The 144,179-nt window shown below is 38.4% G+C and overlaps 1 protein-coding gene across 1 annotated transcript; it reads right to left on the bottom strand.

Moving 5' to 3' along the window:
* Positions 1–39,831: 39,831 nt before the first annotated feature.
* EIF3H (eukaryotic translation initiation factor 3 subunit H) lies at positions 39,832–135,609 on the bottom strand. Its single transcript, XM_004431125.3, has 8 exons — positions 135,441–135,609; positions 112,409–112,565; positions 54,284–54,451; positions 52,656–52,755; positions 51,246–51,395; positions 43,920–44,040; positions 41,453–41,585; positions 39,832–40,055 (listed from the first exon to the last, which is right to left on the bottom strand). Exons 1-8 carry the CDS (start codon positions 135,570–135,572, stop codon positions 39,958–39,960), a joined length of 1,059 nt encoding a protein of 352 aa, XP_004431182.1. The 5' UTR covers positions 135,573–135,609; the 3' UTR covers positions 39,832–39,957.
* Positions 135,610–144,179: the final 8,570 nt, after the last annotated feature.

Here is a 144,179-nt window from a genome sequence, read left to right as displayed (position 1 = left end):
GGATACAGCTATTTGCAAGATAGCTATTTCTCCAAATCCATCCCTCAAGGCTTCCTCTTGCTCCCCACCCTTTAATTGTATTAGTTTTCCCTTCAGCTCTTTTCTTCACCACGACTCCAGACTCACCACTCCAGTTGCTTAGAACACTTTATCCAACCTTCATGTGGTTGGCTTCTCTTTGTTTTTAGTCTCAAATTAGAAGTCACCTCCTCAGAGAGGCTTTCCTGGCCACCCTATTAAATGGGTCCCCTGTTGTTCCCTCTCACATCACATGTGATAGTCTTGTAAGTAGGAATGTATTTCTGTGTTTCCCTTTTCGTACCTCCTCTAGATTGGAAACTCCACTTCATCCCCCATGCCAGCTTAGTGCCTGGCACACAGTAGGAACTCTATAAATATTTGTAGAATAAATTTTATTGAATGGACCCCATTTTATAGAGGGGCACTCAAAAGTAAATGATTGAACTCAGGATTTAAATGCAGACATGCTCATGAGACACTATGAGCAGATTCCACCTTATCGAACCACCTCAAGGACCTGGCAGTTCAGTCATGGAAGAGACGCATAAACAATAAGTAGAATCATATGACTCAAGTCTGCCCAAAGTGCTGTGGACACACAGAGGACAGCCTAATTAATTTGGCGAGGGAATAATGGAAAACTTCCAAAGAGATGACATTTGAACTGAGCCTTGAAGGATGAGGCGGAGTGGGGTTGTAGAGACGCACTGAGAGCAAGTTCTTTGTCGTGGAGGTGTAAATGTCACCTGGAGTTCTCAATCTTATCCGCATCGTAACAGTTGCTTATTTTTTATTCTGGGCAGCTGCACAAAGATTCCTCATTCATTCATTCAGGAAGAGTTGAATGACACTTAGCAAAACAGACGTGGTCCCTGCCCTCTGAGGGGAAATGGACGAATAACGATTGTTGGCCCACAGGGCTCATGGACAAGGTATTGAAAAGGTCATCAGAGGCTGGACCGTGGAGAACCACACTGAAGAAAATCAGGGTGCCCCTGTTTACAGACTGCCAACAGCCAGACATGTCAGTGATGCTATCTGAGATCCTCCAGCCACCAGTCTGCCTGCCTGCTGCCCACAGACACTTGAAAGAGCCAGCAAAGATCATCTGCCTTTGCCCAAACCGGAGGAGCCTCCCAGACAACCCGCAGAACCATGAACTAAATAAAACATTTCTTGTTTTAAGCCACTAAGTTTCGGGGATGGTTTGCTGCTAAGCAAAAGCTAAATGATCAGTGTATGGCGGCACAGTGCTAGACGCTATTGGGGAGGCACAGAAACACAAGACCTTGCCTTCACTCACTTGGGTCCATCCTATCTCATATTCTCATAGTACATATGTTCAACTCTGTTTGCTAGGAGAATTCTCCAGAGAGGCACCAACATTTGCTGTGGGAGCATGGAGGACAATGAGACTAACCCTGCCTGGGGTGGGGAGCGCTGGTGGAAGAGAGCGTCTGATCGGGGTGGAGAGGCACAGGTACAAGATCATCAGGCAGAGGCTGGGGAAACAGAAGCCTCCAGCTGGTGAGAACATCTTCCTTAAAGACTCAGCAACTAGGAAAATAGTAAGTAATCTGGGATGCTCAGCTGGATCATTTCTCACTTCCTGTCCTAATCTCTCCCCATGCCAATCTACCCTCCCCAATAAATTCCCTCAGGAGGTCTGAGCTTGGATCTCACTTGTTCCAGGAAGCCTCTGCTATGGACTGAATTATGTCCCCTCAAATTCGTAAGTTGAAGTCCAAACCCCCCGTGTCATGGTATTTGGAGATGAGGTCTCTGGGAGGTAATTAGGGTTAGGTGAGGTCATGAGGGTGGGGCCCTCAAGGTGGGATTAGTGCCCTTATAAGTACTCTTATTCACCAGAGCTCTCTCTCTCCACCATACGAGGAGAGCAAGAAGGCGGCTGCCTACAAGCCCGGAAGCAAGCTCTCGCCAGGAACTGAGTTGGCTGGCATTTTGATCTGAGACTTCCAGCCTCCAGAACTGTGAGAAAATAAATGTCTGTTGTGTAAGCCACTCAGTCTCTGGTATTTTGTTATGGTAGCCTGAGCAACGAAGACATCTTCCTTGACGTGCTCACCTCCACGTCTGAATTATGCTCTCTCCTCTGTATTTCCCCTCCAGGAGCACTTCCTGCACTGCCCTGTGACTCTCTTTCCTTGTCTGTATCTCCCACCAGACTGTGATCTCCATGATGACAGGGACATGGTCTAATTTGTCTGATTTCTTATCTCCAGTGCCTAGTCCAATGATACACAGTAAGTGCTCAATAGATGTTTGTTGAATAAGTGCTCCCAATTTGTCATTCCCTGTAGCATCCCAAAGAATTCATGAAAATAAAACATTAGCTAACTCCAGATTTAGTTGCAGAAATAACTTACAACCCTGCCCTTTTGCAAAGTTGGCTGTGTCTCTATTTCAATTAAAATAATTGGTTTTGAAGCATCTAATTCGCTTTTCATAAAGACAATATATAGCTTGCAACCTAAGCCGACTCACTGATGGAATATTTTGTCTGATGATCCAGAACAATCTGATCTATAAACCCTCCAGGTGATGTTCCATATTTTTTTTAAGTACTCTCTATCTATTCATTTGTGTATACAAATTTTACAGAACCCTCACAGGGTTTCTGCTTCTGGAATATTCACTAACCTTTACATCAAGCTTCATCACTTTCCCACTATTTTTTTTTTTTTTACTGATTAAGAAATTGTGGCTCGGGCTGGACCCGTGGCTTAGCAGTTAAGCGCGCGCGTTCCACTACTGGCGGCCAGGGTTCTGATCCCGGGCGTGCACCGATGCACCGATTCTCCGGCCATGCTGAGGCCGTGTCCCACATACAGCAACTAGAAGGATTTGCAGCTATGACATACAACTATCTACTGGGGCTTTGGGGGAAAAAAAGGGAGGAGGATTGGCAATAGATGTTAGCTCAGAGTCAATCTTCCTCAGCAAAAAGAGGAGGATTAGCATGGGATGTTAGCTCAGGGCTGATCTTCCTCACAAAAAAAAAAAAAAAAAAAAAGAAATTGTGGCTCAACAAGACTAAATGACTTGTCCAAGATCATCAGATAGCAAGAGAGAAAAGGCTGGAACCCTAGTCGTCTACTTATGAGTCTGGAATTTGTTGGGAGGGAAAAAATGAAAAAAATACAGTATTCAGAGACCCTCTGATCCAAAATACAGAAGATATGATATTCCTGTTAAAATGGTTAAATGTAGACAAATATAAATATTTTAAAGGTTAGTGACTGGATTAGTCAAAGATTCAGAAGAGGGCAGCGTGCCCCTAATACTTCCAGCAGCACCGATGCTCCTGGCTTTCCTTTCTCCATGGAGCTGGGTTCATGGCTGAGCTCTTGTCTCAGGTGAGGAAGGAGGCTGCCTCTCAGTCACATGCCTCCCTCCCGCCCCCGGCCGCCTATCTTGCTTCTTTCTTCTCATAGTCAGTTCCAGGAAGCAGCTCTCTTGTGTGAAAACTCACAGTCAGGAAAGATTCATCTTTTGTTCCATTCAGCCAACAGGTAGAAATGCTTGAGTAGTGTGGACCTAGTTTATCCAATTACGGTCAGAGTTGACAATAAAGCATAGAGATGGCCAACAATACTATGGAACACACTGAGACTGAGTGGTTGAATAAATGACGCATGCCAAGCACCAGCACACCGCCCCGCGCGTTTTCAACATGCCTGTTTGAACTCTGAAGGTCAGCGCACCCAGCTCTGGTACAGCCTCGCCTCTTTGTCAATGCTCTCTCTACATGGGTGAGCTCATCCAGGCCTGGGCTCTGGATGCCCCCAGTGTCTTCATGACTCCCGAATTTCCTGCCTAGCCCTGATCTCCCCGCTGGGCTAGAGTCGTGTGTGTAACTGCCCACCTGACGTCTCGGCTCACATCTCCTGCAGGCAATCCTGAACTCAGCATTTGCAAAAGAAAGCTCAAGATTTCCAGCTCTGCTTCCAAAATCCGCCCCTCCTCCATCGCAGTAAAAGGAACTATCACACATCCAAAAACCTAGGCGTCGTCCTCCATCACTCCCTTTCCCTCACCCCCCCTCCCTTTCCATACACACATCCAATTTGTCACCTAGACCCATAGGCACGTTCTCCAGAATATGTCATGAGTCGGATAATTTATTTACCTCTGGTTACTCTCCTAATCCAGACCACCATTATCTTCTCCCTGGACTACTATAAACTAGCAGAATGGGTCTCCTTGCTCCCATTCTTCCCTTCCCGTGATTCATTCCCCGCTGAGCAGCTAGAGTAATATTTTAAAACAAAACTCAGATCATCTCACTCCCCTGTGTGAAAAATCCCCATGGCTTCCCACAGCACTGAAAATAAAATCCAAGATCCTTGTTCCGCCTCTGTGTCATCTAAGGCCCTACACCGACTGGCCCCTGCTTCCCGCTCTCCGTCACTCTCCTGCTTTCTCTCTAGCTCTAGCCACCTTAGAAACGTTGGTCTCCTTTCTGTCCCTCCAACACTTCAGGCTCTGTCCAGCTTGTGGCTTTCTGTATTTGCTGTTCCCTCTGCCTGGAACACTGATACCAAATCTCTCCAGCTCCTCAAGAAACTGGCTCTTTTTCAGCAATCATGTCTTGATGTTACCTGCTCAGAGAGGCCTTCCTTGGCCACCTTAATCAAAATGACATCCCAATTCACCCTCCATCACCTCATTACACTCATTTCTTTCACAGGACATAATCACAGTCTGAGATATGGTTTACGTATCAGTTCACTGGCTTATTGACTCTCTTCCCCAGCACATGTAACCCCATGAGGGCAGGGGCCATATCTTCTTCACCACTCTATCTTCAGTGTCTAGAACAGCACCTGGGGTGTAGTAGATGCTCAATAAATATTCTTAAGTAAATGCAAAAATTAATCCAAAAATGTTCTCAGCGATGATCACTTTATTATTAAAATGAATTAAGTGCAAAATATAAATGTAAATAATTCTGGGGGCAATGGAGTAAAATTTGAGGGTATGTGGGGCTCCAAACTGCCTGTCTCTGGTTGCGACACCAAATACACACATGCAACATACAAAGCTCTCCCTCACTGGATTTCATAAAGAGGAAACCATTGATAAGCAGAGACAGGCTAGTAGGCAGCCTCAGGAGGAACTGTGCTCGGATCTAAGCAGACACTAGAGGATTATTTGAGGGATTTGGTGTTCGTAGAGTAAGGCAATGGGTTTTAGTTTCCTGTTGTTGCTGTAACAATTTACCGTAAACTTAGTGGCTTAAAACAACACCAATTTATTATCTTGCAGTTCTGGAGGTCCAAAGTTTGAAAATGAGTCTTATGGGCCAAGATGTCAACAGAGCTGCCTTCTTTCTGGAGGCTCCAGGGGAGAATCCATTTCTTTGCCTTTTCCAGCTTCAAGAGGCCACTTGCATTTTTTGCCTCCTGTCTATTCCTCCACTTCCAAGCACATCACTCTGATCTCTGTTTCCATCGTCCCATTTCTTCTCTCTGACTTTGACCCTCATGCCTCCCTCTAATCAGAACCCTTGTGATTACCATAGGCCCACCCAGATAATCCAGCATAATCTCCCCATCTCAAAATTCTTACTCACACATACAAAGTCGCTTTTGCAATGTAATGTAACCTCTTCATGCTCTTAAAAAATTGTTGAGGATTCTAAAAAGCTATTGTCTATATGAATTATATCAATTTATTACTATATTAGAAATTTAAACTGAGAAATATTAAAAACATTTTATTAATTGATTTCAAACAATAATAAGCCCATTACATGTTAAATAAATATATATTTTATGAAAAATAACTGTGCTTCCTCCAAAAAATTAGTGAAAAGAGTGGCATTGTTTTATATGTATACAAATCTCTTAAACGTCTGGCTAAATAGCAGACAGCTAGATTCTCATATATGCTTCTGCATTTAATCTGTTGTAATATCACACTTCCTATACATTTGGAAAACTCCTTTGTAAACCCATGAGAGAATGAGAGCTCGTGAACCCCTTGAAAAGATCTCAGGGACCCCCAGTGGTCCCGGGACCACACTTTGAGAATTGCTGTTCTAGCAACACAAACCGCCTGTAATTTACTGCATACACAATGATGTGGTTTGTAAGGAGTCCCCTTCCCACACCATCCTTAACTGGTGAACTTCTGTTTTTCCTTTAAGACTCAGATATCACTTTTTCTGGAAAGTCTCTCCTAGCCTGAGCTAGATGCTCTTCCTCTGGCTTCTGGTAGCACATTCTCTCTCTCTCTCACTCTGCTATCATTGCTCTATCACACTGGATTTAATTCTCTGTTTAGGAGTCCATCAACCCACCCCATCATGAGCAACCTGAGGATGAAAACCATGTTCTATTCATCTGGTGGCCCTACATAAGCGGTGTGCCATAAATGTTTATTGAACGTAAAGTAAATGAATCCCTCCTCCGGCAATATGAGCACCAGCGTGAGGGAGCAGAAAACAGGGAGTTAGATGGGCAGCACCTGCTGATATAGGCTTTGCTTCTTTGCTTCTGGCCCGGGCCACACTGAAGACCCTTACCACTTCCGTAGGGTGCACGTGCTCAACCTACAAGATTTCTGGTTCTGGAGAATGGTGGGTAGTCACTGAGCAGAAGAAATGCTTACAGACCTCTGAGAAGCTAGAGCCTCCGAGTCTCACCAGGTGCTCCATAGTGCCCTATGGACTACATGTGAGGGTCAGAGTCCACAGTACACAGCACATGTTTCTGTCCTCCATCTGCCTTGCAGCCCTGACTTAAAGGAACAAGCAGAGAAACATATGGAAATCCAATGATGAAGAATTAGCCACATGCCCGTAGTGGGAATTTGCATAAAGTCTTACTTAATACAGTTTTCTAGAAAATGTCAGTGAGCTTAATCAGCAATCCTATTGACTTGCCCCCAAACAAAAGTGGAAAAGACAGGTAATGTGATTGCTTGATTCTACAGTTTACATTTAGGGCCACGTCTATCAGTTTCAATGACTGGATCTCTCTCCACCAAGGGCACCTCAATTGCTTCAACTGCATGGTTCAAAATTCACTCTTAAGTCGTAAGAAATGGAAGACTCAACTACGTTAGTCCCCACACAAAGAATGTAGCTATCTGCCTACTTGTCTATAAAAAAATTTGAATTGGACGCACACAAGTATAAATTATATTACAGGTATAAAAGAGTTGGCAAAGGATCAACGCCAGGTGTGGCAGCCATGAGAATGTACCTTGTAGACCTCTAACCACAGGGAGCATACTCGACCAAAGGACCCAGCTCTGAAATCTATTGCTGCATTTATGATGAGGCCACGCTTCCTATGGGCTACACCTATGCGTCGAGGACACCCAGGCCAACCTATTTCTGGGAGTCACAGGACTCCTGAGACAGCCAACTGGGGTTCAAAGACTTGTTGGGCCTTCCTTATGCTACACAGCAGTCCAGAAAGTTCCACCCAACCTTCCCTCCCTCTCGCCTCCACTTGAAATCAGACTTGCATCATGGTCTGCCAACTCTCCCAAGCTTTTCCAGCCCCCTCTCCATTTTCTCGAACACAGGCAGGCATTGCTCCAAGAAAATTCTTGCACATTTAAGCCTGTCTGGAATCTGCTTCTTGGGGAATCTGGACTAACACACCAGGCAACATCAAGCACCATGTCCAAGACAGAACAGCAAGCTGGAAAGTAGGAAACCCAGATCATTGTCTCAGCTCTGTCACTTTCTAGTGTGTCAATTCACTTCTAAAAACCTAATTTCCTCATCTGCCAAATGAATTAGCTGGATTAGGTATCTCTAAGTTCTCTTCTGGCTTCAACATCCTGGATTCTATAGCTCCCATCGTGCTGTTTGTGACCACAGGGTTACCGGCACCCTAGTAGACGGTGTCTCTCGGTATGGTGATGTCTCAAGTGAGGAGTCACATTCCCACACACTGCCCTTGCCAAGAGAAAGCTAAGAGGAGGCTTAGCTCAGCAGGTAGTGTAAGGATGTCCTCGGGCTGAGCCCCCCTAGAGAACTGAGTGAGTGGAACATATATTTTTCAGTTCAAGTTGCTGTGCGAGAGTCTCAAGGCCAGGAGCTCGCCTTGAAACCAGAGTGTTGGTATGCTACTCAGCTTGAAGAGATTATACCCACCTCAGGAAGAGATGAGAGGTGTCCCCTTCTGAAACTCTACAACCTTGTATCAGACCTATCTCCAGGCACTTAGTACATGTTCCTCACAAAGACCTTGGGATCTGACATCTATAAGTTCAAATCATTGGTGAGCCAGTGAGAAGTTACATCACTTAGGGCAAGTATGGACACCTGTGAGAGAAAACCCAAATTAAAAGTGGCTTAAACACTCTGTATTTTGCTCTCTCACAAGAAAAGGAAGTCCAGAGGTAGACAATCCAGGACTGATAGAGTGATTCCACAAAGTCCTAAAGGACCAAGGTTCCATTCACTTTTCTACTCCACTATCTTTTTGATCCAAAATGGCTGCTAGAGCTCCAGCCACCACATCTGAGTTTCATACTAAACAGTGGAAAACAGAAGGGACATTTTCTCTCTTTAAACACACTTCCTATAATTTTCACCAATATTTCCAGTTGTATCTATTTTGTTGGCCAAAATATAGTCAAATAGCTTTACTTAGCTGCAAGGAATTCTGGAGAATATAGTCTTTTAGTTGGTTGCAATGTGTTCAGCTGAAAATCGGGATCCTTATTACCAAGAGTGAAGAGGAACTGAATATTAGGAAGTAACTAGCAGTTTATACCACAGAGACTGAAGGGAAAACATGCCTGGAGGAGTGGGAAGAAAGAGAGCTCACAGAGAAGGGCAATGAATCTGACATGGAGAAGACAGACCACACGCCATCTGTAGGGATCACAGTTTGCATTTGTCTCAAATTTTTAGCATAACTAGAAAAAAATTGGCAATATTCGCTCTAAGAACAAATCCAAACGTGACTTACATTGTACAATATATGTCGCTAATTCAAGTCCCATATTATTTTATTTATAAAATATTATTATTTCATATTACTTATGATTCACACACATTTTTAAAATGCTTTCTCTGGAAGTCAAGATGTAAAGTTGCAACACAGTAGGGGCAGATTTGGGATGTTAGAGGTGGAGACAATCTTCTCTACACACACCCTACCGCCTCCACCTCCGCCACTAGTGAGTGAGATGCTGTTGTTACGCACTTTCTCCGGTCCTCATGTTGTTCCCCTGCAAAATGGAGATGCTAATGCCTTCCAGGATGGGCTATTAGGAGGATTAAAAATAATGTCTGAAAAGCATCTACTGCAGGTCTGCCTCATGGTAAGTGCTCACTAAAGGCTATTGTTATTTCTGGTCTCCACTGCTAGATGCTAGAAGAAGATAGAATCTGTCTTCTTCTTTGTACCTCCTCCTTTTTTGTTTATTCAGTTGTAACATTTCAAAAAACTATTTTTCTATTAAAAAACCTAGTCGCGTCCCATTTAACATTTTTAAAGATACATGCAGAAAAAAACTATTTTTAACAAAATACAAACAGGTTTGAAAGGGAACTGTTAGAATAGCTATTTATTTGTTCATTTATTCAACATGTATTTGAGGACCAAGCATTGTGGAGACAAAATGAAAATGACACAGCTCTGTATTCGAGATGATTAAGAGGAGGCGCAAACAGAGCAAATCATAAGATGCAATAATAGCTACAAAAAAGAAATGTAAATAGTGCTGTAGGAGCTCAGACGAGGGGTCAATGATGCCCAGGAGAGTCAGAGTTTCACAAAAAAGATTCAATGTGAGTTGATGTTTTGAGGGGTGAATAGGAGTTTAGTAGATGGAAGAGGAGGGATTAGTAACTAACCTTAAGTATTAGATCTAGAAATCACAAATAATCAGGCAAGAAAGTTTGGTTAATGCATCAAATCAGCAGATAAAAGGATTTAAATCTTTTCTAGTTAGAACAGCATGGGAATGGGGATTGTGGCCGTGATGTCTCTCTCTCCTACTTTGTGGTTCAGAAGCCAGGTTGGTGGTGCCAAAGGCAGTTTGCCCCTCACTAAGTAACACTACAGAGGCTGAGTGATTACCTGTGTGGTTTGAGTACTTGCTAGCAGACTGAAAAGGCCCATCTCATGCAAGACTCACAGTTAAAACGCCTTCCCATTGCAGGTATCAGAGATCCATATAAAAACCCAGTCCCACCAACTACCTGGGAGCAAGAAGGGTCCTTGGCACAGAAGTGATAGCTAGCCTCCTCCACAGTGTGACCAATGGGTTCAGAAACGCGCTCCCACTGCCATAAACCCCACTCTTCAGAACACTGAATTGGAGTAAGGAATTAATGGCAACAGACCTGTGTGAAAATTCCTACACGCTCCTTGAGAAGAACAGCAGTCCAACCAATTAACACATATCCAGTAATTTGTCATATTTTAATTGCAGCGATTTGTGAAAGTGGAGGAGGTTCTCTGGGAAGTAGGATCCGAAGCAGTGCCATCTTACAGAATCTAGAACTCTGCAATGTAGAAAAACCTTTCCAGGATAGCCTGTATGCAGTGGATATGGTGCCCGGAGGCCCAGCAACCACCTTTTCTCTAGTACAGGCTTTAACAACTAGAGATTACAATCACTTAAGAAATCTGAAAGTCAATTATCACAACCAGCTTTTTTAAAACATGAGATAGAATGGAATGGGGCAGAATGGAACACGATGAAAGGCATGGAATAGGATAGAATAGAATAGAATAGAATAGGGTGGAAAATATTAGAGTGCATTACATATGGTAAAGTTAATATTGTTTTGTAACACGTCGTGAACCCATGTGTGCGCACACATACACACGCAAACACACAATCTGAGTTTTGATTAAAATATATTTTTAACTTTGGTTCCAGGAAAAATGTTCTATATCCACTATCCTAGCATGCCCTCCCAATCTGCAAAGACTGAGAGACTAAACATGGTATTTCCCCTAATCTTGAGTAGCTAAAATTTGGCTAGGATTCAGGTTGGCAAACCATACACCATTGCAGGAGACTTGTTAAGTGTAATGAAGGTAAAGGTCTCATTCCGGGTCCTGCTGGTGGTGCTGTTGACTGGCTTGTTCACGGGGGCACTGGCTGTTCCTTCAGTAACAAATCCCGAAGTCCCAGTGTCCAGTCACTGACTTCACGGAGGTAAGTAACAGAGCACGGGGATCCATGTTTTGCGGATGTGGATCTGGAAGCTGTGACACAGTTCTGGAAGCAACAGCTGCCACTGTAGCCAGACAGTGTATTCCTGGACCCGTCAATTGCACATCAGCTTCCTGATCCTCCAGCTTCGTGATGGTGGCCCAGGTGGCAGCTCCCTAAGTGAAATGACTCTGTAGTGTTCCAGAAGTTACTCCTGAAATCTCAGCCCACCCTTCCAACCATTCAAGGATTTTATGAGCACCTAATTCCCTTTCTGATTAAAAATAGCTAAAGTGGCTTATGTTAGCTGCGACTAAATCCTGTCTGATAATGGAAAACATTGAGGCATTAAATGATTCACCCAAAGTCTCATCTCAGAGTTGAATTCCTGGCAAGGCTGGTACTGGAACCCAGTTCTTTCAACACTAAGTCCTCTGTGCTGTTCAGTATCCACTCAACTACATTTCTGCAGGAACGGAAAGAGAGAATGGTATGAAGCCTAGGGAAAGAGCTTAGGTGTGGGATGTTTGGTGCCCAATCTTCCTCCCAAGCTCTTCCTCTCCTCTAGAGTTCTTGGCAAAGGAAGCATTCACACAAGGAACAAATATCAAACAGACACAAAAGATTATTTTAAAAGCAGAACAAGCTCCTGACACTCCCATGAAGTGGGCTTCTACGGTAAATTGGGGAGGATCGTGAAGCGTAGGCTTCTTCCCGTTTCAACAGAGATGGGAGACCTGTGAGCAGACCCCAAGCTTCTGACCTGAGCAGCCAAATGGATGAGGATGACCAACCTGTAACAGGGGCCCTTGGGTGGGGTTACCACACGGGTGTAGGACCCACAGGAAAACTTATCACACACAGGGGAATCAGGCGGAAAGAGAATGGAGAATGCGTTCCATTGATGTCTCAGGTCCTGACCACCCAGATTGGTAGCTCTTTCTCTTGTATCTGGATGAGGAACAGGAAGCTAGAAAATGAGTGGAGAGAGCAATGGAAGATCAGGCAGAATTCTTCACCCTCTTTGGGCAGAGATGACAATATGGGGAGAAGATCCTGACATTCTCCTCCCTCTAGAGAAAGCAGTTCTGATGGGGAACTCCAGGTCCTGGAGTCTAGGGTATCTGAATAACCAGGGAAACATGAAGATACCATGTCCTGGAAGGAGTGGAAAGAATTTGAGGAGAGAAAGTTTAACAGAGAGATGCAGAGCATGGCAGAGACTCCTTACCCTGCTTCACTATCTTGCTCAAGAATCTTTCAGAATTTAGAGCTTTGCCATCAACATGGCTGTAACAACACGTAAATGCATAGACGAGCATCTCCTCCAGGTGAATAGTGAGGGATGAAAAACTCTTGCTGGACCAGATTAGCTCCATTCCCTTCTAAGTGACACTTGTTAGTAAGTTGACATCCATCTTACTCTGGTGAGTTTATTTTATCACAGACTTCACTGAGAAAAAAAAAAAAATCACAACTTACCACAATAAAGTAAATATCACAAGATAAATGACAATGTTGGAACGGAAACCACTTAGGGACTCAGAACGGTCAGATGCAAACAGTTGCTAGACTATTAGCTGTTAAAGGTTATGCCTTATGTCACCCAAAAGAGTTTTCTCCTAGATTTATAGCATGATCTCAAGGAAGATTTATTGCCATCTTAATTTTTCCCCTCATTTTAACTTTACGAACAGTCAGCCTAGAATTCCTCCTCAGTTATTTAGGAATGAGGAGTTGCTGGTTTTTAAGAAATGATTTGTGGTACATTTTCTGCAATGTTAATATCCTTATTATGAATCAGATTATGATGCCTTGAGTAGGAACCAAATCATCTTCCATTTGCCTCTCCAGATTCACTCTCTAACATTTTCCACCCTGCCTCTGTCCCAGGAAACCGACCTGTAAACACGCAGAATAAACTCTCTTGCCTCTGGCTTTCAGCTGGGTAATGGCACAGGGAGAACTGACCAGAAACTGGAGGGAGAGAGGACTTGGGTTTGGGGCATTTATTCCCCCGGATCCATCCTCTGTACTCCATGGCTGGCTGCACCCTTGATGCAAACTCGCAGCTCCTGTCAGGCAGCCCTCTCCTCACAGTTCTGTCTCCAGGTTCCAGCAACCACTCTCTCTCTGTGATAGATTGTATCACTTGTTCACAAATTTTTATTTTCTCTCTCAAGGCAGAGTATAACCCCCACCCCACTGACTTGGGGCTTGGTCGTTTGACTTGCTTTGGTCAATGGAACACGAGCACGTGTGACATTCATCTCGTCAGAGCAAAAGTTTTATATGTGCCCTCGCATGGTTTGGCTCTGCACCTCTTAGTCTGCCTTCCATTGTGGGAACACCACATCCCAGTGAGAGACTACCGTCAGCCCTCAAATGAGAGTTTTTGAGAACTCCTGTCAGGTTCTCAAATGAGAAGACATGTGGAGCTCAGCCAAGCCAGTTAAGTCCAGTTGCGCCCAGCTGAGCCCAGGAGAGTGAAGCAGAAACACAGCCAACCTACAGCCCTCAGGAACATTGAGATATTGAGGTTGTCTGTTATCACAGCAAAAGTCAACCAATACACTCTCATTTGACCATTCAGACCTAGGGGTATTCCTGGCACCTACTGCCACTAGATTCAGAGATTTGCTGTACCCCTGGTGGTTTCCCTCCAGGCTTCCCAAGCCTTTATAAGTAGTTCCTTTGTTAAAGACTCCTCAATTTACCTAATTTGCTTATGCCACCTGTTTCTTACTGAGACCCTGACTGATACATGTCATGTTTAAAGCTGAGAATATTAGAAGCACAAAGAGGCTTCGTGTAGAGCAATGCTCACCAAACTCAAACAATAAACGATAATAAAGAGAAAATGAAGGACAGGAGGAAGGAAAAAGAGAAGGAGGAGGAACACAAGGAGAAGGAGGAGAAGAAAGAGATGAAGGAGGATGAGGAGGAGAGGAGGCAGAAGAGGAGAGGAAGAGGAGAAGGGATAGGAGCAGGAGGAGGAGGAGGGGGAGGGGGAGAGGAAGAGGAAAGAGAGGTGGAGGGAAGGAGAGAGGGAGAAGAAAGCAATTCTTGGCAAGTCACTACTTGCCAGACGCTGGGCTGAGCTCTTAAAGATCATCTCGATTCACCCTTACAACAACGCTAGGTACTATTAATTATGATCATTCTGTAAATAAAGAAATGATACAGAGAGTAAGCAATGTTTTCAAGGCCACCCTCAGGAAAGGCCAGATAAATTGCTCCACAGCCTCAAGAAAGACAGAACACATCTAGCAATGGGTGATGAGGAGGCGCATGATGACAGCAATTGAGAGGCCCTTGAGGGATGGTGGAGCGATGCTAGTTACTCAAAACTCGTGGACGATGGATGCCAGAAGATCTTGCTGGCCAAAGGAAATACACCAGCAACTACAGTTTGGAAAAAAAAAACACTAACAGAGAAGCAGGCCAAGCTTTTGCCTTTTAGAATCCGTGAATCTGTGGGCAGCTGCAGAGTTCCTTTGAGTTCTCTGGATTTTGTGAAAGAAGCTCCGTTAAACCACCAACTCTGTGCACAGGACGAGCCTCTTGCGATGCTGGGATTATCCACTGCGGTGCAAGATAAAGCGAATCTCGGGGCTCTCCTCCTAGTAAGGGATTAACACACAAACTCCCATTGTCTCTTGAGGCTTTATTTCTGTGTCCAGATTGTCCTCACAGAAGTGACAGTTTAAAAGAGACCTCCAGGGGCCGGCCCAGTGGCATGGTGGTTAAATTCGTGCGCTCCACTTCAGTGGCCCAGGGTTCACACTTTCGGATTCCAGGCGCAGACCGATGCACTGTTCATCCAGCCACACTGTGGCAGCATCCCACATACAAAATAGAGGAAGACGGGCACTGATGTTAGCTCAGGGCCAATTTTTCTCACCAAAAAAAAAAGAGGCCTCCACCTTGCACTGATCCTCCGGTCACATGCTGCCCATTCAGCAGTCTTGCATGGCAGTCTATCTGTAAAAGTGCAGGCAGATGTGCCATTATTGATTTCTAATGAGGCTTATGGAGAAAGCCATGCACAACCAGCTCTGCAGCGTCACCAGTGGCCGTGCACAAACGATCAACATGCTATCCGTAAGGCTGCTGATTCCACTGCTGGATGCTCTTATTCTTAGTTCCTCTCTGTCTCCGCTTTGCCTCTAAGGGCTTTCAGCCACCAGTGTATCTGCCGAACGCCTTCACCTTCCAAGAGTAACTGCAACTTCCTGGCTTGGGAAGTCCTCGCTGAGCGGGAGTGGACAGCTGGTTGAGCGCATGTACTCTGCTGCTCAAGCTCTTGGGTTGGACCCAGCGCTGCCACTGCTCAGCTGCGTGTGAGCACAGGCAAGTTACCTGACTTCTCTTCGCCTCAATTTCCTCATCGGTCTAACTCCTCATTTGAAATATTGATGGCTAAGTCTAAGAACGTAAACGCCCTCTGGACCCAATAAGGTAAGAGTGCCTACCTCATGAGGCTGTTGTGAGAACTAAATGTGTCACCCTCTGTAGACAGCTCAGAACAGTGCCTGGCACATAGTGAGTGTCGTTGAAATGTGTCCTATGATTTCCATATAACTCAGCTCCTAACTAAATGTACTAATCAAGTCTGTCTTTCCAGCTAGATTTGATTAAAGATCTTGAAGGAGAGATTCTGTGTGACTTATTCATCTTTATATCCCCAGCTCCTAGCCTGGTGTGTCGTAGGCTTTCAGGAAACATGTCACATCTGCTGGTTATTTTGAACCCAGCTCAGCCTCTTTCTCTCCCCCCGACTTGGGCTGGTTGCACCAGCCTTCTGGGGACACACAGAACAGGTCAGGCTCCTTTGAGGCATGACAGACCTTGCTGATCTGAGACAGCTAACCCACCCAAGTGTAGTCTTCCCTTTTTCAGACAAATCATCGCCTGTGACTTCAGCTGCTCCTGGGCGGACCGTGTTCACTATTTCTCAAACTCAAAGGCCTGCAGGGGCCACAAACGAAACACGTTGGAGTAAAGCAGGACGGAGGAGGACAGTGACACACAGGCAAGTGTGGGCCTTGACTGGAGACAGAGGTTCCTGCTCAGCTCCAGCTTGTCACCGCCATCAAGTTTCCCAGTCTGATGCTGCCGTATCTCTTGCCGTTTCAAGAGAAGCCAAACATTTATGGGCCATCTCCTAATGTTGAAGTATTTGCGACAAGGTCAAAAAGTTTAAAAGTAATTTGCAGATCAAATAACACATATCTGAAAAAAAGATAAATATGTGAAGTGATGGATGTGTTAATTAACTAGATGGGGGAATCCTTTCACAATGTATATGTGTCTATCAAATCACCACGATGTATACTTTAAATATCTTATGATTTTTTTATAATTTTATTTATTTTTTCCCCCAAGGCCCCAGTAGATAGTTGTACGTCATGGCTGCACATCCTTCCAGTTGCTGTATGTGGGACGCGTCCTCAGCATGGCCGGACAAGCGGTGCGTTGGTGCGCTCCCGGGATCCGAACCCAGGCCACCAGCAGCAGACCATGTGCGCTTAACCGCTAAGCCATGGCGCCAGCCCTAAATATCTTATGATTTTATTTGTCAATTATACCTCAATAAAGCCAAAAGAAAGAAAACCCCACCAATCTGCACCAGTTAGCAACTTGAGATTTAGTGGCAGTAGTTGCCAACCAGCCCCAGGCACAGTCTGAGTACAGAGCACCTAACTCCCAGCACAGGACCCGACTTCAGGTCTGATGGTAATAGATGGATAAGCTAGTTCAGAAAATAGCGTGGTTCTGCACTTTTGGTGCTCATTTTGCCCTGTGGCATAAGTCCCCTCCCAGACAGCAAATCCCACTCATTTTATTCACCCTTGTTCGCAGCCCTATTTTTCTCTCACTCTTTAGTGTGAGAAGTATTATTGAGCAACTCTCATGTGGTGGATTTTAGAAACTAGGGATGTAGCAATGCACGTGACAGAGATGGTCTCTGCCCTCAGAGAGCTTGCAGTTTCAAATATTAGGCTTCTGTGTCTAATTCCTGATTTTTAAATATTGATGACTAAATCAAGAAAGATTAAAAGCCCTCTGTCAACGTTTTTTTTTTTTTTTTTGACAGTGAAGGATTTGCCCTGAGCTAACATCTGTTGCCAATCTTCCGAAGTGACACTTTTGAATAAAAAACATTTGTTTGGCTCATGATTCTGCAATCAGTAATTTGGGCCGGGCTCACATGGTTGGTTCTTCTGGTTGCACTGAGCTAGCTCATGGGTCTGTGGTTTCCTGCCAGGTGGGCAGGGGCCTGGCTGATCTAGGACGACCTCAGGAGGAACAGCGTATCTTTCCTCCACATGGTCTCTCATCTTCCAGTAAGCTAGTGCAGGCAGTTGGGCAGGGTTCTGGGCGAGCAAGTGGAAGTGTGCAAGAGCTCTCAAGACATAAGCTCACTTCTCCTGCATTCTGGTGACCAAAGCAAGCCAGACGTCCAGTCCAAATTCAAAGGGAGGGGAAATACATCCCATCTCTTGATGGGAGAAGCTGCAAAGTCAAATGCAAAGGATATGATATAGGGAGGAGTAAAGAATTATGGCCATGTCTACACTCTATCATATCTCGTAACACCTGTAAACAGGCCTCAGTACCTATATTTTGTGAAACCCATATCAGGAAACCCTAGTCTAATTCATTTACAAATGAATTTTTGATAGGTATGTACACTGCTTGGGACCAGTAGTTTTCAACCACACAGCAATAACAGCTTAAATCTTCTTCCATGTCTGCTCCAAAACACACAGGAAATAAACCTGTGCACAAAAGAAACATGTAATCCTCAATTCTTTTCTACTGTAAAAAACCTTGGCCCAGCTCATAGCATTCCAAATAAGCAGACAAATAACTAAGGAAAGATACAGTGAAGAAACATAAGAGTTTATTTTCACCTTGTGGTTATTGTTTTTAAACAATGTGTTTTTTTTGCAGGGAAAGATTCACCCTGAGCTAACATCTGTTGCCAATCTTCCTCTTTTTTTTTGCTCCTCAAAGCCCCAGGGCATAGTTGTATATCCTAGTTGTATGTTGTTCTAGTTCTTCTATGTGAGCCACCGCCACAGCATGGTGACTGACAGACAGGTGGTGTGGTTCCACGACCAGGAAGCGAACCTGGGCCATCGAAGCAGTGAGTGCCGAACTTTAACCGCTGGGCCATCAGGGCTGGTTCTAAACAATTTTTTAATGTAACACAGCACAGGTTCATTACTATATCATTTCTCCTAATGGTTTTATCCAAACTAAATCATGTTCTGAAAATTCAGAAAAGTCTAACTCCGATTCAGGAGGAAGGGAAGCAATGTAACATTTATGGACTGCTTAATATGTGCAGACCTATATCTACAATCTCCCTTGATCCTCAACAGTCTTGAGAGGAAGATATTATTACCTCCATTTTACCAATGAGGAAACAGGATCACAGAGGTTAGATAACCCTATGGTAACAGAGTTCCTGGTCTTAACAGTCTTTCTGGCTCTCTTACTTCCACATGCTCCTGCCCCAGAATAGGCCACCTGGCACCTGCCATGCCCAAGGCCAGAACTGTCTCAGGGAATGGTAAAACCCCACGGATTTCGGCTAGCTGCCTATGTTTGACCATATTGATATCCAAAAGCATCTAATGCCCTCCTTGAGGGGAGATTCATTTCCCTGCCCCATTGGCAGCAGCATTGGCTATTGCACATGATTTTGCCAGAGAAACATGTGCAGAAGAGATATGTGAATATTTCCAGGCAGAGACTTTAAAAGCCAGCTGAGAGTTCGCCATATTCTGTCTTCCTTTCACTACAAACAAGACAACTTTCAAGGGAGAGGCTGTTGCATCAGCCTGGGTCATGGCGTGAAGCCACCCACAATGAACATGAAGCATGACTGCAAGATAAACCAGCGGCTCATAGATCACTGAGATGGGGCCATTTGTCACCAGGTCAGGCTAGGCAGCAGGGCCTAGCCTACTCAGGGCTCTGAAACTCCAAGGGGCAGATCCACTGCCCAACGTTTGTTATCTTCTTAAATTTATGATAGACACTAGAGTGGGCCAACGGTTTACAGTCAGCTTGAGATGGGTTGCCATTCACAACCTTGCCATGTGCCATCTGGGCAAGATGTTTAACCTTTATGAGCCTTCATTTCCTCATCTATAGAAGGGAATAATAATGTCTACCACACAAACATTTGAGGTGAAGTCTAAATGAGATAACAAAGGTAGAGGCCGTTGCTCTGTTTCTGGTGTGGTGCTCCATAAACATCCCCCCAACATTTCTCCATCTCTAAGTGCAACCCCAACACACAAACATGTGTGTACACATGCACACCTTCTCCCAGTTCTCATTGAATTTCCCCATTCCGTGTGAGCCCTTTCTTCCCATCCTAATGACCAGTGTTCAGACCATCCCCCGTTCTCCTCTACACTTCTGCACTTTCTCTCCCGTCGCCCCTCTCTCTTCAGCACCCCGTTGTCCTCTGCATGCACACCCAGACACTCATCTGCCTTCTGACGCCTTCCCTTCCTCCCTCCTCCAGCAACAACTGTCTTACTCGAGAGCCTTGACCTCCTTCCCTGCATCTGTAATCATCTCTGAAATGCTGAGCACAGCTGGATTTTGAAAGCCAATGGTTAATTGCAGGGAGCTGAGGGTGACCCAATGGCAGTTTCAAGTATTTGGAGTGTGAAATAATGAAGACGCTGGTGAGCAGACAGCCTGAAAATCAGCGTACAAGCCCCCTGAACAGCTTCCAAGGGTTCTGATGAAAGCACCTCTCCCCAGCTGGTGAGGCTTATGCTTGAGCTGGGAGGCAGACAAGAGCCAGAGACCACCCCAGGGAGATGCGCGGCAGGGAGAGTGCATCCTCAGACCTACAGAAGGATTTTGATAACTTCTCCAGTTACCATGGCAGCTGGGCTCAGAAAAGATTACACAGGAACCAAGCAGCAAACTCTTTAATGAGGTGGTGACCTAGGTCACCCTTCACCAGCAACAGTGTTCTCTTGCTCCCCATCACCATTAATGAGTGACCCCACTAACACCCCTCACACAGAAAACAGACCTTACTGCCCCAAGCATGAGGAGCAAACCTGATCAAATATGTCATAACCTCAGCTCAGTGCTCTGAAAACTGTAAGAAGAGTCAGTCCATGCCCCCCTTCTTTGCCCAATCCACAATCCAGACAACGGTCGGCAGGTAAATACCCAAGGATACCACTCTAGAGGCCATCATGAGGTCCCATGGGTTTATCTGCATTCAGGGAAGTTTCCTGAAGAGTCTTCAACTTTCAAAATGCGGCATTTTTTCAAGTGCTTACTCTGTGCTAGCACTAGGGATGAAGCAATGAAAAAATTGAGGCCCCTGGTCTCAAGGAGTTCATGGTCAAAGGGTGAGAAATACAAATAAACAAGCAATTTTAACAGTGAGGTAAGCCCAGGGTGTGGGGGTGGAGAGAGGTGAAAAGCGCTTGTCATGTGACAGGTGCTCAATAAAAACATTTAGTGTAAATGAATTTGTTAATTGTGGAAATAATCAACAAATGGAATCAAGACACCAGGCACCTTCCACCACAGGGCATTTGCACCTGCTGTTCCTGTCTGGAACACTCTTCACCCAGTTATCAATGTATTAGTTTCCAGTTGCTGCTGTAACTGATTACCATCAACTTAGCAGCTTAAAACAACATAAATGTATTCTCTTACCATTCTGGAGGGCAGAAGTCCAAAATCAAGAAATCAGCAAGGCTGTGTTTCTTCTGGAAGCTTCAGAGGAGAATCTGCCTCCTTACCTTTTACCAGCTCCCAGAGGCCACCTGCATTCCTGGCCCTTCCTGATGTCACTCCAACTTCTTACTTTGGTCATCATATCTCCTACTACTGATGCTGACCTTTCTACTTCCCTCGTATAAGGACCCTCATGATGACGTTGGGTCCACCAAGAAAATATAAGATAATCTTCCCATCTCAAATCTTTAATTTAATCACATCTACAAAGTTCCTTTTACCACGTAAGATAACATAGTCACAGGTTCTGGAGATTAGAATGTGGACATATTCGGGGGCCATTATTCAGTCTATGGAAATGCTCATGACTTCTGTCCTTAAATTCTCTGCTTATTATTTATAATAGCATGACATGAAAACAGCCTAAGTGTCCATTGACCAATGAATGGATAGAGAAGTTGTGGTATACATATACAATGGAATATTATTCAGCCGTGAAAAATGAGGAGATCCTATCATTTGTGACAACATGGATGGACCTTGAGGGCATTATGCTAAGTGAATAAGCCAGACAGAGAAAGACACTGTATGATCTCACTTACGTGTGGAATCTAAAAAAAAAAACCCAAAAGTACAAAAAAGTAGATCAGATGTGGTTACTAGAGGTGGGGGGTGGGGGGATGGGGAATTGGAGGAAGGTGGTCAAAAGGTACAAACTTTCAGGTATAAGACAAATAAGTACTAGGGATGTAACGTACGACATGCTGACTATAGCTGACACTGTTGTATGATATGTAGCAAAGTTGTTAAGGGAGTAGATCATAAGAGTTCTCATCACAAGGAAAAAAAAATTTTTTCTTTTTTTGCTTTTTCTTTTTATTGTGTCTGTATGAGATGATGGATACTAACTAAACTTATTGCAGTAATCATTTCACAATATATGTAAGTCAAACCATTATGCTGTACATCTTAAACTTATTCAGTGATGTATGTCAATTACATCTCAGTAAAACTGGGGAAAAAATTCCCTGCTTAAACACTACTTATTCCTGGGGACTTCTTGGCCAATCTATCATCTAATAAACACACCATCCGTACCACTGGTACTCCATCTTCCTTACATTGAGTTTTGTTTTGTTTTTGTTTTTGTTTTTTCAGTGAGGAAGATTGGCTCTGAGCTAACACCTGTTGCCAATCTTCCTCTTTTTGCTGAGGAAGGTTGTCCCCGAGCTAATGTCTGTGCTCATCTTCCTCTATTTTATGTGGGACGCCTGCCACAGTATGGCTTGATAAGCAATGTGTAGGTCTGCGCCTGGGATCCGAACCTGCAAACCCCGGGCCACCAAAGCAGAGTGCACGAACTTAACCACTACGCCACCAGGCCAGCCCCTACACTGATTATTTCTGTCTACTTTTTTTATCCCCATCTGAAATACTATTATTTGCTCATTTATTTATTTATTGCCTCCCCCCACTAGAAGGTAAGCTCCACGAAGGTGGGTACTTGGTTGACTCATGTCATCAGAGCCTAAAACAGTGCCTGGCACTTAGTAGGTACTCAATAAATATTTGTTACACAAATGAAAGAACCTAACCTACAGATGAGATGGCATTGATGATGAGAACTCAGCTAGGCAAAGCAGTGGTAAAGAGAAAAAGGAGGTGGAGAGGGCTCCAGGCAAAAAGAAAACATGAACAAGGCAAGAAATATGGTTAGTTCCAGAAGTAGAAAGAGATTTGGTATCACTCAGAGGTGGACACTGTTGGTTGCCCAACCAGCATCCATTCTCTCATTCCCCTTGTAATAGAACCCCAGTTTTCATCATATACTCACCACTCACGTACACACACACCCCGATAACTCAGCAGACACTGACCCCAGGCTTTGCTCTTTATCACACAGGCCCTGACCCTGTAGGCTGCATTCCCCAGGTTCCCATGTCAGCCATTGGTCTGACCCATGGGAGGGCCCAATAGGAGAAAGGAAGTGTTAGGGACTGATGCCCCCACGAAATCCATATGTTGAAGCCCTAACGCCCAATGTGACTGTATTTGGAGATAGGGCCTTTAAGGAAGTAATTAAGGTTACATGAGATCAAAAGTATGGGGCCCGAATCTGATAGGAGTAGTGTCCTTATAGGAAGAGGAAGAGACACCCAAGTGCTCTCTCTCTCTCTCTCTGCACACACAGAGGAAAGGCCATGTGAAGACTCGGCAAGAAGGAAGCTGTTTGCAAGCCAGGAAGAGAAGCCTCACCAAGAAACAACCCTGGCAGCACCTTGATCTTGCCCTTTCAGCCCCCAGGACTGTGACAAAATAAGTGTCTGTTGTTTAAGCCACCCACTCTGTGGTTCTGTTACGGCAGCCGAGCTAAGACAGGAAGGAAAGAGAAAGAAAAAGCCAGAATATTTCTCTCTTTCCTTCGCCAACTCAGGCAGCTCTGTCTCATCAGTGGCTCCTGCTGGACAGGCCCATGCGGTCCCTGCTTCTGCCAGGTGGCGAAGGCCCCATCTGTGGCCTTTGTCCCTACACCTATGCCTTTCTGCTTGTTAACCTCTGGGCAGCCCCATCATCCCCTGTTGGCTTCTCAGCAGTTCTTTACCTGTCTGACCAATTAATTCCCTGCATTCAATTCCCCCCGTTTTAAGAACTCACAAGGCTACCTGTTTTCCTGGTTGGACCCTGCTTGACACCTCACATGGCACCTAAGGTGTGTGTGAGGGAAGCAGCATCCAAAGACGCTAAAGGGTATTGCAGGGGCCAGTTCACCAAATTCCTTGTCATCAAATTTCAGGGGGCAATGTCAGAGCTCAAGGTGGGGCATATGCAGGGGGAATTGGGGAGCCAACATGGAAGCATTTTTAGCAGGGGAGGGGCATTCTCAGGGCTCCATTTTAGAAAGCTCATGTCACCAAAGGCATCTACCTGCAGCACCTGGAAAATTATTCTGTGGGGCTTACATTTTCCACATGGCTTCTCTAAAGCTGTGTAGATACTGCCTAAGACTTCTCTTCCAAAAGGAATAATAGTGGGAAGGAGAGGAGAGACAACAACATGAATAGAAGGCGAGAGCTGGCTCTCCCACCCTCTCTGGATCTAGGCATTCTGTCTAAACCACAGTTCACATGGTGGGGCATGCTTCAGAAACTAGCGTCCCATATCCATCCTTCTTCCTCTTGCACACCTGGGATTCTTGTGCTTAATAGCCAAGAACAGTAGGGGCTGAGAAAATGCAAGCCAGAAACACCCCAGTCAGCACTTTGAATACAGGATTTATCAGTTCCAAATAAGGGTGTCATATGGGTGATACAGCGAGTGCCAGCTGGTCACTGTAGCTCAAAGGGCTGGCATCTTGGTATGAACAATCAATTCTATAAAGCAAGCAGAGCCCTATGGGCTCTTTGTCATTCTTCGGCAAAACTTCCCTCTCTATTTCACTCTTTAGTTGCTTTGCTTTTCTCCCTCTTTCCTCTTCCTTTTCTTTTTCTCTTCCCTTTTTTTTTTAATATTCTTGGAAACACTTTTCTGCCAATCACTGTCAGCAGCTACTCAGGCCTGGATAAAGCAACAGCAGATGCACAAGGAGACGTACAGACTTGGAAATGAGCTATGGAGGGTGCGTGGGAGGGAGCATTCCTCTCACGAGAAAGAGCAGATAAAACACCTAAAGCTAATACAGCTCAAGACAAACTCTAATCTAATAAAAATCATTCTTCAGGTGCACAGATGGGCAGAAAACAGAATTGAATGCTTCATCACGCAGAACTGATTTCTTTTAAATAATATTAGAAACGCTATTCTCCTCCAAGAGAAGGCCGCTGAGATTTATACGTATTGCTAATATATTTAAGGCAGAAGAGGAAAAGACAACCGTCTCCAACAGGGGCATGGGAGCTAAATGGAAATAGACAATGTCAGAGCTCAGTGGGGCCTCCTGTCCTGAGATGCTTTTCTGATGGGCATCCTTGATTATCCAGGACAGAGGGTCCAAACGGGGTGGTTAGGTGGTTTTAAGGACACTGGCCTATTTTAGAAATGAGCTAAGGTTTCTAGTGTTTAAGAAAAGCCATGGATTTCAGAAAAAGGCTCACAGGAAATTCAGAAGCTCTCTCTCTCTCCTGGTCCCTCTCACTAACACCAACCCGCAGGAATCTGTTTGTCGGTGCACAAGAGCCACGCTCTGCCATCTCCACCGTGACCTGCACGGAGCCACCCACACGGAGGACTCAGTGGGGCCTATGGCCGGGAGGCAGCGGGTGTCGGGTGGACAGGACACCTTGGCCTCCTGCTTAGACTGCTGCTGTCAGTCTACAAACGTTCAAGTGACATACTGTGTCCTTAAGATACACTCACGGGACTAACTTTATAACCTGTTCCGGCATTTCATCATTTTTTAATACTGTGAAGATGGCTGGGACCTCTTCCCAACACTCAGAGGCCCCTGGTATCAACGACTTGATAAAGTCTTCATCAATAAGGCCAGCGTATCCCAATGTCCCCCAAGGAGCAGACAAATCCAGACTTCTTTGATATTTTGTGTACAAGGTCTCAGTTGGATCTCCTGAGAGTGTATGCGTGGGGGGTAAGGGGGTGGTTCTTTTTCCCAGAAAAAATGCAACCATCGAGTCCTAAATTGAATCCTAAATGATTCCCTTTCTCTTTCTCTCTCTCCCTGCAACGCCCCTAGCCCCAGCCTCTCACTCTCTCTGGAATCATCTTCCAGCCCCTCTTCACCTGGCCAACTCCTGCTTGTCTTTCCAACCTCAGCCCCAGGAAATCCCCTGCTCCAGGAAGGCTTTGCAACCTTTCGTAATAGCAGGCTCTCTGTGATACCATCTCGTAGCCTCCCGTGCTTCTCCTCCTCCAGGGCTCTAATCACAGTTGCAAATCACTGGTTGCCTATGTGATTATTTGTTTAATGCCTGTCTCCCCCTTCAGACTGTAAACTCCCTGAAGGCAGCGTGGCAGCCCTAAATACGTGCCGCTGCCGCTCGGGTCTCCTGCTGCAGGGAGGGTAAGTGACAACTGGCCCCAGCTGCGGTGCTCTGCATCCACCATTGCGTTTGCTGAGGCCTCGCTTCCCATGGGCTATTCGCAGCCATGACTGAGGACAGCATTGAACGCAGGCCGTTCCCGCCAGCTGTGGGATTCCTCGACAGACTACTTCACATCAAGGGCTCCCTATTCACTGGGCCAAAGCTTTCTTAGAACTGGGCTGCAGTCAGAGACTCATGCTACCCAATGTTCCTTCCTGCCCTCTCCTTCACAGGGCCATCTGAAGGCTCCCCCACTCCTCCAGCTCCTTCCCTTTTTCTCTCCAAGGGTATCTGATTCCCTGGGGACCTGGAGGACTGGCACTGATGCAGACGGTAATTCCTGCTTCTTCCCCACTGTTTCCCCAGGGCCTGGCACAAGGCCTGGTGTGTAACTAGTGTTCAATTAATAAGTGTGAAATGAATAAATGCTCACAGACATGGTGAAGACCAGCTGAGAGACTGTGGATGAATCAGAGCGAATCGAACTCATCCTCTGGGAAACCAGCTCCAAGGACATGCCCAACAGAATCAAAACCAATGCCTCATCCCTCAGAGCCTTTGTATTGTAAGAGTGACCATACCAACGGTGGGAGAAAAAGGCTGTTGTCAACACTATAACATCTGCATCAATATAGCTACCTTTCATAGAGTCCCTCGTCTGTGTTAGGCACTGACTACACAATTTATAAACAGTAATTTATTAAACTCTCACAATAGCAGTAGGAGGTTAATCTTACTCCCACTTTACAGATGAGCAAATTGAGGCTTAGTAAATCAGGATAGTTTAAGTTTTACCATAGTGACAAAAACCCTCAAATCTTGATGGCTTAAAACTATCATATGTAAATATGAGTTCTGATTCTGACATCCTGCCCCTCCTTCTAACCTTTCAAAGCAGAAGCTAATAAACCTTTTGCACAGCGCCGGATGCTAAGTTTGACCGCCACACCTGAGTTGGTGAGGTCCTGCTTTGGTTGGACTTCGCACACCCAGGAACATCTATGATGTATTTGCTGGAGTCGAGCTTCAGGGACCTGAGGTCACAGCCACAGATTTGCTGTTGCACTGACACTCCCGGCTCTCCCCAGTCCTGGCACACTCAAATCCGTTGGCTTTCCATACACACTGCAAAGCCCACTTGCTAACCATTCTCGTCTCTGATGAAGGCTGGCATTCAGCTCTTTCAAAGACTTGGCATTTTATTATTTTTAGTCTTAACATTATCACTGTGACTGTGTCCAGAATTCCCTGCCCTGGGCTTGTTCTTTCAGCCAGGCAACTAGAAATGAAGCTATTTTTATTTCATTCTTCACCTTTAAAAAAAGAAAAAAAACTCATGTCCCCTTTTGATAAACAGTAAAATCTCCCAGTCTCCCAAGAATTTTTAGAATGACTGGTTATCCCAAGTGGCCAAGAAAATTTGATTGAGTTTCACTCTTGGTAGTTCACTTTTGGCAAATGCCAAGATATGCAAATTACAGAACCAACCGATTCTCTTTTTGTTTAATTTCCAAAATACAAAATTAAACCATAATATTAAATAAGCTTATTCAAACTATACCTAACACTCCTACTCCCCCAACCCTACTGGAACCACTTCTGGAGGTTCTGATCTGCCCGCCCGGTTGGTAACCACCGCCACAGACTGGGGTGAAGAGATACGATGTTTTGCTCCAACTCTGGATGTGCTCGGTGAAACTGAAAGCAACAAATGATATCGCAACCATCTAGACAGGAATCCACTTTGGTTCCAGGATACTTCTCCACTGAGGGACAATATGAGCCACTCAAGGGACAAAAGAAACCAGCTCGTGAAAGGAAGTAGAAAGACCCTGTTTCCACACTGTCCCACGTGTCTCTGACAGACTGCAGCCTTCCGACTCACAGCTCTGACGCTCCCAAAGTTCTTTCGCCCTGAAGCAGCATCTGGTTTCCTGATTCAAGCCTCTCCTTTGTCAAAAGGGGTTCTCTCTCCCAGCAGGATCTCGAGTCCCTCTAATACTTCTTAAGCCTAATTGGAGTCGGGGGTCTGAGAAGTCGCAGCCGCTCTTGAGAGTCAGGTATTCCCAGGGAGGGAGACCTTGGTACCATTTGTAGGACCCGCCAGTTGTGTTGGCCAGAGTCCTACGTCCAGTAAGTTGTGATCTGAGCCAATCCCATAACCAATTTCAGTACCTCAGTTTCCCCACCCATAAAACTTACCTCTGGGAATTGGGAGTCTTAATGAGCATTGGCCTTTCCTGGGTAAATTAACCAGGTGCCGGAAACATCTGCGGCTGGAAGCAGAGTCTGCTGTATAAACAGAATATAGTATTCTCACACACAGACTGTAGCTAAAGCTCAAATACCAACTAAGCTGACTTCATCCCAACTCCTATTTGGTGAGTATCTTGGGAAAAGTCAACCTCTTCTCCTCTAGACAAGGTTATATTTGAACTACTCACGTTCTCATTTACCTTGCTCTATTCTACTCAGGACAAAGAGTTTTCTGTAAAAAGTGGAGGAATCAATAATTGTTACAGCACCACTTTCCATTTAAATCATATAACAATACTCCAAAAATGAATACTCCCAAGCGAATGTATGCTTCACATGGACAAGAGTAATACCTGTCTTATTCACCACCATATCCCTGAAGTACTGACTCACAGAGGCCACTGGGAAAGAATTTGTTGAATGAATGAATAAATGAACAGATAATAGCCCTAGAAAAATAATACTATATTTTTGCATAAGTTTTAGACTGCCTTCATAGCATCTCTTTCCATGCTGTCCTCAGTTTATGAGTTTATTAGGGCAGAAAATACTAAGCCACTTGATAAACCAGTTAAGGCTCAAAGAAGTCAACTTGACACAGTCAGTGGCAGATCTGGAAACAAAACCCAGGTCTCCAAACACCCAATTCGGTCTTCCTGCCATTACGACTCACTGTTTTCCTTTGCCTAAAGTAAGGGTCAGAAAACTATGGCCTGGGGCCAAATCCAGACCATCGCCTGATTTTTGTTAATAAAATTTTATTGGTTGGCCGGCCCTGTGGCTTGGTGGTTAAGTGCGCGCACTGCGATGCTGGTGGCCCGGGGTTCGGATCCCGGGTGCGCATCGGGGCACCGCTTCTCCGTTCATCCTGGGGCCGAGTCCCACATACAGCAACTAGAAGGATGTGCAGCTACGACATACAACTATCCACTGGGGCTTTGGGGGGAAAAAATAAAATAAATAAAATCTTTAAAAATAAAATAAAATTTTATTGGAACACAGCCACACCCATTCCTTTCCATATTGTCTATGGCTGCTTTCCCACTACAGTGGCAGAGTTGAGTAGTTGCATAGAGACCATATGGCCCACAAAGCCGAAAATATTTACTATCTAGCCCTTTACAGGAAAAAGCTTGCTGACCCCTGTTCTCTAGCAACCTTCGCATGGAATCCCTTATCAGTCTTAGAGCTACTGCTACAGACGAGGGCTCTGTGGTTACATTGTTTGGGTCATACAGCCTACACAATCAACTACCACATCATGAAAGCTTGCTACCAGGAGTGCAAAGAGCATTACCCACATCATCTTATTTAATTCTCCCAACAGTCCTAGGAAGTATGCATTATTATACACATACACAGCATTCAATAGCATTGAGCTGAGCCAGAAGAAATTGCTATTTTTTGAAAGTCAAATACTGGCAATTTCATGTAGGTCAAGCTAATAGTATTATCTCCATTTCAAAAATGAGAAAACAGGAGCAACTGACCCCTGGACCGTCAGTTAAGTGAAAGTGCTCAGAGAGGAACCAGCTCTGCGCTCAGGGCAGCCACTAGCTGTACTGCTTCTTCTTAAAACTTGACACTTCACTTTATGTATTAAAAGTTATGCTAGTCTTGAAGTAAAGAACCCAGTCTAATGGTATTTAAGCAAGCTTGTCTCAAATTTATTTGACCAGAAAAGTTCTGGGGTTTTTTTCCAAGTAGCACCTATGAACATCTCACAAAACTAGTCTTCCTTGGAGCACATTTTGGGAAACACTTCCACTCCCTCCATTGCCATCAAAGAGCCTGCGACATTTCATAGGCCCTCCCATCCCTGGTCCCCTGGCTGCAGCCATCTCCTGCCTCCCCAGAATGCCCACACAACTGCTCTGGGCATGCCCAATTTGAGACACACTGTACCTAACTCCATGGGCAAATGGAACTCCTTTTTCACTAAAATAACCTGAAGTGTTCCTGCTGTTGCCGCGGGCTAATTCCATTTACACAAATAATGAAGCTCCATCCTTGTGTGGGTTGGATGTTCATTTAATACACTTTAACCATCCCATACCTCCCATTTTAATGCAAATAAACTGCATCTTCCATCAAAACTGCTCACTCTACAAGTCCAAATTCTTCTTAGGATTTATGTGCCAAATCAGTTGCAGGCTTTTTCCAATGGTAGTATCCAAAATCTGAGGCTGCCTTTTGGTTTAGGTCAACTAAGCAATGTAGTATATGCTGAGCTGTTTCTTTCCCTCCTTTTAAGAGAGAATAATCACTAGTATATGTAAAGTTTACAGTCAGGCTCTCATTTATTACAAATTTTCTTCAGGAATAATTTAAGTCCCTATCTTGTCATAAGCGTCCTCCCCTGCCCACTCCTAAAATATTAACTTGGTAGGGAGATCAGAAATCTATCATATCCAATGACAGACATCCATGCACAAAAATAGCAAGCCTCAAGTTTAATGTTTTATTGCCATATTTTGAAACAACTGGTTAGGCAGCTGCTACTGTTATCTTCCAATTACTTCTCATTTTTCCAGAGTTTTAAATGCAAGCTGTAACAAATTAAATCTAAATTTCTATATGCTCTTTAAACAAAAAGACAATTTCAGGAAACTGCAAAAAAAAAAGTTGAAGTAGAGAGGAAGAGCGGGATATTGGCAGCAAGAAAGATGAGAATTCTATTCTCAGTGCCGCCAATGATTTGTTTCAGTTGCCTCGAGGTATGCAGATACGCTTTCCCCAAGCGGTCCGTGCAGTCTCCGTTCTGAACAGGCTCTGAGCGCCAAGACTTTGCAGTTTAATCAAGATGTACTTATCCCCGCCAATTTTATAAAGGTGCCCAAGAAGAAATCCCATCACCGAATGTTGCATATCTTTCATGCTCTGGTTTAACACTATCAGTGGTGCCCAAATACACAAGAAATCTCTCAAGAGACTTAATGGGTCATATTTTGGGAACATCAGTTCTAACAGAATGGGTCATATTTTGGGGACATCAGTTCTAACAGAATTGCACATGACTCTGATTGAATGTGAAGGCAGAGAACAGTGTGATTATTTTTTTCTAACATCAACGTGCTCTTCACCATAAATCACGGGGCTTGTGTTTAACAACTACATTTTTGCTAGAAAAATAATACATATTTGAATCTTCTCTGTTTTCTTTTCCTTTTTAAAAAAAATCTGACTCCTTGATCCTCATTAGGGGGAGCTGAGGGTGAAGGTAGGAGGCAGATTGTTACAATTCCTCTCCCTCCTGCTACCGTCATTCAATATAGATTTCAAAACAGAACCCATGTCACTAAGGATTTGCCCAATGCAAGGTTGTGAAGTGGCACACACTTGCTGTCCTTTTCACTGGGGTACATGACCCCAGTGCCTCTCGGTGGCTGCTGCCACCAGCGGTCCGGTAAAGAGAGCCCTGCTGCGGTCTTGGGCTCCCGGTGCACCTGGTTTGAGATGCTGGTGACTCTCCAAGAAAAGGCTCCCTGGCTCCTGCATACCAGGCTCTCTGGACCTGTGGATCCTTCCAGCCTTTTGTCTTCTCCCTCTGTCTTCACCCCACATCCTCTTTCCCCTTCTCCTCCTCCTCTTCTGCTCGTTCTGGCCAAGCAGGCCTCCAGGCCTGGGTTCTTTTTGCTCTGTCTGGAATCCCTTTTCCTCTCCATGACCTGACATAACTATTACTCTTAACTTCTAATAGAGGTGGCTACTCGATCACGATTTATTATTGCCTATGTCTTCCCCAAATCATCTCTGGAAACTTAAAAAGAAAGAAAGAAAAAGATTCCCAGGGCTTATTTCAGACTTGATTTTTAAAAAATTCCCCAGGCAGTAACGACACACAGCCAGATTCAGGAACCATTGATTCAGAGCAAACTTCAGCAAGTACCAGAATTACCTGGGGTACCTGTCAAAGCAGGGGGCGTTAGGCTGTATTCTCAAAGCTCCTGATTCGGTAAGTCTAGGTGAGGCTCAAGAATTTGCATTTCTGACAAGCTCACAGGGGCCACAGCGAACCACTGCCCTTGAGTAAGCCCTTTTAGGGTGAGGACTTCCTGCCCTTTCATTTCCAGTGTTGAGCACAGTGTTGGGCACATTTGTCTGCTGAACAGCCGCCGGAAGATGCTCCAACATTAATATAGTATAGTACAAAGGAAAACACAGTGATCACCATTTTGAAAGTGTAAGTTTGTGATTCTACTTGAATCCCAGTGATGCTCCATTTGCAAAGCTAAAACCCACTTGCCAAGTTAGACATAAAGAGAGACTCAGAAGTGCTGAACTGACAGGGTAAGCAACATTCAATTCTTTTAAGGAAAAATGCCACTCTTCTTGGTTGGCTAGTTGGCTGGTTGACTTTTCTTCCTAGAGGTAATGAGAGATAAGCATCTAGTACATAAGGGCATCCAGAGAAAAGCATCTTTCTGTCCTAGTGTGCTTTAAATCAAGAGCAATGTTTTACTGCTAACACTGAATATATTCAGAATCCATGGAGGATTTGCATGTCCAGCCTCTAATCACTTTCAGCAGAAGGCCCCACAATTGCTATAGTCTATCGATACAAGATGAGAGATTGTCATCGGAGATTTGCCACATCAGTGCTTCATCAAAATGCAAAATCAACACCTCTCTTTCTCCCTCTCCTCCCCAGATGATTTCTGAATTTCTGTACATTTGTGAATTCACAGAAGCATGCACAGAATGACATGAACATCACAAATGCAAATGTCTTTGTTTCTAACAAATTGCTCCAGCTCCCCTTCTTCTCTAAATTTGAGAGTGGGAGGGAATGGATTCCACATGCCATTTCATCATAAGTCTAGAAGGCAGAGGCAAAGGTGAGTTACAGTGTTCCAAAGTGTTTTATCAGGAGATAAAGCTCTTACACACAGACGCACACACACAAACACACACGTATTCTTTTTCCAACGCTGATTTGTACTTTAATAAAACTGACAACTGCATCTCTAAAGAACTACTTCACTGTCAAAAGAATCTAGCTTAATTTTGTTTGCTTGAAATGTTTTCATCTCAGACCAAATTTAGAATACCCCACCACCTGTTTCCACCGCCACTCTCCAGCACAGCAGCGAAAGCACACCTCTTCTGTCCATTTCCCAGTTGGAAGAGTCAGGGTGACAGGGAGATCCAAGGTTTTTAATTTGCCCCTAACTCCCTGTTCCTTTCCAAGAGTGTGCAACCTTTGTGCTCCAAATGCTGCAGAGAACACACCTCAGCTCCACGGGGCATCAGAGAGAAAGGCTCAGTATATAAGGGGCAATATTCCATCTCTTTAAGAAACGCTCAGACACAGAATAATACAAAAGAAAAATGAATGATCTAGGCTATTTTGGAAACAATATTTAAAATTCCTGGTGCCTGTTTTCACATCTGTGAATGAGAGTGTTGGTGGTGGCCAAGAGAGCGGGCTAGGTCCCCTCCTGCTCTAAAATTCTACTAATATATTTGCAAAATAACTTTCATTCGTCCTATTGCCTCTTAAGGCTGTACCTTCTCAAATCTATTGAGGCCTAGTAGCAAATAAACCTTGGCATCTACATGAGTTGGGTTAGGTATTTCTGAGGCTGAAAGCAACAGAAACCGACTCAAAGACGCTGAGAAAAAGGCAGTGTTATTAAGAAGATTCAAACGGTGTTTTTGTGAAACCCAAGGGCAGAAATATAAACAGGCCTCAGAAAGGGACTGGAAACAGAAAAGCCAAGTGTTAGGAACTCAGAAGCATTCTTTCATCTTTGTCCCTCTCTGCTTCTTCCCCTATGCTCTTCTCTGCTACTCAGCCCCGCACCACAAACTGGTTAACAAGAGGTTAGATCTTCTCTAGTCAAGGAATGAGGCTGAATGGACACTGGAATCCCTTAATCTCAATTCTTGTTTATCAGAAAAGGGTCACTGATTGGGCAAGTTGTCCACACTGGCCCAATTATAAACATGGACATTGGGACTCACCACTGAGACCCTATGGTTTAGGGGGTGGGGGTGAATTAGGGGATGAAACAGTTCCCCGAAATTGGCTGGGGTAGGGAAGAGACTGGTTCACCACAGAGGTGAAGACATCACACAACTAGGAAGCTATTTTGAAACAAGAACTATTTTCCTAGAAGTGTATTGAGAAAGGAGGTTGTGCCACATATTGGTAAGAGAACTCACGACCTGAGCTCCAGTCCTGGTTCTGCCACCCAGGAGTGTGTTACCTTTAATCACCACCTTTTTGATGTTTGGTTTCATCATCCCTGGGCAGGAATTGTATGTTTCTCATTCCCTTAGGATTCTCAGTACCAAGCACATTGGCTTCATAACACATTTGTACTCCTTTCCCATTCCAAATGAGAAAATATACGAGCAAGTACTTTGTGAACTGTAAAATAATATATTAACGTAGGAGATTGTTCTTAAAAGCTGTTTCAAAAGCAATGTAATTAGTCTATTCACTTTCTTCTCCAAGTATCTGGGTCTTTCGCCTCCATAATAGCGGTCCCCTTCAGCAGGTATGGAATATCAGAGACTGCAAGCCAAAACAATACTGTCCATCCATTAGGACCAGACTAGATATTCTATGCAGGCAGCACACGCATTTTGTATTTCTTTGGCCCATTGCCTCCTGAGAGTGCATTTCTGTTATAGTACAGTGGGCTAGAAGTGGAAATGATCAGCTGCAATTCCTCTCTGTATCTCATTAGAGGTCTAGTTTCCTCTTAATGCACATGAAGACCTTTCATTAGCAATAATGGGAGCTGCACGCATCAAAGAGAAAAATAGACCCTCGCCATTGTGATCTAGAAGATGAGGTTACTGGGACACTTGCCTGCCTGACTGGAGAATTATTATATTTAGAGATGCATGATTCAATCAGGAAAAAAATTAAAATTTTTGTGACTGTTTTAAAAAATGAAATGCAATTTAAAAACATCAAAATGGAGAAGGGCAAGAATCAAAACTAAAGAATCACAGGCAGATTGAACCTAGGAATGAGTTAAGCAAGTGAAAGCCAAATGACAAGATAAACAAAGGTGGAGAAAGATTACCCAGGGGATCTGACAGAATAAGAACTGTTTCCAACACATACAGAGTAAAACACTGGCAAGAGAGACTCCAGTCCAAGAAGAAAAGGCAAGGACCATTTACTGTCAGAAGCGGTAAACACTGCCGAAAGTTAAACAAATCCTTTGCCTCCATGTCCACAAAGGAAGATGGAAGACGCCAGAAATGGCTGTGCCCTGGAGAAGGGTCAATGAAAAAAAATATTACTGAAGGAAACAGAAGTGACACCTGAGTTTCTGTCTTGAGGTTGACACAAATGCCAGAAGTAATAAGAATACTTTCCTACTGCAATCACCTCACCTTTAAATAAAGACACTGGGAAATGGGCCACCCTGCATTAAGGGTCTGACGGAGGAGTGGTAGAGTCTTTCACTTTTGTTAAAACGCAAAAACAGTAATTTTGGGATGCAAAGTCATCTTTACCTTTCTTTATAGTACGACATCAGTGGATTAGAATTTTCTTATACATTTTTCTTTGTGGAGGGGAGGGAAGATACACAGGGAAAGAAACTAAATATGTATCTGCAACCTATTGAAAAGGGCCTTCAGCAAGTCTTAGAGGAAGCATGGATTCAATACCCCATCTACTATCCCCTCAGTTCATGAAGGTTCCAGGGAATACCTAAATTAGTAAAACTCTTAGGTTGCATCCAATCTTTGGTAGACGGCTTGCCATTGATTCAATGAAAGGATTGAAAATGAGTTGCACAGTCGTAAGAAAATGCAATTGACCTCAACATCAATCTCATGGAATCAAATTGTGCCTCTAATAAACTGATCATATGACAACAGATGTGAGTGCTTAACAGCCTCTGAGAACAAGGAGGATACAAGTCCTCAGAGGAAGAAACGTCTGGGATCGGCCAAACCCTTACAGAATGGCCCAAACTCCCCAAGGTGGGGGTGGTAGCTCGTGGACACCATTTCTGCATCCATGGATTGTATCCCTAAAATCACTATGAGGCTTCAGTATAGCCATTCTGGGCTCTGCCAGTAGCTGTGGAGCCAAAGAGGCTTAAGGTGCATTATAGGGAGTGTGCATCTATGTAAAAAGAAAGCTCAAGGCAATGGGTACTAGGGCACAGCTGTTTGCTCCAGCTAAGTGTAATGTCCCAGTAGCTCTGGCTCCCCATCCCCTCACTCCCTGTCTCAAGTAACTTGGAGTCAGAGCGATCCCCATTCCAATCCATCCAAAGAGGTTCAGACTCCAATTTGGGAGTCACTACCTAATGAGCAGGCTCTAACTCCTCCACTGCAGCACTCTGAGACCATGGGATGCAGAAACCATCCACTGCTTTTCCCTCACCTTTCTCAATGTTAATAGACCCAGGTCTTCATCCTTCCCTTCATTGCTTATCTACTAACCACTGTCACCCTTCACATACATCCCAAATAAGGAAGGGATGTCTCTTGGGATGGACCAAAGCACTCTCCAAGGGACTGACGGCTTTAACGTGCTGTCTACAGATGGGCCCCTGAGTCATTTGCTAAAATAAGCCCTATAGCCATTTGGGCTGACCCCAGTTTAGTACTATCCCTTTAAGCACCCTTGCTCCATTCTAAGATAAAACTATCATAGAAAATGATGACCAATGACAAAGAGAAAGAAAAGAAACTGATAAATGATATACATTTAATTTGAAAGAGCAATGTTTACTATAAAAATGGAGTTTACAACAAAAAATTACTTCAGGGTCCAGCCCAGTGCCATAGTGTTTAAGTTCTCGCGCTCCTCTTCGGTGGCCTGGGGTTTGCAGGTTCGAATCCTGGGTGTGGACCTATACACCACTCATCAAGCCATGCTGTGGCAGCGTCCCATATACAAAATAGAGGAAGACAGGCAGAGATATCAGCTCAGGGCCAATCTTTCTCAGCAAAAAAGAGGAAGACTGGCAACAGATGTTAGTTCAGGGCCAATTTTCCTCACCAAAAAAAAAAAAAAGAAAGAAAGAAAAAAAGAAATGAAAAAATTATTTCATAGCATTCTGATATCCATACCAGCGTTTAATGCCAGCGGGTTTGAAAGTGAAGCTGACATAGGTTTTCTAAAGAATGATACAAAAACAACACGAACAATGTAGTAACATTTTAGAAGACGCTAAAATTTAAGTATTTAGATACTGTGAATGAGAAATCACACCAAGCTGCAGTAATTAGGTTACCATTAGATAACCACATCTCAATTTCCAAGCATCCAAAAATGGAAAAAAAAAGTTCTTTCATCTTACCTCAATATTAAAAGAAAAAGGTATTTTGGGCAGGCTACTCAGGTATTTTCAGTTAAGAATAATGCTATGTTTTCTAGAACCTTATAAACATTATCAACGATTATGGGGTTAATGTCAAATTTTTACTTTCTTGGTTCATAACATTTAAGTTTCCCTTTGATTAATGTGCTAGGTTTTTCTTTTGTTCTTGGGTAAGTGAATATTTATTAGAGCTGGTACTCAGTTTATGAGCTTTTCTCATTTCAACTTGAAGAAACTGCAAATATTTATAGAAGATGAACCACATGTATTTGTTCCTGAAAAATGTCAGAATATAGCACTCAAATCAAATGCCGAACAGAAGCTATTCCCTAACACTACATACTGTGTAGAGATTTAATTTCCATTGACGTGTTTTCCTAAACACTTTTTCCCACTACAGTAATTCCTAACTCAAAAACTACTGAACTCTTCCATTAAGTGTGTACTCACGTATTACTGAGTTATGGGTATCTAAACAGTAATATGGAATTTATGAATCACACCTTTAAAAAATATAATTGAATTCTGTTAATCTTACACTATGAGGAAAACTAAAGTTATGTTTGAACTGATTTTCCTTCCTTTTATTTTGCCTTTGGATACTTCAAGAGTGCTCTGTTTAACTCCACAATAAAAATTCCAAATCTAGGCAACCAGAATTCAGGGAAAAGAACCAAGAGAGTATACCATTCACAAGGGCAGGGCCCATGGCCAGTGGTTTATCAATATATCCCCTCTGCCTAACACAGTCACACTCAAATATGTGTTGACTTAAATAAGGAATCACCATGGGTGGGAGTGCAAATCAGTATAACCTTGCTTGAAGGCAATTTGGCAATACAGGTAAAAAGCCTTCAAGCTTTATATACCCTCTGACCCTAAGTCCACTTCTAGGAATTTATCCTAGGAAAATAATTACATAAATGAGCAAGTACTTGGATTCTAGAATGTTCAAGGCCCTGAGCTTTACAAAAGCAAAAATTTGCTAACAACCCAATATCCTAACTAGATAGGCTAGAGTGTACACCTCATCATACTACTTATTGTGTGCCTGCCACATACCATCCACTTTTCTATGTGCTTTACCCCAATCCCCAGTGAATTTCTTTAACACTCACGCCCACCCTATAGAGCAATATGCTCGTCGTCTCACCTGGATGAGGAAAGTAAGGCACAGGGTTAAGCAACTTGTCTGTCTAAGGACACACTAAAGGGAGAAGATCCAGGTTTCAATCTGGCTGCCTGATCCCAGAGCCTCAATGGTGCCTCCAAAACAATGCTGAAAAAAAGGATTTCTCAACTATCCTTACCCTTTATCTGATCCTTCTGACTATCCTCCTGTGAAAATCACCATATGAGTCTCACAGGCACACAACCACCAGCTGGTAGATTTCACTGATTTTGGCATTACACAAATAGCAGGATCTTTGATAATCTTTCAAATACAAAATTATTAAAAGGTTTTGTTCCAGTGTAATAATCTTCCCCAACTCACAAAACTTGCTTTTAGCAAAATTTTATTTCATGGTATGGAAAAGACAAACATGAAGTCTTAAATTAAAAAATATACACAGGGGCTGGCCTGGTGGTGTAGTGGTTAAGTTCGAGCTCCGCTTTGGCGGCCCGGGGTTCACAGGTTCAGATCCTAGGCACGGACTTCCGCACCGCTTATCAAGCCATATTGTGGCAGGCATCCCACATAAAATAGAGGAAGATGGGCACAGATGGCACAGATGTTAGCTCAGTGTCAATCTTCCTCAGCAAAAATAGGAGGATTGGCAACAGATGTTAGCTCAGGGTTAATCTTCCTCACCAAAAAAAAAATATGTATATATATACACACAGAATGAATTTCATTTTCACACAAAATATAGTCCTTTGGTGAAATGAACTTTTTTTTTCAATTCCTGTGCCCAGTGGCCTACGAGAATGGGGACTGGTCAACCATAACCTGAACAAAAGGTGGACCTACAGGAAGCACGCTAAGCGATTCCAGGCCTGGGGACCACCGGTGCCTGGGCAAGTACATGAAGCCTGGCTTCCAGGGTGCTATCTGAGAGCGATGAAGTACTAAAATTCACAGTAGTTGCCAGGACCTCTGGGGTCAGGAGTCGAGGCAAGCAGCACTAGACTGTGTGGTTGAAATGTGGCACCTCAGAGGTAGCAAAGGTGATGGACCCTGTAGGTCTGAGCCTGCTGAAGCTTCTAGTCAAGGTTGTTTTATCTTTTGGGAATAAATAGGTATAAGGAAAACAAAAATAAGAAGCTAGATATAATATGTCCAAAACCAAATGAGCAAGCAGTCAAGATTGTTTTATTTTTATTTTATTATTGGCTAGAAAGACTTTTCAATATGCAAATATATTTCTTCCAAGAGTTGCCTCAATGTGATCTCAAGAGTCCATGTTAACTCCTTTTCTGGAAACTTCCTTTTCTTAGTTGTTGTATTCTTGAAGAGCCTGGGCCATGAAGAGTTTGCCTAAGTTTTGGGCAGTGAATTCCTTGATGTTCTGGCAGTAAGTATTAATCTGGCCTGTGCATTTGGGAAAGTGAGAAAGAGAGGCATAATATTCCACAAATTATAAAATGACCTAAAACACTAGTCAAACAAGAAAATCAGCATGATACAGAATCACCAGTATTTTCTTTTGTTTTGAACCAAGAGATTATAAGAATCAATTCTGTTTTTCCATAGGGGATTAAAAAAAGAATATTATCTTCCACTCTTGGTTACATGCAGAAGAAAGAAAAATTACAACGTTTTATAAGCTTATCAGCAGTTAGGTACACATTAGATGTCAATCAAAATGTATTGACTATGTAGATCAGACCTACACTATACTGAGACAAGTGGGAAAACAGCACTGGCTCTCCTTAGTCAGGTAGAAAAGGAGATACCAAACCAGAAAACTGCAAACTAACCTAACCCACCTGACCCAGATGTGAACAAGTAACAGCAGTTTTCGGTCTGAGCTCTGGAAATACTAAAGGCTCCTCCCCCAAGCCAAGACAGAGCAGAAGCAGAGTCCCCTTGAAGAAAGAGCTCCATCGCTGATTTTAAGTCTGAAAACTAATGATCTACTCTGATACAACAGTTACACATTTTTTGAATTGGACCTTAAGTAAGCAATGTGTCTCCGTTTCCCAAATTTAATTTATATGTGTACTAGAAAGTTTTAAGGAATTTGGACTTTTCCCTCACACTAAAAATATACCAATAGAATTGAGAAATTGTGAAAGATCACCTTTTCAGTAGGATTTTCACTCTAATAAATCTATCACAGACAACCGGCTGATTGAATCAAACAGTGTTTAACAATAACATTTAAACAGAAATAAGATAATTATAGCTAAATAGAGCATGAATGTTATATATTCAAAAATCAAGTCCTAGCATAGGATACACAATCTCTAGCACTTGAAGGTGGTGTTAAATGTTAAATATTCCCGGAGAAAGTCATCCAGAATTACATTCATGTTACTATAATTTAAGTCAAAGGTAAGGAAAGCACTATTCTTCAAGTCAGAAAATTTAATTCAATTCAAAGATCCACATACAGACTTGGGCCCAGTGCTAGGCTAGAACATGAAAAGTAAGGAGCTTCAGCTAAGTGATCTTCTGCATTATGAGATTGTAAACATTTTTTCTTGGTTTCCATGAAAGATGACTCCAATAAACCTTTCCATTTTAGAAAGTTTATAATGCCATCACAAAAATGTTTAGATAAACCGAGTGAAGCACTGAAAAGACTTTAGAAATAACAAAGACCAACAAATTCTTAACTTCTAGAAATTACAGGTAATAGATTCAAATTCATTATTCAACCATTTTAAATACACTAGCTTTTATGACCTATTTTTCTGTTTGTAAATTTCTCATTGTCTTCTGCTTCCTAAAGAATTGAGAAAACCAGCCACGTTTTGCACTACCTGCAATGAGCAGAGAATCCATCCTGGCAGGGGGCTGAGGTGGTTTGAAGAGTTTGGACAGATCCTCCTCAGGGAGTGGGGGTTCTCCTCGACTCTGGCGCTGCATATTCTCCTGCTGGCGACGCTGCTGATACTAAAATTCAGAGGGAAAATGATTTGGTTACTTTTCTCTACCTGAGGAGAAAAAAGACCTTCCTCACTTATGCAACCAGCAAAACCCCCCGCTCTAATCTTAGTTTTATGAATGGTAACCCTTGGTAACTCTTGCTTCTAAGAAGCTAAACATGGCAACAGTAGAAGAAAATTCCTTTGTTGTAAACTCTAGTGTCACTATAAGCTCTAAGAGTCTATAATTAATGATTCAGAAAAACAAAACTGGTTATGTGAGAAATAAGAGGCTTAAAAGGCAAAGAAGGTCATGTTGAGTGAGTGAAAGGGAGTAACTTCATCATTTATGACAACGGGGTAAATGACAGCATTACACGTACGATGCATCCTAACTTTAATAACTAAGTAGTAAACTAATACATTAGGGAATTCTTTCCACTTTATCTCTCTTGACCAAAATAACAATAATATTGATATACAAACACACATACATATATATATATGTATATATATATATATACATATATACATATATATATAACATTATCATTACTATTATTATTATAAGAGTAAATACTATTACTATTCTTAACAACAGATCTATGCCTTAGCTCTATAGCTAAGAATGAATATTAACTCAGATAACATTTCAAAAACCTTCAAACTTTGGATTCCTATGATTCTCTGAAGAGAAGGTGGGGATATATATAAAGGTATAGACCAACTACAAACATACAGATAAAACCACAATCAAGAGCTAATAGTTGTGGATTGCTTACAAGAGCGGAGGAAATAATATCTCACACATAGCCTTAAAAGGTCAGGTAATGAGAAACCAAGGTGGGCAAGTAAAAATTTTAAGTCCTTGGATTCCTATGAAAACCAAGAGAAATGACAGTTCTTCCTAAAGTAGGGGAGTAACCTGCTTTGCAAAGATTCCTATACTGATTATGGGGTATGAGAGTAGAAGTGAGACAAATCTAAAAAGGGTTATGAATGGTGCCGGTAAGAATAAACATCAAATGCAAATTAAGACATATCAGAATTCTGAAAAAATGTCTATAAGATTGGTTTCCAGAATCAACTGTCTCACAGGTGTCATATTTTCAACTTGATACCCCAGGTTGAGTCCTTTACCTAAAGGAAGAACCAGCAGGAGAACAGAATCAAGCTGGGTTTGTTGGGGATTTTTTCCTAAAAGTTTATCAGAGATTTTCACCATCTTCACCAGTATCTTTTCAGTTAAAAAAGATAACTTTACAGATTTATATGTGTTTTTAAAATTCTAATTATGGTAGGAAAAAAGTATTCTAAATTTCACTAAATATATGAACTCTGATATCTAAAAACTTTTTTATTTTTATTTATTTTTTTAAACTTTATTTATTTATTTTCCCCCCCAAAGCCCCAGTAGATAGTTGTATGTCATAGCTGCACATCCTTCTAGTTGCTGTATGTAGGACTCAGCCTCAGCATGGCCAGAGAAGCGGCGCGTCGGTGCGTGCCTGGGATCCGAACCCAGGCCACCAGCAGCGGAGCACGTGTACTTAACTGCTAAGCCACGGGGCCGGTCCCTCTAAAAACTTTTTTAAATACAATATTTTCAGAACCACTTAGTTGTGCTTAGAATTCTATAGTTAATAACATCTAGTTTAAAGTACATTTTAATGAACAAAGAGTAGTCATATACAAACACTTTTTCACAGATAAACATTCTGGAATCAACTTATCTATGAATCAAATGTTAAGAACATTTCAGAGCAATAAAGTCCAAACACAATATTCTAGAAACTGTGAAAATCATGTGGCCTTCAGGCAACACTAATAAAGAAAAGGTTAAATGGCCATAGCAGTATATATGTGCATATAAGAATACTCAGGTAATTCTAGGGTTTTTATCTGTATTATACTATCTATTTCACAGCAGTCGGTCTATTATTTCCTATCAAAACTGCTTGCTCTTAATCACAATTGCTCAGTTTTTTAAATGAACTGAAGATTGCCAACTATGCTGCAATGAGCCACTACCAAACCAATTACAGTTAGTAAAGAAATGAGCTGTGACGCTCCAGAATCTCTTTGCCTCTGATTTTCTCAATAAATGTATCTTTTATTTGCATAACCTTGGCATTACAATCTGAGTTTAATATACCAGCTCTCTTTAAGACACGTATTTTTAAGCACAACTTATAAATAATATATTAGAGATATACTATATAAAGAATAATCTTTTAAAATATGATATAGTTACTAATAGTCAATGCTTTATCAAAGATAATTTAGATCAGTTTGAAGATGACTCGAAGCATTGTACTTAGAAATGAATTCTATGTTTCTTGAATTTCTCCATGATACCAACCTGATGTTTCTGCTGCTGCTGTTTACTCGTGTTCCTCATGTATGTGTTATATTTAACTATATCTTGGCTCATTTCATCCACTCTGTCCATCAGCAACTGTAGATTCTTCCCCAAATGATTGCTGAAATATAAAGTAAATACGCTGACATGTCATACTTGAATGTTATAGTTCTGCCACTGCTCTAAACAGTTCTGAGATATTAAATTGATCTGCCCTTTGCTAAAAGGATGAGAGCACACATATACATAAGAGCAAGAGCAGAGGAAAAACATGACTCAGCTTGTTATTAAACTTCCCAAATCGAACCCACAACTATAACCACAAGAGTATCTGAAACAGCTCAGTTTCTTATTGGCAGGGCATACATATGTCAGGGTAGGATCTGGTGAACATACCTAGCAGAATATCTATAACGTATGTCTTTTGAACAACCAAGTTTAAACCTAAGCTCAGTACTCCTGAACCATTTTCCTTAGCATCCCACTCCCTCCCCGAATTGTGCTCCAGAGCATTTAAATCAGTAGTCACAGGAAGGGAAGACCCATGCACACAGACTAAGACTCCTGGCACATCATTTCTCCAGCCTACGATTTCTCTATCTAGCAGGTTCTAAAAGAGCAACAATAGCATTTATTCTGCAAAGCCAGATGAAGAAAGAAAGAGGGCTCCTTTCCTCTTGCCCTTCCTAGAATCTGTGTTTTAGTCTTTCACATTTCTTTTCTTCTCCAGAAATTTCTATTGCAGCTCATTTAGCAAAATCTTCTTATAAAGTGATGCTAATGGTTAGTACAACGACCATCATATTCATTGCTTTCTGCCTGCAACTATCTCCTACATGGTTAAAGTCTGCTACTACACAGATGTACTCTAAAAATAACTAGCTGACAGAGTACTCAATCATTCATTTCAAACAGATATTTACTAAACACCTATTATGTTTCAGCCTAAGTGTTAGCAAACAGGGAGACAATAGTGAATGAGACATTCATCATCTCTATCTCCATTGAGCTTACAATTGATTGGGGGTGGGAAGGTGCAGAGAGAGCGGCAGAGAGACACTTTAGACAGTATGGTTGGAATTATCTCTTTGAGGAGATGACAGGCTGAAAGCAAAAGATTAGAAGGAATCAGTCATGCAGAAAGTATTCTAGGCAGAAGAAGGCCCAAGGGCTGAAGGCCTGAGATGCGCAAGAAGTAGGCAGATAAAAAGAAGAGGCCTGGCGTGGCTGGAGCACAGTGATAGGTTAGTGAGGCCAGACGAGCACATATGGGAAGCCATTAGCTGCACCACACGACATCCCAACAACACGGTGTGAATAAGACCCCTCAACTCCAAGGTGAATGGTGCCCTGGAGTTGTACATGTTTGTGACATGGTTTGCTGCTATGCAGAGAACAGACTGGAGAACAGAAAGCAGGAGAACGGTTAAGAGTCTACTGTGGAGCGTTGGCGAGAACGTGAAGAAACTGGCTCACTCATACCCTGTGGTGGCAATGTAAAATGGTGCAGCTGCTATGGAAAACAGTTTGGTGATTCCTCAAAAAGTTAAACATGACCCAGCAAGTCCACTCCTAGGTATATACTCAAGAGAAGTGAAAATATATGCTCACATAAAAACCTGTACACATATGTTAATATTTGCATTATTTATAACAGCCAAAAAATGGAAAAAACATAAACGTCTATCAAAGGGTGAATGGATAAATAAATTGTGGTATGTCCATACAATAGAATACCACTGAGTCATAAAAAGAATGAAGTACTGATACATGAATGAAATTTAAAAACATGATACTAAGTCAAAGAAGCCAGATATGAAAGACCACTTAGCTGTATGGTTCCATTTATATGAAATGTCCAGAAGAGGCAAATCCATAGAGACAGAAAGTAATTAGTGGCTGCCAAGGGATGGGGGAAGGAGGAGTGACTGCTTAATATGAATGGGATTTCTGTTTGGGGTAATGAAATGCTCTGGAATTAGTGGTAGTGGTTGCACAACATTGTGAACATATTAAAAACCACTGAATTGTACTCTTTAAAATAGTGACTTTTATGTCATATGAATTTTATCTCTACTTTAAAAACTACACACACACACAGGATCTACTGTGGTATTCCAGAGAGAAAGAGTGGTGGCTTGGACTAGGTTGGTGGCAGGGAGCATAGAGAAAAGTGGGCAGAACTGAGGGAGGAATCAAGGGTGACTCCATTTCCTGGCTTGAGTAGCTGACTGGTTGGTTAAAGCATTTACAGAGAAAAGGAAGGCTGAGGAAAAAACAGATTGGGAATATTGGGAATGAATGAAAGTAAATCTCATTAAAATATGGATTCTATATGGATTCCATATGGATTCCTGAAGAAAGCTAGCAAGTTTTGGCTTTTTCTCAAATAGTGGAAAGCGCATAGAACTGGTGTTTCTGTGTGTGTGTGTGTGTGTGTGTAAATAAATTTATTTTTTAATCCCAGGTCTGGCACTGTCTACAAAACCTTGACTCAGTGACTTGGCCTAATGACTTAACCTACCTAGGAATCAAGTGTTTTTTTCAAATTAAATTTTATTTCATATTTATCTTATTCCATTGTAATTTTGTGAATCACAAACCATAAAATATTTCTTCTTCTTTGGAAACTAGATTAAGCATTCACTTCTGTTGTCTTCTAATTTCTTAATAGTTAATTCACCCACCATTAAGTGTTTGGGCCGGTGGCGCAAGGTAAAGAGTTAAAATGATTTTTTTCCAGTAGCTAATCAAACATCCAGATATAGTCACATTCCTTTCCAAATAACCTCAGGATTAAAAGTTAACAATAGTGTGTAGTCTCACATGCATTCTTTCAAACACATTATTGAGTATAGTTACTTTGCCAGTCACTCTGTTAGATACTCAGGATTAAATATGGAAGATATTGTTGCACTTAACACTTTCTAGTGAGAAGCGAGGAATGCAAACAGATAAATATAACACAGTGGTGGTAACTGCTATAACAGTCCTACAACAGAAGCATAAAAGATAGTTTGGTAGGATCCGACTTTCCAGAACATCTGACAGCTGAATTTTGAGATTCTGAAGAGGAGTTGAAGACAAGGAAGGTGAGAAGAGACACTGCATTATACTAGGCACAGGCAGCATGTTCAGAGACTCTCGCATGAAAAGCCTGATGCATTTGAAGAAATGCAAGTAATTCAGTACACCAGGAGTATGGGAGAGGGGCAAGACTGGGAAAAAAGAGCAGAGGCAGACAACAGTCACTGCACAAAGACTCTTGGAAGCTATGATCATAAGTTTGGATTCTATTCTAAGGACAACGGGGAAGCAGTCAAAAATTTTAAGCAAAGGAGTAATATCATACAATTTGCATTTAGCAAGATTACTACAATGAAAGAGGAAAAAGTTAAAAGCAGGAAGTTACGAGACTACAGAAGTAATCAGGAGTAGAAATAATGAGGCCCTGGCCTAAGGTCGCAAAAGACAGGGAAGTAAGATGAAATCATCCAGAAATGTACATGGGGGAAGACAGACCCTGAGGAAGTGTGACACTTAGGGATGAGTAGACGAGGGCTCACTGTGGAGAATGAGAAGTAACCCAGAAGAGATATAGTTTCATAGACTCCAAGGAAAGAAACTATCTCAGGAAGAAGGGGTTATCAACATATTAAATGTTTAAGAGTCTACAATATCCAGTAATATAGTGATAAAGAAGTCTTCTGTGACTTTAGTGAGAGCTCTAACAACAGAGAATAGATGGAACACTGCTAAGTGTTGAGGACAAGTGGGAAATGAAGACATACAGACAGTGACACATATGAAGAAGTCTGACTAAAAAAAGAAGAAAATGAAGCAAAAGGTGAAAGGAGATGGATAATAACGGCATGAGGTCAAAAGGTGCTCTTTTTGTAACTTTGTTGTTTTTTTTTAAGATGAGGGAGAGACGTTTAAATGTCCTTATTCTTAGGAGATGAAAGCTCAAGTATTTAGGAGATAACGAGTCACATCTGCAATTTACTTCCAAATGGTTCAGGAAAAAAAGGACAGGTTTATGTACATAGAAAGCGAGTGTGTGCAAATGTGGCAAGATACACAACTGGTGAATCCAAGTAAAAGGTTTATGGATGTTCGTTGTGTTAGTATTCTTTCAATTTTTCTGAAAAGTTGAACATTTTCAAACTTTTTTTAAAATGGGAAAAACGTATGAATAAACGTAACAGAAAAGGACCAGTAAAAAGAGGATCTGAAGATATCTTAGCAAGGAGAGCATCGGAAACAGAGTCGGATCCTGAGAAGGCAGGAGCGGCAGGGATGGGACTGCCCTAAAGGGGAGACACGGATTCTTTCACTTCCACCAACGGAAGAATTGAGGCCCAAAGAGCTACATTAAATATAGGAAATGCCATAATTAACTACATGATTAGCTGTTAAATAAGTCATTTATGTCCTTAAGTGCAAAGGAAGGAAAGATCACCAGCAATCCTCTGACTCGGCAATTGGGGGTGGGGGTGGGGTCGTTAGCGACAGTGGAGAAAACCATAAAGGTGAGGTATTGCCACATGCAGAGAAAGATCTATTATTTGTTCCCAGACCTTAAATCTTGGAGATTGGCTACACTGACTTTAGCAATGAGAAAGATACTACTAGAATAGACTCTCCCTCTCCCCCACAATAATGTCTTAAATGTAAAGTACTAATAGTATGTGTTATAAATATATGTAATTATAGTGACAGAACACAAGCATAGATATACGCACTCTAAACATTTCATAACATTTATACTATTATAATGCTCTTCAGAAATACGTCCAACAGGAAATACTCAAAAATCTGCACAGTACAGGCCCTGAAGGGCAAAAGGAATTGACAATAATACATAACTGTTTCACAGATAACATTCATAGGAAATCAGGTCCATTACCAAGGGCAATTTTATAGGGATCTTTCCAGTACCAGCTCAACTGGAATACTGAAACAGGGAGTTATTGTTAGGATTTTCAATAATATAGCCCTTTCTTTTATTGCCAAGGAAACAAAGAACTGAAAACAGATAACTTAAACAGATGTGAACTAAGACATGCAGTGATAAGTCTGCTCTGGCTACAGTATCAATTTGTCCCTTATTATCCTTAATGTATGATGCCCACCCTTAGTTTACTTTTTTTTTAAAGAGGAAATAAAAACAGAAATGTTTTTTCATATGTGAAAAGCTGAAGGCTTGTGTAACACATTTTTAAAAATTAACAAAGGCTGTTATGAAATAACCATTACTAGAACTACCATCTAATAAAATTAAAATTAAAAATTAGAATTTTTTTTAAATGAAAGGGAATGTAATATATCTTATTCATGGCATAGAACAAATTTATCTGGTAAATCAAAGAACTGGTACCAGCATATGGGTTGTGAAAAGCAAGACCAAGCAAAATGTTTTAAAGAGCTGCTTAAGAATGGTTTCTGATGTGGTTTTTGAGAAAAATTTTTATGGCAACTGGCCTGATTACCAGCATCATGCTACTCATGTTAGAAATTAAAATTTGAGACGTACAAAGGTTATATTTCAGTCTTTTAAAATAGTATTATCAATTTGAGTCAATGTAATAGTCCATTAGTATAAGCACTGCTTCAAGGTTCCTTCATTTTTTCCTCTCAACAAAAACACCAATTTACCCTTTAAATAACTTCACATGGAAAGCAAACGGCCTCTCTTCCTACTTCACATAAAATACAGAAGATAAAAACTATAATAAAATATTTGTCTAGATCTTAGTTGCTATGGAGAACTGGGAACATTTTCTTGGCTATTAGAAATCCTGCTTTGGACAAACAGACATTCCAGACCAGCTCATTGGTAATGCGAAAGCACAGAAGGGCTATATTTGTTTTGTATGCTCAATAAAGGAAGCCTGGGGAAAGGTGAAGACATAAATTATATAAGCAAAAACTTTCACGTAGTAAATTTAAAATTATTATATAACTACATACTTAATATATCAAATTTTAACCTTGCATGCTGAAAAAGGTTCTTAGCTCAATGCTTTAAATACAGGTGTGCCAAGTGTGTTTGTAAAAGCAATAAAGAAAAATACGACCTTGTAAAAGAGACAAATTAAAAGACCATTATGAATATATGTTTCTAGTCAAACAGTACACTGTTTAGTGCCAAATTAGCCTTGCAACCTGGCTGTATTATTTAGCACTCCATTTACCATCCAATTTCCATCTCCTTCCCCTGTGAAGACTTTCTGGTGGCCTCTGTGATGGCTTCATGCAATGGAAGGTGGCATTTGAACCACAATCCTACCCATCTCAGGGCATGGAGAAGAACACTGGGCTCTCTGGTCCTTCTGGTTTTATCCCACTTGTCTTATACCAAAGAAGTACAAAGTCTGTATGTTCTTTTATACAAGCTTCTATCCTGGATAACTACAAATTTAATAATAATTGAGCTTCTATTCCAAATTGGTTGCTTAAGAAAAAGCACCTTGTTTCTTTCAGCCATTCAACAAATGCATATTGATTGATTACCGACTCTGTCCATTTAATTTCATTTTACAGGTCTGCTGTTAGCCCTCTCCCACCACAAAACAATCACTAACATCAAGCTTAATGGGCATTTAAGAGAAGCTATATACATGACTCTGTTCACACTTCTGTTAAGAGCAATAAATGAGGAGAAAAGAAACATTAATTCCATAAAGGAAACAATCTATCTGTTTTGGAACACCTTAGTCAGCATTTTACCAATATAATAAATAATATCTTAGCAACTAGATAACTAAAGCAGTTACAATGGAGGAAATCACGTCACTATTACTATCTAAGATAGCAAAAGCCAGTGTCAGGTTCAGAAAATTCTAATTTTAATTGAAAATTCAAACTGGAAGTTTACTACTAATAGAGTCTGCATCTGAACAAGGGCAAGTGCCACTGGTAAAACACAGAAGCATATTTGTTCTTCTCTCAAGCATTGTTAAATACCCAGACATAAAACCAAAAGCCTCTAAGGACAGTGTACAATAAATAAACCTGAGCCAAATAAAAAAACCCTCCCCGATGGGCATTTACTGTACCAAAGCAACAATGATACAGCAAAGACAGTAGAGGGTTCTTATAACAGGAGCTATTAGTATTCAAACACTGTTTTACTTTACCAGTTTGGCGTTTTTCCTGGGATCTTAGCGGGGCAGGACAAATGCTACATGTTGTTACATATGTCTTAGTAACCTCAAATGTGCTTAAGTAATTTTTTTCTTGTTTCATAGGTTAAACTCTAAGTAAAAGAATCTCCTGCAGAAAGTGATAAACAGGGACTTTTCATTAGGCAAGGCCACTTACCTGCTAGCAAGACTGAGCAATTCATGTTTATCTGCTACAGCTGACTTCTTCTCAAGCTCCCACATTAGGACGTTGATCAGATGTGAGTTTTTAATTACAATCGGCACTTCTTCAAACATGTGCTCAAAAGTGATATTTCCCTTTTTCAATCTGCGAAGCATGTTAAAAATAATTTAGTTTGGTGGTCAGAAGTAAGTGTTAAATTGACTATTTCATACATTTTCCTTAATTCCAGGCCTTCCCCAGAATCTTGCTTTGTTTTGCTAGCACTCTTTAAAAAAGGGAGAGAAACTAGAGTTTTGCCGAGTCAAGCATACGTCAAGTGATTTGAATGACTTTGAAAATGACACGAGTTTGAGCTATAAGCCCAGAAAATAAGATTCTTGGTAAAAGAAACTATTCTTTCTTTGAATCAGGTATCTTCAAAATTTCATTGATACTAAAATGTAAATGTCATAGGAAGTTATACTATATAATCTATATCTAAAACATATAAAATATAGCTAGAAAAGAGAAATACTCTAGTTCTTGGGAAGTTCATTTTAAAAGCCTACTGAACTAAAGAGATTAACACCTAACAGAACACTCACAGGATAGTCTACATACAGTGGTTCAGAACACAGCAAGAATGCAACTTCTCACAGTTTAGTTATAACTACCATATCCAGGAATTGTTTATGAGTTAGCCTTTCTTTTAAAATTCTTTGCACCTTAATTTCTTTCGGAGCCAGATGGGAAACTAGCAACAAACTGTCCTACATGAAGTCAAAACCACTAACTTTAATTTAATAAGAAATAAAAATTCCTACAATTAATAGAAAATGAAATAATACTGAATATATTTTTTTTAACTTTTAAATATTTTTCCAATGTCATTGGAAACGGCATTTAAATATGCCAAGGCCATTGTACAGGATCACAAAACAGCTTTATCAATTACTTCTATGCATACTTATCATTCATAAAATTTCCAATAAGCCACATTCCTTACTGAGTACTTAAAATGTTTATTGTATCTTTCCCATCCCTCACCCATGAAACAGGAGCTCAGAAAACAAGACAGCTCTCAACCGTTCTGACACGGAACTTACAATCTGACAGCCGCTGATCACTTGTTCCATCTCCCTTTATTTCATCATTTATTTCTTCAAATCCAGTAGCTAATTAAGTCCCACTCTAACTGAGTTCACCCTTGGTGCGAACAACAGATGAGACATTCCGTAAAGAACCGTTTAAACGTGGAAAGGGAGAAATCAAGTGGCACTCGGCCATGCAGAAAACTTCTACCGTCCACATGGCAAAAGCATTACCACACCACCACTGAGGATTCAATAAATGTGGCAAACTAAAATCTTAAAAGAAAGATACCCAACCCTTTATTATATGCCTCACAGGCCCCCAAACACTTACGCTTCGGGAGAAAAATCCTTCTCTTTACAAACTTCCATCAGTTTAGGAGTCAGTCTGTATGCCTTCAGTGATAGAGATCCTTGGGCAGTTTTTATGGGATCTCAAATGAGGAAAAGAGAAAAAAATTACTAAGAATTTTGTCATTACCAGTGCTCAAAAGACATCGGTTCTAGGTACATTCTGTTACTTATCATACAACCTTTACAAAATGAAGATCAAAATAAATAATCAGAACACAATTTGAAGCAGATTCAAACCAGAACAGCAAACAGTAAGTGAAAATGTAGGAAGCTATCATCCTACTTAAAATAGGCAGAGTAACTTCCTTCCTAAAGTAAAAACAGAAGATTCAAAATACAGTTATTTTCTAATCTATTCCTCAGCTAGAACCAGTAATCCTAATGAAAATTAAATACATCATATGTTCTATACATCCTATATACATCTTGTATACTTAAAAGGAAAATACTGATGTATATTAAATATGAAAGACCACTGCACGCACTTGTGGTCTTCAGTCAACTAATTTAAATGAATAGCCCTGCAAACAAAATTTATCTGTCCTAATAATCACTGTTCAAATTTCTTAGTTAAAATAGATTCTAAAAACAAAACCACTAAAGTCAAAGTGCTATCACAAAAGTGTCTTTTCAGTTTTAAAGAAACTAATTTTGTCAAAACTAACTGCCTAAACACTCCATGAGTAAGGGAGCTTAGCACTTGCTGCATGATAACGGCTCCAGCATGCCAATATTCGCCTAAAACCTGTGTTAACATTCATGTTGTCTGAAACTTAACACAGTGAAACTTTTAGCAATAGGTGATAAAATGAAAACCAAAATAGATTGAAACAAGTGGAAAATTCATCAAGGTCTGATGATGCAATGTTTCCAGCCAATATAAGTACACTTTAACAACTTGTTCTTTACTGTAATCCAATTGTTAACATACTGAAACAATTTTGGGGCAGCTCATAAGATTGATCGTATTCATTAGTATTTTTTCTGACAGATACTCAGGACGTTACATTTACTTCTCAGCTGGAAACTATATGCAAGTCTGCCAGATATGGCAAACTGTGAGTGTTTGGGGAGGGGGAAGGCTATAAAGCTGTTAAATTGCCTACAGTTCTGATACAGCACAGAACATCTGGTCTGGAGAGCTTGAGGAAACACCATTAAATAGGCCGAAAAGAAAAAAATCTTTGTGCTAAGAAACAGTCCAGGTTTTGTACGCTGCTGTCAGAGGTATAAAAAAAACTTGGCACGCTGTGTTATGATTGGTCAGTCACGTACAGAGCCAGACACTTTAGCAATCGGGGTTTGTTAGACATCTGGTCTAGTTCCACCAGCCCCTTCAAATGAGGGAGGGGAGATGGAGGAATAAAAATGAAGCAGCTACTCCAGCATTCCAAAATGTACACATCAGGGCTCTGATAGCAAGAAAAATAAACAGAAAGAAGGAAACCCTGTCTAGACTTAGCTGCTGCTGAGGCTGCTGCAGAAACAGGGTTGGTATTTACTTGAGAAGGCCTGCCAGGCTGCTCTTAGAGGCAAAAAGACAGAAAGCAAAAATAGTAGTAATAATATTAAGGGAAGAAAAGAATAATAAAGGAAACTCCTACTAACCGTAAATGAGAACGACAGATTCTTCAATGGCATGCTGGTAACTAAACTGAGAATCCAGGAGCGCCCGGGTGACGAATGAGCCATAGTATGTGGACTGGTACCAGCCCACGTGGAGATGATCAATGTTTACATGGCGAAGGCTCCGCATCATTTCCATCTGATATTGGACTAGATGATGGGAAGGAGGGGCATAAAAGAAAAACTATTTAATGATGTCACCAATATTAAAAACAAGCCTTTCTGGAAACAAATTTCTACACAACTATTTATTAGCTAAAGGGAACAGGTTTCCAGATTTAAAATTCATTCAGTTCACATATAAAGAAAATAAAATTAAGCTTTCAAATCACTACAAATCATTGGGGCTTTCCTTTTTTCATTAATGAAAAGAAATTTTGTACAAAAGGTATTAAAAACACAATAATAATGCGTTGTTCTAAACAAGGAATTACTTATTAAATGTAGTTTCCACTCCCCTTTTTAAAACTCTAAAAATAGTAAATGTTTAAGAAAAAAACGTGTACAATTACTAAATTGATTGGTTCTAAGAAGTTTCATTTGAATTAATGAGTGAGAATAGTTATCAATGTCTTCTTTAACACAGCTTTTAGAACTGAGAAGTTAAAACCATCAAGAAAACTAATGGGAAAACAATTAACTACCAGATTATTTAAATATGAACAGGGTACAAGCTGCAGCTGATTTAAAATGTAAGAATTCATTTTTGCCTTCATCTGGTGCCCCCTGCTGCATATGCTAAATTTAAAAAAGAAATCTTTTTTCTTGTCTGTGTGTTCCTTTGTGTTAAGTAATAGATATTATTTTTTCAGTAGAATAGTTATATTTTAATCACCATGTATAGAATGAAAAGGCTGGATGACTTTTAATTTTGACAAATTAATGACTATGAAGTATATTAACTTAAAGCAGTATTACTAGCAAAATAGGTACAAACTGATAACATAATAAATATAACATCAAAAAAAGCAATATAGCCCAATAATGAGTAGCAAATACATAATACAGGAGAAAATTTTATAGTCAACATAATATCCAAGCTATTTCCATTATAATGAATGGAAAACTATGTTGAGTAAATATATTTGCTTAACTCGGAATCTAATCATTTCATTTTTAAAACTCTTAATCAGGTTTTAGCAAAAGTTAAGTTATACGTCCGTCATTTCCTTTTTACAACGCTATGATTTCACAAAGCAAACAAGATTCAGGATCATAAAGTATAAAAAGAACCTGCCTCAGGTGAACATGGTCTTATTTTCAACACTTGTTACTAGGCAAAGAAATTATAAATCTGCTTATTCCAAGCAAAGTTATATTTCTCATGATAAAAGATGGCAGCGAACTCATCAACTACTAAAGAATTATGTGTTTTTTTGAGTTTTTATAAACAATATGATGGCCCTCAAGAATAAACAGTATAAATTTAAAATGATAAACTTTTATCAATTGTCTTTTATCTCAAATTTTTGTCTCTCTAGCACATAAGAGACCCCCCTTCCCAGATAGTTTAACATTCATATCAACCACATAAATTTGGGATAGAACCATTGCTATGGTCTCTTTCTGCTTTAAAATTCCATAACTCTTCTAAATTAAACTAAAATCACTGATTTGGCTAATGAAAATTAATCAAATTTTACTTACAAATGAAAAGTTCCAATATCACAAGTAAAGCAGGAGCCAGATTAAATTTACTATTTATTTTAAAGGGATAGGGAAGAGGAGATGGGGAGAGACTACCAAGCAATTGACAGTACAAACGTGATTTTACAGGATGATTTTTTAAAAATCAGTACTTCCAAAACATCTGTTAATGTACAACTTAGCTATAATATAAGCAGAGGTGCGATTCTACCAACTTGCAATAGTAGAAAAGAAGAAAAGACTTGGGATCTAGAGATCTAGGTTCTCATGCCCACTCTGAGATTTCTCTTGTGGGGGATTTTGCTGTCCAGTTAATCATCCTTGTCTGATGCTTAGTGTTCCCATCTCCAAAACGATCTGAGAGCTCATTCCCATCAAAATACTATGACTCCAAATTGCTCACTGGATATGCTAAATGTAAGTAATGATTTTTCTATAAACTAAAGTAGGGCCTCCAGCCTACATTAATACTTCAAATAAAAACATATTTCTCTGAAAAGTATTCTGCAATCTTACGAAGTCTCCCCTCAAATAACCTGAATACAACAGATTTTATAAGAGCATTTTCATGATGCATAAGGTAAAAAACTCTATGATCAGTAGCAAACCTCCAAATTCTTTCTTCATCCAGAGTCTTACCTACCTTACAGCCCCTTGGATAGGGATAAGAATGAAAATGAAGCATTTCTCTCAGCTAGGGAAGAGGCTAAGGGATATGAGGCCTGTTGCCCTGTGGAGTTACCACTGCTCCAAGTATTTTTTTCTGGGGATTGAGAAGTGGAGAGATGAGCTTCTTTATTATTAGGGGTTAGGAGGGGGAGCACTTCCATTTTCCTCTTCTAGAGCTTAGAAAATCATGACACAGAAGATTTTGCAAGGCTTTAATAAAAATTTACTTTTAAGATCATAAGAGGTTTCATATGATCTAAATTTATAGATGAATACAAAAATTTCTGGATTAATCACAATGACAGGTAAGCTGAAAAAATGGCTTTTGAAAATCTACAATGCACTAGAATTTCACTATTACACAAAAAAAATATGTGCTGGGCCTATACTATGTGAAATTTCCAGACATTCCCTTTCTTGGTGTGGACTTACCACCCCAACTTTAAAAATTAAAAAACACAACTTTAAAAACCAAAAATGAATGTCTTCTTAGAGGCATCACACAGAGAAAGAGATCTAAAAGGACTGCAAGTGATCCTTGAAAAGGTGAGGATGGGGGTGCTAAAGCTCCAAAGTGGAGTTAGGGTACACTGAGGCCCAGTCCTAGCCAGGAGTAGTCACATGGGGCTAAATAGCTAAAGGAATCCTGAGAAAAAAGAACAAAGCTGGAGGTATCACACTCCCTGATTTCAAAATATACTACAAAGCTATAGTAACCAAAACAGCATGGTACTGGCACAAAAACAGACACACAGATCAATGGAATAGAATTGAAAGCCCAGAAATAAACCCACACATCTATGGACAGCTAATCTTTGACAAAGGAGCCAAGAACATACAATGGAGAAAAGAAAGTCTCTTCAACAAATGGTGTTGGGAAAACTGGATAGCCATATGCAAAAAAATGAAAGTAGACCCTTACCTTACACCATACACAAAAATTAACTCCAAATGGATTAAAGACTTGAATGTAAAACCTGAAACTGTGAAACTTCTAGAAGAAAACATAGGCAGTATGCTGTTCGACATCGGTCTTAGCAACATCTTTTCAAACACCACGTCTGACCAGGCAAGAGAAACAACAGAAAAAATAAACAAATGGGACTACATCAAACTAAAAAGCTTCTGCACAGCAAAGGAAACCATCAACAAAATGAAAAGACAACCTAACAATTGGGAGAAGATATTTGCAAACCATACTTCTGATAAGGGCTTAATCTCCAAAATATATAAAGAACTGATGCATCTCAACAACAAAAAAACTACCAACCCAATTAAAAAATGGGCAAAAGACCTGAACAGACATTTCTCCAAAGAAGATATACAGATGGCCAACAGACACATGAAAAGATATTCAAAATCACTAACTATCAGGGAAATGCAAATCAAAACTACAATGAGATATCACCTCACGCCCGTCAGAATGGCTATAATTAACAAGACAGGAAACAACATGTGTTGGAGAGGATGTGGAGAGAAGGGAACTCTCATACACTGCTGGTGGGAGTGCAAACTGGGGCAGCCACTATGGAAAACAGTATGGAGATTCCTCAAAAAATCAACGATAGAACTACCATATGATCCAGCTATTCCACTGTTGGTATTTATCCAAAGAAATTGAAAACACCAATTTGTAAAGGTACATGCACCCCTGTGTTCATTGCAGCGTTATTCACAATAGCCAAGACTTGGAAGCAACCTAAGTGCCCATCAAGGCATGAATGGATAAAGAAGATGTGGTATATATACACAATGGAATACTACTCAGCCATAAGAAACGATGAAATCCAGCCATTTGTGACAACATGGATGGACATTGAGGGTATAATGCAAAGTGAAATAAGTCAGAGGGAGAAGGTCAAATACCGTATGATTTCCTTCATTAAGTAGTAGATAATAAGAACAATAAACAAACACATAGGGACAGAGATTGGATTGGTGGTTACCAGAGGGGAAGGGGGGAGGGAGGAGGGTGAAAGGGATAATTCGGTACATGTGTGTGGTGATGGGTTGTAATTAGTATTTTGGTGGTGAACATGATGTAATCTATGCAGAAATAGAAGTACAATGATGTACACCTGAAATTTTTACAATGTTATAAACCAATGTTACTGCAATAAACAAAAAATTAAAAAAAAATAAAAATAAAAAAAAAGAAAAAAAAAAAAAAGAAAAGGTGAGGATGGGGGTGCTAAAGCTCCAAAGTGGAGTTGGGGTACACTGAGGCCCAGTCCTAGCCAGGAATAGTCACATGGGGCTCCAATAAATGCACAGTGCAAAGAGGTCACTTTGATTCAACAAAATTTAAAAAAAAAGAAGAAGAAGTGATTTTTTTTCTATTATATACAAACCAAGAAACAAGAGACAACTCAGAAACAGCCAAGTGAATTGCTTTATCTCTGCAGACTTCCAGGTCCCTGTCCTCCTTCTCATGGTGACGCAGACGTATGACCCTTGTCTCCCTTTACCCACATAGCTTTTCCTCCTCCTCTAACCCAAGTTTTCAAAAAGTACAAAACCAAACCCTGCAAAAGCATCCTGGTAAACCTAACCAGGGATAAGAAATGCACAGCAGACTGGCCCACTAAACTGTCTCAAACTGTGCTCCCGGCAGCCACCATTAATCAACTGATCTGAGCCGCCACACCAGCTGACACCTATTTATCCCTCTGGCCTGTGGAAGAGACAAGGAAAAAAATCATGAAATGGTGACATGCCAGTAAATTTTACACAGGAAATAAGGAACGGTCATTCCTGATTCTAATCTCCCAGGTGAATGCCATTGCTTTCATGGCTATGCTAGTCCCTCTCAGGAGTTACACTGGGGGTTGAGGGGAGGTATTTGGGGGTGGGGAGGTAAGGCACGCACAAGAGACCTAATTTAGCTACAACACTAAGGTAACGGGGGAGGAGGCTCATGCTATCTGGAAGTGGCTGTGAAGATGCCCTGTCCCAGCTCACAGGCTCTGGGTGAGTGGGAGGTAGTGCTATTTGCCTTCTCATGCCCAGCCGGGCCTCACTTTCTTGGGCTGGAGTTCTAATAGGAGAGTGTAAAAGATGTGGCTAGACAGAGATAAGGTCGTATCTAGAGAGTGCCTCATACCACAGAACAAAGAGAATCACAGCAAAAGAAACAAAAGGGAAAAGAAGGAAAAGGAAAAAATGAGGCTCCTTGATATAAAGTGCCATAATTCCATATTGCTGCATTAATGCAGATCAATGAAATCAGAAACAGGCATGTATTGACAACTTGGTAGAGTTGGTCCAGGGTTAGACATGCTTTCATTTTTGTTCTAATGTTCTCATATTTAACAGAAGCCCAAACAGCAATTTCAACCAATGATATTCACTTCTGAATTAATGGCTAAATATTCCTGAGGAACTTGCCAAAGACGAACAGCAAGAGAAAAAAATTTTTGGAAGGGGTACTATTTTAAAATTTATGATACTATAAAACAAAAGGGCTCAGAAAGGTGTAAAGTTTAGGAAAAAACCTTTTAAACATTCTTAGTTTAAAAAGCAAACACCCTACCGACTAAGGAGAAACAGTGCATAACAAATGAATTTCAAAGACAAATTGGTAGTTACTACTAACCCAACCCAAATTACTAATACAAAAGCTACACTTAGATGCAATTGAGGTGGTGCTACACAATTTGGAAGGATTATAAAACTGAGCTGAAGTTTTATAAATCTCTTCAACCTCTACAATTGTCTTAATTGGTTAAGCCTGTCCCAAGCAGAGGAGAGCCTGGTTTACAACACTGAATAACTGTTCGAAGTTTGGCACCCGTATATTCACATTCACTTTTTCCAGATATCCTCTTTGTAAAACAGTCAATTTTAAATTGCCTAGAGCTAAAACTGTCTTAACTGAGGCAGGCTGCCCAATAACTATTCCTTTCAAAAATCCACCACATTTGTTGGGCTTTCTCTTGTTTCATCTCTAAATATGAAAACACTGAAAATAATATGTTGTCTTATACTTAAACGCTATATCTGTAGTTACATTGGCAAACAACCAGAGTTTGAAATTTGAGTTCTCCTGAAGATCATTGGGAAGGACAATGGATTGTGAGCTTTTTGGTTCAGTAGAATAATTAACCAGCATTCTTTTCACCTTCAATTCCTCACTCTTATTTTTAAAATCATCTTTTTGATTTTATTATTTTAAGTGAGCCCTCATGAAATACAATTTATCACTGAAAAAACAGGAACAAAGAATTCCCACAATTTGCTAGGCTGGATGGGCTGCAAAGTAGAAAGTTAAAGCTGTAACATACTCTAAAAACTAGAGATATGTCTGGCAGATGAAGAAAAAAAATAGATGTCATATTACGGAACTGTTAAAGGACAAAGTAACCTAATTTAAATTTTAAAAATTAAAAACAATTAATGGACATACTGTCTTATTCAATGACTTAATACTGTATCAAATAAATCCAAATTATTTTAAAATATATTACAATGTAATTATATTAAAAATATACATAGATACAGCCTGGAGGGAAAGGGTAGAGCTAAGAAACTGGAAGAAAACTAGCACTTCGTGAGCACTTATTATGTCAGACTTCCTGCTGAGTGGTCTACATATGTTATCTGACTTTATTCCTCACAATAACTCTAATGAGCTAATCACGATTAGTGAGATTCTTTTAGAAAAACTGTTCACCACAGCTTGCAAAGTGGCAGGATTCAATTTGACTTCAGACTCTCTGACTCCAAAGTCCAGGCAACCACCCATTTACAGAATTTCATCTCTTCTTATTGGTAAAGTGTAGAGTAAATTATTTCTGAATCAATAAAGCATAACACAAAGATATAACAGAAATATACAACTTCTAGGGTTTCAGAAACCACAGCTTGTGCATGTTTGATCACTAAATTAACCAGTAATTTAGCACTCCCAGTAAGATTTTAAGTGATAAAACTACCTTCAAAGATTTTTAAATGTCAAAGTCAATAATTACCATAAATAGGTAATTAAACTCCTAAAACATTGCATTCTATGTTACTATTTGAAACTCATGCCAAGACTACTCTGTGACTAAGAACTGGCTCATATCAAAGATGACCTGCACAAACACCTCACGTAAGGGAACAGACAGACACCAGATCTAGCACATGCTCTTTGCAGCAAAGAAACAAACTAGGCTCAATCAAGAGATGCAAATAGCTTTAAAAGCAAACAAACAAACAAAACCCCACAACTCTGAAACAAATCAATGATTTCAAGAAACATTACAGGGAAGTGGAATATTTCAAAATTCCCTATCTGTTCGAGCACGAGGGCTAACCAAAGTAGGGTTTTTAAGAAAATAATCATAAGCTTCTTTCCCAGCAGCACCATCAGACAATAGTGGGCACCGACAGGCTATGAGCCATGAAGGCTCTGCCCCATTATTTAACAAGACAAACTATTCTGTGCTTTCCTCTTCATATCAGACTTTCTGCCAAGCTGCACATACGTTTCAGGCAGTGTTCAAAGCTAGTAGCAGATGTAGATTTAAGCAAACAGAATGTGCATTTGAAAAAAGAATTAAGAATCTACTTTGGGTGGAGAGAACTATGGAACACACATTTCTTAAAACTTCCCTATTCTCTTCATACAGTCTGTATGACATATTCATCTTTTTTTTTTTTCAATTAATACATCTGTTATTAAGGCCACCCCTGTGACTGCTTAAGGATTTTGGTAACAATTCAATTTTTCACAATAAAGTGTCCAATATAAATTCTACTCTACCTAGAAACTAATCTGTTCTATTTAAAAAGAAATAACAAATATACCGCCTTTCTCAATAATCTTGCAGGAATATTTTTTAAAATAGTTCATTTGTCCTGGGTGGTTTAACCTCTTCTTTTAAGTGCTTATGAGCTCTGACAAATAATTTCTTCTCAATACCAAGATGGAGATAAGGGAATGGGTGGCGGGGTAGGGGAGGGAGGGGGTTATCACTCTTTCTTTTAAAACTAGTAGATCTTTGAAAATTACTGGAAATCAGGGGTTTTTTGAGAGGTATTAATGTGTCTCAAGAAATTGGATTCTTCACAGAAAATAAAGTGTACACCCTGTAACAAATTCATATTTTATCTTCTTAACCAAATAATGAAACACAGCCAAGTGATCCTATTTCTCTGAGGTTATGTGAATTTAAAAATCTATATACATTTATGCCCTTGGTCATATACACATAAGTGGATGCACGTAAGTGGATGATAGAGAGCAGCTACTGAGTTATTCTATGTCATTTGAGATCTGTTTATACAAAGTGAATTCACCTGGACAGGACCAAGGGCTGTAGACCCTCTACCCCTCACCATGAAGAATTATCACTTAAAGAATAACCTACTGACCACTGCTACCTCTTGCTGCAATGAAGAGCATAGAATGTTAGAAGACCAAATGAGAATCTCTGCATTTAAAAAATATATATTTCACACTATGTAACAAGCTCTTTCATAAGGACACGGGTAACACCTCTGTCATATTTACAGCTATATATCAGGTGCTAGATTAATGCTGGTTTAAAGTCCACGCTGAAAGTATTCTGAAAGAACGGAATGTTTCAAAAATGTGATTGTTGTTAATGTATTAGAAAGGTCAAAATTATTATTTTATATATATATCCATCTTACCATGTTCACAAAGGACGTGTGGTAGCTTGCATTAAAACATATAAGATCATCAGTAAAATCAGGACTAGGGAAAGTATAAATTAGAACACAGAAAGTAGAAACTTAAGGTGAGGCAGAGACCTGAACAAAGTGAAGTAAGCCATAGATATTTTGATTAAAATATACAAATTTGGCTCTGAGCAGTCTGGCAATCAAAGCGAAAAGGGAAACGCAGTCATTTATATTATCTAAAGGGAGAAAAACATCAGATCTCAAAATAGGTAAGACTTTCCCTAATACTTAACCCCAATATAAAGTTTTCATGTGAAGTTTCAAAGGAAAACTATTGTGCAACTTTTTGAGAAACAGAAGACGTTTCTGTAACAGAATAATCACACTTGATTTACCTTTCCTATAAATCTGGGTTTTTAATGTAAAACAAGGAGAGAATAGACTTATGAGTCCTTTTCATAATACTGAAAACAGTCTGTACAAGTTATCAAAAAAAGGAAAAGAATAAAGGGCTACCAAAATGAATTAATAGTTTCATCCTGTAAGAAACTACCTATCAATTCAAACTCCAGTTGTTCAAAAAACAGAATAGGACGCATCAGTGGTGAGCACTAAATATTCAAAATAGAGAACAAATGATCACGTTTTGGAAGCACTGTTTGCAGCGTACAAACAAACCGGTTCATTCTGAACCCATTTACGGAGCACCACCTGTGCTGGGAGCCTGATAAAGTTATAATGACATCATCTTCTAAAAGGTGCCCTCTTCAATATGAATGCCCAATGAGCTGGTGGTAGTCAATGCATTTACCTCTCTGAGTCTTGATTTCTTCATCTAGGAAATGGTGGTGGCAATTGATGATGGCATTTTAAAATATATACCTCCAGTCCAGATGTCTCTTTGCTTAATGAGCATTTTCAGGGGGGAAGTCCCATAGATAGTGCACACTATAGAGGTACACACTGACTTTATGCATCCCCCTCTCCAAGCCTACTACTTCTATGTTTTCTCCCTCAGCAAGGGGCAATCTGAGTCACCAATCTTGACCACTACTCTCACACTCAGCTCATATAGTCATCTACCTTCTGAGTAGCTCTCAAATTTGTTTTCTCCAAGGTAGTTAGAATGTTCTTTAAAAATTTAAACGGCATGGGAAAACTTTCATGAGATTCTAAAAGAAAAAAAGGCAGAATATAAAACTATTAACCCTATAAATGCCAACATGTAAACAACCTGGGTTGCTTCCTCCTCGTAAGGAGAAAGACTGGAAAGAAATATGCTAAAATGGTAATGGCAATAGCTCTCCAGGGAGTGAGATCATAGATAATTTTTGTTTTCTTACTTATTCTTACCTTTACTTTCCATGTTTTTTGGCAAAAGAATTGTGCAATACATATGATATTAAAGGAGTATGTACATACACATCAACAGAATTTTCTATTGCTGGCTAACTTGCCTACATTTACCATGGTCACCAAATAACCTGAGTACCAGTGCTCCTCAACTGTGGGAGCTGGGAACAGATAGGGTGTCAGCTACTCAGAATCTGAAGTAGCCAAAGTGGTCTGAATACCATCTGATATGGACTAAATTGTGAACCACCCCAAATTCTTATGTTAAGGTCCTAAGCCCCAATGTGATGGTATTTAGAGACGGAGTCTTTCGGAAGTAATTTAGGTTTAGTCGAGGTCATGAGGTGGGGCCCTCACAATGGGATTAGTGCCCTTATAAGCGGAGACGCCACAAAGCTTGCTTCCTCTCTCCTTATCCATCCACAGACAGTACTGAGTACTCAGGCCATGTGAAGACACAGTGAGAAGTGCCAACCTTGCTGGTCCCTTGATCTTGGACTTCCAGTTTCCAAAACTGTGAGAAATAAAGTCCTGTTGTTTCAAGATTTTATTTATTTTATTTTTTCCCCCCAAAGCCCCAGTAGATAGTTGTATGTCGTAGCTGCACATCCTTCTAGTTGCTGTATGTGGGACTCGGCCTCAGGATGGACGGAGAAGTGGTGCCTCGATGCGCACCCGGGATCCGAACCCGGGCCACCAGCATCGCAGCGCGCGCACTTAACCACCAAGCCACAGGGCCGGCCCAGTCCTGTTGTTTAAACCACCTACTCTATTTGTATTTTGTTATGGCAGCTCGAATGAAGACACCATCTTTATCACATACTAGTTTTGTAACCTAAGACAAATTATCCTAGCCTAGGTCTTCTCTGTTGTAAAACAGGAGGAAAAACAGAGCCTACTTTATGAGGTAGTTAAGAGGATTAAACGAAATCATTCACAACAAGAGCTTGGTGCACTGAACAAGCTCAAGAAGAGCTCAACAGGTTTTCACTATCACCTATTATTCAGAAATACTATTCAGAATCCAGAGGTTATGGTACTTATCTGGATCAAAGGAAAAGTTTTTGGAAAATTGGGTTTGATTAACTTGGTTGCCAAATGTGTGTAAACTCCCTTTTTTCCATCTCTACGTTGAGTAGGGGAAAATCAGGAAAATGGGAAGGGGATTAGAGGTCATATGTGTGACTACAAAAAAGAACTACGAATTTCTAACATCCACTTCATGAAACAGAACTCATATGTACAAATAGGAACATGATCAAAAAACAATCTACCATGAAAAAGGATTACAAAAGGAAAAAAATACTTCTTAGATACTACAACTATAAGCTAATTATATTCAGCACAATAAAGAACAGATTCAATAAAGAAAGAGACAAGCTACAGAAATTAGATTTCAAGAAAAGGTAATCTTGGGTGTTCTATTATTACTGTGTATATAACAACATAATTGCATTGTATTATATAAGTTTCTATCTCCTGATTCCATTTATAACTCTCTCTAGGAAGGAAATAAGCCTCCTGCCCCCTCCCCAGCAGCTGACTTTAAAACAGTGCTAAGAATGGGGGTGGGAACAGGAAGGAGGAGTGAGCAGCAGTGCCAGCTTAAGCAAGGGACTGGATGAAGGCCGCTGGAAATACTGCCCACCCAAGTGAAGCAGCTAAACTCAGGGAGATATAGCAAACTGCTGTATAACGCGCCATCTATCGCTTACTGGGATGATTCACTCCGGCAGCCTCAACTGCCCAAAGATAGTTTCCTTTACCTTCAAACATCAGCACAATTTGGATTAGAAAATCAGCACTAAAGATGCTATAAGAAGAAAGCCCGGGGGGCACAATCTTTTAAGAATATCCTTAACTGCAACCTAAAGAAGGGAAAGCTAAAAATAATGGAAAGTGACAGAAGCTACAGAAAAAAAAGAAAAGGTTAGGAAGGGCAAATAATGTCCTATGGATTAAGTCAGAAAAACAGAACTACTTATAACCACACTCTCCAGCTACCCTTTCTTGTCCCCACCTCTTTCCCTACATGCTCTACTTTATCCAAACCTATTTTTATAGGATAAGGAATACAGAGTTCTATGCTGAGAAAATGATCAAGCAGAAATCCTCATGGCAGCCACAATAAACCCAAGGTTAGAAAACCCATGGCTTGTTTTTAACGCGGCCATGTTACCCTTCCTGTTGCAATCTCCTTTTCTCAGAATCATGTGCATGTGCACTTTTGTGGAGAGAGGGTCCAAAGCTTTCAACAAACTCTCAAAGGGGCTCAAGATCCAAAAGAGAGTAACAAGTACTGAGATGAGTGGAGAACAAGCCAAATGCGGTCCTGGCTCTCAGGGAACTTCCATTTATCTGTATGTATGTTGGAGAAGAGGCTAAGTGTGAGGCAGTACAACCAACTCAGCTCAGCGGCAGCCAAACAGTAGCATAGAATGCACTGATATCACCAAAGATACACCATCAGGAAGAGTAAGAATGACAGGCCAAAGGTCCAGAGAAAACCCCAGCTTCCAGCAGGAGACCCAACAGAATGTCACTCTTACCCTTGTCCTACCAAGACCAGCAGGTCCATCATGGGGAAAGCTGGATGGAGGCTTCACTTAAACTACTCTGTGATCAAGATTACTAAATCCCAAAGTGCACAAGACAAACTGCACGTCCTTACCCACAAGGTGATATGACTGGGAGTGGTGATCCTAACAGAGGGAGAACCCCTCTGTATTTGAGAATACACATTTTGGGGAAAAGCTGGTCTCTGGCAAAAATCTTACATTACAAAAATATGCTTAGCACAAATCATATCCTGCTATGTTACAATTGTACCTTGAAGGTATACAGCTCTACAGTTGCACACTACAAACCAGCCTCAGGCAACTCAGTAATCCTGTTATCTTTTGGAGTTTTTACACAGAGATCTCTAGAAGACATTACTGAGACTTGTCTAAATCAGTTGTCATGTAATCTGCTTTTCTACAGAGGGCCTCTTGGATTAGAGAGGAAAATGAAATACAGTGTATAGGGGGGAAGTAAAAATTGAAAGGCAAGAACATTACTACAGAAAGATGTTGGAAAGCTACAAAAGAGACCAAATAATTCTCTTCCACAATTGGCAGGCAGGATCCTGCCAGATGTTTGAAATAGAATTAACCTCTATGGGCTACACTGATAGAAATAAAGTGCACAACTATAAATAAATAAATAACTAGGGAAGCATAAATAACTATCTAGGGAAGAGCTATCTTTATTTTACTTTCCCTGAACTTGTTTCAGTGTTTCTCCCTCTCCCTGCCCTCCCCAAAAAACTGCCCATTACTGCAGTGTCCACAGATACTGAGCCGTCAACTGAGCCAGCAGTGCATGCAGAGGCTTCTGAAGATGTGCCACAGGCACATCAAACAACAGCTGCTTAAAAAGCTAGGTTTAATCAGAGTATTTGCAATGTTTCAAAGCATTTTCAAACCAGGTAATATCAGCTTAACAACAACAACAAAACCCTCCTTTATCCCCAAAGGATACATATATCTTTTCCTCGCAAAAAAGATTACAATACTCAGATAAAAGCATTCATTACAAATGGCTTACAGATTCTTCCTCCTTCTATTTCGAGGCAGAAAATCTTAAACAGCAAATTCATACCTTCATTTCTTCATATATTCATGCGACAAGTATTTATTCCGAGCTACAATGTGCCAGACTTTTAGGTGCTGTCCAGCTTAGGGCGATGAAGACAGAAAGGTTCCTGTAGCTGACATTCTAGTGGAGAGGAGAAGATAACAACACACAGGGTGACAGCCAGCGTTCCTGGGTCTACTCAAATTCTTAACGTTCCCTAAAGAAAATATCTAGGTAATCCTATACAGTACTCTGGGCCTTTAAAGTAAACAAGCTATTTCTGTTAATAACAACCAGGAAATCAAGTTTGGGAGTCAAAGGCCTGGCTTCTTACCTTGCAAAATAATACAGTGCAAAAGAATAGTTACAGACTGAGAAAACAGGAGAAGTGAACTGCAATTTTGGCTTTGCCATTAAATATAATAAAGCAGAGGAAAATCTCCAAATAATCAAACGGCCCTTAAAAATATAGTTTTAAAATCATCTAATTTTTAATTATCTCAAATGAAGAAATGACTTGGTTTAATGCTTATTACTTGGTAATGGTGATAACAGTAAATAACAGTGAAACGGCAATGATTACCCTCGTGAGAAATCCGACATTTTAAAAGATTTAAAGCACGCACCAGATAAAAATCCTCCATGAATAAAATTTCATGTGTTTCTTTGCTAAGTTTTGAAATTAGAACCAATTATCTCTATCATGCCTTCGGGTGCTAATATTCCACAGAGATAAAAGAAAAAGTCAGTTTGACTAAAAAATATGGTCTAGACACCCTACGACAAGAGTGGTCAGAAGAGGGGAAGCAGTAACAAGGATCCCAGTTGGAGAAGTGACAAGACTTCTAGACTAAAGAGCATATGTGGGTTCCTCACATACAAAACAGGCCTCCAGGCTAACCCTGCAGGAGGAAGAGGTTAGAAAGATGTCATTAGATTTTCCTCCCAACACTTAATTATATTTCAGACAAGCACTGGAACAGTCTCTCTCAAACTGGTATCATCTCCAGATCATTTAATGGACATTTGGCACTCATGAAAACCACCAATTTCAAATTTTAAAAAAGTTCAGTTATCCTAATTTTAATTATATAAATAAAAGTTTTAATAAAATTTAAAACAAAACTGCTGTATATCAGCAAGAGAGATGATTTGCATCTATCTCCAGAGTTTAAATATACAGCCTGGAGGGGCCGGCCCGGTGGCGCAAGCGGTGAAGTGCGCGCGCTCCGCTGCGGCGGCCCGGGGTTCGCTGGTTCGGATCCCGGGCACGCACCGACGCACTGCTTTGGCAAGCCATGCTGTGGCGGCCTCCCATATAAAGTGGAGGAAGTTGGGCACAGATGTTAGCCCAGGGCCGTCTTCCTCAGCAAAAAAAGAGGAGGATTGGCGGATGTTAGCAACAGGGCTGATCTCCTCACAAAAAAAAAATATATATATATACAGCCTGGAGATGGATGATTTGATTATAGGTTGTATATCTATGAAGCTTCTTTTCTCATTCTATTTCTGCTAAATTTGAAGCTCCTTATTCAGACTTATAAATCATCAGGAAAAGCCGCCAGCATTTTGTTACTTCAGATGATCCTGCATATATGGATGAAATAGAGACTCCAAATTACAGAGATTTTTCATTAAATCTCTGTCCAAGGAATACACTATACCTAAAAATTAGTATTTTAATTAGGGAAATTTGAGAAACTAGATTAGAATCCTTGATTTCATTAAGCTTGGGAGCCATTCATATCCTATTGCAACACTTACATGAAGTTTTAAAAATACGCAGAGCAATCTCATCAAATTCTTCCCTAATAAATTAAAATTATCAAGGCTTAATAAGGTAGGAACACTTTACTCATCCCAATAGCATAATCTCAATGTTAAAAACTGTGATATCTTTATTTAAAAGTAATACTATAAGGCTACTCAGGATACTACATGTTTAAAACATGCCACTTTAGCAAATTATTTGAAGGTATGGAAATAGTTTTTATTGGCACCGACTGTGTCATAAAGATGGTATAAAAATGTAATCTCTTCTCTCATGCTCAAGATTCATGCAGGCATCTTTCTCCTCACAGGTAGTGTGAAAAAGCAGGATCAGACAATCTCCCGCCACACATTTTTTCCTTCAGCATATTGTAAAGATAAATACTCAGAGATTCAAATTTTAATTTTATTATTTTCACTATTTCCTTCCAAACTAAATTAACATTAGAAAGCATAATAACATTGTTTCATCAAGTCTAAAACTCCACTGAGTATCAGAAAGGAAAGAAGAATGGCAATTTTAATTTTAAAGCACCATGGATTAAAAAATGCACCCCAATTTCATGGATGTCCAGGAGCAAAAAAAGGAGAGGAAGGGAGGAGAATTCTAGAGCCAATGAAGCTGTTCCCTGTAAATAAAGTGGTGTGTGGGTAGGCACTGTGGTAGCAATGCCCTTTCCTTGCTAAAAACACAATTGTACTCTATCAGTGATGATCTCAACACACTTTTTCCAGCCTATGTTATAGCTCACAAAATAATTGTTAAATAAAAACTCTCTTCTCTTGAATCATGGATTTTCCATGATGATCAAAAAATCACCCAGCATTTCTCCTTCACACAAGAACAACACATATGCTAAGAATGAATGCTTCTGTGCACATCAACTGTAAAGCTAAGTATCTAGTAACGTGCACATTTAATAGTAAGTGCTTTTGCATACTGTATGTGACTGATACTAGGCAATATCATCCAACAGTCATTTTGTAAAGGAAACGACATAGCTACTCTGCTTTCTCTCCAAATATAGTATTTGTCATTAACTTTGCAGCTGGTTTTACAAGGTTCTCAGTAATACTGTAAGTTCTGCTTGTTTATGCTAAAAAAAAAAAAAGTGCTACTTTGAATGACGCTTTGGAAGTTGGGACTCTTGTCCATGGTTAGCAACCAGATTTATTATTTTCAGAAATAATTATTTGGCAAGTATTGATTTACATTTGTCCTGGAAAAACTTTATTAATCTACAAAAAATGTCATTGTAGTTTATTTTTAAATCACACAAATGTTTTGATGGCACTATGCCACCTCTTGACAAAGCTTCATAAATAACCAAAAACTTCAGGGACTGGGGGCAAATGACTCAATAAGTTAATAAAACCTATTTCAGGCATGTGTCATAGTAAGTCCTATTCACACTTTTCTTTTTCATTTGCTTGTGTAAATCATCACATTCCTAGATTCTCATTCTTAGCATATATAGATTCACATTCCACTTAGGCCACGGTTTCTCAACCTGGGCACTACTGACATTTTGGGCCAGATAATTCTTTAATGGGGGGGCTGTCCCGAGCATTGTAGGATGTTTTGCAGCACCCTTGGCCTCTACCCACTAGATGCCAGTAATACACCCCCAAGTGGTGACAACCAAAAATGCCTACAAACAATGCCCAATGCTTCGTGGGAGCAAACCCCAACTCTCCTCAGAACATGGATTTAGGCATGGGAGTCCTGCTCAACTGTCACATTTATATTATTCTGAGACACAGTGATTATGTTACTATTTTTGTGACTGAATACCCACTTTTTACCCCCATTTCTAAGATGGGATTACAATACAATAAGAATGAAAAATCCAAATTCAACAAAAATATGTAACTAATGTAAAAATGGTAACCAAAAAACTACCCTATTAACTGACTATTACCCAAGACACACTCATGAACTCACTATCCTTTACAGCACACATACAAGCTTTAAGAACCTAAAAATTATTAAGAATGTAGAAGAGTCTTCTAGGAAAGTCATAATCAATCTTACACTTCAATATGTAAAATTTATATGAACACAATTGTTTCAATGTCTTTTCCTCTGAAAACAGCAAAATTTGAGGGTAGAAAGTGAAGGTTAAGTTTAAAAAAACCTGTTCATCTGCTATTTTAAGTATTTAACTTATAAAATTCACTACTACCAAAATGTGATATAGGCCAGGAACATGCAGGACTTTTAAAAGGTTTAGAAAAACTAATAACAGATATATCAGCAAGTTGAGATCTTGAAGTTGGATGTCAATTACAGCAATCACGCCTTCTCATAACTTGTCTCTTGGTACAACACTATTTACTAATACTAATTAGAGAGAGATCAGGAGGTAAGCAGACCACAAGCCTGAATCAATACAGCAGTACTAATATACATGGCAGGCAAGAGTAAGGCGAGACATGTATTACTCATCTTTCAGGTCTTAGCTCCGAAGTCCCCTCTTTCTGGAAACTTTTTAGGTTCCCCAAGTCTAGGTTAAGTGCCTCTACTTTGTGCACGTACTTCTGCTTTCATGAAATCATCCCACTCTGCTATAATTGTCTCATGTCTACATTTTCCCAATAAAATCGCTGTGTCCCCAGCATCAAGCAGATTGCCAGGCTCAAGTGGGCACTTTAGTAAGTCCTTGTTAAAAAAGATTCAGATGAATCCTATGATAGCAATCTTCATGATATACGAAAGGAATAACATAGGCAAATTTATCCAGAGTAATTAACATCAAGGCAAGAGGAAAAAAAATCCTGAAAGCAACTGGGAATACTGCAAACATTCCAAGTTATTAGAAGCTTCAATGAGCACTGTATAAGACTGTCTCTATATTTAGAAAGGATGAATCAACATTACATAGCTAATTTTACTTATATCTTTTTCAGAAGGATATACTGTGGAAAAATAAAGATAACATTCAAGATTATGTTTAAGTGGAGAATTTTACTCCATTGGTAAAATAAGCAGTCCATAATTCAACATTATTTGTAATCAAATAAATTTGAATTAAGATATGTAATTTTCACCTACCTAAAAAATGTCTAACTTAAAAAAATATGCCAGGGCTAGCCCTGGTGGCCTAGTGGTTAAGTTTGGCACACTCTGCTTCAGTGGCCCAGGTTCGGTTCCTGGGCATGGACCTACCCCACTTGTCTGTCAGTGGCTATGCTGTGGTGGCGGCTCACATACAAAAAGAGGAAGACTGGCAGCCAATGTTAGCTCAGGGCAAATCTTCCTCAGAAAAAAAAACAAAAAAAAATTGTCCAATGATGGTTAAGATGTGGTTTAATTGTAGGGTGACATATGTTCCAGTATGGCTGGGTTCTAGTTTATACTTGTCCTGGTGCCCCACATGATTTCGCATGGCTTGAGACTAAAGTGTCCCAGTTTGTATGGTAAAGTATATGGTCACAGTAAATAGTATTCTCCTTTATTACTGACAGCAACAACCTTTAAGGGAGAATGCTGGCCCACTAAGAATAGCTTCTACTTACTGGGTACCTATTATATTTCAATCAATAAACCAGAAATACCCCATATTTACTATGTGAGGTAGGTATTAGTTTTTCCATTTGTCTCATGCATAACTTGCCAATATAATAGGTAAGTGACCGCCAGACTCAAAGCTATACTTTCCCAGCTACCAAGCCCACATTCTTTTCAATATACCATAAAAATATTTATGTCCTGTAATTCTGATTCTTCTCCTGGAAATCAAGAGAAAGGTTATAATTCAAAATTTGGGGGGAACAAAGTTATGTTTTTAAGTGGTCATCAAAAATTGGTTGTAATAGCAAAAAAATCAGAAGTTACCTAATTAATATGTTTGATGATATTAAGATGTTAACTGTGATATGTTCATGCCTTTAAAAGTTTACAGTACAGCTTTAACAATGATGGTGAAGGTCATTCAATAACACAATAATATGTAATATAATGTGAAACAGATACAAAAAGTAAAAACACTCTAAAATTTACAATTTTAAAGCATTTTTTAAAAACTTAGAAGGAACTATACCAAATTATTAACCATCATTGTGTTAAAGATACAACATGGATAATTTTTCTTTCCTCTTTTCCGAATTCCCTGAAATATTTTTCTATTAATTTTTTATAATTCAAAAAACACACCTAAAAAACTTAGCAAGGGCTAAAAGTTCAAATAGAGTACATTCTATTCTCTAATTCGTAACAAAATTCGCATGCTCACTAAAGTGATAGTTAAATTTAAAGATATAGATAAGATAGGCAAAAGAGAGATGCAAGAATTTGAGGAGTTAGTAACGGAAGCATTTCAAGAGGTAAACCAGATGTTCCCATGGAACTGCAGCAGAGAGTCTGGGAGACAGAAATTTATAATGTCAAAGGCTATATTCAGATCAAAGAGCATAAAAGTAGGGTCCATTTGCTACAGAATTGTCCATTACACTGAAGGGATCAAGTCACACTAAACTCTCAGCAAAACTCAAAATTAAAATTAGTTGAAGGCTGTTGAGAAAGAAAGTACTGGAAAGATGAGAAGACTGCTTCCTCAAGCATTTCATTGAGAAAAGGAAGCTTGACAATCAGATCAAAACATAGAGGTCAAAAGCATAACTTAAGTGACCAGCGTCTCATTTGAGGCTGTAAAAAAAGTTAAGCTACTAACAGTAATTAGCACATACCCATTTTATTTGCTTTCACTGACACCATCCATGTCTTTCTCTCCAAGCATCTCTCTCCCACTTTACTTTCATATAGATTAGGCAATGTTAAATACACTTTCTCCAAGGACTTCTCAAAAACAGAGGAAAAACTATTTTAAAAGATATTCCTGTCTCCAGAGGCAGCACAGTTCAAATGTCCTCACAAAATACTTTACACATCACATTTCAAGAGGTAGGAGATGCTTACTCTGGCTAAATTACTCACAATAGGTAAAAAATAAAAATAATTCTAAGTGATTGGTCTAATAAATTTACCTTCCCTACAAAATTAAAATGGAATTTTATTAAGAATATGCAGAGTGGTATGAAGCTACTTGAGCAGGAAATGTTTAATTTCTTGGAGTAAAAGTCTTACCTTCCAATTGCCTGTTACTTCTAATCAACAACCTAATCAAGAGAATATATAAAAATGAAATGTTGTGATATGTTGTTTGCTATAGTTGTGATGCACGAACTTTTCCATGGAGACCTCTGCTTAGATGATAATCATCTGACACTGAATTATGACTAGTACATTAAGTTCCTGTCCACAGAAAATCAACTAAACTTGGATGAACGTTTAAGGTCAAAACATCTCAGAACACCTACCATCTACTAAACAATAACATTTTACAGAGGGCATCACGAAACAAAAATTTCAATAGACATCTGCTCTCCTATCAAGAATTAAAGCAGATAGAGCTATACCCTACACATTAGGTAGAATGTCTTTTCATTGTGGCAATGCCCTATGTAATGAATTTATCTCCTTAGTATGAAACATAGAGATCAGTCTACTTCATACCTATTTACTCCAATTTTGAGCTTCACTTGTGTATTAGTCTGCTTGGGCTGCCGTAACAAAATACCATAGACTGCGTGGCTTAAACAACAGAAATTTATTTTCTCACGGTTCTGGAAGCTGAAGTCCAAGATCAAAGTTCATTCTGCTGGTTCACTGGGTTCCTAGTGAGAGTGCTCTGATGTCTCTTCTTAAAAGGACACTAATCCTACCTGACAGGGCCCCACCCTCATAATTTCATCTAACTCTAGTTACCTCCCAAAAGCCCCATCTCCAAGTACCATTGCACTGGGGGTTAGGGCTTCAACACACGAACTTTGGAGGTACACAAACATTCAGTCCATAACAACTTCTATTTAACTTTCTCAATTTGGCAATTATGTGTGGCACAGAGATGGACAACATAACCTAAAAATTTTAATTTAATCATAAAATTTTTTGAATGAAAAAATGGTTGATATCAATATTCACAGAAAGGACTATAAGAAAACAATACCAAAATTGGGCAAAAGCAAAAAACATTATCTCTGGTTATGGAGATGCTGTTTTGTAAATGCTATGTTCATATCAGCACTTAACCCAGTGATTTACGTAACCCAGGCAGGTTACATATGTTGAATTCTTTTTAAAATTATAGCTATCTTTATTTTTTTAAGCTACAAGATGACTAATAATAACCTACACTATTGTTGGCTTACACACTTCATACGTATTTACGATAATCCTCCCAACAGTTGTATGATGTAGGTACTGTTAGTACGCCCATTTTACAGATGAGGAAAATGTAAAAATTGTCCACTACAGTAGTACAATTTTAAAATAGAGTTTAAAAGGAGAAAAGAAGACCTGTCTCTAATAATTCCCTATCTGGAAAAAGGACTAATCACAAATCTGTAGTCTTTCATCTGACTATTAATAAAAAGAGCCTGTCTTTGTTCTGTGTTTTAATCTCAAAGAGAAGCTATTATGCTACAACCACTAAAGAGAGACAAAATGAAACTGGGCGGAAAGGATCAAGTTCTCACCAGATGGAAGTCTTGCAGACATGAGGGCTTTTTCCAAAATATTTGATTAAAAGTAGGCAGAACAGAGAGTGTATCTTCTGAAATCCATCCACTATAAAAAAACCTGTTCTTGCTGGATCCCCGCTAAAGTGAAGATGTAGAATGAACATGAACAAAGCAACGTTTCTAAAAGAAAAGACACCGTGATTCTTCCCTTTCTTCAACTAATATACATTTAAAATTACCAAGTGGCTATGCTATTCTTATTAGTCCAAAAATAAATGAGATGATGCATTTCTCCTTAGCTACTACTGCTGTTTTACAAAGTAACACTCCTTAATGTTAGATAAAACTGCTACACCATTACTGATGGGAAGGAAAACACAGAAATTTGGAATATCATGAAATCTCTTCCAGACTCTGAATTATGACTAGTGCTAAAATTCAAAGATTGAAGGAAACAGATAAGAAAACAATTCTTTTGAACTGTAAGCATACACTACAGGAAGTATGCATAGCATGAAAACAACACAGCATTTTACGGTGTTTATAAATCAACATCCTGCAGATGTTATGATTAAGAATACTCACAATTTGTTCAATTATAAAATGTTTTAAATTGTCAAATTAGCAAGAAACTCACATCTGCTTCAAACGCTTTTTTGGAAGGAGTATGTAAATCATAAATATTTGTTGTACAATTGACAAAGAATACTACTTTACTGTTGATTTCTTAAAAGGTACTTCTTGAAATATATGTATTTCCCAAACTTTTAAATAGAGAATGTAGGTGCAATATCAACTAGAAAAATATTTATAAAATGTAGATGCAGCACAACCTACTTGATATTATGCAAATTATCCAGTCTTTCAGGTTATAAAAGACTGTGCTTTTTCCCTCTCTTATCTATAAACAACCGTGTATCTAAAACTTCAAATTCTGATTTCTTATAGTGTTTGATATAAGAAAATAACCAGAAGTTTGCCCTAAAAAGAAATAGAAGATCTGGTGAAATGTGTAACACGCATCAGGAACCCAGCTGCTGCTCAAGCTGGTATTCCAATATGATAGCTGCAATCTCCATGCTAAGTGGTAAAAGCTAACGGAGAAGAAAAAGGTACTAAAAAGGCATCTTCTTCAGCCATAGAGTGCTTTCTTTTTCTCAGTAATGTGCTAACTGGGCTTCACAGAGTACTTGGAGAAATAATTCTGTAATAAATACACACTTCAGTTCGAAACATGTACCTATTCAAGAGACTGCTTCCACCACATGATTGCTGATTACATCCCTCCCCCAAGTATATTAACCTAGGCATTAATCAAAACAGGATGCATGCTATTTCTTGTCTGTGGTTCATCAACCTATTCTGCTTTTATTTTTCAACTCACCAATAAGAGAATTTGGAGTAGAAGAAATAGGAAAGGAAAACTGAGAAAGTCCAGATAACCAGAAGAGATGGCATTATTAACTCAAAAAAGGCCACTCTCAGAAGCACACCATGCTCAGCTGCCTTTCTCCCCCATTTACTTTTAACTTTCAATTTTCCACCATAAACAGCAACAGCAAAACTCTATGCTCACTGCAGTATAAACTGCCTTACATTTGTGACACTTTTAAAAGCCCCTACTGTGCCATGAAAGGTTCCCAAACAAGGAAAGATCTGCACAGCAGGAAAGGAACCCACTAACATTTTCTAACAGCTGTGAAGGATCAGGCCCCTGGAGCCATAGGAATCAACTGCAAACTGAAAAGTGTTTAGAAATAAAATGTTTCCATCACCTCACACTATCAGCTACTTCCATTAGTACCCATGAAAGAGACACTGGATTTTACCCAGCATTTTAATACAATAAACTTTACTGACAGCAGAAAAGAGAATACAATTACAGACTAATTCTACTATTAAACACAGGAAGTCATCAATGAAGAGAAAGAATACTTGCCTTCCCATTTCTGCCGCTTCACTACTGGACTGAACAGCTAATCACAAAAGCCTTAGGGAATAGTTTACAAGTGTTATTTCTGAAGCTTATTTTTGGTTCCATATTCTGAATTAAAACCATATTACTTAAAATATAAAACATTTAGCATCACATCAGGAATTGATTTTATATCAAGTTCAAAGACAACGATAAGCCGCATGGAGTGAATTTTGTATATTTGTGGTGGTTCTGTGGATATCTTGATTACCTACTCATCAGAAAGGATAATATAGTCTACATATCCTGAAAAATAAAAGATGGGTGACCAAATGGGCTCAGATCATCCATATTACATTAAAAGTAGGAGGATGTGAAAAGATATTGAAAGTCATTACAGAGTCAGTCTCAACTCCAATTCCAGGTGATTTCCATCAGTACTACCTGAGCACTTATCTCTATTTCTAGGCACGATGGTAAAAGCAGACAGCCAGCCTTGAATTAAGACACAGTTCTTGCCTTCAAGCGGTTCACAGTAGGTAAGAAAACCACCTTAACAATACCATGCCATAAATTCAATAGACATATTGGGTACAGAATTAATGCAAAGGGGATTATGGGGACAGAGGCATTAGAAAAAGCTTTACAGAAATTTAAAATCTGTACTAAGTTTTGAAGGATGGGTAAGAGCTTGCCAAGCAGAAGAAGTGAGAGCAGTATTCCAGCCTGAAGAAACCACTAGGCAAAGGCATAGAAGTGTGAAAGAGTCAGAATGTTTAGGGAACTCTATAAACAATCTTATACTATATACTGTGCACAGGAGAAAAAAAAGAAATAAGGGGAAAACATAGGCCTGAGCCAAAATCTCAAAAAGCTGCAAGCCAGGGAGACTTGGACTTTACTGTGCAGGCGAGGAGGTGCCAGAGAAGGGTTTTAAGTAGAGGAGTGACACTCTCAGACTTCTCTATTAAGGCACTACTTTAAAGTGGAGCATGGACTAAAAAGGCAAAGACCTGGGCAAGGAAACCTATTAAGAGGCTACTGCAATAATTCAGGCAAGAGATGATAACGAAAGCCTGACGTTAGGTAATGTGGACAGGCTGAGCGGTTAACATGAAAAATGGAATCTGCTCAACAACTTTACATGCTACCTTTAAAAGAGGCTTGTGCAAAAAAGTAAGTGCGCCATCAAGAAAACATCAAAATTCCAAAAGGCATTTTAGGTTGTATACTGTATTAAAGGAATACTACAAAACAATTTCAATTAGTAAGAACCAACAAAGTTTACACAAGGACTAGAAAGGACTAGAAATCCACATCCTGCTTGTCTCAACCTTGGAGCTCCAGCAGAAGGAGACATAAACCACAAACTGGTATCATAAAATTCACAAATCAACAGCTCAACCTGCAGGTTTTCAAATAAACTGTTAACAATTTATAATTACATTATTTTGTTACTATATCATCTAAAGACAAATAAATGTAGGAATTCAAGAGAAATTGATTCAGCCATTTAATAGGCTTTATGAAGTGTTTTCTACTTGGCTCAAATTTTCTTTAAGTTAGAAAGGCCAGGAGACATTTGTTTAATCTGGGGCATTTTTACAGGGTTTTAAAACTGCATCGTTTCTAAACTATTTTTCCCATAGCTGCTTTCATTTCTGTAATAATTTTCAAATCTATTGAAAACCACCTATAAAACAAAAACAAATAAAACCCTCTAACAATGAGGGTTGCTAAGTTATTTATGTACTTAACTTCATGATTCCTTTTAAAGATACATACTTATAATAGAAACTCAGTCACAAAAGCAATCATTCATTCAAATAAGAAACCTAAAATGCCCAAGACACTAATCTAGAATGAATCAGGTCTGACTACTGCCCGAATATACTTATAATACAAGCTTAGAATAGTTAAAAATAAAGTACTTCAGAAGGTCAAGAGACACATTCTAACCATAGCTTAAATGCAACACAACAACATGTTACTGTGAATGCAAAGCAATAAAATATAAAGATAAATACCACATTCAGCCAGCCCAATTTAACTAATTTCCCTCACTTTTATCTATATGATATTCACGTTATTGGGAAAAACTAAAGAAACATTTGAATATCAAGGGGAAAGTTCCAAAAACTTTACAACAAGCAACTACTGTCAAACTCACCACAAACATATTAGACAGCAGTGAAATGCCTTCTTCTGAATATGCTCAAGAACCAGCTCTAAACAAGGAATGGTGCCTAATCTCTCCAGTACTCACACCTTAAATAAGGGTTGTAAATGTCCAAATTTAGCATACAAAATGTTCTGACATGTGTGGTGCTTTTAAAAATCTACAAATTTCACATAAAAACTGGAAACAATCCAAATGCCCACTGAGAATAGAACAAATAAATAAAATATGATATATTTACACAATAGAATAGAGCAACGAAAAATGAATGAGCTACAGAGAATGAACTTCACAAGTATAATGCTGAGTAAAAGAAGCGAGACATAAAGAAAACATATACTGTCAATACATTCATAAAGTTAAGCAAAATAAGTCAGACAGAGAAAGTAAAATACCATATGATTTCACTCATATGTGAAAGATAAATAAAACACAGATACAGAGAGTAGATTGGTGGTTACCAGAGGGAAAGAGGTGGGGGGAGGGCAAATGGGGTAAAGGGGAACATGTGTATGGTTACGGATGGAAACTAGACTTTTGGTACTGAACATGATGCAGTCTATACAGAAGCCGAAATATAATGATGTACACCTGAAATTTACACAAGGTTATAAACCAATGTGACTTGAATAAAACTTTTAGAAAGTTCAAAAATAGACAAAATTAAATTCATAATGCATAAAAACATAGCTGGTAAAACTACATGCTTCATAAAAGTCAGAATACCAGTTACTTTTGGGAGAATGCAAGGGAGCTGTGATCAGACAGGAACACTCAGGGAGAGTCTGTGGTGCTATCCATGTTCTATTTCTTGACCAAAGTAGTGGTTACATGGATGTTTGCTTTATAATTATTCATCAAACTGAATTTGTTTTATGTACTTTTTACTCTGTAAATATATTTTGCAATAAAAATGTTTTTAAATGAGATAGAAGAAGAAATACTTTTAAAATGATGCAAAAAGCTCAAAATTAATGAGTACCTTGATTTTGAAAAAAAATGTATAAATAGTTCAGTCACTTTGGAAAGTCTGGCCATTCCTCAAACAATTACATATAGTGTTACCATAAGACTCAGCAATTGCCTCCTAAGTATATACCCAAGAGAAATGAAAACATGTCCATACAAAAATTTGTATATAAATGTTTATAGCAGCATTATTCATAATAGCCAAATGTCCATCAACTGATGAAGGGATAAATAAAATGTGGAATATTACTCAGCCATAACAAGGGACGAAGTTCTGATACATGCTACCATACGGATGAACCCTGAAAACATGTTAAACGAAATAAGCCAGACAAAAAGAGACAAATATTGTATGGTTCCACTCATATGAGGTACCACCATGTGCCACATAAGAACGTTTTAGTCAACAGTGGACGGCATATATGACAGTGGTTTCATAAGATTAGGCTGGGTGTGTAGTAAGCTATATCATATAGGTTTGTGTAAGTGTACTCTATGATGTTCGCACAACAACGAAATCACCTAACTATGCATTTCTCAGAATGTCTCTCCATCCTTAAGCAACACATGACTGTACCTAGAAAAGTCAAATTCATAGAGACACAAAGTACACTGAAGGTTACCAGGGGCTGGAGGGAGGAGGAATGAGAAATTACTGCTTTTATTAAAAGGCAGAGTTTCCATGTGGGGTGATGAGAAAGTTTTGGAAATAGATAGTGGTGATGGGTGCACACACTATGAATATAACTAATGGGACTTAACTGTATGCCTAAAAATTGTTAAAAGGACAAATTTTGTTATATATGTGTATATTTCACTGCAATAAAAAAATATGTATACAGAAAATAAGAAGAAAGTTGTAGAATTGATATGTGCCACAACAAGAATGAACCTTGAAAACATTACACTAAGTGAAAAAAGTCCATCACAAAAGAGCACACAAGACATAATCCCATTCATAAGAAATGTACAAAACAGAGAAATCTATAGATGGAAAGTAAATTAGTGGTTGCTTACGATTAGAGATGGGGGTGGGGAATAGGGCGATGACAGCTAAAGGGTACAGGGTTAGTTTTCTTTTTTTTTTTTTTTTGCTGAGAAGGCTTGCCCTGAGCTAACACCTGTTGCCAATCCTCCTCTTTTTTTGCTTGAGGAAGATTAGCCCTGAGCTAACTTTTGTGCCAGAATTCCTCTATTTTGTGTGTGGGTCACTGCCATAGCATGGCTGTAAGTGGTGTAGGTGTGCGCCTGGGATCCGAACTCACGAACTGGGACTGCTAAAGCAGAGCACACCGAACTTTAACCACTAGGCCACAGGGCCGGCCCCTGGGGTTTCTTTTTGAGGTAATAAAAATGTTCTAAAATTGACAGTAGTGATGGCCACACATATCTGTGAATATACTAAAAATCACTGAATTGTACACTTTAAATGGGTGAATTGTAGGGTATAGGAATTATATCTCAAGCAAGTTAAAAATTAATAAGGTATAAAATACATCAATACAGGTAAGAACAATTTTTCTATTTAAACAATTTTCCATTTAAACAATTTTCCTGTTTAAAAATAATAATCCAAAATATATTTTTCAAAGACTTTATAAGTTTCTGAACTAAATAAACATGCCCATCAGCTGAATGCAGGAAAAGGTTTCATTCTTTCATCCAACAATTAATTACACTGACTATTTTTTAGAACAAAGAACGACTGAGGCCAAAGAAAATAAGCATAATATAAAAGAGCTCAGTAATATGGGTTGTACATGTGTTAATCAATGACACAGTACTAAAATCAATGTATTCTTATTACAGAATTATCAAGAACTCTAGAAACTATGCATGTATTTATTAAAAACTCAAATGTAGTCAGAGGCCATGTCACACTGAAAAGTCAGATCTCCTGTATTTTAATTAAACTATTATGGGTAAAATGAATGGCACCAATAGGAAAGTATATATAACACAAATATACCATAGAAAATCCAAGGGGTCTGACATCTGGTGGCTGCGATAATGCCATATCTCCTCCTTCCACATATGATAATATATTCTTATCCATAATAATCACTATCACTTAATAACTGTTTAAAATCATTTCTATTTTCACAATTATTAAATCAGTCATACCTGCTCTTAGAAGATACTAAGCCCCACGTCCTTCTTGACACTGGCCCCCTACTTGTTTTTTTGTTTCCTACTATTCGGCCTTAAGCGAAATCAAAGAGCTGGCCTAGAACTTAGAGCTGACAAACCTCTCATGGACCACTAATAGTAACTACTGAAGTCACTCTATTGCTGAAAATACAGCAATCTAAAACAATCAGATTGAGGGCTAATACAATTAAAAAGAAAAACAGCTCCACTCTTCCTTTATCCCTCTCCTCCACCAATAATAGCATTTGCTGGAAATATACTAGGAAAAAAAAACAACAAGAGGTTTGAAAAGAAGTTCTAACTGAGCTGAGACAATTTACTGAAAGGTTGCTACAGGAGCTTTGTAAGCCTAGGAAAGGGAGTACTAGATTTATTAATCCTTCCAGACTGCTACAACATCACTCTGACCCTAACTACCATTTCTAGGCTGATTTACATTGGGATCTAATTATAAACTACTTTTCCTATAATTCTGTTTGTAGAAGAAAAATGTCTAATATAATTAGATATAGCAAATATTCAAAGATTAGTTCTGCTCTCTGTATTCATTTTAAATAAAATAAAGAGAAAAGTAAAAACAGATAGAAAATGCTTTAAATATATTAGCTAAATCAAGCAAATGAATAAGAAATCCTTTATTCTCAACACATTAAAGGCTCTGATAATCAAGTAAAATGTGAGAGCAATATGAACACATATTCTGGCTAGGTCAATAGTAATTTTCACCAAAATCAGTGATAGTGCTGTATCTCTGAGAATACATTCAACCCCAATGTTTATTGTTCCAGTAAATGTTGTTTCCCAGCAGTATTCTTTGATCAAGAGGGCATATAGTAGTCCTAATGTAAATGCAGTTTACTACATTGCTAAGTTTGATGGCACCTCCTAATGAGAGCAAATGTTGGTTAAACTATTAAGTTGGGAAAGATAAGAATAATTTTCATTTTCCATTTATAAATAACCACACATTTGTACACTGCACCCATGATACATATACATACTACACTTTGAATGAAATGCTGCTAACAGTGCTAACGGCAGACTCCAATTCACGACTAAAAGGCTACCTTTTGGTTTTGACTCACTCCCCCAACCCCTACAAACCTAGCTTTTGGTAGGGCGGAAGATGTGCTTAAAAAGCCCCACGGGGGCCGGCCCCGTGGCTTAGCGGTTAAGTGCGTGCGCTCCGCTGCTGGCGGCCCGGGTTCGGATCCTGGGCGCGCACCGATGCACCCCTTCTCCCGCCATGCTGAGGCCGCGTCCCACGTACAGCAACTAGAAGGATGTTAAACTATGATGTACAACTACCTACTGAGGCTTTGGGGGAAAATAAATAAATAAATAAAAATTATAATTAAAAAAAAAAAAAAGCCCCACAGACACTCCAAATATACGTACTCTCAAGTGTTCTTTCTTTTGATTGTTTAAAATGTACTAAATAAGCTTGCATTTCCTGCCTGCCATACTATATTTTTCAGTCATTTGAATTTTGCCTCAAAACACCACCACAAGGAAGCTCGAACTACATATAATATTAATAAATTAATATTTTTTTTAAAACCTAAAAGAAACGCCCCCCCCTTTTTTTTTGGTGAGGAAGATTGGCCCTGAGCTAAGATCCGTTGCCAATCTTCCTCTTTTTGCTTGAAGAAGATTGTTCCTGAGCTAACATCTGTGCCAATCTTCCTCTGCTTTGCATATGGGATGCCACCACAGCATGGCTTGATGAGCAGTGTGTAGGTCCGTGCCTAGGATATGAACCCGTGAACCCCAGGCCACCAAAGCAGAGGGTGCAAACCTAACCATTACGCCACTGGGCTGGCCCCAAGAAACGCCCTTTTAATTAGAAAAAGGGGAGAGGGATGCATAAAGTTTCTATTTTCAATTTTAAGCCTTGGTATTTTAGACACAATTACTTTTTATGTTATTCCTCTTGGAACAGAGATTTTCTCACAGCTAGTAAAATCACTAATATGAAATTCCCTCTTCCCAATGCTCACTTTTTCACACCAGCAGATAAGGTCTTGCTTTCTAGGTTAACAACCTCTTAAGACATCCTCCTTAGGATCCCACTCTGGCACCATCTTCTTTATCTACTGGACTGAACAAAATCTAATAGATTACAGGGATAAGCATAGAAAGATACACACATAATTTTGCAAGCACTCTGCAAGGCTCCCTATATCCAATAAAAGTTTACCATGATTTCAAAAATATGAAATAAACTAAAAGAAACTGGAAGAAAGAACCATTCTCTTTATAAAGACTTACCCAAGATTCCTCTTAATGGCAAATTCTCATTGGAAAAGATTATTAGATTTACAAAAGTACAAACTACATACTTTTTCCAGGACTTCGATTATACCAAAGAAAAAAAAAAAGCATCAATACAGTAAGGACTAATTAAGTCTTCTAATTTACAGAAAAGACCACCTAGCTTATCAGCTTTGACTAAAAGTAAATGTGTTGCTTTAAAATCTAACCTAACTGGAACTTAGCTAAAACATTTAGAGAATGTTTTGGCACAATAAATGACTAAGAATTAAGACAAGGTTCCACAGCACAATTAAGGAGGACTCAGGGAAAAGTATAATCTGTCCTTCAAAAAAGAAATCCTTTTCCTGACACCTCCATTGCATTTTCATCTTATATTGTAGCACTGAGACATTTATTTAGAAATGCTGTGTTCATAATACTATGTGTAATAAACTTATTCTCTAAGCTAAAATATTAGTTGTTTAATATCAAATTTAAGAGAGACTAAGAGAACAGTAGGTCTTTAGCTGGTTTTTATAGTCTCTACCTTCTCAATAAATCCCAAATTCTTCTATCTGGCATAAAGCTTAAATTAATTTTATCTTTATGTCAATAGCATACTATCTGCTTATCTCTTTCTACCCAGGAATAAAATGAATTTAATTTATATGCCAAAGTAACTAACTCTGTAGAGAAGGTTCCTTAAGGCCCAAATCTTTAAATCCTCAAAGCTCATGTCCAGAAAAGCACACAATTAAACAAAAATGTAGTCTCCTGAACACTAGGTAAGTTTTTGGCCTTCAGTAACAATGATGCAAGAATATATTATGAAGTCAAAGTACTAAATTTGGTTATGTCACATAACCAAATATAGCTAAAGTATAACCAAAAATATAGTGAATGTTCAATTTTGGAGAAACTACATTTTTAATCTTATAACTAAATTAGCATCATTTAGACAGCAAATTTTAGTAACTGCTTGTTCATGACTGTAAGTAATAGCTTAAAAGAAGAGCCTCCCTAAGAGTGAGGGGTGGCTATTTTCAGGGCCACTTTTTCCATAAATAAACAAAGTTTTAATCACTTTCCAAATGGCATCACCCACAACATGTTAATGAATAAAGAATCACATTGCTGCACTGATATGCTGAACTGGGCAGCCTGTTAGGCCAATTCACTAAATGAGTATACATTTTGACCCCAAGCTGGAAGAAAGAACGATAAATCGGGGAATGTCAAGAGTCCACTGTAGTGCAGTTTAAATGCAAATTTATATTTTTTATATAAAATTTGTTTTATTTATTGAACCCTTCCTCCCAAGGCACAGGCTCAAAATAATGAGCAACCAACTACTGGAAAGTCATTTACACTGAAGAGAGACACTAAGCAGTAACTTATCACGGAAACAGCCTGCGAGCATTAACACCTGAGTAGGTCAATATAAAATTAAGATTAAATTATTTGTGTACATATATTAATTTAATAATTTTTCCCCTAAGTAACATGTATCTACATTTCAAAAGCACTAAGTATAAAGTGAAAAGTCTTCTCATTTCTATGCCCCTCAGACATCACCACTCTTTCTAGTTCATGTATGTATCCTTCAAGAGGTAGTCTAAGCATAAACAAGCCTATTAGACATAAAGATACATAGATTCACATATTTTCAACAAAAATGGTAGCATACTCAAAAAAAAAAAACTATTCCCTTAAAAATACATCTGGGAGATTTTCCACACTTGTTCATAAAGAGTTCTCCATATTTCTGTATAGATGTGTGGCATCCTACTGAATGGATATACTATATTTTAACCATTCTCCTACTGGTGGGTATTAAGTTATTTCAACCTTTTCATCTTAAACACTCCTGTAATAAATATCCTTGTTCGTACATCACTTCACATATGGGGTAAGGAGACGTGTAAATCAAATTCCTTTACGTGAAACTGCAAGGCAAAGAATTGTGAGCAAGCATTTCCACTTTTGATATTGCAAATTGCTCTTCACAAAGTTTGTACCAATTTAACTCCCGTCAGCAATGGATGAGTATGCCTGTTTACCTACACAGTGTCTGTCAAATTCAATGTGCTATAAAACTTTTCAAACTTCGCAAATCTGAAGAGCAAAGATTGGCATTCTGTTGTAATTTTAATTTTTTGTGTGTGTGTGAGGAAGATCAGCCCTGAGCTAACATCTGTGCCCATCTTCCTCCACTTTACATGGGATGCCGCCACAGCATGGCCTGACAAGCAGTGCATCGGTGCACGCCCGGGATCCGAACCGAGCTGCCAGCAGCGGAGCGCGCGCACTTAACCGCTACGCCACATGGTGGCCCTCTGTTGTAATTTTAAATTGCATTTCTTTCATTAAGAACACGGTTGAGCACATTTTTAGATACTTAAGTGCTATTTGTATATCTTTTCCCGTGAACCGTCTGAACCATCTTTGGTCCATTGTTTCCAGTGGCTTCTTTCTTTTCTTTTTTCCCCTCATTTGACGTGTAAAAACTGTTTTTTAGGGGCCGGCCCGGTGGCATAGCAGTTAGGTGCGTGCACTCCACTGCTGGCGGCCCAGGTTTGGATCCCGGGTGCGAACCCACGCACTGCTTGTCAGGCCATGCTGTGGCGGCGTCCCATATAAAGTAGAGGAAGATGGGCACGGATGTTAGCCCAGAGCCAGTCTTCCTCAGCAAAAAGAGGAGGATTGGCAGATGTTCACTGAGGGCTGATCTTCCTCACAAAAAAAAAAAACAAAAACCTATTTTTCATATAATTAAGAAATCAGCCTTTTGTCAATGCTGAATCGCAAATATTTTCTTTCACTAAGATGTTTTTATTTTTTGAACCATCAACCATTTATTTTATGCCTTCTGGGTTCTGTGTCATACAAAGAAATGTCTTCGTATGACAAAGAACTCTAATCTGAGACTGCATATTAATCCACTCGTTTTTAGTTTTTTCATGATTTCATTTTTTTGTTTTTATTACACTGAAATCTTTGACCTAAATGTACAATAAATATTCTTGAGAAGTACTTCTAAAACCTCTCCTTAAAAGAGTTTCCCTAAAACTAAATGATGTTCAGATGAGATAGAGATACTATGTGATACAGATAGTTAGCTCCATCTTCAAAAAAGGAAGCAGCAGCTAAAACTGACTCATGGAAATTTATTCCAATACAGTAACAGGGAATGAGTAAATAAAAGTTTCTCTCCATGCTTCATGCTTCCTCTATTTAGAATCGTGCCCACACTTTTGCCAAACAGCAATAAAATCTCATCTACTGCAAAAGTCTTAAAAACTAGTGTCAACCTCCTAAATTCTCATGCCTAACTGCGCACAGATACATTTTTTCTAAAGAAAACGTCCACAGCTTGGGGGTAGGGGTAGGCGGGTGTGCAACGGCCAGAGCAGAGTGTAGGAGCCTGTCTTGACATGAGTATAGCCATGTTTGGCCGTTCCATGGACCCACAGTCACCAGCACACAAAGGAATATAAAGCTGCTTTCTGTGTGATGGGAACTGGCCCTTCTCCCAGGGACTGGCCCTTCTCCCACAGAGATAGTTCCAATTTGTAAGATTACAAGACTCTTTGGGCGTCATGGCCCGGGATGGACTGGCCATCTGTGCCGGGCTGGGACAACAGCCAAGGGGCTCAGCGCACATATACAAGTGCGGGGCTGGGACGACAGACAAGGGGCTCAACGCACGTACACAACTGATAACCATTTGTGCATGAGAACACCAAATGCTTACTTTGCAAAAACTAACTCGAGATTACTCATACTATATAAGCTGCTGAAACTTTGGGGCCTGGTGACAGTCTCGCCTGTGGGGGGGGACGCCTTGCCCAGGACCTCTTTCGATCGGCACTCCCACCTAGCAGTGTCAATGAAAGGGACTCTCCCAGGCGTAAGGGCGTGGATGCTGTAAGTACCTGATCTGATGTTTCCCTTTTCGGTGGATCTGATGTTGTTTTCCTTGGGTCGGTCTGATGTTTCCTTTTCGATAGATCTGATGTTGTTTCCTCTTTTTATTGATTTATTTGGATGTTATAAGTACCCGGTCTGATGTTTCTTTGAATATAGCTACTTCCTGTATTCTCCATATCTATTTGCTAACTTTTGCCTTTACCCTTCCCTATATAATAAAGTGTACATTCAGTCCATTCGTTTGGGTTGGAAAGTTTCTTTACGTCTCCGATCGAATCCATCGAACCTCTTACAACAGAGCCCAAGCAGGTGAGGAGGTGTCTGAGCCTAAACAGCATAAGAAAGGTAGCCTCACAACAAGGTGGCTGGCCTGGGGAGTCAGAGACTCAGTAAAGTGAGGAAGGTGAGGAGGTGGGAAGAAGCACAGCATGGAGAGTCAGCATTTGAGCAGGTCTGTAAGGAATGCAGGGCAACCCGTGGACGAGTGGTCTGGCATAGTGTAACGGGGCCGAAGTGGGGTGAGGAAGGCATCATGGGCATGGGGGATGGGGATGGAAGGTGGAGCCAGAGCCTGAGCAAGGTGAGGAGGGCGTCTGCACAGGAAAAGGTGTGACTGTAGAGACAGATTAATTACATAAAGGAGAAATTAACCAAATAAGTAAATGTATTAAGAATAACATGGGCCACTGTTTTCCCTGTGAGAGAAGGGAGTTGCAAATATTGAAAGGGAGAAAACTAGAATAAACTCTGTTGCAGTGCACTGGAGTTGGAGGTTTCAGTGTGAACTCACGGTTTTCAATATAGATAAATACAGAAGTACAGATGTAAATATGTTTATCTGTGTGTTATTTGTGTACCTGCATACATATACTCCCTAGCTCTGTCAGCTCTAAAAGCTTATGAGTAACGATACTCCAATAGCAATGAGCACTCAAGGCTCAGTTCTCGTCTTCTAAATACCATTCTTCTCTAGGAAGATATAGGGCTCCTTTGAGAAAAGACTGATTCCAGAGCTGTGACAGGGAAATTACAAAATAAGCCTGGAACATCGTGTTATGCCATAGAGCAAGGAAACGCTCAAATAATTGATGGTGACATTGCAAAAGGAGACAGCTACCTTAAATGAGATACTACTGATCAAACTGGGGATGAAATCAATGTCAAAATAAATAGTGATAGTAACATATAGTAACCGGTTGGATAAAATAGGAAACCATGAGTGTATATATATATATATATATATACACACACAAAAAAAATTGAAAATTTTTTAAATAGAATACTTGTAAAATTTCAAAGCATCCCTAAGCACTTGGAAAATTCCCCAAAATACTTGGAAATGGTTTTTCCTGACACTATTCAAAGTTTTCTAGCTCTATAATATAGTTAATAATTAGGAATAATGATTAAGACTTGAAAGAAGATAGGCATATTTCATAAAACATCAAGGATCAGATTCCAAAGCACTATACAAATTGTTTCTAAAACAATTCATTTCTGTCTAAAATACAGGGTTCAATGACTAGGGCTTCAGAATACTTACAATACAGGGTTTTTTTGTTAGCATAATATTGAATTTCTATTATATACTCATATATTTAATCCTTGTACCATGCTTAGTCTTCCTGAGGAAAAAAATCAAAATAATTTGTGAGGGTAAAATTGATGAAGTATAAATTTGAATACAAAATATAAGGCAGAACAGCCTTGCTCCAAAAACAGAATGAAAAGCACAGTGACCAAATTTTTTTTAAAAGAAAATTAACAAACAAATGAAATAAAACAAAAACAGTTAAGGCAATACACACACCCAAATAAAAAAGGCTAGGACACAAAACTCCCAGCAATATAATACATTCAGATGTAGCAGTCTCACCATGGCTTTACCAAGGAGTTGCAGATCACCCCAAGGGAAATAATGAACCCGGATGAAACTTTTAAAAAATAATAATAAAGGATAGATTTTTAGGTTTTTAGAAAAGTATATATTTTTTAAAACGCATGCCTATTTGCATGCATATGGGATACCGAAGACCTATTGTTGCCTTCACCTACCCAAAGGCTGGCAAATTTGCTGGTTTTCCTCCTCCGTTCTACTACTAATAAATAAATACCTTCCTACACACCAGGAAAGTAAGATTGTGAATTAACCTGAAATTGTAGGGGTGACCACAACCTTTTCTGTTTGTACTCAAGCCACTCTCCTTATTCCTTAAAGCCATTACAAAGATGTGAGGATCCCATTGCATCATGTTACAAACTTATTTTTTTACCCACTTTACCAGAAACCTCTGAGCCTGTCCTCCTCACACTGAATTAGTAATGGTTTATGTTTCTTCCCTCAGGGCCTAAACCTTTATTTGTTCCTATTAAATATCACACTGTTTAAAAATCTAAATTTCAACTTGCCCTGATTACTTTGAATTATACAATGCAAATTAGTCTACTCAATAAGGCTTGATCTTGAAATTTGATAAGCATAATCTCAATTGATTAAGTTAAATTATGCTACAGTGGGAGATACACCCTAGATATTTCATATGCCTCCAGGCATACAACGAACCCAAAATTGTACCCAAAATGCACCCAAAGTTGTGCTTTGGTGAAAAATAACAACACTATCTACCACTCCTCAGTAAGTGTTCCCTACGAGCTAAGGCCCTGCCTTAATGTTTTACATGCGTTCTTACTTAATCCTCAGAACAACCCTAAAGGGTAAACGATATTACCATACTCTAGATAGATCAGATTCAAATGCACGTCTGTTTCACTCCAGAACTCCAGAGCCTATGACTCGCCCACTAAAACAGAGGGCCACTATCATGGCTACTAGGTAGCTATGATTTCACATACGAAATAATTATAACAGCCATTATTTTTACCATAGCTTTAACAAATTGATCAATCGGATATAAAATAAATTTAATGTAGCCGATTATTCAAAGAACTAAACCATATACATTTCATTCAAAATTGAGTTTAAGCTGCAATTTTCCAGATCCTCATAAGCCTAGCCTATAAGTCAAGTTAGCTGTCACTCATTAATGCAAATTACCCTTTTACTCTAATTTCTCATATACACCTTTCCCTCATTCCCACCACCAATGCTCAAACTGGTCTTACTGCAGTTTAATATTTTTTCTTAGAACAGATCTGAACATTGTTATAATACTCACAAAAAAGCCTTCACAGTTGCCCACCGTCAATGTATAAAGACCAAACCCTTGAACAAAATGGTCACAACTAAAATACACTATGTTGTAGGTATCAATTGTCTCCATTTTACAGATGAGGCAACAGAAGCTAAACGACTAACTTCTAACATATTCTGCATCTCTCTCAGTCCTTTGGTCACACAACAGCCTCTATTTCAAAACCTCTCCCCACCACCAACCCCTTTCCCCATTTTGTGAAATCCTAATCTCTTATGTAAACTCCTACTTCTTTAATGCCGCCAACCCCTAAATTTCATTGTTTAAGATTTTTTCTACTAAGAGACCCAAGACATTGTTAATATCAGTGGCTCTTCTTAGCAAGGGACAGAGGTGGGCTGTTAAGAATTTATATATATAAATTTTACATACATACACACGTTTACTTGAGTGTGTATGCCTAAACCCACTGAGTTATAGGTCCACCATTCGTAAATCATCCAACTGTATCATTTTATGAACCACAAAAAAATGCCGATTTGATGACATTCATTTACATTTCCAACTATTCATTCATATTCATTCCAACTAAATGACAATGTAGATTTTTTTAAATGGAAATAATCAAACAGAAGACAGTATTTTAACAGTCTCAAATAGACACTGATAATCTGGCACTGAAGCAAGAACTGCTTAACTGCCTAGGGAAAAATGGAGAGAAAACTCATCCTTACTGGGGTGGTGGCAATACACCTGAAAGAAAAAATTAAAATCAATTATCTATCTCGTAAAGTCTTCAAGTTCTTCTTAAAGAAAAATCCTCTTCACTTTTTAGCTACTACTTAGCAAAAAAGTCAATAGTCAAGTGCAAGCATGGCTTATTGTTCCTGTTTCTAGTGGATCAACTGACATTCTTTAAAAAAAATAAAAAAGAAACATTTATATATTTTAAAGAGAAGCCAGAAGGGCATCCATAAGTAAAACTGGCATCCAATATGGAAGTTAAATTTAGCATGCTTGGGGTTCAGAGAGTCCATTTATAATGCAAAGGCTAGGTTAAACATAACACTGGTACTTTTAAACACCTTTTTTGAGAAATGGGAAGGGATTTTTCTATCACTGCTAATTTACTTAGAAATTATATGCTTTCCCAAGTTAAGTCCATCTTTCTAAATATAGGGTGTGCTCAAAACATTCACCCAGCTATCTTTAATCATAAAATAAGACTTCTGGGCTAAATTTATTTTGTTAAATTGCTTTACTCTAATCAGTTCTCCTTCAAAGCTAAGAAGAAAAAATACTTTTTCTAAATATCGTGTTAAAATTAGAGAATATGTTCCTTGATCACGAACAAAATTAAAGCAAAGGAAACTAAAACAGTTAATTTTTTTGTCACATCAAACACTGTTAATACTGTTCCACTACCCATAGGATCAAGTTTAACTACTTTAGCTTTGTATGCAATCTCCCCCAGTTCTAGCCATTCAACAAATATTTAATTGAGCATTTACCATATGCCACTGTTCTACAGACAAGGGAAACAATAAATCAGTCTCAGCCCCTGAGCTCAAGGAGCATCCAGTCTAGTAAAAGTGAATAATAACTGAAAAGATAATTAAGATATAGTCTGATGGTCCTCAAAATATTTACTAATTACTGGGGTGTTTTTCACATATCTCCAGAAATTTTTTGATATTCCTCCTACCAGGAGGTGGAACTTAACTCCCCTCCTGAGTATGGGCTGGACTTAATGACCCACTTCTAGAGAAAAATAGTAACTATTCAGTGGAGAAACCTGGCAGTCCCCCACTAAACCACTGACCAAGGTTAATATCATCAGTACTAAGTTACATGTTGAGATGATATACCCCCTGATATGATATGATGAGATGGGCACTTCACCTATATTATTCCCAAAAATCTATAACCTCAATCTAATCATGAGAAAATATCAGACAAACCCAAATTGACAGACGACGGACAAAAGAGCTGAGGGTACTTTTCACATGTGTCAAGGTCAGGACAAACCAGGAAAAGACAGATTGGAGGAGACTAAAGAGACATGACAACTAAATGCAACATGGTATCCTGGATTGGATCCTGAAACAGAAAAAGAACATGTGGGAAAACTGGAGAAATCTAAATAAAATCTGTAGTTTAATTAATGGCATTGTACCAATTCTTAGTTTTGATGAATGCGCCATGGTTATAGAAGATGTAAATACAGTCACGTACTGCCTAACGACATTTTGATCAATACGGCCTGCATATATGATCGTGGTCCCATAACATTAGTAGCATATAGTCTAGATGTGTAGTAGGCTATACCATCTAGGCTTGTGTAAGTACTCTGTGATGTTCGCACAACAATGAAATTGCCTAACAATGCATTTCTCAGAACATATCCCTGTTGTTAAGCGACACATGACTGTATTAAGGGAAGCTGAGTGAAGGGCATGCAAGAACTCTTTGCAACTTCTGTAAATCTAAAATCATTTTAAATTAAGAGGTTTAAATATATATAGTCTGATAAGTACCATCAGGGAATAAACATATGACCTATGACCCATGCCCCATGAGATCATGCAGCCAGGGCCTGCCTCGGGGATACATGTGTGGGGTCTGGGGATAACATCTAAACTGAGCCCTGAAATATGAGGAGTTAATCAGCTGGGGTGGGGAAGGGGATACAGAGAACAGGATAACCCGCTATCCAGGAACAAGACAGATTGTGGTTTGGGTGAGAAACAACAAGTGGTTTAGCACAGCTGGCATAATGGGAGGAAAATTGAGAATAGTGTTGAAGGATAAAGTCAGAGAGAGAAGCAAGCACCACCTATCTTCAAGAGCCAGTTCACATCCCACTAGTTCAACCTAGTGCTGAAGTGACTTCCTCTTCTAAAATCATTTCCTATATCAGCCATTTGGCCATCACCATGTACTGCCTGGGAACAGTACAGTACTTACTTCATAAAGTAGCTGGGGGATTAAACGAATGCATGCCAAGTGCTCAACACCACGATGTTTGGCACATGACAAGTGCTCAATAAGAGCAATTACAAATGAGGTTGCAATGTTATCATTGCCAGTACAATAACGATGACGATGACAACACTCAAAGAAGACTGCCTCACCATTGCTCTCTCTCAAGCCTTTTACTTTTTAATAATCTTTCTCAGTTAAAAAGAGGAAAAAGAGTTTCTTACTGCTATATTCTTACTAATAGCTAGGAAAAATATCTGTATTACTAACAGATAGCAAAATCTTGATGTACAGTGGCTGTTTCATTCCATACACAGAAGAGTAAGGTTAGTCAACAAACAGGAAGATATCCTTAGAGTCAATAATCAAATAAAAATTTAAGAACAACTGCATAAAAGGGAAATCAAAGCAATGTCCCTAAAACATCAATATATCCTTTCCTATTTTCTTAATATTTTAAAAGCTGAAATGTTTCAAACATCCCAAAGAGAACACAGAAGCTACTTAAGGCTATTTTTAAGTAAATTATTTCAAGCACTTTCTCCTTCATCACTTAAATAATTTCACAGATTGTGCACAAATATGTAGCACTCACATTGGTAGTATACTCTATGACAGACATCAAAGTTGTATTTACTCCACATGCAAAAGTTCAGAGAGTTCCTTTGTACAAAAGGCACTTCGCAGTAGAAACAAACTATGCCAAAAACACTGTGTAGCATTGCACATGAGAAATGTTAATTCCTGTATAAAATATTCCTGATATTGAAGTGCTGATGAGCTACAACGAATGTTCTCCAAGATCTAATTCATATTCTGTCAGAGACGGATCCTAATCCACCTGTATGAATTTAGTACCCAATAGCATGTCCGAGATGGTATAGTATATAAGTAAAGCAAAATTTTCATTTAATCTGCATGAAAAGTTACATATTAAGGCATATAATATACAACGTTTACTCATGTTCCTTAGATATTAAACTATTAGGAATAAACAGTACAAGGAGAAAAGTGATTCCAGTTGTTTCTTCCAAGAGAAAAACTCTAATTTTTCAACCAAAACATTCATGTCCTAATGTTTCCTTAAGTTACAAAGACTTCCAAGATAGTGTGATAATTCAAAAGGACATCAGGCACCACTTTACCCAAGTGACCAAAGTTAGCATCACCAGTGATGTCATTCTATCCTCTAACAGAACATAATGAGAAGGGCACTTCACCGCTGTGGGTTTTTCCCTCAAAATCTATAACTCTAGTCTAATCATGAAAAAATATCCAACAAACCCAACCTGAGGGACATTCTACAAAATACTTAAGCAGTACTCTTCAAAACTACCCAGATCATGAAAAACAAGGGAAGATTGAGAAATGGTCACAGACCAGAGGGGACTAAGGAGATATGACAACTAAATGCAATGTGGTATCCTGGATTGGATCCTGGAAAAGCAAAAGACATTAATAGAAAAACTGGTGAAATCTGGATAAAGTCTGGAGTTTAGTTAACAGTAATATACCAGTGTTGGCTTCTTAGTTAGACTAATGTAGCACAGTAATGTAAGAAGATAACATTAGGGAATACCTGGTGGAGAGCTATAAGAGAACTCTGTACTACCTCTGCAACTTTTTAATACACTTAAAATTATTCCAAAACAAAAAATTTAATAAAGAATAAAGACTCCAAACAAACTTGTTTATGAAGGTTATTAGTAGCCATAAATAAATTTTCTTGAAATAAACACTACCACCAATGAATCCAATCACTAAGCTGAGTTTCCATAAATATTTCAAAGGTTTAACACCAAGAAGAAAAGTCCTAGATTAAATCACAGAATTATAAAGAACATGACAGTCATCAATTCAACTAGATTACTACATATAACTTAAAACTTTTCAGTTCAATAGTCTCTTGCTGCTTAATAATTAAAAAAAAAAAACAAACCTCTTATAAGTCGCTGAACGACATAGCCCCTTATTTCCCATTCAGACAGATTTATTCAGACTAGCTTTCTGAGAGTTGCTCAACAATGCCAAGCTCATTCCCACCTCAGGGGTGGCCTCTGCTTGAGATTCTCCTCTACTCCTGGCTCTTCATACAGCTAGCTCCTGCTTATCCTTCACTTCAGCTGAATACAATTTATCCTTCAGCTGACTATACCTCTGCACCAGAGACTATCTGAAGGGACCTGTTTAAGGTGGGGCACCACCTGTTAAAGCATCTTTTTTATTTCTTCCATAGTACTTAGCACAACTTCTAATTATTTTGTTCGGTTAACTGTCTAATGTCTCTCTCCTTCATTTGTTCATTACATGATCTCAATATCTGGCAAAGTCCCAGAGACAGCTGGCACTCAGTAAATATCTGTTAAATGAACGAATGAATCCAACAAGTTGCAAAAACTATCCTTAAGACACAGGGCACAACTGTCTAAGGAATCCCAACCAATGAACGGACTATTCTGTTGGAAGATTTACTTCACTCATTTCTATTTTTAGTAGATCTTAGTTCTGTCCTTTGGAACTTTATAATAAAGATAAATCCTCTCTCCTTAAGAAAGCCCTAAAAATATCAGTCCACATCTATATCACACTGACTATTGCAAACAATGTATGTACTTTCAAAATGGCCCCAACAGTTCCCTGAATTGAAAAATCTTAAATATTTGATATTTTAGTAAAGCTGGTATTGTTATAAGTGCAGGAATTCCCCTACTGGTTATCAACAGCCTACATGTACTGTCATGTATACTATTATCAGGGAACAGGAGCTTTTTACAAACTATTCAAGAGGGAAAGGGATGACAAGCAGGAATTTAATTTTTCTAGAATATGTCAGATATTAAAGTTATTTGATGCACGAAGTCAAACCCTCAATATGCGTGTATAACCTTGAACTCAATCTTTTGCCATTTCTTCTATCTCTCTCTAGTATTCTTACTGCTACTGCCCACATTTCATTTAAACCCTCATTATCCATCTGTTTTTCCTGCCTACCTGTAGCCACAAAATATTGATTTTATACTATTACACCTCTGCTGGGGAACCTATTATGACACACAACTGCTTCAAGTCTAAGCTTCTTTTTCAAGCATTCAAAGTCTTCCATAATCTGACCCTATCTATCATTATTTCAGACCATTCCCCTAAACTAAGTCTTTGCTCTAAGTGACAGATCTTCTCATTTTTCTAGGCTTGTATCAAATTTGTTCCTAAATCTTTGCCTCTGCCTTCTTTATGAGTTCATCTTTCCTGAATCAATGAGTCACATATCTCTAAAACTTAAAATACTTTCAAAAACAAGAATGTTACAAACTCTTGGTATAAGCAGTGCTTCCAGTGTTCAAATTTTTTCCTATTTTCAATACTTTTCTCCTTTGTCTTATCAGGGAAAACAAAAAGGCTGTTGATTATCACTTCCACATACTCCTTCCACTGCCAAGGGCAAATCATATATATTTTAAAAAGGTCATTACATTCTTAAGAGCCCTTAATCAGGATTAACAGTTACAGTGGGACACTGAAACTTCAAGCCAAATGACAATTGTTAAGAGTATTCAAAAATCAAAACAGTGAAAATTAATGAGCACATGAATAAACGTACAAAGCATTTTACATGTAAATTTTCAAAACAGCACTTAATAATGATTATTATTACTATCATGCTAAGGACAACAATATCTTAAATTATTAAATCTCCCCTGTCCTCCCTTACCAGTCAAAATGAGTATTTATTTTCCCAAGCCAAAACATTTGCTTAACTACATAACAAAGATACCATTAACTATCCATGAAAGACTATTTCTAAAATTAATAGAAGGAAAGTCTGTTGATTTTGATGACTAAAAATTTCATTCATCTATATTAATAGGATAACTAAAGTTTAAAATTTCAAGTTCAAAGACAAAGCAAGACAATTTATCAAACAAATTAAATTCTGTGATTAGCATAATTCATTCATTATGGGTGAAGTAGTTAAAAATCTTTCCATAAATTCTGAAAGATGTTCATCAAAACCACTTAATACCAGCTGAAGGGAAACCATAGCAACACTACATTCTCAAAACATGAATTAAATGCATATATTTATATCAAACGATAATTAATTGAATTATTCCAAACATCCTTATAGTGCTCCACTACCATATGATAAACAAAGTGTAATCACAACCCATGCAAAAAGCTAAAGAGAAGCAAGGTCAAATGAACTTGATACTCAACTGCTGTGCTTTCAAGATTTTCATTTTATGTTTAACAGGTTTTCTCGTTCTAAGGTTCACTTAGCTGTTGAACTTGTACCTTCCTAGAATTCTAGCTTGGCCAGAGTAATTCTTTTAAAAAAATCTCTTTGCAGTGAAAGAAATTATGGTCTAAATCACAAAGATAACAAGAAACCTTAGCAATTTAAATAGACAAGCCTTGAAATAATATTGTGATCAAAGTATCAAGCAGCCTAATAAAATGCAGGTGGTTCAGGCTTATCATATATGGTACTCATTACCACAATTGCACTATTTAATCTACTTCCTGGTGTCAACAAAAACTTTCTGTTATTAATTCCCCCCAGTTATGGATCTGCTTAAGTTACTGCAGTTTTCTGATAAGACAACTCTTTGTCCAAAAGAATTTAAAAAGAAGGAGCAGGTCTCATTTTAAATGTTTTAGAACTGGAGCCATGGTTGGTGAAACCACAGAAACCACAGTGGCTTTGTATTATTAGTCGTCTATATAAGGTTATGTTAATTCCTAAGGAGGTACCAGATGACTCATGGTTAACACAGTTTTATAAGGCTCACATGTTTACATCAAAAAGGTAACCATATATACACGAAAAGAACTGTTTTACAAGTTATAAACCTCAGATTCAAATAAGAGATTTATCCACTGACAAAGGTATACCGGTTAGATTCTGTCAGTCAATTCCTCTTCTCCATACACAACTTTTCCATCATTCATATGGTTCCCTGTTAGTTACAACTTGTAAGATTATGAAACAATTTTCCCAACTATAGGCCTTACTGACTTTTTAACAAGCACTTAAATGTTTCTCGGAAAACTTGTTTTATAGCATAATTTGTTTCCAAAAAGCTTCTATTTAGGCAAAGTAAAAATGTTAGGATATTAAATCTACCTCAACATTTGTGCCAAACACTGAAGCAGGAAAAAGATTATATCAAAACATAGAGAAAAACAAGAAAAAGGTAGCATGATCACGGTTACTGTCCCTGGATTTTCTAGTTGGACTCAACCACAGGTATCATGACATCCAAAACGTGAACTGTGAGAGTTGTATGTTTCGTACATCTCTAGTTTATAGACAGGTAGTTGTTCTGGTTACAAAGGAAAATCACTAACTGCTCAGTGTTTCACGAGTGGCACCCAGTGTTCACACAGATTCCTTACAACTAACTAGCTGATCCGTTTCCTTTCCATGCTCTCTTCTCTTTCACTCTGCTTGCACAGATGGCAGTCACAGCAGATTGGAGGCATTGCACAACATACCACTTAACCATACTGTGTACTCAGTAAAGAAGGAAATTCACATGACAGGCTTTATCAGTACTGTCTGTTTAAGTCATCTGCAAAGCAATATATTCTAGAAAGTCTTCCTGTGTCATCAGTCAGGACTGATTTCCTAAGTCAAATTAAACCATCTATTCAAACTATTGTTTGTAATTGCATTCAATGGCATTTAATAAGAAAGTATTTTTCCTCCCTTAACCCACCCAGATCAATCTACACTTTTAATTAGTTTCTCCATGACAGGTAGCAAAATACTAGAAGCTGTGCTAACATTCAGCATTTAAATGGGTTTAGAGTGTCTGAACTGACTGTATATATTCAACTACCACCAATTTTCTGGTGACCTGAAGGTTAGAATTGCCCTTTATTTTTATTTAATACTTAGTATACAAACAGAAACTTACGAAACTTCTGATGTCTAGTGTTAAATTCAACAATCATTTTATTCCAGCTGTACAGATAGTAAATGATAACACTAAGTAGCCTTTGAAGTAAATTCATCATGCCTACAAGTCATAATTGCAGGCATCTATATCGCTCAAGCATAATAATTTTGACAAAATACTGGGATTACTGACAACCCTCCTACATTGTGATGGATTCCATATGAGATGAGCATGTTGGGGTTTCTAGTTCTGGATTAGCCACTCATTTTAAACTTGGGCCTCTCTGGGCCTCATTTTCTTGTCTGCTAAAAAAATTACGAAAGTTCCTGTTGTGATCCACTCTGCAAACGTGAAAACTGAGGCTAGAGAGACCCATGATTACAATTAGCAGCAAGCCAGAACTTTACTAGAACTTTAGCCAGAACTCAGTCTAAATTTCCTTCCTTTTATGCCTTTCAGAAAGTTTGCAAGATCTGTATATGAATGATTTTAGAAATTTTCTCAACTAAGAGCTATAATGGTATATGTGTATACACATGACTTCCATATATGTGGAACTGGCTGCTATAATTTTTTATCAGGCTGCCATAGGATGAGGAGATGATTTGGAAAAAAATACAAATCTGGATTCTGACAAAACATCACAGTCTCACTCTTAGTCATGTCAAATATCTCCTCAAGCAGCAGTGAAGTAACCCAGATATGGCTTATAGTGATCTTAATATTTTACCTTATGTCTATACCATCCCATTCCTCATTTTATCACCAGAGAAAATAGCTAATACTCATTAAGGTATTATTATATCGCCACTCTTCATACAACCCTTCACTCTCTTCTAGTACTGAATCTTTTCAATGTTTTGTTTTATCTACTGTTTTCAGGGTGGAAGTGGTGATGGGAGTGGTAGGAGGAGGAGGAAGAGAAATTTTAAAATTAAGGAGAAATAATTCACATTACCAAAAGAGTCTTGGTAATAGACTTTTAAAACTGAATATATTTATTTACAGATTAAATTATTGACAGAGAAACTTTCAAGTTTTGGGAGTCACTACCAAGTGAGATCAAAAATAAAAACAAAATATTTCCAATATAAAAATGAAAAACAGATGATGAATTTATAAATTTTTCGGAACAAAATTATTTTACAAAACAATGGAATCACTTTGAATTGCCATCTTGGAGATGTATAGATGTGCAGATATGTTTGTAAACCCAAGTCATTCTTCAACTACACAAAAATATTTTCTAGACGCTTTCACCCAACCAGTAACATAATCTTTACTTCATAGTAATAATCTGATTTCACTAACATAATATGCTAACAATTCTCCCCACGCTTCCAGTCAAATATACTGCTTAGAACAGCTAAGTTCTTTAAATAACGAACACTTCAGAAAATATCCTTAGCAGAGGTGTAGGTACGCAAGGGCCAGTGGAAATGCCTGGCACATAGTTCTCACTGAAATATTGATTTGATGAATGAATAACAAAGGAATAAAGAAAGAAACACAAAAGACAAGGTAAAGTGAGAGCAGATGAGCCTGGAAGCTACAGTAGCTCGAGGACAACTGGTATTTGCGGAGCGACTGCTGCTGCTGCCATTGCTGCCCGATGGGGTTATTAGCGGCATGCCCCAAGTCCAAAGAGCCCCAACTAGGACTCCGCTGCTGGACTCTTATAGCCACTGTCACTAGTTGGCAGTTAGTAGTCAGCACCAAACAATGTCTCTACAAGGTCATCACCTATCCAATTTGACAGAACAGAAACAAGACAGATACATTTCTGCCAAGACAACTGGAAGAATTTTGTGATGCTCTCCCCAATCAAGCAGGGAAGAAAGACTGTCTGTGTATTAAAATGTCTGTAGGTTAAATGTTACAAAAAACAAAGGGTGAGTATGTATGGGGATGAGGGTGGGGGAGATACAGGTTCATTATAAAGCTATGCCATTATATTGTTATTTAGATCAAAAGAAATATTGCCTTTGTTTTCAAATACATCAGAAAACATCTAAAATATACTGAGTAAAAATTACTGATTAAAAAAGGCAGCAAATAATCCTCAGGGTGAAAAGGAGATAAAGGTACGAAAACACCACTCTGAAACTGATAACAGGTAAGCCATGAAGAGTAATCTCAAACCGATAACAGTTTCAAGAGCTATGAAAATTTCACCTACAGAAACGAAGATAAAACAAAACAGAACACTTCACTGGCATTACTAGGATATCACTCTTTTAATGTAAAAGGCAGTTTGGAAAACTCAGTATTAGCAACAAAACTTCAGATCTAATTATAATTAATCTATCAATCTATAAACCTTGCACGTCAGGTAACATATTTAACTGCAGGCAGTGAAGCTGGGTAGGTACTGCTTCTGGGCAAGATAGGAAGCAAGCTTGAACTGCGTTGTTTAGACAATTTTTGGAAAAACAGAAATAGCAAGGATCTTGGGTTACACATAGTAACTGTGGCTTTTTGACATTTTAATTAGTGCCAAAACAGGTCATTTTTAATGGTTATTACCTTAAAGTTTAGTAATAAATTCAAATAACTATACCTAAAGCTGTTGTGATTCAAAAGTAAGACAATTTTTATTTAATTAAAACTTAAACCACTGCGAATAGTAATTTGAGGATTACATTTTTAGACTTGGGAAACTTAGGAATTTTAAATACTATTTAAGTACTGTATCCACCTGTAATTTTCAAATCTTAAAGTATTACTTTAAGTCTGCACAAAATTTGAACAGGTTTTACTTGGCTTCTTTCCAAACCATAGCACTTACGCTTTAGGGACCAGGGGAAGGTATAGTGTAAAGCGCTTTAATTTCTTCATGCAGAAAAATCTTTTACCTTGACCACATTTTCAATAGTATAGCCTTCCATGCACAGAAGTTTCTCAACTCATTTAAAAAAGAAAAAAAAAAACAAATTTTAAAACATGAAGTAAATGCAAAAATATTTTTCAAGCTTTTAAAAAGAAGCTAGCCTTTGCTCATACTCCTGTATTTAAAATCTTGAGACACTCAAACTGAAAGAACAAAAAAGGCATAAAAATATTGGGATTGATATTTCATATGTGGATTTTATTCATATTCTAATCACCTTAATAATCCAAAAACTAAACATACAGAATAAGTTTAAGGTTTTTAAGTTAGTTTCAAATCACAAACCATAGGCTTTCTGAGCAATCGAAGTAATTTAAGTAAGCAATAATCTAAAGTTTATTGCCCTGAATATTCAGCAATAAGTCATTAAATGTGAATGGTTTGACATTTTCAAAATACTACCATGAATAACAAGAAAAATCAGTACCCCAGGAGAATTATATCATAATTCAATGTACAAATACTCTCTAGTTACCTGCCTATACAATGTTTCATTTAAAATGAAATATATATGAAATATTGCATTAAATATTTAAAATGTATTAAATATCTTATTTAAATATTTATTAAACATTTTAAACAGAGCTAAGTATAGCACAGGTCCCAAGTTTTATAAACATGGTACTAAATTATTGTCAGGAGCCCTTTTATGTACCAAGAGAGTGAAGGTATCAAAAATAACTTCTCTACCTGGATACAAAATCAGCAACAAAATTTGAAAAACGTTGTCAAGGAACATAATTATCTCTGAACAATAAAGATGCCAAGTTGAATATATATTAAATAGTTTTTTCTTTATTTCTAGAGATGCTTGTGTTATTTATGAGGGCTGAGAAATGTGAATAATTAGAACAAACTCACAAGATACAACTTCCTTAAAAGTTACTTAAAATTGCAACTGACATCCACCTACAAAATCAAACTTCGTCTCCCCTGTGCAGTCACCCTCCAAAAGGAATTAGTAGCTTATATCTGTGTTCTCATCATTTTTTTCCTTCCTCACTCTAGACTTATATCAATTCCTCTGTTTCACAATTCTTTATTTACACACTTGTCTCTCCCACTTAAAATCTTTCAAAGCAGTAACCAGGATTTCGATCTTGGTATCTTTTTCACCACCCACTCAATGTAATTTGCTGGATAAATGCTGAAATGAATTACTGAGAACTTTTTTTTTTCCGGAGATACATATTTGAAACATTTATCATACCTCCTCTTAATGATCTGAGATCACAAAGTAAATACGCTCCTACTTCTCCAATAGGTTTCAAAACACACTCTAAAACCATCTATATATATTTCCAATATGTCTACCAAGAGAGCTCTTTAAAAAAAATACAATAAAAGAAATAGGATTTTTAAAAAAATGAATCTGTCAAACAGATCACAATGATCACTGACTATTCATACAGATAGAAAATAATACAAAATAAGTAAACATCATGTCTTTTTACAAAATGTTCCCATCTGTCTAAAAAATCCAAAAAGCTTTCTCTATCCTGACTCAACTCTTCCCTGAACTCAAAAGCAATACAAAGCCAAAACAGTAATCATCGGCTAGGTTTCAAGCAGTTTTGCCCTGGGTGGAAGCTGCAGGCAAACTAAGAAGAAAGAGAAGGAAAGTGAGACTTCGAGAAGCAAGTAATTAAGCAGAGTTTTCTCCAACATAAACTATGGCTTACTTATGGAGAAAATATTGCAAATAATATAACTATACACACCTACTCTCTCTGAACCCGGTGATACAAAAATAACACCTATGCTGTGAAAAACTACTCTGAATACATTTTATTTTCATTACATTTTTGCCAATTCAAATTTTAGCCTTTGAAAAGTCTAAGACTCTACACCACTGCTTTTCTTTTGGGAGCTTAAATAACAAAATAATTGTGCATAACACTTTATAGTAGTGTTTCTTGCTCTAACACCAAATAATAAAAAAGAAAATAACTTTCAAGTACCTGAAATAAACAAAAAAGCTAAAAGCTATGTGTGTGTATATATCACTTCGATGTGTGGAATTACTTCAGTAATTACATGCTGCACACGTTAACACTGTCTGAGTAAGTTAGGCATCATTTCATTCCCCTAACTGCATTTTAGTAGTTACACTCAAATACAGTCTTCACGCTTCATTTTTGAAAGAAACTTTTTTGAAGGCCAAGGATCATCCTTTGTGACTGACTTAGAGCAAAATAAAAAGTCTGTCCACTCCAAATATGAAAATTATGGATTTGGCTCTGATGGAGAATAAAGTAAGCTTCTTATATCACCTGCAATATTAAATTGATTTAGTCTGCTGAAAAACAAAACAGTGAGTTATTGGATCTGTGTTTAATTCAGTACACTTTATAACATATTTAAGGAATTCAGTTGTATAAAACAGTATCTGAATCTTATCAGATGAAAATATTTTTCCCTTTTAGCAAGCCTCGGGTTGCATGTCTGAGAAAACAAATTAGTCTCCAGTTCTCCTAAGCTTGATAATAGTGCCCCCTAATGGGAATTTTAATATGAGTTTTTCTATCCATTTTTTAAAAAAGCATATATTCTTTAATATGAGCAAGTTGTCTTACTTACAACTAGAAAGTAATTTTTGTAATATAAAAGTTTATCAAGATTTAAACCACTCAAAGGAAAGTTATCACATGTGCAAAACCAAAATGTGAATTTATGGAGAAAAACAAACAAGAGATATTTCATGCCACACCAGTTTTCTTGGTTTTGAATCACCCTATTGTAACATAATCCAAGGTAGCACTAACCCAAAAATTAATCACATAAAAAAATTATCCTTTAGCTAGTTTCTAGCACTCAGTAAGTGAGCAACTAAAATGTGCTAAATTAAAGATATTACAGAGTCAGAAAAACTGGTTCAGATGTGAAGTTTTATTCAGTCACACAGATCCTAAGAATAGAGCAGAAATTCCCAACCAAGTTTTCTGGCCTCATACCATTACCTTTCCACAACACCTGGTCACAAATCTACAACCATGAATTGAATGCCTTTCTTCCCATTATCTACAGACAGTTCCCCTAAACATCAATAATTCAATATGGGGGGGTTTTTTTCAAGGAAAAATGCATTAAAATTAAAGCAAAAACTACCTATTCTGATACTTTCCAGATGCACCAGTGAAACAAACACCCAATAATAACAGCACTTTTATTACAGTGCCCACAATACATTCTAGACTCAGAGTCAATGTTAAGAGCAGCATCTAAAAAAAATAAACAATAAACAAACAGTTACCAATTTATGATGGAAAAAACCCCTACTGCCTTATTCTTCACTCTTATGAGGAAAAATAACAAGAAAAAGTTATATATAAAAAAGGTATGGTCAAACTTTCTTAAAGAGCCAAACAGTAAAAAATTCAGGCTTGGTGCCCATATGGTCTCTGCCACAACTACTCAACTATGCCACTGTAGCAGGAACACAGCCACAGAAAACACATAAACAAATGGGCAAGACAATATTTCCATAAAACTTTACATGCAAAAGCAGGCCCAGGAATCATAGTTTGCCAACCTCTGATTTAAAACATTTCAGTTTTGGACCACAGATTAGGAATCTCCACTTTACATCAGGCACCAAAACAACAACAAAGGAAACCACCCCCCAACCCGCCCCGCCAAAAACCCCTAAGCAACTCAAAACATGTAATTAAAATTATGAAATATTTGGTATTTTACTTCCATAAGTAAAATGGAAGGTAGAAAGCAGAATAAAATATCTTTTCCTGAATAAATATTAGTTTTAACAGGCATAAAATAACAGAAAAGCAGTAAGCAAAACAACGAGGCTTTAGCATGATTTAAAATAATGAACATGCAGGATTACTCTATTCTAAGATATACCTATATAACGGGAAAATTTAGCTTTTATCTAGCTTTGATAAAAATCTAATGGTGACTACATACTAATGCCCATTCAGATAAATAAATGGATTAGGTGAGAACCTAAAATTCAAAACTACTACACGAGGCTATGAAAAAATACAGGGGATTATCTTAGATTTTTCACATGTATAAGAAAAAGAGAAAATGTTCTAAAGGTAAACCAAGAAAAATGAATTTAGTTGTTTTACCCAAAAAGCAATTTCAGATACAGAATTATGATGCTCTCTACTCAGCACTCTTTAATCACTGGCTTCCACTTCACTAAGTGTCTAAAAGCAACACCAGGGGCTGGCCCATGGCGCAGTGGTTAAGCTCAGCGCCCTCTACTTTGGTGGCCTGGGTTCAGTTCCCAGGCACAGACCTACACCACTCATTGGCAGCCATGTTATGGTGGCAACCCACATACAAAATAGAGGAAGACTGGCACAGATGTTAGCTCAGGGCGAATATTCCTCAACAACAACAACAACAACAAAAATATTAAAAGCAACACCATATAACAGGAAAATCAAGGGATCTGGAACCAGGCAGCCACAGATTTAAATCTCTATTCTTCTAATTTCCAGTTAAATGATTTTGGACAAGTTATTTGTCTTACTGAACATCAGTTTCCTAATCTGGAAAATGGGACTGAAAACCTTCAACTGTACAGAGTAATGATGACTACAGGCAATGTACATATGGTACACAGCACACAATGCCCAGCAATTTTTTATTATTTAATGCTAAACTGAAGTTTCTCCTTATCTCAGTGTTGTTAAAACATTTCTTAATGAGCTTCTTAAAGTATATGTTAATGAAATAGCATATGGTCAATTACCTCAAGCCATAAGAGAAGTTAGCATCCAATGATCAAGAAATAAAATTAGTAATACATTTTGCTTTACTTATCATAATTGCACTGAGCATTATTTTTTGCTCATATTCTAAATTAAGAATTTTATAAAGTAAAATTAATTACCTGAGAAAACTGCATGACAATATAAACTGTTCAAGAATGAATTCTACTCCCAATTATGCTGCTAACCCAGTAACTGAATAAGTCACTTCAAGTGAACCTCAGGCTCCTCACTTATAAACCAAAGAAACTGTGTTAACAATCCCTTGTTTTCTCCCCTTGTCTTCTAGCTCTAAAAATAGTTATTACTGAAATATAATTAAGCATCTCCAGATATGCTGGTAAATAGAGGAACAGAGATTATCCTAATGCTGCCAGAATGGACTGTACAGAAAAGCCAACCCTAAACCTGTGGGAGGTACAAATATTACAGTCGTTCAGATGAAATAAGAAGAGCTTGGTCAATTTAAAAAAAGAAAAAAAAAAACAGCACACTGCACAAGTTTTTAAAAATGCAAATACTCAACGGCCTAGAATAAAATGGCCTTGGTTAGTTTCTAGAGGTATTACTTTAATTAAAAAAACGACTTTTGTAGACCAAATTGCAAATATCAAGGGACTAACCTTAGCAAGAATATACTTTGTATCTATACGTTCAAGGTACTATGTGAATGTGAAGTCAAATGAAATAAGTAACATTTTATCAAAGTTAAAGTGATCAGTTAAAAGTTACATAGAAAAGGAATGAGAAAAGAAAATTTAAAAAACAAGCTCATTTACAACAGGACGGAGAAGAATAAAATACATAGAAATAAATTTAACCCAGGAAGTGAAACACCTGTACACTGAAAACTACAAAACACTGCTGAAAGTAAAGACGACACAAATAAATGGAAAGATCCCCTGTTCATGGATTGGAAGACTTAACATTGCTAAACTGTCTATACTACTCAAAGCAATCTAAAGATTCAATGTAATCTCTATCAAAATCCTAATGGCATTTTTTGCAAAAATAGAAAAAAGCATCTTAAAGCTTATATGAAACCTCAAAGGACCCTAAATAGCCAAAATAGTCTTGAGAAAGAAACAAAGCTAGAGGCCTCACACTTCTTAATTTCCTAACATATTACAAAGCAACAGTAATCAAAACAGTACAGTACTGGCATAAAATTCCTAGGAGAAAATATAGGGAAGATACTTTATAACATTGGTCTTAGCAATGATTTCTTGGATATTACACCAAAAGCAAGAACCGACAAGCTGGATTACATCAAACTAAGAAGATTCTGCATAGCCAAGAAAATAATCAACAGAGTGAAAGGTAACCTACAGAATGGGAGAAAATATTTACAAACCATATACATGATAAGGGGTTAAAATACAGAATATATAAAGAACTCCTTCAACAACAAAAAAAACCCTAAAAAATGTGCAAAGGACTGGAATAAACATTGCTCCAAAAAGACATAAAAATGGCCAACAAGCATATGAAAAGATGCTCAACATCACTAATTATCGGGGAAATGCAAATCAACACAACGAGATGTCACCTCACACCCGTTAGGAGGGCCACTATCAAAAAGAGAAAACACAAGAGTTGGTGAGGACGTGGAGAAATTGAAACACTTGTGCACTATTGATGGGAATGTGAAATGCTGCTGCCACTATGAACAACAGTATACAAGTTCTTCAAAAAATTAAATACAGAATTACCATATGATCCAGCAAATCCCACTTTGGGGTATATATCCAAGAGAACTGAAAACAAGATCTTAAAGAGATATTTGAAGCATTATTCACAATAACCAAGAGGTGGAAACAATCTAAATATCCATCAACAGATAAAGGGATAAAGAAAATGTGGTACATAAATACAATGTAATATTATTCAGCCTTAAAAAAGGAAATCCTGTCATTTGCTACAACATGGATGAATCTCGAGGACATTAAGCTAAGTGAAACAAGCCAGTCACAAAAAGACAAATACTGCATGATTCTACTTATAAATGAGGTATCTAAAGCAGTCAAACACTCAGAAACAGATAGTAAAATGGTGGCTGCCAGGGGCTGGGGAGGCAAAAAAAGTGAGGAGTTGGTCAATGGATATACAGAGTTTCAGTTTTTGCAAGATAAAAAAGTTTGCACAACAATGTGCATATAGTTAACATGACTTGACTGTACTATACACTTAAAAATGGTTAAGATGGTATGTGTTTTTAACACAATAAAAAAAATAAAAGTTACATAGAAAATGAGCCCTGAGAATTTAGACAAGCAAGAAATCATTTTCAACTAAAATTTTTGTAAATCTTTTAGGATGCTGACCTCGGCCTTTGATGTGAGCTGTCAACTACTATTGGCCTTTGCTAACAAAGCAATTACACCTGTAGCACAAAAATAAAATGCTCCTGAAACACTTCAAGAGAGTCTTCTGTCTGAAGTAGACAGTTCAAATCATCTCTCAAACACTGTTTAAGTTAAATACTATAGAAAGAAGTGGGTGTTGGAAACATCATCATGTTTCCTGTCCATTATAATGTAAGTTATCTGGCAAGCTGATTTCATAACGAGAAAGGTAACATCAGCACAGCTCATCAAAAATACTAAAATCTCAATCACGAATTCCAAATAAGTAAAGGCCAAACTAATAAAATTTTTCACATAAATCCTCATTTCAGAGAATCTGTATAATTTTTTCAAGAAACTCAGAAATCAAATGAACTAGTTTAGCCTGACAGACTCCCTGTAACAGATTATCAAAGGTTACTGTGAGAATTGTATTAACCATTTGTGTGCACTGCAAAGGCACATTTGAGATGAGTATTCTTACCTTCGTCAAAGTCAGCATCATCTTCTGTGTGCTGGGGGAAAGGAAAGCAATTGGTAATTTCAAGCCGATCTTCTACAACCAGGCCTAAAAGCACTCCTTGAACCACCTCAGTTCCTTGTCCTTCTTCTTGATAATGTTTTATTATCTTTAATACCACCTAAAAAAATACAGAAGGGAGCTTAAAAACCATTCTTTTTGTTTATATTTTCTTTATTTCAAAGAAAAAACACATAAACCACACTAGTGAGTTTGCAAAAACCACAAAATTATATAATAGCACTATCAAATTTCTTACAAATCATTCCCTTTACCCTTACAGGAATAATAAAGCTCACACATTTCTAACTGTACATCTGAAACTCCTGGAGTCTGAAGATTCACTAATATCCACACACAACAACTGATGACCTTCAGGTCAAGGTACCCCAAAGGTATAGCCTCCAGGAGTTCCTTCAGTCACATCAAACAATATCACCTCAACCTGAGGTTATTACAGAGGAAGTGATCCTGTTAACCTTTGTTAACAGGAAAATAATTTGCTGACATAGATGACAAAACCATCAACAAGACAGAGATAAAGACCTCAATGATCTGGACGCCTGAAAGTAGAACCCCCTGACAAATTCTCAATGTCTCAAGATGGTTCCCGAACAGAGTATCTCATTAGTCAGAGAAAGCAACAATGGGAACATGTATCCAATAAGAATCTGGTTGGTAACAGAGGACACAAAGAGAACCTAGTCTCCAGCACTACCTAATACAGAGAACCTAGTGTCCAGCACTAGCTAATTTTCCTCAATGTGAAGAGTACATCAAACAACCTCTAATGGAATAACCAGCTCTTGTACTACTCTCTCCTTTAATATTTTCATAAAAATAAAGAGGTAACATGCATGGTTGAACAGTCAATTCATTTAAAAGTTCACAGTAACAGTAATCAATAAGATGAATTCCTACAATGTGAGATTAGTAGGTGTTCTGAACAGTGATTGACACACAGTATTTATTAATAGTAGCAGTAGTGTTTAGTATAAGCCCATGGCCTGAAGACTAAAGGATAACACAATCTAAAATATAATGGAAAGTTCTCATAGGGAAAAATAAATCTAACAATAAAATGATTATTAGTATTTTATTGATTAGTGTTTCACTTAAAACAAATAGATTATTGATAGAAATTAATCATCAATAATCAGTTAATAACAACAGGTTACAATTACTAAACATTATGAGCCAGGCAATATTCTAAATATTTTACATGTGTTATCAAAATCACATAATTCTCACAATTACCTTAGGAGAAAGGCATTACTATACTCATTTTACAAATAAGAAAACCAAAGCAGAGAAATTAAGTAAATGGCTAAGGTCACACATCCAGGAAGTGGTAAAGCCAAGATTTAAACCAAGTCAAAATCCAAAGCTTGTGTGTATACTTTAATAACAAGGAGATGATTTTCATATCAGTAACTCAGTTAATAATTAAAACAAGTCAGTAACAGACATGAAGCAAAGGCTTTGTGATGAATAGACCCAAAAGACTTTATATCAATAAGATCCAGATCTCCTAAGAGTAGCAAGCAGTTAGCAGGGAAAAGAGCCTAACGCGGAAGAACACCAACTGATAAGATTGGCAGACTTTCAATAAGGTGAAATGAATTAAGTGCGCAAACCTTACCCATCCCTATATAAAAGATCTTTCCACTTCTTGAAAGGCACAAAATGGGCTTTAAGAGTCTTGCAGGTATGGGTATGAGCTCCAGCTCCAGCATTTACTGGCTGTGACCTTGGGAAAGCTATTTAATCTTCCTAAGTCTTAGATTTCTAATTTGCAAAATGGAGCTGCTTCAAAGCATTACTGACTGTTAAAACTGAGATGTATAGTAAATATTTTGCACAGGGTCTGCCACATAATAAATGCTCAATATTACTGATTTTGTCAATAAAAAGAAAGCAGAACTATTTAACTCCTATTTAACCTGCCTCTGCCAAGGACAATTATTTTCGTACTTAAAAAATAGAAGAAACGTGGATGACTAAGAGGGGATAAGCAAAACTGATAAAGAGTTATTACAAACACACCTACCATTTGTCTAGGTTACCTAGATTCCTGCATACTTAACTGTATTAATGAGATCGCTGAAACACCATGGAAATCAAAGTTAAATGAGACATGCTAGAAGACATATGAGCTTAATGTAGATATTCGGACAAATTCTAGAACTGATTCCTAAACAGCTGGTTCCTAGGTGTGCAAAAAGGAGTACTGGTGACTAGGAGCCAGCATAGTTTCACAAAGAAGCCAGGCCAAAATAACCTTATTGCCTTTTACAAAGAAAACAGGAATGAGAAAAAAAATTCTATTTAAAAATGAGTTATCACAGTTTAAAAATATCTTATATTAAAACACTGTCTTAACTCTAACAAAAGTGAATTGTAAAGGGATTGGCGGGGGTGGGGGTGGATTGTAACCATACATCACAGTAGCTTGATTTGCCTGCCCAAAGAGTCAATGCAATTTTATACAGCATCAACAGAAGTACAGTGCTCCAAGTAACAGAAATTATCTCACTCTTTTCAACATCGCTGACCTGTTATATCCAGTTCTCTAGGATGACCAAAGAGAAAATTTACCAGTTAACAGTACCCAACTGAGAGACAGAAAAGCACGGTGGCTTAACTATCTGCTAAAAACAATCAACGTGGATAAGTATACACAGAAAGGGGTAACTATAAGAGAGAAACCTTAAAACTCTGTGATGAGGACCAATTCAATGAATTCAAATTTCTCTCCAGGCTCGAGATAATCACAAAAAGCACTTTTCAAATAGTGAGGCACTACAGGATATGTCTTGATGGGTTGTAATTAGTATTTGGGTGGTGAACATGATGTAATCTATGCAGAAATAGAAGTATAATGATGTACACTTGAAATTTATACAATGTTATAAACCAATGTTATTGCAATAAATAAAAAATAAAAAAATAAAAAAATAAAAAAATAAAAATAATAAAAAATAAAATTAAAAAAAAAAAAGAAAGAAAGAAAGGCAAACTAAGGACCACAGGTGATAGTTTCAGGAAAGATTTCAATTTTAATGATGAATTCTCTCTAGTATTTAAGGCTGTCCAAAATAGACAGCCTTCAGGAAAAGTTTGGTGATCACTAAAATAATTTCCAACTCTAATATTTATAATCTTGTCATTTTAATATAATCTGATGAATTAAGCATTCAGAAAAAAAATTAAAAAACTATTTTTATCAAAACCAAGCTGACTCATTCTTTATTTTGAAATTTTATGTCCTTCCTATCTCCTATGTTCACACTAAAATCTCAATTCTTTAGTTCAAAAAATAATGTAGGGCCAGCCCAGTGGCGTAGTGGTTAGGTTTGTGCACTCTGCTTCGGTGGCCCAGGGTTCACAGGTTTGGATCCTGGGTGTGGACCTACACACCGCTCATCAAGCCATGCTGTGGCTGCATTCCATATACAAAATAAAGGAAGATGGACACAGATGTTAGCTCAGGGCTAATCTTCCTCACACACACACGCAAACAGACACACACACACACACACACACAAAATAATGTAGTGGAACTGCATTACAAACTTGAGAGTAGGAGCCATTTAGATGTCAAAAGGAAATTCTTGATTAGAACTAACTGACATACAGCCTTTTGGTATTCTATGTAAATAACCAAGAATTTGCTATATATATAAAAACATTCCATAGATTATTGGTATCTATCAGTGACACATAATCCATGTTAGGCACATGGTTTTCCCCTCTTAAGTGTTCTTATAAAAATGAAGGAATGTTTTACTCACCACATTTTCAACACCCAACAGAGGGACTGGCCCATAAAAGATATTCAAAATATAATTGCTGAAGGAATGAATGGAAAACATTTACCTATTACTTATTTGTGAAGCACTCCACTAAGTGTCTTATGTGCAATTACTCATTTAATCCTCATAACCTCTCTATGAAATCAGTAACATTATTTTCCCATTTTACAGATAAGCAAACAGAGATAATCTGACATAGAATTATTAAATTAGGGAGGTGAGATCTGACTTCTGACTCCAAGATTCTTTTAACTACCTCACAATAACTGAGTAACCAGGTACTCCAAACGTGTTTATAATAACAAGGCTGAAACAGAATGCAGTGGCAACAGCTCTGGAAGAAGTCCCTGTAACTAGGCTGCAGAAGCAGAGCTCATGGAGTAGGAGGAAAAGTTCAGTGTAGGATTACAGGGTCAGGCAGCAAAAGACTGTGAGGAAATGGTGCTGGTGGTCAAATTTTTTGTGCCCTGATCACTAGAAGTAGCATCAACAGGAAACCACCATTAGTTGCAAGAATGCAATACAGCTTTTAATCTTTAACAGCACTATTCTCACAAGCCACAAGATGGGAATGTTCCTCCACAAAAGTCCTGTTTCAGTCATGCTCGTCCGTCTTTCATTTTCTCTCCCTCCAGCCACCCACATGCCTCTGTCCATAAAATAGTGCTGATAATATTTTTAATTAATCCTGTTTATTGATGTCATGCTCCCTGTCCTTACTTTTAAAAACAGATACATAGAAAGCTTAAAAGTTCTCCAAAATAAAAACATACTCCTATATTTTATTTATAAGCGTCACAAATGATCCCACATACTCAGGCAACTCCCTAGCACTTGTTCTCAGCTTATCAAAACGACCTGAGGACCTTTTATAAATAAATGAAGAAAGGTCTTCACCCTGGCTACATATTAGAGCCATCAGTATTTTAAAAATACTGATGCCTGGACCTAACCCCTGAAATTCAGAGTTAATTATCTGGGCTGGGCTTCCTTTATTGGGTTGGGTTTTTTTTTGGTTTTGGTTTTTTCCATTTTTGTTTTTAGGTTCTCCAGGTGATTCTAACATCTTACTTCATTCCAACTTTTAATGAGGTAGTATGGACCAGCCTTCCTTTCCGTTTTGTTTTGTTGTAACTCCTCGGGTGACTGCAATACACACATCTTGTTAAACCACAAGTTTCCTTTCCTCTGTTTTAAGACTCCCTGTGTTGCTGAAAAGTCAGGACACTGAGAAATACAGACCTAAAAGTGAACATTTAATTTATAAAAGTATAAATATCACGCCCTAATAAGAAAAACTCAAGCCCTACTTGGAAGAATCTCTACAGTATAGAAAAGAGAGAAAAGGTAACGCCCGCAATCCATCTGAGAAGCATTCAAGTATTCTGTAGCAGAATAAGACTTATGCTTTAAGGCTTGACCCCATATTTAAGACTGCTTAGTGCCGACCAAGTTCCTTTATCCTATGAATTAGTGGGTAAATGAAGATTCTTCTATAAATTATGCCTCGAGGAATGGAAACAAACTGGTCAACAGAACCCTCAATTACCAAATTCTTCTACACCTCCCAAACTTTGTCATATTCTGGGTCTAAATGCTTATTAACCTACTTGATTTGCCCTATACAGTAAGAATTGTTCTCTGAAGGTCAGCTATCGCTAGAACCATCTCCCAGCTTTCTGAGGTTTGGATGTTTTCAAGTTGGGCAGATCTCAGCAAGGAATTCCAACTGGTGAGATAGTAAACAGATGTCCTATCTGCTGAAAAGACCCTATAGGAACCATTTTTTCCTACTACTGTTTATTATTCAGTGCAGACAATTTGAAAGACCAAAGCAGACTATTTTGTAATCTCTAATGAACACAACACTAGTTTTTTAAATGTCTGGCTTTTAAAAAAAATGAAAACCTAACTTTGCCCAAAAGGGTAAAAGCAACAAAGGATTTAACTTCTAAGAAATTATTCTCAATATTATAGGATAAAATATAATTAACAATCTAAAATATCCAAATAAATTAATTACACCAGAAGTCAATAAACCTAAAATTTGAAAAAGTTAATAAGCATGATGGAGAAAATCTTCCATCTTTCCTAAAAAGGAAGACTTAGCAGAATCTCTAAAACCTCTCCATCAAAATCAATACCAAAAACTTTCAATTCCATAGCAGGAAACAACTTAATCTGGCCAAAATAAAGATTGTGCTTTCCATTGAATTAGGATAATTTTCTATCATCAATCATTCAATCAAATATGACCAGTTACTACAGAAAGATTTGGAAGTCCTGCACAGAATCACCAGACTTCTGTTATTTTCAGCTTCTTTCGTTCACTCATTAATCCATTCACCTAAATACTTGTTGAGTAACTTCTATAGGCCAATTACCTCTGCCAGGCCCTGGGAATATGAAACTAAATTAGACACATAAGGTCTTTACCGTCAAGGAGCTCAAATTTTAGAACTGCAAGTCTCAAGCTTTTTGGTCATAGGATCCTTTTAAACACTCTAAAATATTATTGAGGACCCCAAAGAACCTTTATACTGATATTTACATACTAGACATTCAAACTGAAAAATGTTCAAAATATTTATTCACTTAAAAACAACAATAGCAAATGCATTACATGCTAACATAAATCACATTTTAATGAGAAATATTTTCCCAAACAAAAAAAGTTAATCAGGATACAAAAATGACACTTTCACATTTTTGTAAAACATTTACATTTTCAAAAAGAAATTTTAATCATAATAGAAGAATGGACACTTTTAAATTTTTTGTAAGTCTTATTAAGGTTTAGTATAACAAAAGACAATTGGATGCTCATATCTGCTTTTGCATTCAATCTTTTATATCACACGTCATGTAGCATCTAGAAACCTCCACTGAACACTTATGAAAGAATGAGAGTAAAAATGACAAATAATGTTTAAATATTATTATGAAAATAATTTTGACCTTGGAGACCCTCTAAAAAAGTGTTGGGGCTTCTCACACTTAAAGAGCCACTATCCTAGAACGACAATTAAGAAAATTAATGTGATTGCAGATTGTGAAAAGCACTATGAAGAAAATAAATAGGGGAACTGAATGAGGAGGTCACCTTAACTGGGGTGACCCAGGAAAGGCCTCTCTCTCTGAGATGACACCTGAGTAGAGAACTGAAGAACAAGCAGTCAGCCCTATGAAGACCTGGGTGAAGAGAACACTGGCCAACTATAGATTTTAAATCTTGTAAATAAAAATGTTAATATTTACTTTTCATAAAGTATACAAGTTGTATTGTAGGGGACCAGAAAGGTTTAGAGATGGATGAACACTAGGGTGGGAGTGGTACACTTTCAGGCTTTTACTCAAGGCAGTGGTATATAAATAATAAACCCATCTACTGGCAGAAACAGTTATATCTTAAGATACCATTACTTAATTCAACACTATCAATTTCATAATACTGGCAGAAACAGTTACATCTTAAGATACCATTACTTAATTCAACACTATCAATTTCATAATTTTTGTTGATGAATTATGAAACACTGTATATTAATAAAATCCTTTCATAAAAGATTTACCATGGCTTTTAATCAGCAATATTTCTAATACCACTGTCAGGGTCAATCTCTACCTGATAAACACTGTCTATGAAGCTACCACCCAAAATTCCTCTAATAAAGGTAGCAACTCTAATAAAATTCAGAATTAAATAGTAAACTATTTAAGAAATATATGTGGGACTTCCAGGCCTTGCATTTTGAAGTGCCTCAACCCCCTCTATTCCTATGTACATGTAGAAATATTGAATAAACTGAATTTCTAAAAAGATGAAATAGACAGTCAACCAAGCTAGAAGAAAAAACTCACAACCAGAGCATTAACCCTGTGAGTTAATGTAGCAGTGCCCAAAGGTATATCAAGATATAATCCCCAACAGCTAGGAGCTGGATTGCAACCCAATCTCTGTCCTGGGGACAGAGGTCTTGGACTTGTCTGAATCAGAGAAGTAGAAACTGAGACCTTTCCAAACAGCTAGAGCTCCTTGAAAATTGTTGGTGAAAGGCAGATAACAGTAATTGCAGTATCTTATAGTTAAATATAAACTTACTACACGACCCAAATTCCTACGCCTAGGAATTTACTCAAGAGAAATAAAAACATATCCATAAAAAAAAAAAAAAAACCCATATCCAAACATGTTCACAAATGTTCATAGTAGCACTATTCATAAAAGCCAAAAACTGGAAGAAACCCAAAGGTCCACCAAACAGAGACGGATAAACAAATTGCGGTATATCCATTCTACAGAATACTACTCAGCAATAAATCAGAACAAATATCAATACACACAACAGGGAAGAATCTCAAAAACATTATAGTAAGTAAAAGAAGTCAAACAAAATGTTATGTACTATATGATTTCTTTTGTATGGAATTCTAAAAAAGGCAAAACTATAGCTGTTAAGTGGTTGCCTGGGGCCAACATGAGGGGGAGGATACTGACCACAGAAGGGAACACTCTTCAGGGTGACACAACTATTTTACATCCTGACTCTGGTGTCCATTATACAATTGTTTACAACTACTAAAATTCATCAAACTGTACATTTAAAATGAGCGGATTTTATTGTGTATAAATACCTTATCTTTAAAAAACAGTATACGTTCTAAAAACTCTGATGAACAAACAATTCATATATGCACCCACTCCCAATTTTACTTTCAATTTCAGAGTTCAAAGATTCCCCTGAAATGCCATAAGGTCCAAGTAGGTTAAGAACTGCTACTATATCCCTACATTATGTATAATATATAATTATATATCAATATACGAACTTAAGTTTATAATAATTGCCGTTTATAATAAGTCTAGGTAATCAAGAATAAATTAAATTGTATTGTTTTAGAAGTCAAAGAAGTATAACATTTAGAATTTTTCTATTATTTTAAAGTATTTTGGAATTTAATGAGATTAATTATGTAATTAATAGACAATTTCAGTTATGTAAAAAAATGTGCTTATATAAAACTAATTCAGGGGCCAGCCCCGTGGCTTAGCGGTTAAGTGCGTGCGCTCCGCTACTGGCGCCCTGGGTTCGGATCCCGGGCGCACACCGACGCACCGCTTCTCCAGCCATGCTGAGGCCGCGTCCCACATACAGCAACTAGAAGGATATGCAACTATGACGTACAACTATCTACTGGGGCTTTGGGGAGAAAAAAGAGGAGGACTGGCAATAGATGTTAGCTCAGAGCCAGTCTTCCTCAGCAAAAAAAGAGGAGGATTGGCATCTGTGGTAGCTCAGGGCTGATCTTCCTCAAAAAAAAAAAAAAACTAATTCACCACAAATTGATAAATGTTTAAATGTGTACCACTCCTCCCTAAAAAAAGACATGGTTAAAAAAATCCACACTATCCAAAATTCTACATTAACAAGTATACTTCTCAAAGTATATAAGCCATAAAAGCAAACATTCAAACCTGAAAGCCACAGATGAATTTGAAGAGATCTAAGAACCTCTTATAATCATAGGCAATATCTTGTGTCTATGTACTTCAGGGCATTTTCGTGGAGAAAAGGTCCATGGCATTCGTCAGATTCCCAAGGAGACCCATGACACACAAAGAGTTAGAAACAGTTTTAAAAATTAATAGTAATAAAAACCTATTATATACATGCAATTATGATTTTATGTGTATAAACAAGAATGATGTGGAAGGACATACTTTTTTTTTATGAACCTTTGTATTATTTACTTAGTTATAATAAGGATGTATTTGTTTTTAACTCAAAAAACAACAAATAAAAAATTAAGTGAAAAGATTTTAAAATACAGCGATTACTGCAATTTACTGCATGGAGTTTCACAAAGAACAACAAACTAATTTCCTTTTTTTTTTTTTTTGTGAGGAGATCAGCCCTGTACTAACATCTGCCAATCCTTCTCTTTTTTTGCTGAGGAAGACTGGCCCTGGGCTAACACCCATGCCCATCTTCCTCCACTTTATATGGGACGCTGCCACAGCATGGCCTGACAAGTGGTGCGTCGGTGCGCGCCCAGGATCCGAACCAGCAAACCCCGGGCCGCCGCAGCAGAGCGCGCGCACCCAACTGCTTGTGCCACCGGGCCAGCCCCTAATTTCCTTTTTTGACAGTGCTACTGAGTTGACGGAATGATGTGGAAAAACTATATCTTGATTTTACAATGTTTTTTTGGGTAAGTCAGGAAACATGGGCTGAAAGAAGCACAGTTAAATGGCTCTGAAAGGAGAAGAAAAAGAAAACAGACGCTATAAGCCTGAGCACGTGCTAACTTTAAATTCTAATCTCTTGTTGATATGGTTACTCTTCAACTCTATTCACAGGTGTCACTGCACACACATATAGAAATTACCAGAAAATATGCACATGTACACACCATCAACGTGACAGAGGTAACTTCTGAACATACAGACTTGTTTTCAACAAGCAGAGAAATCTGCTTAAGAGAAGCCTAACCTAAGCCAATTACAAATCAGCAAAATATCAACTCAAACTTTGTGCAAACTTATTGCAATAAATCTTCACCAAGAAAAGCAGCAGGTTTCCAACTGTCCCTGTGACAGACATAAAAAGGATCTGCCGAAATCCCAGTTAAATGATTAGGGACATAAGTAGTTTTAAATTGTAAACTATATCATCTATCATTTTTAACCTTTCTTTATAAGCTGAGTTCATAGGGAATGCTCAGAGGTTGCAACCTGTATTGTGCACCTAGAATAAGCAAACACTGAATCTATTTATTTTTTTAAACAGCTCACAAATAAAGAAATGCTGAAATTATTAAAATGTTTTACCACTAATAGTCAGAAAAAGCAAATCTAGTGCTATTTAGTGATCACAGTATTTTAGATATGGTTCTATTAAATATCATTATACTCTGGTTATAGGAAGATGCTATTAGTTAAAATAGGTATGAAAATATAACAGTGCTTCTCAAGCTATCAGTAGTGAAGAGCTCATTTTCCTCCAGTCCATCACAGAGCAATATTTTATTAAAAGAATAAAGATTACTTACTAGAAAAGTGAAATTTGTTAAACAGAGAAAATAGAAGCCCAGGGATCACATGCTTGGCTATCACAGCAGTATCAAACTGCTATCAAGTTTCTCAACAGTCTCAATCCTGCGCTTGTCTCATGCGGACCAGAAAGCAGTTCACAAACCAGATCCCACACTTCGGGTTGCACTGCTTTACAGAACCTGTAACATCAAGCAGGCAGATAGTTCTCTCCCAACTCCAGAAGTTGGACATTCAGTCTTCATCATCAAACTTTTTTGTGTGTGTGTGTGAGGAAGGTCAGCCCTGAGCTAACATCCATGCCAATCCTCCTCTTTTTGCTCAGGAAGACCGGCCCTGAGCTAACATCTATTGCCAATCCTCCTCCTTTTTTTTTTTTTTCCGTTTTCTCCCCAAAGCCCCAGTAGATAGTTGTATGTCATAGCTGCACATCCCTCTAGTTGCTGTATGTGGGACGCAGCCTCAGCATGGCCGGACAAGCGGTGCGTCGGTGCACGCCCGGGATCCGAACCCAGGCCACCAGTAGCAGAGCGAGCATACTTAACCGCTAAGCCACGGGGCCGGCCCCCATTAAACATTTTTTAATTTATGTCCCTGATATGTCTTTTGAAACATAACAGTATCTCAATAGATGTGAACTCCAAACTGTGTGGCTATCAAGCCCACAGTTTCCTCCACCCCCCCCTTGCTGCTTCTATAGGAGAGGACAGGCCTACTCCTCAGTGGGAGTCAGACCACTATTCCCTTAGTTTTGATTCTCTTCTGAACACTGTATTTTTAAGAAGGGTAAAAATAAACTTATTTCAGCAGCAGAAGCCCACTTTGTGTTGCAAGCTCTATAAAACAGAGGTAAAACAGTGAATTATTTACCCAGTGAGTGAGCCCAGCTAAAGCCCCAACATTCAAACCTCTCTCTGTTGTCTTCCATTTGTTGTTACTGTACACAGTAACTCTACAACTAATCTTTATGTCTTTGTGAAAAAATAATGTTCAAGTGAGAAAGAAAACTTCAGTAAAAGCTTAAAAATTAATTCTTATGAGTAAACACACAAATGTGAATTTCTGATCTGTACAAACAGAAAACTCGTATAGCGTACCTGTTGAAAGGCTGGGCATTAGAATCCAAAATAAAGCCTTGAGTGCCAGCTCTCTGGCCTTAGGCAAGTTACCTTACTCACCCTAGCCTCACCTATCTTCTGTGGAGATAAATCAGTACCTATCTCATAGCATTGTTGCAAGGATTAAAAAATAATCCAGCCAACGCACCTAGCGCTTTACTAGCACAGTGCCTAGTAAATCCTCACTAAATTCAGCTACTGTTACAACTACTATTATTACAATAAATGTTTCACCTAATCTCCTTCACTCATCCATCCACCTAGCCAACAAATATTTAGTGAGTGACCAGAATATGCCAGGTACCCTCGTGGTACTGATATTTGTCTCCCCAGAGTGTTCAGAGTCTATTCTTCAGAGATTTTTCAGTCTAATATGACATAAATATAACTTATTAAAAATCAATCACCTGACACCAAACGTCCATTTTTGTTAAGATTTATCAGTCATCTGGACCTAGAGCTGGTCCAGATCTCTTATAACAACCAATACCACAGGGTTTCAGGACAAGACTTTTTAAATCTGCATTAAAAAGTCTCATTAAATCTCATTAAAGAGACTAAATTGGTTTATTCAAAATACGTGTGTATACGTGTGTGTGTGTAAGTTTCTTCAAAAACACCATTATCCTTGCTAAAAATAAAGATTAGATCCACTCTAACAGTTTCTTAAAAGTCTGAAATAAAAAAGCAGAGCCCCAACAGCACCAGTTGCCGGCCAGTTGGAGAAGAGGTCAGGCAGGATGCATGATTCCTGGCTGGCTTTACTCCAGTCTTATAGATTCTGGGAGGTAAGGTCCACAGCCTGAACTTCTCACATCAATCACTGTCAAGGACCAGCTATTACTGTAGAAGAATTTTAGTTTCAAAGAAACTGTAATGCCACAGAATCTTCCCTTAGCATATTCTGTAAAGTCAATACCTAGACTTTCATTTAATTCTGGCTTCTTTCACCAACTGATCTGTGAACTTGGCGGTTTTCTTATTTGGTTAAGCCTAGATCACTTTTTCTAACACTGAACAAAGAAGGTAGTTATTGCCAAAATGTAAATTCAAAAAGCTGAAAGCAGCATTAGTCTTAAATTTAACACATTTTATGGCTCAAATGGGATAGGAGTTCCATTTCAAAACTGTCTGAGTCAAACAATAAATAGGATTTAAATCATTGCTGTTAAGTTTTGATGTGAAAGAAATTTAAGTAACTTCAATAGGAAAAAAAAAAAGATATTTTGCTCTTGAAACATATGGGATTAGTTACAATGCTCCAATATACTTAATCAATATCACTTCTATAATATTGCAGTTGAAAGAGCATATTTCATTATTATTCTCTGGGATCTAATGCTCATTGACGGCCCAGTTTTAAAGTTAAATTAATTAATAATTGTTGGGAAAACGAGAAGGGTAATACAGCCTCAAGAAATTCAACAGAACAGCACTGCTTTCATCATAAAAATTAGTCACGAGAATGTACAATGACGTAATCAAACATACAAATGTATAACCACGATTAAATGTTAACTGATAAGGGTGTTTCATTTATAACATTAACGTTTTACTTTACCCACTCAATATATATAACCAATCTGCAAATTTTACCATGTGTAGCTGGAAGGTAATTGTTCTAAAGTAAAACGCGTGATAAAAAGGCTTAGCTGGAACAAAATTCATTTCCTATCTCATATGAAACAAAAAAATTTCAAAACTGTTATAAGCTATCTACTTCTAACAAATTTTAAGTTTCTTATATTCAGGAGCATGGACCACTGCTTAATTGGAAGGCCTTTAGGTGATTTGGGGGTGCTTCGATTAGTTTGTTTCTGCTTCCTTAAAAGGAGGCAGGGCTTGCTAAAATAGGTCCAGAAGGAAACACTAAAAAAGACTAATTGTGATTGCCTCTGGGAAGAGGGTGCTTGAATACAGGAATGAAAGTGAGTTTCTTTTCACTACCTACTCTTTCTTGCCTTTTGATTTGCGTAGCATATGTACCCAGTGTGATGGCTGTGTTTAATTAAATAGGTTTAATAAATTTAAAGAGCTTCAGTTTTCCCGTATAAAAAGTATACCATAATAATCCCAGGAGAAGGTAATTATTAACCTTCTTTCTCAAGAGGTCCTTCGGAACAAAAGTGAAGTCTATCCGTTTCTGCACAATATGTGAAACAGGAGTTTTCTTCTATCCAAAAGGAAAAGATTTTGGTTTTAATTGTTTTAAAGGCTACCCTTAAAGCAAACTTCAAAACAGAATCTGCAAGCCCTCATTTGGAGGCTAAAAACAAAAGGTAAAGAAGATGTTAAAAATCAGGCTATAGAGTTCGATTTTACTTTGTGTAACAGGGATTTTCGAAAGGGTTTTTGTGTTCTAGGACTACAGCTGTCCTTGAAGCTGATTATTTACTCAGCAGCACTGTGTGTGATGGCGGAGCACAAAATGGAATCTGTTAAGACCAGTCACATGAGGTGTTTGGAAGCTCAGAAAGGAAAGCAAGAAATGAATAGTGCAGACAATAGTTATAAACACAAAAACCAAGTAAGTGATCTTAAGAGAATCCAAGAGAAACCCTAAGGAACAAAGATGATACCAGAAGCCTGGGTGACTTGGGCAGATGGTGATATCACTAAGGGACAGGAAATATTTACTCAATTGAATCATTGTAACAAGCATACTAACATGCATACTTAATTTTAAAAATAAAGACTCAGATTTTTTAAAATCATAACTTTCAGTTGGCAATGGTGCCAAGAAACAGTACTCCAATACTCTGTAGGTGGGAAAGTAAACTGGACCATACAACTATTCTGGAGAGCAATTTGGCAACATGCTTAAAATGCTCAAAAACAAGCATAACCTTTAACCCATTAACTTCAACTGTGTGTATGCATTAAAACACAGGAAAAACACCAGAAAAGTAAACCCCAAAATCTTAATGGTGCTACCCGCCCTCATGTTACGAGCTTATAAACTAATTTTCTTTGTGATTTTTTAGTGATTTCTCCAAACTTTTCTTATAATGAATGTATATTGTTTTTGTTTAAAAAATCATAATTTATTACACATTACTATTGTCCCATGGATGAGCAAACATTTTCTATTTACATCAAACGAAACTAGTTGGGGATAGGGATAGAAAGTATAAAAGTTATTTTATACTTTAAACAAAATCTCATATTAATCATCAGGATACAATGAATACCTGTGGTGCTAGGTACTATTTAGGAGGAAAATAAAATCTTGAAATGTTATGCCAAAATATAGCTGACATTCAGACTCAAAGGGTAAAAAAGTTTTATATTGTGACTAAGTTAATACTGAATTACCACTATTTTGCTGAATTGATTTTTCTTCTTGTATGCTTGGGCTTGGTACCAGCATCAACAAAAATACAGACTACTACTCTTGCATACACTAGTATCCATTTCAGCCCTTTCAGTTTTGATGAAACAAGTACAGTTTGTCATCAAATCGATGGATATGTAAATTACTCTGTACTTTGCTATTAAGTCTAATCTTTACAGGATATAACCATTTTATGGAATGATCTTCTAGAAATAGTATTTTCAGGAAAAAATGCAGCTATTTTCCCTTTAAGTATTATTTTCTCTTTATTTTGCCAAGTGAAATAATATCCAAGTACCATAATTTAAATGATATTTTACAAAAACAAAATTAAGAACTAATTTCTAAGAGAAAAACAAATGCAACCAAGTTTTCGTTAAGTGGTGAAATCAGAGGCTTTCATCTAAGAAACTACCTAAAGTAGACTTGGTAAAGTATAACTGAGACTATTTGACCACAAAAATAAGAACTGGCAAAGACCCTCTGCAAAGCCTAATGCTTTGTAGAGGCTTTTCTCCCCAATATCTGGGCTACGACTGAGTTAAAAGTCCAGAAGAATGCTGCCAAGACTTAAAATACGTGGAGTTGCTCAACCAAACTCATGAAATCCTGGATATTAAGCAGAAGATCACAATTTATAATTATATAGGAGTTAGTTGAAGTCAAAGGTGACAAGAAAGCAAAAGGTAAGAAACCACTAATCTGATATAAAATATAAAATACCTACTATGCACCCACACCTTTTAAGTTAAAATAGGCACTTGAGGAGTAATGTATGCCATTTCATCTAGACCAGATATGCTGCAAAAACTAAAGTTGAAATTTTTCATTGCATTCCATTTACTTGGTAAAGCATGCAGTTAGGAATCTCACTGTAACTAACACCAATTGTTAAAATCAATATCAACTACTAAAACTGTTATTGACAATGATTAAACATCAATAGGAAATTATATACATTAAACTTGTATTTATTTCAATAGAAAGACCATGCATTATCCTCATATTAAAGCATAAGAAACGAAGGCCCAGGGTCCGGCCTGGTGGCGTAGTGGTTGGGTTGGCACGCTCCACTTCAGCAGCCTGGGGTTCACAGGTTCGGATCCCAGGCATGGACCTACGCACTGCTCATCAAGCCATGCTGTGGCAGCATCCCATATACAAAATAGAGGAAGATGGGCGCAGATGTTAGCTCAGGGCTAATCTTCCTCAGCAAAAAGAGGAAGATTGGCAATGGATATTAGCTCAGGGCTGATCTTCCTCACCAAAAAAAGAAACTAAGGCCCAGACATGCTAACTGATTTATTAAATCATCTCCTCCACAAAAATGCTGTGTTTGCTGGGCTCTTTAAATTACCCCAAGATAGGTATAAAGAACAACACTAATATAGCTTGTCACCACTGGCTTACATGCCATATATACAGGAAGCACTGTCAAAAAGTTTTTTTTAAAAAAGGCAATGGATTTCAATAAGCCCTCCCACCTGAAGGGAAAGGAACAATACCCAAGAGGTCTGCAGGGTTATACAAATCTTGGAAGCATCCTGAGATGGAAAAGTCAGATGGACCTAGGTTTGCCTACTGAAGGCTGTTAACCTATCTCACTTAGGAATACCTACCGGTACTCCTCCTAATTCTCCTTAATATACCTCTTATTTTCTTCAGTCTTGATTCCCCAATATCTTAATCTGTATGACCCATAGGCTAAAGGTTGCCTGTTTCCAAACTTGAGAAGATTTACTAAATTGATTTTTTTTAGCTACTAATCTCCTAGAATATGACAGATTATTAAATACAAAGATTCTGATATATTAGCTTTCTTGTACATTTTAAAGTTATCAGTCTGTAAGAGGTCTAAGTTTTGGCAAACAATTCTTGATCCTTGAGTAAGGAACACTGGATTAATTATTTTGTGAACACCTTTACTTCTATTTCCCCCATCCTGACATTCATCAAGTCACATAATCTATACGTACCTGCGTTTTCTCATTTGTAAAATGGGGATGATAATAATTCCTACATCAAAGAATTGTTATATGGCTTCAATGCTCTAACAAATATCAAGTACTTTGAACAGTATCTGGTACATAATAAGAATTAACATCTATTGAGTCCTTAAAATGTGTGAAGCAGCTATAACAATGGAAAGCAGAATGAATCAAGGATAGCAAGATGGGATCTGAGTTCAAGCTCTAAAACAGATTTGCTTTGCGTCTTTGAAAAGCCATTCAGTTTCTATGAGTGACCAAATCATACGTATAATCCAGCTAATACTGGTTCCATCTGCTCCTGGAGCTCCTATCTAAGATATAATAATGTATGTCAAATGTTTTTATTTACTATATAAAGCTATTATTTATAAGCAGTAACAGCTCGCTTGCCAAAGCAAAAAATATAACTAAGCAATGAAAATTTCAGACTGCATACTTAATTTAATCCTCATTCAGAGTGTACTTAGTCTCATGTTAGAAATAATGCTAACAAGACTACTTATCTAGTTTTTTATCCATAGCAAATGAAAAGCTGGAAATCAAGGTGGTAAAAGACAGATAAATTTAACAACAGCAGCAACAAAAAAAAGGCAGCCAACTAGAAAGATAATTACTCAAGGCATCTAAAATTCAAAGACAGGCGACACTGATTACAGAAATACACAGAAGTAAATACCCCAAGGATTCTTGAGGACGCCTGTCCAGTATGTGGCAATAAATTAGGTTCTTAACAATAAGTATTAATCATCAAAACTTCAATATGTGTTCAATATTCTCTGACTAAAGAGAGAAATTTATGTAATATACTTCAGAAAGATTTATAATTAAAAATGGCTAAAATGTAAAAGTTTTAGTGCTGGACAGATCTTCAAGTTATCTGACTGAAATCTTCACACATGTGAAGCAACTTATTTATTCTCCACTGAAGTCAGAAAACTGAAAGAAGGAGCCAAGAGCCATACAATTTTGTTGTTGTTAAAACGTTAAAATAAAAGGCCAAACTATATTCTACTTGAGACTAGGGTTTCAGACAAGAGCTTCCATTTTACAGAGTTTAACAAGCTGTTATCTAGACTCTACAACTTCATATAGTGTCACAAAAAATATATACGGTGGGGGCCGGACTAGTGGCGCAGTGGTTAAGTTCACGTGCTCTGCTACGGTGGCCCGGGGTTCACAGGTTTGGATCCCCAGCACGCACCAATGCACTGCTTATCAAGCCATGCTCTGGCGTCATCCCATATAAAGCAGAGGAAGATGGGCACGGATGCTAGCCCAGGGCCAATCTTCCTCAGCAAAAAAGAGGACTGGCAATGGATGTTAGCTCAGGGCTAATCTTCGTCACACACACAAAAAATTATATATATACAGTGATACATCATAGCCTAGTATAAGCCCCTCACAAATTTGAATTATTCATTTCAGTTCACAAAGAACTTCCACCAACATTTTCTCATTAGATCTGAATAACCATTAGGTAAGGAAGGCAGAGATAATATCTACCCTCAAAGCCGTTGTGAGGATCAGACATGATCTAACCAAACTTTCCTGCACAGGGTCTTGTAAATAGCATGTGTTCAACTAACATTAGTGACTTTTTTAAAGAAAAGACATGGACGCCTAAAAAGACTAAGAAATATGAGAAAGTTTATAAAGCTAACCGGTCTCCTAGCCTTACTCCTGTGCTCTTTTCCCACCAACACACTATTAATTTCTACAAAGCACTTACTAACCCAGTTTCCTCATGATTCATTTTCAAGAAAATCTGTGTATTAATTAACTCACATATCTGAGTGCTTTCTACGCGTTGGTCACTGTTCTAGACACTTGTAAATATTGCAGTGAACAAACCTGACATTGATCCTGCTCTCAGGAAGTTGATATTTTAGTGCGAGAAGACAAACAAGCAACAATAAGAGAATTTCAGATAGTAACAAGGGCCAACAGGGTGATAAAAGGGTCAGTAAGCTGATGGAGACACTTTAGATCAATCAGAAAGTCCCTGTAAGGTGACATCTGAGCTGACACCTGAATGACAAAAAAGTATATGTAACTCTGACTTTTTCATTTTTAACAACACACTCCACTTTATTTCCAGTAAAGGAGGAATGAGGTAGCTGACAATTTTAAACAACAAGATAACTTTTTACATAAAAGGGAAAACAAAATTTAAAAGGGAATAAATTTCAATGGTAATGGGTTTTAAACATTGGAACTGTGGAAAATACAAATGTTTTATACTGTAGCTTTCAGATTGTCATCTTGGTGAGAAAGGAAATATACATAAACAGTAAACCATTAATTAACAATATATAATCACATGCCAAGATAAGCCATACAAGTTGTCATCATAAAAAGTTCAGAGAAAGGAAGAGATCAATGTGGACCAGAGAAGCACTCCTCTAACTTTAATACACTATAAACCACCTGATACAGTAGGTCAGGGGACGGGCTTGAGATTCTGAAATACCGTTTTCTGCAGTTCTAACAAGCTACCAAGTGAGGCCATGGACCATCTCAAAGGTATGATGTACCTAAGAAAGGTAAGAGTCACACTGGTTTAGGGGAACAAGGTGGGTCTTACACAAAAAGTTCAACAGGAAGAATTAGCTTGATCTTATCTAGGAGCAATGAGACCACATGACTACAATGAAGATCCACTCCTCCATTCCAAAAGGATATAGTGAGCACTGACTGTACAGGGTACATTAAAAAACACATTGACAAGTCTAGTGGAACAGGTAATTTAAAGATTATTGAGAGAGACTATTTCACACAAGGAAAACAAACCATCTAATTGTGCATTAACAGTCAGATGAGGAAAATTATGTTATATTCATAAAACGAAGCGCTATATAGTAATGAAAATAAATGAAAAACAAATTACAGCTACTCACTCTAGAACAAACTAACTGCAAAATCACAGTGTGAGATATGCATATATATATATAACTTAAGACACAGGAGAACATATACTATGATTTAATTCAAATTTCATTCACATTTATTAATATAAACAGGCAAAGATAAACAAACTGTTTAGGAATACTCTGTGGTGAAACTATAAAGAAAACCAAAAAAATGACTGAAACAAAGCTCACAGTAGTGAGAATATGGTAGGGAGAAGGGATGGGAGGAAAAAATGAAATGGTGGAAAGGGCTTCAAAGATATTCGTAATGTTCTGTTTCTCAAGTTGAACGGCAGGTAATTGGATGTTTATTTTGTGATTATTTAAATTATGCATTATAGACACTATTTTGCATATATATTTTGATACTTTTTACAGTTCTTTGCTAACGCTATCAATGATCTTTTTAAAAACTAAGTCAGGGAGCTGGTGGTGGCAGATTCTAACAGCAGTGACTTAAAGGAAAAATGGAAGACCACAAACATAGATGATTCTCTAAACATTGACTTCAAAAGGGAAAAAATGGAGACTAAGAACGGAACACAGAATGCTAAGCAAAAAGAGACAGAGCTGAACATTTTAACATGGGAAAGTCCTGACAATGTTTATATATTAAGAAAAAGGTAATATTAAAGATACAGAAGAATTGATGAAACAGGGCCAAAGGTAGGAAAGGAAAAGTTCAAGAATACAAGAAGAAAAATTGGTCCTGGCCACTATCAAGGTGCCAGGAACAAATGTGATTAAACATCAGGCTAACCAAACAGTCCTGTGCGGCTGGAATGTACAGTTCCTATGAAAGTTGGAAACAGTAGGAAATAAACCTAAACACAAAAGCAAAGACAACATCTTGGTGGGCCTTGAATTCATCGCAAACTCACTGAAAACACGTCAGGAAGGAAGCTGACAAGATCTGAACTTTCATATTAAGTGAATGTTTTAATAAAAGTATGAAAGATGGACTTAAGAGGGCTAAGAGAACAACACAAAATGCCATTAGAATAATCTATAAAAGAAGATACCAAGACATGAACTAGGAACAGTACAAAAATAAAATGAAATCTGTTATTCGTTCATTTATCCTATGTCAGTTAACGGGTTCAGTATGGAATATAACAGGTGAAAAAGCACAGTCCCTGCCTGCCCTCAGTAGCTTACATCCTGGTGGGGGAGAAAAACAAGAAAACAAACAAGACAGTTAAAGGCAGTGAAAAATGCTATGAAGGAAATATAGGGTGGTGTAATGGAGAGTGGTGGCAAGGGGTCTACTTTTAAGAAGGTTGTTAGGCAAAGTCTTTCTTGAGATGGTGGCATTCAAGCCGAGACTTAAAAGATCAAAAGAAGCCACTGAGAAGGAAAAAATATTTGACAGAGTATTTCAGGCAGAGAAAACAAAGAACTGAAAGGTCATTGTGATTGGAGCCTAGAAAGAAGCATGAAGTGAGTTTGGAGAAAGAGACAAGAGTAGCAGGACCTTAAACTGTGGTAAGAAGTCTGTATTTTACTGTAAGTGGACATAGCAGGTGGCATATAAATGCGAAGCAGCTAAATTTGATATATTTTGGAGGTGGAACCGACAGGATTTGCTGAGGGACTGGATGTTGAGGACAAAAAACAAGAACAACTGTAGGTTAATACCTAGGTTTTCGAACTTGTTCAAATGGATAGATGGTAGTTCCACTTACTAAGACAGGAAAGACTGAGGTAAGACCAATGAGGGGCAGAGAGGAATGAGGGGGAGAAGTCAGTAATTTTATTTTAGACATGTTCAATTTGTAATTAAGGTGCCCGTAAAATAGCCAAATAGTGATGTCAAGCAGGCAGCTGGGTACTCAAGAGCGGCATTCGAGAGCCAAGTCTGGCCAAAAGTATAAATCTAGGAGTTATGAGAATATAAATAATATTTAAAGCCACCAGAAGGGACGAGAATACCTTAAAGAGAGACTACTCCGATAACTACTACACACAGTAACAACAGCTAAGATAAAACGGTAGCTTACTATGTCTCAGACGTTGTTCTAGTTATTGACACATATTCAGCCAATTTTAATCCTCAAAACAACTCAGATGAAGAAAAGAATGTACAAAGAGAATAAGTAACTCGCCCAACATCATTCAGCTAATTTGAGAGCTGAGATTCAAACCATGCACTCTGGCTCCAGAGGTGTGCTTTTATACTTTGTTGCGCTATGTCAAGCAGAGACTAGACACAAGGAAGCAGAAAGCCAAATCCTTGGGCACGCCAACATTCAGAGACACGGAAAGGAGAAACCAACATAAAAGACGTTCACTGCAATCATGCGGTTTCACGTGTAGCGCTGACACACAGCCTCAAGAGTGGCTACAAAGTAAATCTCCATTTGGGAAGTCCGAAATGTCAGATTCCAGCAGAGAAGCAATAAAGTTTCCCTTACTCTCCCCTCGCAGAAGCCCTCAACTCGAACCCCAGATTCTTCCCTTCACCTCCGTCACCTACTTGTCTCCAGAAGTCTTGCTCCAAAGCCCTTCTCCCAAGCATCTCAAAACAAGATCCCAAGAATCTGTCACAACCCCAGCCCCGATCCCCTTTCTCAGCCCTCACCCCCCACCCCGAAGGCAGCGAAGGCTGTCACGTCACCCGAACAAAATGTGAAGATGAAAGAGGAGAATTTTAGGGGAAAACCTTGGCCCAGCCTCACTAAGCCCAGAGAAAAAGCTGCCTGGAAGCGCGGATGGCGGGACTGGGCTGGGAACTGCGCTCCCCACGTGGGCCTGGGGAGACAGAACTCCACTCACCAAGCCATCTATCTGCACTTGCTTCACGGCCGAATCTCCGGAGCCGCCTTTGCCTTTGCCTTTCCCTGCCGCGCCGGTGGCGGAGCTGGAAGAGGTGGCGGCAGAGCCGGTGCCTTCCTTGCGGGACGCCATCTTTCCAGCCGGACAGGAAGAGAGAGAAACGTGAGTAACCGGAAGCGGAAGTACAACGTCACTTGACGACAAGCGCCGCCCGGCGATCGAGGGGCGGAGCTGAGAGGAAAGGATGACTTGGAGCCCCGCCTCCCTTCTTTTTTCTAGCCTAGCCTATGTCGCCGAAGGAATCCTTTGCGCATGCGCAGTGTGCGTTTGCGACTGGTCCCCCGTTGAATGTTTTAAGAAAAAGTAGACTTTTTAAAATGTTTTCTATTTTATGTTTAGTCAGTGTCCGTTAGCCAGTTGATCATAATAGCATTATAGCTCGTATTTCTCTAGCGTCTCATGCGTAAAAATGCTTTCACTTCTAATTTTTTTTTAATTAAAAAAATCTTGTAAACTACGAAGGGCTGTACTAATTTCCATTACACGTGTTAGGAAACTGTGACGTGAATTGTCCAACGTCATTCTGTTCAATAGTGGCGATCTGATATTGCAGCTTGTCTTATGTAATTTTAGTTAGCGGTCTTTAGAGACAGATTATACAGAAATTACTTAAAACATGGGAACTTTAATAAGCATCCCCAGAACTAATAGCCCTTTCTTGCTATTAGGTTCATGTAGGATTTACCTGAGTAAAGTACCAAAGAAGTCATTTTCTGTAAAGTGTTGAAGGATGATGCAGAACGTATTCCCTAAAAATCACACTGAGTTATGATGTAGGTTCTCTGAAATACATGTTTCAAGTCTTTAAAAGAATACTTAGCTTTAGAAAACCATTTTAAATAAGGGATTTAAAACATTCTTTCTCTGCTTCCAAATGACATTTTCTCTATTCGTCACTTTTGAAACGTTTACTCATTCAATAAATATCTATGCAGAACTGACAAAGTGGTTACACCAAGGAAGGGCATATCCTGCTCTGAAGTTTTCTGTTGTTTTTGTCGGTGGTGTCCTGTGTTGTATCATGATCTGGGAACAGAAAGAGTTACACCTGACAAATTCCTAATGATACAAAATAAAAGGTTAATATCCGTTCTTTTCCAGTGCACATGAATATATATCAAAATAGACCACATCCTGGGCCACAGTAAAGACTCCACAAATTTAGAAGTATTGAAGGTTGATTGTAGTAGAATTTTACCACAAATCAGTAATAGGAAGATAACCAAAAAGAAGAAGAAAGAAAATCCCTCCTGTGAGAACCAGAGCTGGAGGCCTATCATTGGGTAGCTGGAATGATGAGCATCAGAAAACACCTAGGTTACTTACAAACAATAATAAATTTACTAATTGCTTTATCCTACAACATATATAATATAGTTTTGTTTCAAAATTACAATGCCAACATTACCACTAATAAAACTACTAAGTAAAGTTTAAAATATCTTGGCAATTTTTTGTCCTTAGAAATACTCTACTATGATTTTCCAGTCATGTGAACTAATCACACTACAGGAGTTCTTTTAATCTGAACCAAGATAGTGCATGTGGGCCCTCTGCATGAAGCATCCCAGAGCCAAGAGGTAGAAATACAGAGAGAGAAAGAGAGAGAGAGAGGGAGATAGAAGACTCATGAAGTAGCATTTGAAATAGGAAATCAATATGATCACCCTAACTAGAAAGGGCCTAGAAGCAATGACACTTCCCTCACTTGGATTCCTTGTTTCCTTTCTGTCTCACTGGCTGCTCCTTTCTTCTCAGTCACCATTGCTGATTTCTCAACCCTTCTCCAACATTTAAATATTAACAGCGCTAGAGTGCAGTCCTTGTACATCTTCATTCCCTTATCTTTACTCCCTATCATGGTGATCTCATCCACTCTCAAGGCCCTAAAGACCGTGCATAGGCTGATGATTCCCAAATGTATATCACAGAGGTTCAGACCTCTCCACTGAACTCCACACCAGCATGTCCAATGCTTATTCAGCGTCTCCACTTAAATGTCCAGCAGGCACTTCCAACTTAAGCTTTCCAAAACTGAGCTCAAATACCACCCCTCCTTCCCAAAAAATGTTCTTCCCCCAGTCTTCTCTATCTCGTTTGATGACAGCTCTATTCTTCTAGTTGGTAAGACCAAAACCCTTGGAGTCATCTCTGACTCCTCTGTTTCCCTCATATCCTATGTTGATCCATCCTATACGCTCCATCTTAAAAGTATATTCAAAATCCAGACTTCTTCTGGGAAGATGAAGTAGAAATATTTTTCCCTATTCCTCCCAGAAAGTACCACTAAACCCCTGATTTATAAAGCAAACAAAAGAAGACTCTGAAAGGTGTAGAGAAGAAGGAATACTGGCTAGGCATGTTGGGACCCAAGGAAAAACACACTGGTGGTTTCCCATGTTTCTGTATCCATATATACCCCAGACTTGGAGCTGAAGTCCAGCGGAAGCTGACATCCAGCAACCTGGAACACCATTAGGCACAGACCAAAAAAGCTCTAACAAAAGTCTATTCACTGCGCTCTGTCAGTGGAGACCAAGTGAGGAGACTGAACTTCCACCTTTGCTGGACAGTAATGAGGTACCCATCCACTCCACCAATGGAATGATGTGAGAGAAGGCCTAGTGGGGAGTCAGGATTTCACCACAATGGTTATGAGGCCACACACTCGGTGGTGTCAGTGAAGGTAACAAGGAGTGCAATAATGAGGCCCTCGTCCCCCTCCCATCCAGGAGGTATCAGTGGAGGCCTAGTGGAAGCTGGAAGTCTGATTATGTATTTAATTCCCAAGGAATTGTATTCCATCCCTGAGGGAATCAATGGAGGCTGAATGTGGAACTTCTATTTGTACCCTCAAGGGGCAGTAGCAAGAAGGAATCACCTCTCATTCCATTGCTAGAGCTGTGTCAGAAGAAGCCAGCTAAAACAGAAGGTCTCAAGATCCAGAGTTCCATAGCAAAATACCCAAACCTCTATGTTTCAATTAAAAAATCACTCATCATCTCATCAAGAACCAGAAAGATCTCAAACTGAATGAAAAAAGACAATCAATAGATGCCAACACTGAGATGATAGAGATGTTAGAATTATCTGACAAAGATTTTAAAGCAGCCATCATACAATGTTTCAATGAACAATTACAAACAAACTTGAAACAAATTTTTAAAAAGTCTCAGCAAAGAAATTCAAAGTCTCAGCCAAGAGAGAGAAGATATAAATAAGAACCAAATGGAAACTCAGAACTTAAAAAATACCACAATAAAAAATAAAAAACTTGGGAGGCCAGCCCGGTGGCGTAAGCAGTTAAGTGCACGTGCTCCACTTCAGCAGCCTGGGGTTTGCAGGTTCAGACCCTGGGCGCACACTGACGCACTGCTTGTCAAGCCATGCTGTGGTGGCGTCCCATATAAAGTAGAGGAAGATGGGCACGGATGTTAGCCCAGGGCCAATCTTCCTCAGCAAAAAGAGGAGGATTGGCAACGGACGTTAGCTCAGGGCTGATCTTCCTCACTAAATAAATAAATAAATAAATAAATAAATAAATAAATAAATATAAAAAAATTAAAAACTTGGGCCAGCCCCAGGGGCCTAGTGGTTAAGTTCAGCATGCTGTGCTTCGGTGGCTCAGGTTCGGTTCCCAGGCACAGACCTACGCCACTGATCAGTGGCCATGCTGTGGCAGTGGCTCACATACAAAATACGGGGAGTCTGGCAACAGATGTTAGCTCAGGGTGAATCTTCCTCAGCAAAAAAATAAATTAAATAAATAAATGACTCAATGGATGGGCTAAACAGCAGAATAGAAAGGACAAAGGAAAAAAGTCAGTGGACTGCAGATGGAACATAAGAAGTACCCATTCTGTACACAGATTAACAGAATATAAAATGGTACAGCTGTTGTCGGAAAGAGTATGGCAGTTCCTCAAAAAATTAAACATATAATTACCAAATGATCCAGCAAGTCCACATCTAGGTATATACCCAAAAGTTTTGAAAGTGGGGACTCAAACAGATATTTGTACAGCAATTTTCACAACAACATTACTCATAATAGCCAAAAGGTGGAAACAACTCAAATGTCCTTCAACAGATGAATGAATAAATGAAATGTAGTATATACATATTATTCAACCTTAAAAAGAAATGAAAGTCTGATATATGCTACAACATGGATGAACTTTGAAAACATGATGTTAAATGAAATAAGCCAGACACAAAAGAACAAATATTGTACGATTCCACTTATATGAAGTACTTAGAATAATCAAATTTGTAGAGAGAGAAAGTAAAATAGTGGTTACCAGGACCTCGGGGGAGGCAGGAACAGGGAGTTATTGTTTAATGGGTATAGAGTTTCGATTTGGATGATGGAAAAGTTTTGAAGATGGACAGTCTTAGTGTTTGCACAACAATGTGAATGCACTTAATGGCACTGAGTTGTACATTCAAAAAGGGTTTAAATGTTAAATTTTATTTTATGTATATGTTACCACAATATAAAAAAAGTAGACTAAAAAAAATGAACAGAGCCTTGGAGAACTTTGGAACTATAAGAAAAAAATGTAATAATCCTGTCGTGGAAGTCTCACGAAGAGCAAAGAAAGACAGCAGGGATTAAAAGGTATCTGAAGAAATAATAACTGAAACCTTCCCAAATAGGAGAAAAGTCATAACCTACAGATTCAAGAAGCTTGAGCAAACTCCAAACAGGATACATCCAAAGAAATTCACACCAAGACATATTAGAGTCAAACTTCTGAAAACCAAAGAAAAAATATTGAAAGCAGCAAAAAAATGCCCACACCTTACTTATAAGAGAAAAACAGTTAGAATTAAAGTGGATTTCTCATCAGAAACCACAGAGACCAGAAGGAAGTTGCGTAATATTTTTAAACTGCTAAAAGAAAGAATTATCAACCCAGAAACCTATATCCAGGCAAAACATCCTTCAGGGATGAAAAGGAAATCAAGACATTTTTGGATGAAGAAAAACTAAACGAATTTGTCAGCAGCAGACCTACCCTAAAAGAATGACTAAAATAAGTTCTCTAAAAAGAAAAGAGACAGTAAAAGAAAAAACCTTGAAACATCATTAGGAGGAAAGAGAATAGTCAACAAAACTAGGGGTAATTACAATAGACTTTACTTCTTCTCTTGAGTTTTTTAAATTATTTTTGAGAGTTAAAGCAAAAATCATAGCATTATCTAGTGTTGTTCTAAACGTATGTAGAAGAAATATTTAAAACTATTACGTCAACAAATGGTGTTTGGTAAACTGGACAGCTACATGCAGAAAAATGAAAGTAGACCATTACCTTACACCATACACAGAAATTAACTCAAAATGGATTAAAGACTTGAATGTAAGACCTGAAACCATGAAACTTCTAGAGGAAAACATAGGCAGTACACTCTTCGACATCTGTCTTGGCAACATATTTCCAAGCACCATGTCTGACCGGGCAAGAGAAACAATAGCAAAAATAAACAAATGGGACTACATCAAACTAAAAAGCTTCTGCACAGCAAAGGAAACCATCAACAAAACGAAAAGACAACCTAACAATTGGGAGAAGATATTTGCAAACCATACATCTGATATGGGGTTAATCTCCAAAATATATAAAGAACTCATGCATCTCAACAACAAAAAGACTAACAACCCAGTTAAAAAATGGGCAAAAGACCTGAACAGACATTTCTCCAAAGAAGATATACAGATGGCCAACAGACACATGAAGAGGTGTTCAACATCATTAACTATCAGGGAAATGCAAATCAAAACTACAATGATGGGCTGGCCCGGTGGCACGAGCAGTTAAGTGCGCGCGCTCCGCTGTGGCGGCCCAGGGTTTGCTGGTTCGGTTCCCGGGCACGCACCGACGCGCTGCTTGGCAAGCCATGCTGTGGCGGCGTCCCATATAAAGTGGAGGAAGATGGGCACGGATGTTAGCCCAGGGCCAGTCTTCCTCAGCAAAAAAAGAGGAGGATTGGCAGATGTTAGCACAGGGCTGATCTCCTCACACACACACACAAAAAAGCTACGAGATATCACCTCATGCCCGTCAGAATGGCTATAATTAACAAGATGGGAAACAACAAGTGTTGGAGAGGATGTGGAGAGAAGGAACTCTCCTTGTACACTGCTGGTGGGAGTGCAAACTGGTGCAGCCACTATGGAAAACAGTAAGGAGATTCCTCAGAAAATTAAGGATAGAACTACCATGCAATCCAGCTATTCCACTGCTGAGTATTTCTCCAAAGAAAGTGAAAACACCAATGCGTAAAGATACATGCATCCCTGTGTTCATTGCAGTGTTATTCACAATAGCCAAGACTTGGAAGCAACCTAAGTGCCCATCAAGGGACGATTGCATAAAGATGTGGTATATATACACAGTGGAATACTACTCAGCCATAAGAAATGATGAAATCCAGCCATTTGTGACAACATGGATGGACATTGAGGGTATTATGCAAAGTGAAATAAGTCAGAGAGAGAAGGTCAAATACCATAGGATCTCACTCATTAAGTAGTAGATAAAAACAACAAACAAACACATAGATTGGTGGTTACCAGAGGGGAGGGGCAGAGGGGGCAGGGCGAGGGTGATAATTAGGGACATATGTGTGGTGATGGATTCTAATTAGTATTTGGGGGTGAACATGAGAACATGATGTAATCCAGGCAGAAATAGAAGTATAATGATTACACCTGAAATTTATACAATGTTATAAACCAATGTTACCTCAATAAACAAAGAATAAATAAATAAATAATAAAAAATAAAACAATTATATTATTAAAAGGGGCTGGTAAAGGGACATATAGGAAGGTAAGTTTTCTATGTTCACTTCAATTGGTAAAATGACTTAACAGTAAACTGTGATAAGTTATTCATATCTAATATAATACCTGGAGAAACCACTAAAAAAGCTTTATAAAGGGGTACACTGAAAAACACCCTGGATAAATCAATATGAAATTCTAAAGAATATTTGCTATCCACAAGACTGCTATAAAAATAAAATAGAAATACGGAGGCCGACCCGGTGGTGCAAGTGGTTAAGTGCGCACACTCCACTTCAGTGGCCCAGGGTTTGCAGGTTCGGATCCCAGGTGTGCAATGATGCATTGCTTGTCAAGCCATGCTGTGGCGATGTCCCATATAAAGTAGAGGAAGATGGGCATGGATGTTAGCCCAGGGCCAGTCTTCCTCAGCAAAAAAAAAAAAAAAAAAAAAAAAAAGAGGTGGATTGGCCTCAGATGTTAGCTTAGGGCTGATCTTCTTCACAAATAATAAATAAATAAAAATAAAAACTAAAATAAAAAAAAGGAAAACAGAAATAAAAAGAGATAATAGGAAAAAAGAATAAAATGGCAGTCTTAAGCCTAAATATATCAATAATTAGATTAATATAAATGTTCTAAATATACCAATTAAAAGAAAACTATTGATAGAATGGATAAAGACATGACCTAACCATAGGCTGTCTAAAAGAAACTCACTTCAAATATAAAGATATAGGCATACTGAAAGTAAAATGATGAAAAAATATATCATGCAAATATTAATCAAAAGAAAGCGGGAGTAGCTGTATTAATATCAGATAAAGGAGAATTCAGAGCAAAGAAAATCACCAGAGACAAAGGGAGATATTTTATAATGATAAAATAATCAATCACTGAAAACATCCAGCAATTCTAAATGTGTATGCCCCAGCAACAAAGCTGAATTTACGTGAAGAAAAATTCATAGAACTCAAAGGACAGATAGACAAATCCACAGTCATAGTTGAAGACGTCAACTCCCCTCTCTCAACAATTGATAAAACAATGAGAGAGAAAATCAGCAAGGATATAAGATAACTAAGCAACAACATCAATCAATAGGATCTAATCAACATTTATAAAACATTCCACCCAACAACAGTAGAATACACATTCTTTTCAAATGCCCATGGAACATACAGATCAGACCTTGAGCGATAAACAAGCCTCAACAAATTAAAAGAATTGAAATTCAGCATATGTTCTCCAACCACAGTGGATTCAAACTAGAAGTCAGAACACAAAGGTAACAGGATAATTTCCAAATACTTGGAAAATAACAGCACCCTTCTAATAATCCATGGATCAAAGAGGAAGTCTTGAGGGAAATTTTAAAACGCACACACATATTGAACTGAATGAATACGGAAATATAAAATGTCAAAATTTGTGGGACACAGCTATATCAGTGCTGAGAGGGAAGTTTATAGTGAAATACATATATTATAAAAGAGAAAATGTCTCAAATCAATAACCTAAGCTCCCTCTTCAAGATCCTAGAAAAATAAGAGCAAAATAAACTTAAAACATGCCGAACGGATTAAATAATCTAATAATCTAAAATAATAGATTAAAGCAGAATACTGAATATACTCAATCACCCAAAGAAGGTTGGTCATAAGCATTAAGTTGTATTTCTGCCCCTCAAAAATGCAATTTGATATTGTGGGTATTAATTTCATTGTGATATTCATTTAGTGAATAAAATAAATTTACCCTGTTTCCTAACAATATGTTCTTCTTTCTCTCTGTCACAGGAGCTAAAGTTTTTAACATATTTCTATATTTGCTGGAAATATTTCAAATTTAGTCAGAGGCAAAAAAAGAGAAGATGGTGAGGACCTTCC

The sequence above is a fragment of the Ceratotherium simum genome, chromosome 23 (genome assembly GCF_057802395.1).
Source record: "Ceratotherium simum simum isolate JZ-2026a chromosome 23, ASM5780239v1, whole genome shotgun sequence".
NCBI classification, from domain to species: domain Eukaryota; kingdom Metazoa; phylum Chordata; class Mammalia; order Perissodactyla; family Rhinocerotidae; genus Ceratotherium; species Ceratotherium simum.
This window is presented reverse-complemented; position numbering and strand designations above follow the sequence as displayed.

Coding starts and splice junctions, on each gene's coding strand:
- EIF3H (XM_004431125.3), bottom strand. CDS start 135,572: ATGGCGTCCCGCAAGGAAGGCACCGGCTCTGCCGCCACCTCTTCCAGC. Junction 52,756..54,283: donor ATCTGTCGTTCTCATTTACG/GTTAGTAGGAGT, acceptor TCCTCATTTGAG/ATCCCATAAAAACTGCCCAA. Junction 40,056..41,452: donor GGATTCTCTGCTCATTGCAG/GTAGTGCAAAAC, acceptor CCAAATGCACAG/GCCAGATTAATACTTACTGC.